General features: G+C 36.8%; 3 protein-coding genes and 1 long non-coding RNA gene across 4 annotated transcripts; 3 read left to right on the plus strand and 1 right to left on the minus strand.

Annotated features, from left to right (window-relative positions):
• Nucleotides 1–18616: 18616 nt before the first annotated feature.
• On the plus strand, nucleotides 18617–23560 carry LOC140140431 (uncharacterized). The gene is given in 5 exon segments (XM_072162192.1): nucleotides 18617–18943; nucleotides 20705–21039; nucleotides 21510–22898; nucleotides 23003–23169; nucleotides 23172–23560. Coding segments are annotated over 5 exon segments (2607 nt in total).
• Nucleotides 23561–27546: 3986 nt separating this feature from the next.
• Nucleotides 27547–66840, plus strand: LOC140140432 (scavenger receptor cysteine-rich domain-containing protein DMBT1-like). Its single transcript, XM_072162193.1, has 9 exons — nucleotides 27547–27637; nucleotides 42497–42811; nucleotides 55123–55245; nucleotides 56214–56543; nucleotides 59149–59271; nucleotides 59812–60129; nucleotides 63189–63314; nucleotides 66321–66434; nucleotides 66806–66840. Exons 1-9 carry the CDS (start codon nucleotides 27547–27549, stop codon nucleotides 66838–66840), a joined length of 1575 nt encoding a protein of 524 aa, XP_072018294.1.
• Nucleotides 66841–79866: 13026 nt separating this feature from the next.
• On the minus strand, nucleotides 79867–80445 carry LOC140140433 (uncharacterized). Its single transcript, XM_072162194.1, has one exon. It carries the CDS (start codon nucleotides 80443–80445, stop codon nucleotides 79867–79869), a length of 579 nt encoding a protein of 192 aa, XP_072018295.1.
• A 10675-nt stretch (nucleotides 80446–91120) lies between these two features.
• Nucleotides 91121–93035, plus strand: LOC140141162 (uncharacterized). The gene is made up of 3 exons (XR_011857366.1): nucleotides 91121–91277; nucleotides 92213–92265; nucleotides 92938–93035. It is a non-coding gene; the product is annotated as an uncharacterized lncRNA (long non-coding RNA).
• The last annotated feature ends 51144 nt before the right edge of the window (nucleotides 93036–144179 follow it).

Below are 144179 nucleotides of genomic sequence, written 5' to 3' on the forward strand. Positions count from 1 at the left end.
AATCCTAGTTAGTATAAACATTTATTAATAGAGGTTATCCACTTTACTCATGTGTGACTGATAACAAAAGGCGCTGGTTCCCGTAGTATACCTCATTCAAACCAATTCAATGCACAACCTCGGAGTTACCTGCATGAATTTGGCGGGCTATTTTGTAACAGTCATGGTTGCAAATGCAGGGACTTCTTTTGAAAGTCCTAAACAAGGTATAGCAGTCGCTGATAGGATATGCAGCTTATAGAACATGGATAACCTCTATTGCTGGTATTTAGATACTGCACAAACCTGGCCAGCCAACAATGTTAGACCTTTAAATTTTTTCACAAATACAGTGCTTGAAGGCATTGCTTTTTGCAGGGTGTGTTGGTTCATTCAAGTTAGGGTGCATACGTAGCCCCCTAATTTTCAAAAATGTAAGCATTGAACTTCTACCTACCCCTATAGTGTTCCACTTCCTAAAAGAACCCCTCATGTGAAATTTGGTTGAAATCGATCATTGTCTAGGGGTCCCACGGGCCGTTCAAAAGTATTTTGCTACTGTAGCACTAAATGCAAAAGGCAGCTATTTGGAATGCAATATATTTATGTAGAAAATGATAGCTGCTTTATGATTCATTCTGCATAACTGCCCTGTCCATAGTTTCTGAGGGTTTTTCAGCGTCCTAATTCACAAAATTTAATGCCGGGCAGCTTTGGGCAGTGTAAACTACATAGTTACCAATAGCTGCCTTATGCTATATTTCACTGGAACTTCATGTACACAGTAATATATAGCAAAACAGCTACATGAATTTACGCTGAAGTCAGAACTTTACATGTACCAAAGGCAGAACAATGTCATGGTACTAACTATGCTGCTGAGCACTAACTTAAAAAGGAAGCTTTAAATACCTGGTTGACTGCTTGCATGTTTTATATTTTATTGTCATTTTTCTCTTCAGATTTTTGCCTCTGAAGGTTTGGCATAGGTCTTGTTTATCACATTCAAAGTATCAACATTATGAGCAGATGCTTGGTATGCAGCAAAGTTAGGCTAGCTTTTAAAATTCTCTGTGAGAAACTCATGCACGGTTGTTTGATGTATATAGAATTGGCTTCATTATTAACTAAATGCAAACTATAGATGGCGCTATTTATCCTAAATCATATTTCTTTATTTGCAAGGGGTGGGTGATTAATACTGTCATTAAAACAGCTGGAATAGGTGAAACAAGCAACACGGACATTTTATAAACATTTATCAAACAATAAAAGGAATTATTTGCATTAAAAGCTTGAAAGAGTAATTTCCAGTAACTAAATAGCGCCACCAATTTTGTCATTAAAAGATACATTTTATATCCGAAAAAGCTTTAAAACATGCTATAAAGGTGAATAATTTTGTAAAAGAGGGAGCATTAAAGTTGAAAATGACTCAAAAGCATCTGTATACATTAGCATGATATCACTTTCAGCTGTTTAAGCCTAAAATTTGGTTGTACATGATGTTTTGTTTGAAAAATTAATAAATGATCCCATCAAACAACCGTGCATGGTCTATTTGTAAAACTTGTAACCTTTGTGAACCATGAAAGCTCATGAACCGGGACCATGAATCTTGGTTGACTAGATCAGCAAGGGTAGTACACTGGTCTATACAAATTTGAGAAATTTGGGCTTCCCAAGCTAGCAGTAGTGAATGTATTACTTCCTGAGGCCTAACAGCCAAGAGTCTGTCAGCTAGTGCTTGTTTCTCCTCTTTCGGTACAACACTACTGAAAAGTGTACATGGTACCATCTCTGCATTGAGGTGCAGACTGCAGAGATGCCTTTGGAAAGCTCTGATTTCACTTCTTGAAACCACAGGATCTACGGCCTCCTGAGCTTCCTGTCATTTGGTCAGTATATTAAATAGCAAGCTGTCAATTAACAAGGCCCATAGCACCAAATGACATAATTAATTAGTAATTATCAATTTGGTGCAAAATCCCAAAATTTGCTTTTACATAGTGTTGTATTCACTATCCATCTGTATGTGATATCCATTGAAGGGGTTTTCAGTGATTCTGCAAGAACATCTACAAGTGCAAAAATATAAAGTCTGCACAAAAAGTAACTCAGCTGTTATAAAAATGCCTATAGCTTCAGAACTAATAATTGTTTTCACAATATTTCAACATAGAAAGAAGGGTAATTTATTTACGCGTACCTCATTCGTCAAATGTTGTTCAATATTAACAACACAGTAGTGCTTTTAAAGAAAAATGCCTCAATTTAAAAGTTGCGGTTTACACCGATCAGTGAATATTACGCAGCATTGTGGCACGTAAAACCCACCATTATCTTAGCGCTGACTTCAAATCAATACAAATAGCTGCAACTTTTAGATTCGGGCATTTTATTTTCAAAACACTGCTGTGTTGTTAATATTGAACAAAATCGGACGAATGGGTTATCAAAATCTGTGTAAATAAATTATCCTTCATTCTATGTTGCAATATTGTGGAAACAATTATTAGTTCTGAAGCTATAAGCGTATTTATAACAGCTGAGTTACCTTTTGTGCAGACTTTAGATTTGTATGAATAAGATGGATTTAATTACTGAGAAGGTTGGATGTGTGAGACTCGTCAAGTAGATTCATGTCTTCGTCAATGCCCATGGTGAACTGCGCAATAACGGTTTGCACATCAATGAATTGATGACATATTCTTGGTTTAATCATGGAAGAAAGAGATAAGAAGGAACCACAACGAACGCATTCACTTTGTCCACTCCCTTTACCGACATTTAATTGACATTGTTATTCATGAGGATTTACTTTGATCAATACCCGCGTTAAATAGGTGATTGGTATTGTACTCCATGTATTTGCATGTCTTCTGGAGCGTGTCTGAAGGATGATTTGAACTAATGACCTTCCGTGCAAGCACTCTATAGGATTTTTTCTGGTGACGTGATCATCGGTCATTGATGGCCTACATCTTTTTCTTCCATTTCGCCCAATTTTCCCGAACTTTGATGACTTTTTTCTCAGAGTTTGCAGTCTTTGGCCCTGAAACGAGTTCGCTAGTTACGATTATACACATATAAACTACTAAATTAAACAGGTTTCATGTACCGGACTCAACCGGAACATTGTACATTATTTAAGAACATTTTGCATCTATTTTTCATCGAAAAAGTCACCAAAATCTTACCTTATTTGCTAAAGATGAAACTCGGTAAAAAAACGGCCGATTTTGATGACCTTTTCGATTTTTTTAAAGGACATTTTCTACACAACACGATCAAGAAAACAGTTTGACTGTAGATCCCAAAACAAAGCTACTATACATGTTCAGAGCATCAGTGAAATTCCATAATCTTACTTCTGGGTAGCGTTTGTTTGTTCTTGGATGGGTTTGTTATAGTTTTTTTCCAGTAATGATTTCGCCAAGCATCGATCGCGGTAAATGGATCATACATGAAAGTAAGTACCATTGATAGCTTTTCTTTTCATGCGTCAATAGATAAGCGGATTAAAACTTGGCCGATCGAAGTCGTTGTGGTTCCTTCTCATCTCTTTCTTCCATGGTTTAATACAACCGTAGAGTTTACAGGAATGACCCAAATGATCTATATTACCTACGTCAGTTTGGGGGTGCTGTGAATTCACAAGACTCCTTTGAATTCACAGACCTGGGCGGTGAAATAACATCTCCGGATCTGTGATTTCACATACTTTTCACTTGTTTCAATTTTGGCAGCAAATGAAACACTTTGGCAGTCTGTTTGGTACATTAGATAGTTAATAAACTTTTTTACTTCAAATTGATCTGTGCAAATTAAACTCTATTTGTGCATTTCTTTAAGCAGAGCAAAATGATGGAATGAAGCAAAATATCAGAAAAACTTGTAGCATGACTTTGTGCACTGTTTTTGTTGTTGAAGCACAGGAAATGTTTACACCACAACAATATAAACAATTGCATATAAGCACCTTGAAAAAAAACTAGCTAAAATGCAGTGAAGAAGTTAGAGTATTTGAATTCACAGACAGTCTGTGAATTCAGAGGAGTCTGTGAATTCACAGCGCCACCGAACTGAAGTATCTATCAGAAGCAAAGAGATTATTCTGTTGACATACAGTAAGCCAAAAAATTAAGGTACCAGTTATGTTCACCCCCTGTATATCGAAAACAAAGGCAAATATGTCATAATTAGAACCATCAGCCAATGGCTGCGTCTTTTAGCTCGTATTTAAGACCTCATTTGTTGAAATTGTTCAAGAAATAAAATCATGACAATCCAAAAACCCAAGGAAGATGCCAAGTTAAAAGTTGCAGTTTACTCCGTTGCATGCACCATTGATTTTTACACAAAGCTTTCGTCGCGAACAGAGAACTAGCACCGTGCTTCCATTGATTATCACGTTATAACTAGCATCATGCTTTCACTGATAAGAACACAAAAGTGCAACTTTTTATTTCGTTCCTTCCTTAGGTTTTAGATCCCCGTTTCTTTAATTCCCAACCAATTTCAACAAATAAGGTCTTAAATCAGAGCTAAAGAGTACAGGTATTGGCTGCTTGTTTTCATTTTGACATACCTAGAATATACAGGAGTGAACACAGCTGGTACCTTAATTCTTTGGCTTACTGTATTTCTTTTTGTACAAATCCAATAAAAATGAAGATGTTAAACTCACATTTTAGTGACGTTTCACCACTACACTAGTGGTTTCCTCAGACTGGCAACTCATCACATCTGACTGCTTCCTTTTATAGGCAACAGGAACCGCTATAGAGGGCGTGATGAGTTGGTCAAAGATGTTGTTGAGTGAGTTGGCCCCCTCGTCCTTGTTTAGAGTGTCTTAGGAAGCAGTCAGATGTGATGAGTTGCCAGTCTGAGGAAACCACTAGTGTAGTGGTGAAACGTCACTAAATGTGAGTTTAACATCTTCATTTTTATTGGATTTGTACAAAAAGAAATATGTCAACAGTGAAATCTAACAATCCAAATGAACTTGTTCAAAAAAACAAAAAAAAGCAAAGAGATTATATTCAAAGAGTACCAACTCAAAACTGCATTGTGGGTAAAGCTATGGTAAATCCACCATATTGGTTTGTTACTCAAGTCATTTTGCTCTGCTTAAGAAAAAAATTAACAGGGCAAATTATGTTGGGCAAATTATGTATACTTTTTGGGCACAACGAATGTAGCATACATTTTTGGCACGACGGATGTAGAACGCAGACAACCATGCACTTGGAATCTGTTTGCTGGGGGTATAACAAAATAATACGGAGGTACCTTATTTAGCCACCATGAGTGACAATTAAATATGTCAGACCCTGTACTCTTTTATTATAATCTCTGATCACAGGTTAAAGGAGTATTTCGTGATCCTAGCATCCTCTTTTTATGACATTTTTCAGTACATATCCACGAAAAAAGCATATTCCCAAAATTTCAGTTGATTTCGATATTGCGTTTGCGAGTTATGCATGATTATGTGTATTACACTGCTCCATAGACAATACGTTGTAATTTCATTCTGGTGCACCAGAACGAAATTCAAATTTCATGATATCTTTGCCAAAGGAATTAATCTGCAAGAAATATTTTGTACATAAACATTATGTAACCAGAGGTTTCCAGTGATATAAAAATCTCAAATTTTTTTGAGAAAAGTGGGGGGATGAGGCTGTGGATCACGAAATGCCCATGGTACTAATGGAGCTTTTTCCAAGAGTTGTTTGTATTTCTACCTCAAAGGTTTATTTTTATTACTAGTATACCAAAAGTGCCAAAATAAAATAAGGACAATTTGTTCTATATGTCAAATGTGTTTCCATGTTGCCATCTCTTCATGTTAGCTTTTGTTAATTGGTCTGTAGCCATATTTCCAGGGTGGAGGGGGAGAACAAAACTATCTACCATGTCTACTGAAGATAGCATTTTGCTCTTAGGAAACAATACTATATACTGAAGAAAGCATATTGCCCTCTAAGGCTGCGATCACATAGAAGTATACGGTATTCGCTATACGCTATTCGATCAGGCGAGTATAGGTCAGTTTGCCAATTTTAAAACTGAACCTTCGTCTAACGAAATGCTTGTAAGTTTACTTCTTGAGGTCACATTGCATTCAATGAGGTGTCATAATATGCAGAATTAGATAATGCATCTATTAAAAAAATAAATTTACCCACATATGGTTTAGTTTTAAAAGTACGACGGTATACGCTGCACTAAAATCGAACGCGTACGATTCCCACTATACCATACCAGGTATACGCCCTTTTGAATAGTGCCTCTTATGTGACCCGGTACTATGAAATTACCTTGCTCGATTTAAGCTATACGCGTGCACCGGCAAAAGAAACGTGCACCGTATACCCGAATAGTATACTTGTGATCGCAGCCTAAAAGCCTTTAATGAAACAATGCTATCTATTGAAGATTGAATAGTGCCCTCTTATGAAACAATGCTATCTACTGAAGATAGCATATTGCCCTCTAATGAAACAATGCTGTCTACTGAAGATAGCATATTGCCCTCTATTGAAACAATTCTGTCTACTGAAGATATTATATTGCCCTCTAATGAAACAATTCTGTCTACTGAAGATAGCATATTGCCCTCTAATGAAACAGTGCTGTCTACTGAAGATAGCATATTGCCCTCTAATGAAACAAGGCTATCTACTGAAGATGGCATACTGCCCTCTATTGAATCAATACTGTCTACTGAAGATAGCATATTGCCCTCCAATGAAACAATGCTGTCTACTGACGATAGCATATTGGCCTAGCCTCTAATGAAACAATGCTGTCTACTGAAGATAGCATATTGCACTCTAATGAAACCATGCTGTCTACTGAAGATGGCATATTACCCTCTAATGAAACAATGCTGTCTACTGAAGATAGCATATTGCCCTCTTATGAAACAATGCTATCTACTGAAGATGGCATATTGCCCTCTTATGAAACAATGCTGTCTACTGAATATAGCATATTGCCCTCCAATGAAACAATACTATCTACTGAAGACAGCATATTGCCCTCTAATGAAACAATGCTGTCTACTGAAGATGGCATATTGCCCTCTAATGAAACAATGCTGTCTACTGAAGATAGCATATTGCCCTCTAATGAAACAATGCTGTCTACTGAAGATAGCATATTGCTCTCTAATGAAACAATGCTGTCTACTGAAGATGGCATATTGCCCTCCAATGAAACAATACTATCTAGTGAAGATAGCATATTGCCCTCTAATGAAACAATACTATCTACTGAAGATGGCATATTGCCCTCTAATGAAACAATGATGTCTACTGAAGATAACATATTGCCCTCGAATGAAACAATGCTATCTACTGAAGATAGCATATTGCCCTCTAATGAAACAGTGCTATCTACTGAAGATAGCATATTGCCCTCTAATGAAACAATACTATCTACTGAAGATGTCATATTGCCTTCTAATGAAACAATGCTGTCTACTGACGATAGCATATATATTGCCCTCTAATGAAACAATTCTGTCTACTGAAGATAGCATATTGCACTCCAATGCTACAATGCTTTCTACTGAAGATGGCATATTGCCCTCTAATTAAACAGTGCTGTCTACTGAAGATACCATATTGGCCTAGCCTCTAATGAAACAATGCTATATACTGAAGATAGCATATTGCCCTCTTATTAAACAATGCTGTCTACTGAAGATAGCATATTACCCTCTTATGAACAATGTCATGTCTGCTGAAGATATCACATTACTCTTGTGAAACAATGCATTGCCCCCGAAAGAAACAATGCTGTCTACTTTAGATAGCATATTACCCTCTAATGAAACAATACTATCTACTGAAGATAGCGCATTGCCGTCTAATGAAACAATGCTGTCTACTGAAGATAACATATTGCCCTCGAATGAAATAATGCTGTCTACTGAAGATAACATATTGCCCTCGAATGAAATAATGTTGTCTACTGAAGATAGCATATTGCCCTCTACTGAAGATAGCATATTGCCCTCTAATGAATCAATGCATCTACTGAAAATCGCATATTGCCCTCTAATGAAACAATGCTGTCTACTGAAGATAATATATTGCCCTCTGAAGATAGCATATTGCCCTCTAATGAAACAATACTATCTACTGAAGATGGCATATTGCCTTCTAATGAAACAATGACGATAGCATATATATTGCCCTCTAATGAAACAATTCTGTCTACTGAAGATAGCATATTGCACTCCAATGCTACAATGCTTTCTACTGAAGATGGCATATTGCCCTCTAATTAAACAGTGCTGTCTACTGAAGATAGCATATTGGCCTAGCATCTAATGAAACAATGCTATATACTGAACATAGCATATTGCCCTCTTACAAAACAATGCTGTCTACTGAAGATAGCATATTACCCTCTTATGAACAATGTCATGTCTGCTGAAGATATCACATTACTCTTGTGAAACAATGCATTGCCCCCGAATGAAACAATGCTGTCTACTGACGATAGCATATTGGCCTAGCCTCTAATGAAACAATGCTGTCCACTGAAGATAGCATATTGCACTCTAATGAAACCATGCTGTCTACTGAAGATGGCATATTACCCTCTAATGAAACAATGCTGTCTACTGAAGATAGCATATTGGCCTCTTATGAAACAATGCTGTCTACTGAAGATAGCATATTGCACTCTAATGAAACCATGCTGTCTACTGAAGATGGCATATTACCCTCTAATGAAACAATGCTGTCTACTGAAGATAGCATATTGCCCTCTTATGAAACAATACTGTCTACTGAAGATAGCATATTACCCTCTAATGAAACAATGCTATCTACTGAAGATAGCGCATTGCCGTCTAATGAAACAATGCTGTCTACTGAAGATAGCATATTCCCAGCAAACACAAAAATGTTTTAAAAACGTTTTAAATAAGTTATATTTTGGCTTTTGGTTTAGGTAAAAACGTTTTAATAACATTAAAATGTCGGGTTATACAAAGGTCATGATAACGTTTTAAAACGTTTTTTATGAAAACACACTACAACAATATTTTGAAATGTTTTCAAAAAATGTTATTGTAAACTATTTTGCAAACATTGTTGCCAAATATTGTGTCAATACTTAAATAACATTATGTTAAAATATTGGAAACCAGCAAACACAGAAATGTTCTTAAAATGTTTTTTCCAAAACCTTTTAATAACATTTAAATGTCGGGTTATATAAAGGTCATGAAAACGTTTTAAAACGTTATTGAAAATATTTTGGGCAAACATTTTTCGCAAAATATTTTTAAACTAAAATAACATTCTGTTTAGAATGTTTTGTATCAAGTTTTCAAGAATGTTTTTGGAATGTTATTAAAACGTTTTTATACCCTTTATATAACCCGACATTTAAACGTTTTCTGTAAAACATTTTGTTTGCTGAGCAGTAGATTATCAAAAATGTTTTTAAGGTTATGCAAACGTTTTATACTCTTAATTTACCCTTTATATAACCCGACATTTAAACGTTTTCTGACAACCTTTTATAACCTTTTGCGAATGATGTCGAAAACGTTTTGTGTTTGCTGGGATTGGCCTCTAATGAAACAGTGTTGTCTACTGAAGATAGCATATTGCCCTCGAATGAAACAATGCCGTCTACTGAAGATAACATATTGCCCTCTAATGAAACAATGCCGTCTACTGAATATAGCATATTGCCCTCTAATGAAACAATGCTGCCTACTGTAGATAGCATATTGCCCGCTAATGAAACAATATTATATACTTCATTAATATATTCTTGTTCATTGATTGGTTAAAAGTGGATCACATGACCAAAATAGTTCTACCATCAGTACTCCTATCCGTAAATAGTACCTCTAAGCCGTAAATAGTATTTTCAATGTCCCGGATGAGCCGTAAATAGTACCTCCAAGCCGTAAATAGTACTTTTGACCATGCCTTCCGCGTGCGCGCATTCGATGCGACGGAACAGTTCACGCACGCGAAACTGCCATAGCGTGATTTCCCGCTGCTGTAATTGGTTAACCCTGATTTTAGCCTATTCGATTTTTTTGAAGGGCAAAATATAGGTTTTGCTTAAATTGGTCGTGCTGTTCACTCAGGATAGAAGCTGGAGAGTCAAAACGTCAAATAAAATTCTTTTAACCAATCAATGAACAAAGAATATATTAATGAAGTATATAAAACAAATATATACTGCCTTTATTCGAAGTTCTGGTTAAAACTATGGTCCCTCGTTGAGATCAATTAAGAAATACTACTAATTGATCTCACCTCGGGCCCATAGTTTTAACCAGAGCCTCTCATGGCAGTATATATTTGTATACTATCTACTGAAGATAGCATATTGCACTCTAATGAAACAGTGCTGTCTACTGAAGATGGCATATTGCCCTCGAATGAAACAATGCTATCTACTGAAGATAGCATATTGCCCTCTAATGAAACAGTGCTATCTACTGAAGATAACATATTGCCCTCTAATGAAACAATGCTATCTACTGAAGATAGCATATTACCCTCTAATGAAACCGTGCTGTGTACTGAAGATAGCATATTGCCCTCGAATTAAACAATGCTATCTACTGAAGAGCGTATATTGCCTTCTAATGAAAAAATGCTGTCTACTGACGATAGCATATTGCCCTCTAATGAAACAATTCTGTCTACTGAAGATAGCATATTGCACTCTAATGATACAATGCTTTCAACTGAAGATGGCATATTGCCCTCGAATGAAACAATGCTGTCTACTGAAGATAGCATATTGCCCTCTACTGAAGATAGCATATTGCCCTCTAATGAATCAATGCATCTACTGAAAATTGCATATTGCCCTCTAATGAAACAATGCTGTCTACTGAAGATAATATATTGCCCTCTGAAGATAGCATATTGCCCTCTAATGAAACAATACTATCTACTGAAGATAGCATATTGCCCTCTAATTAAACAATGCCATCTACTGAAGATAGCATATTGCCCTCTAATGAAACAGTGCTATCTACTGAAGATAACATATTGCCCTCTAATGAAACAATGGCGTCTACTGAATATAGCATATGGCCCTCGAATGAAACAATGGTGCCTACTGTAGATAGCATATTGCCCTCTAATGAAACAATACTATCTACTGAAGATAGCATATTGCACTCTAATGAAACAGTGCTGTCTACTGAAGATGGCATATTGCCCTGGAATGAAATAATGCTATCTACTGAAGATAGCATATTGCCCTGTAATGAAACAGTGCTATCTACTGAAGATAGCATATTGCCCTCTAATGAAACAATGCTGTCTACTGAAGATAGCATATTGCCCTCTAATGAAACCGTGCTGTGTACTGAAGATAGCATATTGCCCTCGAATGAAACAATGCTATCTACTAAAGATAGCATATTGCCCTCTAACGAAACAATGATATCTACTGAAGATAGCATATTGCCCTCTAATGAAACAATGCTGTCTACTGAAGATAGCATATTGCCCTCTAATGAAACAATGCTATCTACTGAAGATAGCATATTGCCCTCTTATAAAACAATGCTATCTACTGAAGATAGCATATTGCCCTCTTATAAAACAATGCTATCTACTGAAGATAGCATATTGCCCTCTTATAAAACAATGCTATCTACTGAAGATAGCATATTGCCCTCTCATAAAACAATGATGTGTACTGAAGATAGCATATTGCCCTCTTATAAAACAATGCTATCTGCTGAAGATAGCATATTGCCCTCTTATAAAACAATGCTGTCTACTGAAGATAGCATATTGCCCTCTTATAAAACAATGCTGTCTACTGAAGATAGCATATTGCCCTCTTATAAAACAATGCTATCTACTGAAGATAGCATATTGGACTCTTATAAAACAACGCTGTCTACTGAAGATACCATATTGCCCTCTTATAAAACAATGCCATCTACTGAAGATAGCATATTGCCCTCTAATGAAACAGTGCTATCTACTGAAGATACCATATTGCCCTCGAATGAAACAATGCTGCCTACTGTAGATAGCATATTGCCCTCTAATGAAACAGTGCTATCTACTGAAGATAACATATTGCACTCTAATGAAACAGTGCTGTCTACTGAAGATGGCATATTGCCCTCGAATAAAACAATGCTATCTACTGAAGATAACATATTGTCCTCTAATGAAACAATGCTATGTACTGAGGATAGTATATTGCCCTCTAATGAAACAATGCTCTATACTGAAGATAGCATATTGCCCTCTAATTAAACAATGCCATCTACTGACGATAGCATATTGCCCTCTAATGAAACAGTGCTATCTACTGAAGATAACATATTGCCCTCTAATGAAACAATGCCGTCTACTGAATATAGCATATGGCCCTCGAATGAAACAATGGTGCCTACTGTACATAGCATATTGCCCTCTAATGAAACAATACTATCTACTGAAGATAGCATATTGCACTCTAATGAAACAGTGCTGTCTACTGAAGATGGCATATTGCCCTCGAATGAAATAATGCTACCTACTGAAGATAGCATATTGCCCTGTAATGAAACAGTGCTATGTAGGCCTACTGAAGATAGCATATTGCCCTCTAATGAAACAATGCTGTCTACTGAAGATAGCATATTGCCCTCTAATGAAACCGTGCTGTGTACTGAAGATAGCATATTGCCCTGTAATGAAACAGTGCTATGTAGGCCTACTGAAGATAGCATATTGCCCTCGAATGAAACAATGCTGTCTACTGAAGATAGCATATTGCCCTCTAATGAAACAATGCTATCTACTGAAGATAGCATATTGCCCTCTTATAAAACAATGCTATCTACTGAATATAGCATATTGCCCTCTTATAAAACAATGTTATCTACTGAAGATAGCATATTGCCCTCTTATAAAACAATGCTGTCTACTGAAGATAGCATATTGCCCTCTAATGAAACAATGCTATCTACTGAAGATAGCATATTGCGCTCTTATAAAACAATGCTGTCTACTGAAGATAGCATATTGCCCTCTTATAAAACAATGCTATCTACTGAAGATAGCATATTGCACTCTTATAAAACAATACTGTCTACTGAAGATAGCATATTGCCCTGCCATCTACTGAAGATAGCATATTGCCCTCTAATGAAACAGTGCTATCTACTGAAGATAGCATATTGCCCTCAAATGAAACAATGCTGTCTTCTGAAGATAGCATATTGGCCTCTAATGAAACAGTGTTGTCTACTGAAGATAGCATATTGCCCTCGAATGAAACAATGCTGCCTACTGTAGATAGCATATTGCCCTCTAATGAAACAATACTATCTACTGCAGATAGCATATTGCCCTCTAATGAAACAGTGCTGTCTACTGAAGATGGCATATTGCCCTCGAATGAAACAATGCTTTCTACTGAAGATAGCATATATCGTCCTCTAATGAAACAATGCTATGTACTGAGGATAGCATATTGCCCTCTAATGAAACAATGCTGTCTACTGAAGATAGCATATTGCCCTCTAATGAAACAATGCTGTCTACTGAAGATAGCATATTGCCCTCTAATGAAACCGTGCTGTGTACTGAAGATAGCATATTGCCCTCTTATAAAACAATGCTATCTACTGAAGATAGCATATTGCCCTCTTATAAAACAATGCTATCTACTGAAGATAGCATATTGCCCTCTTATAAAACAATGCTATCTATATACTGAAGATAGCATATTGCCCTCTAATGAAACAGTGCTGTGTACTGAAGATAGCATATTGCCCTCTTATAAAACAATGCTATCTACTGAAGATAGCATATTGCCCTCTTATAAAACAATGCTATCTACTGAATATAGCATATTGCCCTCTTATAAAACAATGCTATCTACTGAAGATAGCATATTGCCCTCTTATAAAACAATGCTATCTACTGAAGATAGCATATTGCCCTCTCATAAAACAATGCTATCTACTGAAGATAGCATATTGCCCACTTATGAAACAATGCTATCTACTGAAAATAGCATTATGCGATCTACTGAAGATAGGGGCCAAATGTTATAAACTTACTGTTCAGCGTGAGTTCATTGGACAGCCAAGAATCCGCGCAGTTGTTTTACGTTTGACCTCAGGGGACCATTCAAACTTTCTGAGTATACGTACCACTTTAAAGAGCCATATTTTAAGCTCCTCCCATGTTCAAAAATGTTGGTACATTGCAAGTGTATTTCAGCTGTGGTGAATGCCAACTGCTGACTAAGTTTAGGAAATATCACTTCAAAACCCTATAAATTTGATAATAACAGAAAGTGTGTCCCTCAGCCACCCTAAATCCGTCATTTTAGGCAAAGTCGCTACATTATGAGCACCATAATGCAAACTCATGGAAAGCACGTTTTCTATCAAACAATATTATTTTATACCATCTCCCATGTCTCCCGTCACACCCCAATTAATATTTAGCCCGTGCGGTTTATGCAGACCGCTTCCAGACCAGTCTTGGAATTTTGAGAAAAATATTCCATACTAATCTACATATTGCTCTAATGAAATAATGCTATCTACTGCAGATAGCAAATAGCTTTTCTATCCACCAAAGATGGCATATTTGATTTCATTTGAAACACAAATTTCCACTGAAAATTGTATTTTGCTCTCATGAAACAACCCAACAAACATAAAAATGTTTTTAAAACGTTATAAATTAGGGGTTCATTAATACGAGGGCTGGTCAATAAGTTCCCGCAACTAAGGTGTATCTCCGCTCATGCATGACTTGGATGACTGTTACTTACGCTAAATTCAAGTTTGCACTTTTGTCTTTCAAAACGAATATGTATTAGCGATGCTGAATGCTTGATTACGTAATGACATTAGCATAAACACAATAGCGTATGGGCACTGCCTGATTTATGGTGAAAAGTAGTCAAGAAAATCTCGCGCCAAATTGAAGTATTGTTACATAATTCCAAATATCTCGAGAATAAAAGTATGGAATATGTCCCGGTTTTTGCAGCTTTATAGACCGATAACATAGGCATGATGGTGGACTCTTTTTAGACATATACCATTTTTATTAAAGAAAAGAAATCGTGTTGAATATCTCCAATTTTGAGTAGGTTTTATCACCCATTGTTCTTTACATAATAAGAGATAGAAAGATTAATCGATGACAAAATTTAACCAATGGTACCTGGTTTGATTGGGGATCTACTGATTATTAAAAAGGGAGGTCCCAGTGGTGAAATCATGAACATTTCTTTCTTAATGAACCCTTGTTTTCAAAAGGTCTTGTTTTTGTAATGAAAGTAGCACACCATAGAGAGGCTCTGGATTGAATAAGAAATTTGAATTTCGAAAGGTGTGTCTAATTTTAGCATAAGACTTGGTATAGCGATTCACTCACACAGCTACTGTTCCGCAAACCTTGTATTAGTCATATTTTAGCGCTTTTTTGATGAAATTTTACGTTTTTCATACATTTTTGGTACATTCAATCATGCATACCATCAACGCATGCGCATATTTCCATTTTTGTTGCAACAAGTTCTATTGTCTTGACTCTGATCTCTAATACCATACCAATAACCATATTTGGTTTTGTTTTATTTTGGAGATAATTTTGATTCTTTCTTCTGCCGTGTGGGCTCTTTTTCGCGATTTTCACACCATTTTTGCTTGTTGTTATAGGCCTATTTTTGGTAAAGTTCAAAGACGGTCCCTTTCCTCATCTGCTGACGGATACATTTCTTCTTTCACAGTTATCAATTGAATATACTCAGATTACCTCATACCAAAAATAAGGCTTGTAAAATGCTTTGGTCCTTACTTCTGCTTCTTTGTATTACACGTTCCTCAACGTCAATTCAAATTTCCCGCCAATGTTGACAATTGTCAGTGTACATATAGCAATGCCTTTATGCAAATGAGATTACGTAATTAAAGGTACTCTGATACTAATTGTTGTGCGTTTTGAAAGACAAAGGTACAAACTTTATTGATCGTAAGAAACAGTCATCTAAGTCATGCATGAGCGGAGATAAATAATGGTTGCGGGATATTATTGACCAACCCTCGTAGAATTGAAGGCATGATCGGTTGCTTATAATGCTCACGGCAGAGCCGAGTGCAGACCTTGGCCGAGCTTCATAAACAACGATAAAAAAACCGTTTTATATGAAAACAATATATTTTTGAAAATGTCAAAATCATATTTTAAAATATTATTTGGCAACATTCTGTCAGCTTTTAAATGACATTATGTTTTTGCACCAACTTGTCAAAAATGTTTTATTTGAATGTTATTAAAATGTTTTACCTTATACCCCGACATTGGACGTTTTCTGGAACGTCTTGTGTGTGCTGGGAATGCTATTATCTATTCAAATAGCACATTGCTCTCATGGGATATATGGTCATGTTTTTTGAGGTGGGACCCAATGTGTCACATCTTGCAATTTGTCAAAAATCAACTCCTATTTTGTATTTCTGATTATATTTCTAAAAGTTTTCACCCAAACTAGTAAAGGTATACATTTTTAGAAAGCATATATTGTCATGATTGCAAATCTGTAAAGTTTGAGTGGATATACAGGGTGTACCAAAAAATATACAGGGTGATTCCATTGAAAAATACCGAAAAAATTTACTTTCTTTACCACTCCAATATTTCTACATAGTATATTAAATTGGAAAATGAACTTGATATTTGGAATGTACACTGTTATTCCTTTCATTAAATATATAGTTTGCACTATATTTGTTAAACCCATTGTGTTATACAGGGTGTGAAAAAAGTTGTAAATTAAATTTTTTAATTGATGTAAAATTTCCCTAAGTGCCATTAAATTTGGAAAATATATTCAAAATAGTTTACAGAATTGCTATAATATCAAATATAAATATCCAATTCCTATATAGGGTGTTCCAAAAATCAATATACAGTGAATAATTAGTAACAAAGGTACATGTACATGTAGGCATATACATGCACAATTAGCATATCAATAAACTATTTAACAATAAACCAGAGATCAATATATCATCAGATTAAATCCTTTGACTGTAATAATCTCCTGTGAGAAGATTTATTTTATATTTCAAACATAAAACAATATTGAAATTTATTTCATATGCATGCATGCAAAATTAAAGCCCATTGTATTGTATGACCCACATTCCACTGCATTAATTAAAAGCTTGTTAAATCCTTAATTACTAAGTTTATTAAGATTAACTAGGCAATTATTGTTATAGAAAGTTAAAAAATAAGATTAACATTATGCAAATGCATTTTTACTTCTACTAGGCAACAAAGTGCATAAATTTTATTAATGAACATCAACTTCCCATTGGAATTACACAGAGCTCCTCCGCTTCCGGCTCCTCCACTTCCGGCACCACCCCTGACTAATTAACCTAATTAAGCTGTTGTAATTAATTAATACATTTGTTTAATTGTATTTGTTATTAATTCATTAGATTAATAATTTATCTTCAAAATAAGACCAAAACCATTTGTTCATGATGAATTTTGGCAAAAATATAGGAATAAGTAGACAAAATGATTTAGCAAAATGTGACAGCACCACCTTTTTTAGGGTCCCAGTATAAAAAACATGACCATATGTTATCTACTGATGATAGCATTTTGTTCTCTCATAAAACAATTCCATATCTACATTACTGAAGATACCATTTTGCTCTTGTAAAACAAAACTGAAAACATGTTCCTTTCTCATGAAACAATGGCAATCTTGACTTTTAGACCACCCGAGCTGTATGAGGACTAAATCTTTACTTTTGCATCAAGGTTTAGTGTTGCAGTCAGGGTTAAACAATTGCCAAACACTTTGGAGTCAAGATTTAGTGTATTGAAAGGAGAAAATATTGGGTAAAAAACAAGGTCGAAACAACTTTTTACACATCAAGTAAAAACGGCCATTTTTCTAGAGCTTTTTTTCTCGAAAAATGATTTTAAAATAATCAAAAAAGCAAGAAACATGTCTTTATAACACCAGCATCACTTCCGTCACATGTAAAGATGACCGGATTAATGAAAAGCGGCAGAGAATTTAAGAAATGAAGGGAATTTTCTCAGAATGTGAATTCATCACATCTTGAACGTCAAAAATAGGTATGCATAAGTAAGAATTGGGAAAACTGATGAGCAGTCTTTTCATTGCAAGGATAAATATTATTGCTACCGGAAAACTTTTACCCTGAGTTCGGAGTTTCTTAGGAAATTCCTAACACTATACTATTTAAACGTAGCCTATATAAATTATGTACACACAAAACGTGTACAAAAATATCATGTTTCATGAGTCTGACTGAGAAAAATGAATATTGCAGTAACAAAGTAATCCTCAAACGCGTTGAAGCCATCACGAACGCGCGTCTTTAGTAAAACGCACCAGTGTGTACGCACAACGAACGCTAAGCGTAAACGCATATCCCGCGTACCACTCTTGAAAGCGCAGCTAGAAAAAAGAAGATTCTAATTATCAAGATCTGTTTGATTTACCCAATCTGTGGATTTACCACTTCGATAGGGAGGTAGATTTTTTGTGTAAATTTTGATCAAAAATCTCGTACAAAATTGGAAATCTATTCTCAATAATGCCTTTGAAGGCTTCATCCACTCCACCGGGAAAGAAAATCCAACATCAACACACGTCGAAGGGACAACAACGCAAGCTGAAGTTTAAAAGCTCACAGTCATCTCCGGTTCGCAATTATGATGAAGAGTTGCGCCAATATCTCGCTGCAACATCGCAAGAAGTGCCAGGCGTCAGGAGCGCTTCTGCCGATCTGTTGACTTCATCTCTGAAGATGCCATTTAGCAAGGATTTTGGCACTTTTGATTTGACAATTTGTGAAACGGATGACAAGAAATTTGTGGTTCTTGTGAAGTACGAGCGACGGGTTTTCATCAATGGTACACAGGTAGGCCCAATGTTAAAAACAACTTTTTGAAAAAAATAAAAGATATTATATAGGCCTATAATAATAATCAATAAATAGGGTAAATTGGGGTAAATGGAACGCTTAACTTGCAGTAAGTAAATCACTTTCTGTGGTCGGGAGGGTATCCATATGAATTGTTTTTGTTTCAATAAGTGGATAAATATGTTTTTACAACTTGGTATAACAGATTCGATTAACTCCCGTTTTATAATTATCAGTCCAAATACATACATGGTCATGGTGTTCCAGTTACCCCAACAAATAGGGGTAAATGGAACAGTGGGTGGGTAATTGGAACAAGAGGCATTCATTACTTGCAAGGATCCTACATTCATAGCTTTTTACATTGAAAAGACATCAGAATATTTTATTTAACATCTTTTTGTGACTAAACAAAAGAATAACAACAATAATTTAGTTTTCATGTTTTTTTATGAACATGGTAAAATACCACGTAAAAATACATAACTGAAAGAAAAAAAAAAGGTTTTCAGATTTGAAAACCAATAGGGGCCTAATTTACCATGAATTAGTTATTTGTAGTATATAATTTCATAACATTTAAACCAATTGGCAAAAAATATCCACATGTTATAAATATTTAAAGTCAGTGAACCGTGTTCCATTTACCTCAAGTGCATCTATTGTGGGGTAAATGGAACACCGAACTAATTAATTAGCTAATTAGCATATTAATTTGCATAATTTCATCATTAAAATCTGCTATTTTTTGTTTAAAACATTTATGTTTAATGTTGTTGATAAAAAACAAATTGCCAATATTGTATTACAATTCTCAGCACCATATTCAAATATTTAGCTTTAAATTAGTATTGTTCACTGAACCGTAGTACCATTTCATGCAGTGACAACCTTTGAGATTTTCTTCCACTCCAATACCGAGTAAACCCAAGTTTGGGGGTATGAAACAAAAGCGGAACGTATGGCGTTGGGGTAAATGAAACACTCGGTGTGGTTCCTCTTGATTGAGGAAATTATATTCTCAGCGTTCCATTTACCCCACCGTTCCATTTACCCCAATTTACCCTAAAATCCGCACACGTCCCACAGGGGAGCGCTCTTGACACAAATTACCATAGGCATACACTAGGCATATAAACATGATAAAACAGGTATGTTCCTTCGGAAAGAGCACTGTTTTTACCGCGCAGCTCGCAACTCCGAAAAGACCCCTTACTTTTATACGGCGAGAAAAGACCCTTGATTTTGATAATTTCAGCTCCAAAAAGACCCCTTAATTGCTCATTCCTCACATTATTGTTTGTTTGTTTTTTCCAAGGAAACTTGGGAAAAAAAACCCCGCACCAGATCTTGATAATTAGACAATGTTTATAATATATGCCTATGGTCATTCATGCATTTGTGTTGAGTGTCAAAATGCCAAGAAAGATCCTTGAATAAGGCTTGATTTTGACCATTCGCAGTTCCGAATTCGGGGAGAAATTATAGGCCTACCCCATTTTACCGGTATACCATGCATCAGCTTCCGAAAAGACCCACCATCTCCAAATTCCGGCGGGAACATGCCCACCAAAATATTGATGATGTGTCTCCACGCTGGACACGCCCTTCCTTGCATCAACATGTTGTTCTTATTCATTTTATTCGATTTCATTTTTGGCGGCAATAATTGATAAGATGATCATATCAGTGGATAGTTTTCTCCATTCATCATGTTCATGTCTTGAATTTTTACCTACAATTTCCTCATTCTTACAGGTTTACATCCGTCAAGATGGGCGCATATGCGACAGTCACGGCACCTACGATCCCATCTTACAGAAATACTACGACCAAGCTTCGAAGATCAGACGCAAATTACGGAAAACATCTTCAACTTCTCTGACATCTGATGATAGTGATGCTGCTGACGAAAGAAAGCGATCGTTGCCGTCGAGGAATGGGATAAGTGAGACCCGAACACGATACAGCCACGGGGATTCTGTTGATAGTGACCAACCAAGTGGCGATGATGGTGATGCACAGTCTGACGTCACTGCAAGTGAGGGTCTGGATTGTCAATGGGCTTTGCCTCTGCCTGTTAGCAAGAAAAGGTGATTGGCTAAAATAAGTGTGCCAAATTGTTAATTGTATAAAATTAGTGATCAAATTGAACATGTGCAGGGTCTGGAACACAGGTCGGACGCTCTAAACACTCTAGAAAGCTGATCATGATAAACAATGCGCATGATTATCTCGCTACAGGCATTTGTTCTAAATGGGTTCTCGGACGCATCATTACGTGTCGCCGTGTTCTGCAGTTTTTGCAGTGTACGATAAATCTTTAATGTTAGTGAAATTCGCAGTAGAATTCACTTTCATTAAAATAAATCACGAATGATACAAATGAATCAATAACTTTGATCTGTGACACATTCCAAATGGTCGAACTTAGCAACTCAAGAATTTTATTTTTACATGTTATTATCCGTTTTCCACTTAATTTGATGATTTCAAACACGTTTCACAATAAATTGCAAGAGAAAACGTTGTAATGTTTCATTTCTTATTTTCAATCTTACAGCAGAGTTTCAGTGGAAGCAGAGATTCATGACTTGGAAAAGGAATTCAACAAGCTCATCCATGCCCTGTGTACCTTGATCCTCGACGTCGCTGACCATGAAACAACCGACACAGAAAGCGCTCATTCCGAAGGAGATTCGCAGTACTCCGATCAGCGTCAGTTAGTCCAAGAAGCCATTCGACGATTTTCCTACCAGTTTCAATCCGTTTTGGAGCTAAGCAACAATCTGCGCGATGTGATCACGGCGCTGGATGACGACGGTGAAGGAGACGACGAAAGCTCTACCGTTGCATCGGAAACAGGCAGCGCTTCATCAGTAGTAGGGAACTATCGCGAAAAAATTGACGCGCAAGAAATCTACAGAACCTCAGGTGGCACCCCTGCATGGATACACGACGGCAAGTCTTGGAGGAATGAGAAGGCAAGGCTTCACGCTGAATTGGCGGCCGCCAGGAGCGAACAGCGACGTATACAGCGACGGCACGAGGAGTTGCGTGTTCAATGTGAAAAAATGGAAGTAGACAGGGAGGAACTTCATGAATTACTAATCGAGTATGAAGAAGAAAATAGCGCATTGAAACAGAGGTGCGCGCAGGTGGAATTGCTGGGATTAAAATCAGTTGATGAGGAAATCGTGGAAGAGCAACAGACGAAACTGAATAGCCATACAACGACGACAGAGGTTAAGCTTAATTCAGCCTGTCGTGGAAAGGAAGCGAAGACACAAGCCAAAAGTAAAAACGGTGAACGATCGGGTTCTCCGCCAAACACGCATCGGCCACGCCACCAGAGCGGAAAGCTCCTGAAAACGGAAATGAAACGTCTGCGTCACGTCGCCGACGACATGGAAGAAGACATGGAGAGAATCGTGCAGGAAAACGTCTCGTTACGCGTGCGGGCTAATCAACTAGAACGGGATCGCAAGGATTTGAAAGAGAAGGTACGCATCGCGGAAGCTTTGTGTGCTGAAACCAAATCCGATCTAGCGTGTCTGGATAAGAAGAATGCCGAACTTGAGACCCGATGTCAAAATCTGGAACGTGAGAAGGTCAACAGTGAGATGGAGATTGCCCGGACGAGTAACATGTTGGTGGACTTGCGAAGTCGGTACAGGGCTCTGGAGAGAAGCTCTGGAGAGCTTGATAAGACTGTGAAAATGTTGAAGACGGAGAAACAACAACAGAGGGAAGAGTTGGGTAAATTGGAGCGAGCTCAGATTGAATACAACAATAAATCGGTCAAGTTGGTGAAGGACAACGCGGAGCTACAGTCGACTCTATCGCAGTTGAAACGGGATAAGGCCAATCTGGAAGCAGAGATTCACATGGTACGCGAGGAACATGAAGCGAATTGTGCCGTCCGGAAACAGGCGGAGGAGGCCCGTAAATGGCCCTAAGAGAGCTCAGTGAATTACGGCGAGCACATGCCGAAATGTCTGAGCAGGTCAGTCGCTTGCAAGAAACCGCTGCCAGTGCCGAAATTTGTTGCAATAGTTTGAAGGAACAGAACGAGGAACTGGTGAGCAGAACACATGAATTAGAGGATCAGAACGAGACTTTGGAGACTCGAACCCGCGGTCTGTCCAACACCGGTCGTCTACTGGAAGTTGAGAATTCCGAGTTGAAGCATATGATGCGGAGATTACGGTCGGATAACGTGGACATCAAAGCCGCATGGCGACGTTGTCGAAATCCAACGCTGATTTCCGCACCAAGGTGGAGCAGTGGAATCGCGAGAATGCGAGCGCTGAAGGCAAGATGCGGAGTTTGGTGCGAGTGAAAGGCGATCTAGAGGGCATCATCCGTCAGATGGCATCGCTGGGCTCAGATGCGAAGAGTCAATTTGAGAGGATGGACTCCGAATGCGCGGGTTTGCAAGAGCAACAGCAGCGCAGTAAGACGCAACTTGTTGACGGTGGTGATGTGGGTGGGCTTTCATATGATGTGGATGGGCTTTCTTCATTGACGCTAGACCTCCAGGATTTGGTTGATGTAGAAGACAATGTACACAGAGGAAAAGGAGTTATGATCTCACCACCAATTCCACATTAACAGTACACGTACATGTGAGCTCACTGTTGTGATGTAAGAAGAGAAACGCGGTGTTATTTACAAGGGCTCAGGACTTATTCTTTGCGAGGGAGAAAGGGTCACAGGGAAGGGGGTGGTTGGAAAGTGAGAGGCAGACAGAGAGAGCTAATACAGAAATTATCATAAACCTTATACTACCAATATATCAATCTTACTTGAATATACATACCAATAAAATCTTCAAAATGTTAGAAAATGTGTTCCTGTGCATTGGTTTTAATGACTTGATTGATGCTGCATTATTTTGCCTTTACACTGGCAATCTTCCTATTAAAGCCATATTATAACATTTGCTGAGGAGAACGCCCTCAAAAAAATTTTAAATTCTAGTTTTTACACGATTGTAAAATACTTGGTCTGTTTAGTCAATAAAGATACTCTGCAAAAATCAAGACTTTAGGTGCTGTAGTTTGGTCAAAATCCGTGATTTTGAATAAAACGCTGGAACCGGCGTTTTATTATTACGATGGAAATATTAGTCGAACACGTATGCACAGTACGTACACGGCGTGCGGGATACACATACACACACACCCAGAGGATCGTACCGTATTACAACCGCGGGAGTAACATGCATGTCCGCTAGTATATAGTAAATTCCAATTTTCTATGCTTTAGGCTTTACCTCACTTGTTCGGCTCAAAATTAAAAGGCGACATATCTGACAGTAAAAGCTAACATCCCAGCAAACACAAAACGTTTTCGACATCATTCGCAAAAGGTAATAAAAGGTTGTCAGAAAACGTTAAAATGTCGGGTTATATAAAGGGTAGGCCCTATATTAAGAGTATAAAACGTTTTCATGACCTTAAAAAACATTTTTGATAATCTACTGCTCAGCAAACAAAAATGTTTTACAGAAAACGTTTAAATGTCGGGTTATATAAAGGGTATAAAAACGTTTTAATAACATTCCAAAAACATTCTTGAAAACTTGATACAAAACATTCTAAACAGAATGTTATTTTGGGGTTGAAAAATATTTTGCGAAAAATGTTTGCCCAAAATATTTTCAATAACGTTTTAAAAACGTTTTCATGACCTTTATATAACCCGACATTTAAATGTTATTAAAATGTTTTGAAAAAAATATTTTAAAAACATTTCTGTGTTTGCTGGGTTCAAACATTTTAACATAATGTTATTTAAGTATTGACACAATATTTGGCAAAAATGTTTGCAAAAATAGTTTACAATAACATTTTTTGAAAACATTTAAAAATATTGTTGTAGTGTGTTTTCATACAAAACGTTTTAAAACGTTTCCATGACCTTTATATAACCCGACATTTTAATGTTATTAAAACGTTTTTACCTAAACCAAAACCCAAAATATAACTTATTTAAAACGTTTTTAAAATGTTTTTGTGTTTGCTGGGATGTTATGGAAAATAAATAGGCCTACTAATCTATTTTTACAGAACGTTATAATATGGCTTTAATGGAGAACTATGATTCGACGGGGTATGATGAACCAACCAACAAGTAATTCCGAACACTTACTTTATAATGGATGTGACCTGGATTGCATATTTATTTTTAAGGATTTATGCAAATTCCTCTTCATTTAAAATCGAGCTCGAGCCTATTGTTGGCCGAAAGTCATCATCAGACGACACGATAGACGACACAGGTGCAATCATTACAGTTGCAATGGAAGCAGAAAAACATTCTATGAAAAATGTTGGCCAAATTAATTGACTTAGATTCCGAGAAGAGATGCATCCCCCAATATTTTTATAAGGGGGGTCATACAATCACCTCCCCATCCCCATGTGGACGCCGCGGCCCGCGTGTGTGTTTTTGGACCACATGAGCAAATATATTTCCATATTTAAAGTGACAATTTTTTTTAAAGGAGTATTTCGTGATCCTAGCATCCTCTTTTTATGACATTTGTCAGTACATATCCACGAAAAAAGCATATTCCCAAAATTTCAGTTGATTCCGATATTGTGTTTGCGAGTTATGCATGATTATGTGTATTACACTGCTCCATAGACAATACGTTGTAATTTCGTTCTGGTGCACCAGAACGAAATTCAAATTTCACGATATCTTTGCTAAACGAATTAATCTGCAAGAAATATTTTGTACATAAACATTATGTAGCCAGAGGTTTCCAGTGATATAAAAATCTCAACTTTTTTGGAGAAAAGTGGGGGATGAGGCTGTGGATCACGAAATGCCCTTTTAAATGGCAACATTTTTCGGTTGCATCGCGCGCATTTGCACCAAAGGACTAGATTTATCTCTACATGCATGTAGCTACTTAAGAATATTTTGAAAGCACGCATAACCTGTACTCCCACCTTCCATGATTTTACTCGCCTTTGGTTCTATAATACTATACACAGTAGGCCTACACATTATAATACGTAATTAATATATTGCGCATTTTTGCCAAAACGATCCGGACAATTTTGTGTCCAAATTATTGTGTTTGGTAAAATGAACTTAGAAGTGAGGTATTTAATCCATGCGAAGTTGCAAGGCCTATGGCAAAAAGACACACCCTTTGATGCTATTTGATTTTGTATAGGGGTTACTCCTATCCACATTAAGTTGTTTGTTCACAAAATGATAGGTACATGAATATCAAACTGTCAAAATGATTTAAGCTAAACTACAAATAATAATAATAATAATAATAATAATAATAATAATAATAACACTAATAATAATAATAATAATAATAATAATAATAATAATAATATTAATAATAAAAATGATAATGATGATAATATTGATAAAAGTATTGATAATAACAATAATGATAATAATAAAAACATTGTTTGGTAAATAAGTATAAATACATTTCTAAACATTGTTATGCTTTGTAAATAAAAATGAAACTGTTGAGCTTTTTTTTTTTAAATTTGAAATAAAAGCAGATGGATAGACCGTATTTACAATTTAAATAAATGCTTAGAGCCTATTGGAAGTTGGCACATTACCTTCCACTCGTGTTTACAAAAGCATCAGCATGGTGTTGTAAAAGTTTTATATTATTTTGCTATTTTTTATTAAATGTATAACTACACAATTTGTTACCATTTTAACAAATATTTACAGATAAGATCGATCTTGAAAAAAATATATTAATAGTATTCTCGATATAAGGCGTTGCTTCCGGCGTTTGCAATTAAATAATTGATAAGATACTACAAATTATTAGATATCAGCAGCACGTTTCCATGGTGTTCAGGTATTGACGAACAGGCTCATTAAGTAATTGGTATAATTCTAAAGAGTTTTGCGCTACATTAATCTCCCGTGTCGCATGTGCTTATTATATCTCATATATTTTATCAACCAAGCGAGACAGACAGACTTTATCAATTGTCATTATTTTCGCGATTAATAATATTAAGCTTCGACTCTATTTTGCTCAAAACATGCTAGAACAAGCCTAATTGTTGCAATGTGCTATTCCAGTTGAAATCCATACTACCCCTGTCGAAGATTTTGGAAATATGTTCCATAGGGGGAGTATGTTTTTCAAATGTAATTTGTCAGGGTTAATCATTTTGAAACTCATACTCCCCCTGTGTTATGACTTTACTTTTATTTTCCACAACTGGAGTGAGTATTTCAAATGGAAGCTACCTAATTGGCTATTCTATTCGAAATTCATGCGCCATCAGTGGAAAACATTAGCTAAATCTTCCAAAGGGGTAGTGTGGATTTTAAATGGAATAACTTAATATCGTAGTTAAAAGTGTATCATGATTATCATTTCCAATACTGGGCATGTGCAAAACAACAATTTTCAGTGTTTCCTTGACGACTCCCAAATAGGCCTAACAGAATAAACCAGTGGTTCCATGATGATATGACAAACACAAAAATTGTGTTTTATACTGTCTTATATGTAGGAGGGATTAATTATGTCTCACCACCGGATCATTCAAAAGAATTTACGACGACCACCATATTAGATCAAAATGGAATTTGATACTGTATTAGTATGTGTAACAACGTGTTTGCTTATCTCGTGGTTTGAGGCAGTTGCTTCTATAGGAAACGTTAATGGAGGTTAGTTTGATCGAGGGGGAAAGTTACCTGAAGGTGGTACTACACCCCTGGCCAATTTTTTGATATTTTTGCATTTTTCTCAATTACAGCGCGTTGGTGATAAGTAAGATATGTATATTATAGGGGCAAGGACTAAAACTACTGCACTGGAAATTCAGCAACTCAAGGCAAATAGTTATTGATTTATTGATCAAATATTTAATAGTTTTCCCTCATTTTTGACCGTAACCCCACAACTGTTGTCTGTGCTGAAATAAAATTTCCAGTGCAGTAGTTGTAGTCCTTGCCCCTCTATAATATACATATCTTACTTGTCACCATGCAATACGCTATAACTTTTGAGAAAAATGCAAAAATAGGCACAACATTTGCCAAGGGTGTAGTAGGCCTACCACCTTAAAGGTGGGTCAGTGAAAAGGGTGGCTAAATATTATTGGTCTGTGAAAAGGTAGCTTTTTACAAGAAGGTCAGTGATCAGGATTGGTATTTTCACATGCTCCAGATCAGTGTTTTCGGTGTGAAATTTGAGGGCCTGATGCTTGAGGATGACAACACACGAAAGTATTATGTGTGGCTCTCGCGGGATTCCATGTTTATTCCTTCATGGACACACAGTAAAACATGTTATTGTCCAACGGAATAAAATATTTCAATGTTTGTTTCGCTTACAGATATCATAAGTTGATATCCCGGGTTGATATTAGGTTGCAAAATTGGCTATGATGAACAACAAGGTGTATTAATATGACAGTAGCCGGCTAAAAGTTAGACGCTAGAGACGCGTCAGCTACAAATTAACACGTAAACGTTTAGCGCGAATTTTGCAATAAAACGTTTCACTACGAAAACTGAAAGAATTCTTAAAATAATTCCCCAAAGTGTATTTGAGAGGATATTCGATATGTTATAATTCGAAATTTTCTGCATCTTTTGATCTAAAAATTGGTCGGGATTATTTGTCCAAGGCCCTACCCTCTCACGACCGGACTAAAAAGCCTCATCCACCACTTTACCCCGTCAAAATGCACTATTTTGTAATCAAATGAAAGCTCCTGTTTTTCTCAGTACCATAATTGAAATTAAGTCTTATAAATCGTTATATTTCCGAAGATACCTCAAAAACCTGTCGAATTTTAGTTTCGACTGCATGTGCATGGTATACCACCACGTTCGAGACTAAAGGCATATGTAATGCGACCATTTTTGATGACATATTTGGTAATACACTAATTTCAACGAGAAAATCTAGGATCTTAAGGGATGGGGTATGAACGTTTGGACAGTATTTATTGTGGGACATTAGAGCACATCAGACATATCGAATTGCATTCTGAATACGAAGAATGTCCTGATGATATCAAATAATTTTGATTTTTTGAAATTCGCAATGTAATACACATTTGATATTTTTGATATTTAACAGTACTCGAAGTAAACTTTATAAATCCGATGATTTATACTTAAAGTGTATACGTAGGTGGGATGAAAAGCCAACGATCAATTGAAAATTTTGACCTTTCGTATTGAAGATATGGATTTTTTTCCCAAAACACCCCAAAAAAAAGGGTCTTTTTTGGAAAAAATCCATATCATATTTTAATAATTTGTCATAAAATTTGTATTATATCGTGAATTTCAAAAATGAAAATTATTTGATATTAGAAAGACATTCTTCGTATTCAGAATGCAATTCGATATGTCTGACGTGCTCTCATGTCCCACAAAAATACTGTCGAAACGCTCAAAACGCTCATTCCAGATCCCTTAATTTATATTCTTAATGAAATGTAGACCCCCAGTAGCACGCTGTATTAATGTCAGTTATCCCAAAAGGAATTTAATAGTTGCATGTACAAGGAACATTAACGTGCTATTTTTGCATGAATGCTTGATAGGGACCTAAACTAAGTTAGGGAAGAAATCAATATTCAACCGGCGGTCGACCGTGGGTCCGGGCGGTTTTTTTGTTTTCTAAATATATCGAGTTATATATAATAATAATATAAAAATTTAAAGTAGAACTCCAATTGTTACTAACTTGAAGAGCTGAGATATTTCCACCTACTATGACAGCACTGCTTGTGTGGTGGCAGTGGCGCGAAAAATTTGACTTTCATCGCTTGGAGGGGCGCAGAATCGATGCTGAAATGGTAAATTTGGCGCCAGGGGCACGTTGCCCCCCTAGTTACGACATGGTTGTACTCGACCGTTTTTGCTAACGGTTGTGATCAGTAAATGTTTGTCAAACGTTCGGCGAAATTGGCTATGCAGGTCTATAATAGGCCTACAGAGCGCTTGGGGGCTTAGGGATACCATATTGTTCAAATACAGAAAACATAACTTTAGCCCTAATGTTTGGAAATTTTTAACTTAATCACTCTAGCAATAAAAAACAACTCACAATTTTCGTGACTCATCCGAGTTTACTTCTTGACTTTGGCGGTACTGGATCATGTTTTCGATCATGTAATATCGAAGCACGTGAATCCAGAAGTTTTTCGTAGGTCTTTAGAAAGGTAGTGGCGGCCTCTGTCTCGGTTGAGATCTGTCCAAATCCCAAACTATTGATGCACAGTGTCGACGTCCTATACGATAAATATAAATTTAATACTCCGTTGGTGAGCGACGGGCGAGTGGTAGTGAGCGACAAGCGAGTGGTATTTCACTGAACGCAAGAAAAGGAGTTCTATCTGATTGGCTAGCAATCGATCGCTTAGGTCGCTCAGTAGTCAACTACAAACTCAAAATGGAGCAACGTATTCAATTCGATTGAAATCGATTATTCTAATATTGACGTAGATAAAGAGAGTGATAGTGTGTCAATAATGTACATTGTATTGCACCTGGTTTTACATGCATTCCTTTATATAATTATTTCTCAAAGAGTTGAATATTATCACAATTTTTACAGCGGATTTCAAATGTTTTACATCAAAATTGCAGTTAAACATATCCACAGCAAAATACCGGTCCTCACTAATTAGTTAATTTAATTTCCAGGTAGTTAATTTAAACGAAACCTGTGATTTACGTGACAACAAATAAAATTTTCTTACAATATAGAAATATCATATGGGATACTGATATGGTAGGCCGCAACCGCCACAACGTGGAGCTGCTACGCGTAGCTGACTTGTTGCTCCGTGGAGCCAAATTGACCAATCATGTTAGAGTTTTTCATTACTCGGAGGTAAAACTGACCAATCAAGTACGACTTAACTCATTACGTGAAGCGAATTTATTCATTAAGAATTTGCCAGACGAGCTTCACGTAGTTGCAAGATATCCTCGGTCACGAAAGTTATGATTCAAAAAGTAGTTTATGAAAAGTACGAACCGACTTATTTAAGATGGACATGCACTCACAAGAAACCATGCACACAATTCTGCGATCTGCAGTGTATCGCCGGGAGCTGATTTGTACATCTTGCGCGGCGTGGCCTGCGGAATTCGACCTTCAGATCTCACACCACCAAATCAGAGTCCCATAGAGATATGTGCTAAATTTGTCTTTAGAAAACGTCATTTTTTCTTCACAGGAGCGACTCAGTTTTAAGCGACAGCTATGATGGTTGAAATCAGCCCTTGCCTGATCCCTCTGGCTGGGAAAAAATATAGGTTGACCGTCATTATTTTTTACGACTGGCCCTCAAAGTCTACGATGTCTGGGAATTTCCTATTTTTCAGGCAAAACCATGCCGGTGTTTCTGTAAAGAAAAGGCTGCTTAAAATCATTAAAAGTTATTCGATCTCTCCCATCTGTGGTACACTTGCAGGAATTAATATTACTAATCATGACCAATCCAAATTTGGCTAAAATTATGCAAATTTCTGCTCATTTTAATGCTTAAATTCAGAATCAATGGGTTTTTCTGAGAAGTGAAATTCAAGGGCGCACAACCATATATACTATTTGGTGGTGTGAAATCTTCAGCAAACCAGTTCGGATTTACTTTAGTAGTAGGCCATACATACTGTAGTTACGGCACTGCCCGTTTTCCTATACACAATACTCAGTGCGCTCACCATTGACGCGTGACCTAGTGTATGTTAGAAGTATTATGCCATTGCCTAGTAGACGTCACTGTGTAAAAAATAACCAGCCAATATTTAAAGTATTCTCTGAAATTCTAGAAAATATAGTTTTGTAACATTTCCTAAATTTTTAGCTAATTTAGGTGTTTGGAAATATTGGTAATTTTGTGTTTAATAGCTTTTAATGGGGTTTAAGTCCTTCAAAGGTCGTGGTGAATTCTACTGTAGACATGACTGCATCATGATTATGTTAAAGTCAACAACATTCAACAATATGATCACCGTGATAGTATGCCAGTATCAGTACCGTGGGTGTCAGTGATCCTGGCCTGACACAGTAGACAAACAAACAAACACGCCACACACATGACACATGCATGCAAGGTAACATTGACTATACACTAATCAAACAATGGTATTGATCCTGTACAACTGTTTGTGGTTTATTTACATTCGATTCATTTAAAATCCACATAGTAAACATTAATTTTGGCAAGAGTTTTCTCTCTGGAACGAGGATGCATCAACTGGCTCCGCGTAATGAAAAGATCTAACATGATTGGTCAATTTAGCTCCGCGAAGCGAAAAGTAAGCTACGCGTAGCAGCTCCACGTTGTGGCGGTTACGGCCAGCCATATCTGATCATGCGAAAATCGTAAAAACATAGAATAGAAATAGTGTGGCAGACTCTCAAAATCTCACACAGGCGGTGATGGAAGCGATATCGCCAATTTTGAGGTCGCCATTGGATTAACACATAATCATGAAATCTTCACAAACAATTCTAAATTTGTTATGTGGTGTCAAAGCAAAATTATCTTACTCTAAAACCGTCGGGGTTCTACAAAGTACCCCACTGCAAGTATGTTAATTTTCCATTTATAATTGCTAACCGTGTATTTTGAATGGGGTTGTCAGCCCTGTATCTTCGCCAGCCTCGTACGTCACGTGTTGCGCTTCCTATGCCGCCTGATCTCACATTGTATGCTTAGCCTGAGTCGCTCGAATAAAATCACCATGCGTAGCTGTTGAAAAACGTGAGGATTCATCGTACTATCACGGCAATTCTTGACACGAAGATATAGGGACGATGATGGTGTGTGATGGAATCAGAAGCTTTCTCAAAGTCGAGAAATATGAATGCCAAAGCAAAGGGAGTTGATAAGATATTCATTGAAGCCTACACGATCCTCCTCTGAGCCAGGTTGCTTCTCAGGACACGATGAACAATATCAGGGCGAATTATTCTAATGACACTGAGGCCTTCCTTTCGTACGGTGTCTGATCTCCGCCAAACTCCCCCTTTTATAATTCATCTCCCCAAATTTTCAGTTTTCCCCTTTTGCGAAATGCTTTCCCCTTTTTCAAATATTTCCCCTTTTAACTTTCCCCTTTTCAAATAGTTCCCCCTTTTCGACTTTCCCCTTTTCAAATAGTTCCCCTTTTCGACTTTCCCCTTTTCAAATAGTTCCCCTTTTCGAATTTCCCCTTTTCATATAGTTTCCCCATTTTCGAATTTCCCCTTTTCATATAGTTTCCCCTTTTCGAATTTCCCCTTTTCATATAGTTCCCTTTTCATATAGTTTCCCCTTTTCGAATTTCCCCTTTTCATATAGTTTCCCCCTTTTCGAATTTCCCCTTTTCATATAGTATCCTCTTTTCGAATTTCCCCCTTTTCATATAGTTTCCCCTTTTCATATAGTTTCCCCTTTTCGAATTTTCTTTTCACCTTTTACATAATACCATTTTACAGATTTTCCCCCATTAAAATAGTTTCTCCTTTTTTTTTTTGTTCCCTTTTTTTTACTCCCTTTTTTTTTTTATTCCCCTTTTCACGATGCGTAGGCTTTACCAGTAGGCACGGACCATCTATAGTACCGTGCATTCACGTCCCATGTACTTCGATATTGAAATAGGTCCGGCCTACACGTTGAAAGCACGTGATTGTCTGATACAAATTCTTGAGCTAAATAAAATGAATAAAATGATACTTATTATGTAATTTATGAATTCTATAGGATATAGATCTACATTTAAGAAAAATCATAATCTGAATTATATCATGCAACTAAATAAAGACCCAGGAAAAGGCCAGGAGATTGGAATTCGAATCAATTAGATTGGCTTATTAATCGTTATTATTTTGGACTTGTCTCGACTTTAAAAAAAGACTAGGCTTAATTGCTACTTAATTCTTCATCTAACATATAGGGCCTACTAATTCTTTTTGGATTTTTGAGGCGTACACCACTGACCGAAGTCCCTGGTTCATTTGTCTGGTCAATTGAATATACGCCATAGAGCCTTTGATTAGAAAGCACATTTTTATTGTTATAGGTCTGTCACACTACGACGGCCTGGATCAACGTACATCACCGAATACAAAAATATTTTATTCGGTGGAAAAATCACCAGTCCAGTCCGGCAGAAGATTCGGTGGGATTTTGGGTCCGATTCCCGTTCGTCTCTCTATGCGTTGTGGCCGCTAATAATCCTGCAGGCGTCTTATATTCGATCGTTCAATGTCCGACAAATGACCGGATTTGGGGGTCCGATTCCCGTTCGTTTCGCTATGCGTTGTGGCCGCTAATAATCCTGCAGGCGTCTTATATTCGATCGTTCAACGTCCGACAAATGACCGGATTTGGGGGTCAACGTCCGACAAATGACCGGATTTGGGGGTCCGATTCCCGATCGTCTCTCTATGCGTTGTGGCCGCTAATAATCCTGCAGGCGTTTTATATTCAATCGTTCAACGTCCGACAAATGACCGGCGAATCCGTCGCATGTGGCACCAACAGGGACGTCCACCCTATCAGAAAAGTGGGGGAGGAGAGGGTGTTTGAGAGGGTTTTTGACCCCTTAGAGGCAGTGACGTAGCAAGTACTTTTTCAGAGGGTGAACAAAGTGGGGAAAGACAACTTTTAAGGGGGAAACTTTGACGAAAATGGTCAAATATTGGCTAATAAGTACAAAAGGGCTACAAATCTGATATATCAGGGCAACCAGCGTCCGGGGGCAATAGAGGTGAGAAACCTTTGGACAATGAAGGCCCAATTAAAGCCATTTGTCATTTTTTGGATAAATTTTAGCACTATTATTGGGTACTATTTTAGTTTGAAACAGCCGCAAATTGGTGAAACGAAAGCCTAATTGAAGCCATTGAAAAGTTTTCACCATTATTGTATAATATAAACAATTGTTTTAAAAATAACACGTGGATGTCCATAGCAGAAGCAAAAAGGAAGACTTGTCCATTTTTCAAAATGAAGGTCCAATTGAAGCCATTTGCATGGGGACTGTAGGGCCTATTTACATTATTAGGCCTAGGCCTATTGTGTAAAAATTTAGTTTTAAAAATGGAAAATTTGGAAAATTGTTTTTGGTGCATCATTTTTACACTATTATTGCCTTAAACAAAAAAACAAAGAAGGCCCGAACTGAATTTGCAAAATTTAAAATGTTACACTGATCTACTAAAGACTTCAGACTCGTAATTTCAAGTAAAGCATGCATGGATTGATATGTTAAAGTCAGCAATAGACCTAAGTCCGTCTTAAATACTGACGTTGGTGACAAAATGTCACGAGCCCTACATATCGACGGGCCGGCAGTAATTTTCACAGGCTTTTGGGCCAAGGAACCACATTAATTTTAAGCACTGCCTGTAATAATCACAGGCCTATACTTAGGCTTACTACTATCCTGGGCCTACTCAATAACGTAGCCTACAATTTAACCTTTTCCATGTTTTTTCTTCTTTTTCTTTCAGAAAGTGCCCCTCTCTCAATACTACTTACATGCACAGGCCTACTAAATTACGTGCAATTTAACTTTTTCTCTTCTCTTCTCTCTTCAATTTTTCTCACTTTCTTTTCTTTTTTTCTCTCCTTTCCCCATTTTTCTACTTGTCAGTCACTAAAGTACTGGGGGAAATATGATATTGCGTCACACACCCTTCAGAAGCCCCCCCCACTCCGGCAATATGCAGCACCATACGAACACACATCGGATAAATACCGAACATGTGTATTCGGTACACTCCGTTTCAAGTTTTGTGCATGCACAAAACTTGCCGACGGACTTAACGAACATCACCTATAACACGAAACGCATTTGGCGGATGATAGCAGGACATAAAAAGAACATAAAACGATCATTGACGAACAACAACGGATTAACTAAAATACCATCCGTTTCTTGTACGGAAGACCTATTCGGTGTAGTGTGACAGGCGCTTTAACGGGATTGTTGACAAACAAAGAATAGAGAAAATTACTCGGAACTGGCTTAAAAATAAAGTTGCATAAAATCACACAGCCACACTTGTCATAAATATGCAATGCCCATTTTGTCCAGGCCCGTTTTATAAATGTATGCTTTATTGTCATTTCACTGTTAAGACCGCTTGTTTTAAACTTTGGTGCTAACTTTAAAAAAAAAACCTTTTGAATAATTATATAGCACAAACAATTCTTATTATCTAGGCTTCTGTAACAATGGCAGCCAGTTGTTTGTTGTCTCTGACATATCCCTGTTTATAGACAAGTTCTTCACAGACTTTCAAACATCATTGCTATGAATTTGACCAGCATAAATATTTATGCATGCCATTTCACCCGTTTAACATTCTGAACATCATTTGGTTTATCAATCATATCGGATTTGCTCTTTGTACAGCCCCTCTATAAACGTGCATAAAAGTTGACGGATCCCTAACCCATTGAATTTAGCGGCGCTTGCACAACAGGCTATAAATCTACCTACGTTGGTATCCAAATTCATGTAGAACGCCTTTCCAATAATGGATGTAGCGGAATGAGCTCTAGTGAGTGCACGGTACTCTCCAGGGTCCAGGCTTACTGGTAAAGCCTACGCACGGAAAACAGGGAGTACCCAAACAAAAAGGGAGTATTAAAAACAAAAAGGGAGTATTATTTAAAAAGGGAGAAACTATTTAAAATGGGAACCTATTTGTGAAAAGCGGGAGGAAAGTTAAAAGGGGTAAAAAAAGGGGGAACTATTAATTTTACAAAATGGGTGAAAATAAAAAGGGGTAGGCCTGTTATTTGTAAAGGGGGGAATTCGAAAACGCGGAAACTATTGGAAAAGGAAAATTAAAAAGGGGGGAAACTATTTGAAAAGGGGGGATTCGAAAAGGGGGAAACTATATGAAAAGGGGAAAGTCGAAAAGGGGGAAACTATTTGAAAAGGGGAAAGTCGAAAAGGAGAAACTATTTGAAAAGGGGCAAGTCGAAAAGGGGGAAACTATTTGAAAAGGGGAAAGTCGAAAAGGGGAAACTATTTGAAAAGGGGTAAGTCGAAAAGGGGGTAAGTCGAAAAGGGGGAAAGTCGAAAAGGGGGAAACTATTTGAAAACGGGGAAAGTTAAAAAGGGGGAAATATTTGAAAAAGGGGGAAAGCATTTCGCAAAAAAGGGGAAGGGATATGAATTATAAAAGGGGGAGTTTGGCGGAGATCAGACACCGTACTTTCGCATAGGAAATATGACATTTGCAACCCGTTGACGTGTTGGCGAACAGGGTCGGATCCAGAATTTTGAAGGGGTTCTCTCAAAATATTTCTGCTCCCAATTTGCTCACCAAGTTCAAGTTCAAGTTTTATTTGTTTTCATCTCAATTCACAAAAAGTTATACAATTGGAAATGCAAGATAAGAAATACTTAATGATAATTACTTATAGAAATACAATTATAAGAACATGAGAAGTGAAGAGATGTGGATGCCGCAAAGACGCAGAGCGTGAAGCTTGTGGCACCCAATCTGAACCAGATGGAAATTTAACTTACGCTACAATATTAATATGTACTATAATGATGAAATCATGTGGCCGAAATAAGTATAAATGAAATTTAATTGAACGGAATCATTAAATCAGATAATCAAAAATACAATAATAAAAAAATATATAATAAATCACATATTTTGACACAAAGCTGAATGAAAAGAGAAGCGTATGATTCCTTCACATAAGGATAATTTGGACAAGATCGGAATCAAATATATTGTGCCCAATAAATTAATGGAGTATGGACAGACTGAACAATACAAGACAGGACAGGACGGGACAGACCCAAGAGAGATGGAAAGTTTGAAAATACCCTTAATCAGTTGTGGTATAAGATTCGATTAAATAATCTTTAAGTCTATGTTTGAAAATAGCCAATGTTGGAGACTGTTTCAATGATTGGTCGAGGGAGTTCCAGAGCAGGGCACCCTGAATCCGAAGGATATTTTCAGCCAGCCTGGTATTGGTAAGGCTTACATGAAGGTCATTCGAAAAACGGGTGTCATGGGTGTGGATGTCTTTGTTGGTTATAAAATAGTCTGGGTCAGTAGTATGAGATGGTAGTTGGTCATGAAGGTAATTGAACATAAATTGGGCAGTTTGGAAAATGTAGAGGTCTTGGATTTTAAGCGTCCTGAGAGACTTGAATAAGGGGTCGGTGTGGGCGAGCCAAACTGAATAGGTACATGTTCTGATAATTTTCTTCTGCATCAAAAAAAGTGTATGGAGATGGGAATTGTTTTTGTCGGGGTGCACCGCTCAGTCCGACACGCCGCTAGTCCGACACGCCGCTAGTCCGACACGCCGCTAGTCCGAATCTGAAAAACACTTTTTAGTCCGACACTCCGCTAGTCCGAATTTAAAATACACTCTGCCAGTCCGACACGCCGCTAGTCCGAATGTGAAATGCAATGCGCTAGTCCGACACACCGCTAGTCCGAATCTGAAAAACACTTTTTCAGTCCGACACTCCGCTAGTCCGAATATGAAAAGCACTGCGCTAGTCCGAAACTGAAAAACACGGCGCTAGTCCGACACTGCGCTAGTCCGAATTTAAAAAGCATACCGCTAGTCCGAAACTGAAAACCATTGCGCTAGTCCGAATCTGAAAAGCACTGCGCTAGTCCGAATCTGAAAAGCACTGCGCTAGTCCGAATATGAAAAACACTGCGCTAGTCCGAATTTCGGACTAGCGCAGTGTTTCTCAGATTCGGACTAGCGCAGTGTTTTTAAATTCGGACTAGCGAAGTGCTTTTCAGATTCGGACTAGCGAAGTGCTTTCAAATTCGGACTAAGATTTTTTTTACTAGTCTCAAAACATATACAAATCACTGGCGTACAGTACATTTTACTTGGAGAAAAATCAACAAACACATGGTATTCGTTTCAAACCAGATTTAAAGCAATACTATTAATAAGCATAAAGAATAGATTCCTATTTAAATTTTTGTTTTCACTGATCACATTATCCCTTTTAATTTCAAGCCAAACAAATGAGGTATACGAAGAAAATTGAGATTTCGTTCCAGCGCCTACATAATTTGCGTGTACTACATGTAATACTGCACGGAGCATCGCGCTCGACGTGTGTACATATAAGCTGACGTGACACCCACGGGACATGTTAGCAAGCACTCGATCGGTGAACTCTGAATAAAACCGGATCTCCCCGGTTTTAATCTAAAAAGTTAAATTTTATTGTTATTAAAGCACTTCAGGCTATTATAGTCTTTTACGTGGTATTTTAGTACACCACTGGGCATTATAACTATGCAAAGAGTGGAAATCCGAGTAAAATTGAGGGCGTCGCTGTGAAGCAAATCATACATTATGGCTTTAACAACAGACAAGATATATGAAACCAGGCCAGTACGCATGATTTTTTTTTGGGGGGCACAGCATCATCATGAGGTCAATAATTACATTTGTACAGACGAAATCACATGGAAATGTAAACGCACCATCAGCATGATCAGGCGCTGGATCCAAAAATAAACTGAATTAATAAAATTCACCTCTAGAGATATCTTCCATTCCATTTAATCCAGGATAATTGAAGATTGCACTCTCTCATTGTATCTATAGAATTGATTGACACACACCACACAGAGTTAAATTCATACAATACATACAAGAGCAGATTTCTGATTTTTTGAGCTAATAGGCCCTACATGTAAAAGTTCCTATTTTGATACAAGTTTGAAACCTTTTGATATGAATAAAGAAGAGTTTCAAAATATTGAAAACATTGTTTATCGGTGTTTAAATTACAAAGGGGTTTTTCAATTTCATTGTTCTTTTTTAACTAATTTTTTTTGTCATTTAAACTCAAGTTTGGACCTTCAATTTTAATAAAATTGCATAAAAATAATTAGATTTAAGTTATTTAAGTTTCTATTTTGCTTTATTTATTTATACCACTGTTCAGTATTGTAAATTGTTATAACATTCAAAGTTTAATTTATATTAATATTTAATTGCAAATAACCATTCGTTACATTTGCTTTTTGGACAAAACGGCATTGAACATAACTGAACGGTAATTGACATTTCTCGTATTTTTTTAAAATTTTCTGCACGTACTGCGAATGTTTGAATTTTGCAGTTATGCACTTGTAAAAGATGTTCAAAAAACGTTTACTCTTAAGGGCTGGGGTATGAACGTTTGGACAGTATTTATTTTGGGACATTAGAGCACATCAGACATATCGAATTGCATTCTGAATACGAAGAATGTCATTTTGATATCAAATAATTTTGATTTTTTGAAATTCGCAATTTAATACACATTTTATGGCAAATCATTAAAATTGATATTTTTGATATTTAACAGTACTTGAAGTAAACTTTATAAATCTGATGATTTATACTTAAAGTGTATGTAGGTGGGATAAAAAGCCGACGATCAATTGAAAATTTTGACCTTTCGTATTGAAGATATGGATTTTTTTTCCCAAAACACAAAACAAAAATAAGGTCTTTTTGGGAAAAAATCCATATCTTCAATATGAAAGGTCAAAATTTTCAATTGACCGTCGGCTTTTCCTCCCTGCTACATACACTTTAAGAATATATCATTAGATTTATATAATTTACTTCGAGGACTGTTATATATCAAAAATGTGAAAAATATCAAATTTTTATAATTTGTCATAAAATTTGTATTATATTGTGATTTTCAAAAATGAAAATTATTTGATATCAGAAAGACATGCTTCGTATTCAGAATGCAATTCGATAGGTCTGAGGTGCTCTCATGTCCCACAAAAAATACTGTCGAAACGCAATAAACGCTCATTTTAAATCCCTTAACATCAATTAATATCTTCATGAAAATGGCAAATCAGCAACCATTATGCGTTCATGTGCATCAAAATGACGAATGACAAATGTCGGCTATCATCATGCTTGTGTTTGAAATCGACATCCTGTCTAAAGTATCATAATTCAGGGACATCCACTAGTCTCAACACCCAGTCGCAAACGATGTTAGTAATGTTAGTGACGTGCCGGCGCAGCGGACATAATTTTGCGAGAAGGCTTAAAAATTGTTATGTCTCAAAGCCGCCGCTCGCGTTCGTTTTTCTTAGCGCGTCCATGTCAGCTGAAACGGCAAAATATGTTTTTATTTCCTTTTTTTATATAGTTTTTTGACGTAAAATCATAAAATTCTGAGACAAATTTGGAAAAAAATTGCTTGGCTCGATACTCGCACGGTTAAAGGCCCATTCAGTGATTTGCTCATCATTAAAATTCAGATTTTGGTATCTTTGTCATTGTCATAGATGTGCTAACATAGCTGGCGAGTGATTTAGCCGAAAGCTGTGTATTTAACGAATCTGTATTAATCGGCAAGAATTATTGTATACAGAAACAGTTCTGCCAGAGTTTTCCAGTGGTATAAAAATTATAAAAATCTGAATATTTCTGTACAAAGTGTGGATCACGGAATGCCCCTTTCAAATTGTGTTGAATTGATGTCCAAATTAGTGCACATCATTGAAATTACATACATGTTTGTAAATTACTTTAGTATATGACTTTGGGTTTACTTTTCATTACCATTTGTATATTACATGTACATGTTGAAGTGTTTAAAAAAATCCAATATGGGGTGGGGCCTACATATACACAAAATAGACCTACGTACACCATCGAAACCTGTTTCTTACTTCATGTATGTTGTGTTATACTCTGATCAGCTCATAATAGGCGGGACTCATAACATTGTGGATTGATATACATGTAGTATGGCATACACACACAGCTGGGCGCAGCACCTACGCGGACTGCGCTTTGCATATTGCGTGAATGACATGCTTTTGTGAATTTACGCGCGGCGTAATTTGGAACTTTATTGACTTGCGCAGTAATTATCACAGAGGAGTAAGATAAGACAGAGCGCGTACCACCAGTCAAAGTCTCCGCCTCATCCGATAATGAGGGCCGATTGTTCCATGAAATGCGACAGGCGAGACTGCTACGCAATTACCGCGTATTTTCATGGTCTTTCGCGTAATCGCGAAAGCACGCAACGCTCTATCGCGTATACGCGAAGGCAAGCAGCGCTGGCGTGATTGTTTGACACAGCACGATCGAACAATCGGCCCTCATGAATATGCGAGAACTGGTACCATACAATACACGGGGACTTTGACTAGTGGTACGCGCTCTGTCTTATCTTACTCCTCTGTGGTAATTATACTTGCGAATAATTCCCGCCTATTAAGAGCTGATCATAGTATAAATATATAGAATAACATTAAAGCTATGGTACACTTTTTATAACAAGAAGTTTATTAGTAGGCCTACATGAATTACCACCGACCTACATTGCACAACCATGTTTTCCAATCATGCCTGAGCACTCCCTTTTAAAGGTTTTTTTTTTTATTCTTAATGGGGTTTTAGGTATTTAGATATGCCCAGAAAAACAAGTATGTTTTTGAAATGACCTTAATATTTTTCCAATACTCCTAGTTTGACAAATATAATAAGTCATTGTTTTATTTCACAGATGTAGCACTCGTTGGTGGGAATAACGCATGGGAAGGACGGGTCGAGGTCTATTATAGCTCCGAATGGAGAACGGTTTGTGATTATGCCTGGGATGTCAATGATGCCGAGGTTGTGTGTCGGCAGCTGGGATATCCAACTACTGCCTCAGCTATAGCTTATCAGGGTTCAGTACATGTATATGGACAGGGAAGCGGTGTTAAAGTAATATATGATGTTGATTGTAATGGGTTAGGACTTACTTTTATGTCATGTAGTTTCAGCTGGTATGAGGATACTTACAATATTTGTCAGGACGCCGGTGTTAAGTGTGATGGTAAGTTGAGCTATTATTACTATTATTAGCTATTATTGATATAAATATGAGTGAAAAAAAGTATAATATAAAATAACATAAAATGGCAGACACAAGTAAATACGCTAAATTCACACTATTATTGCACAATACATATATATAAAAAGCTGAAGTGTGCGTGCATACAGGAAAACCGGAATAAACTGCGCGCTACTTGTTTAAGGGTTCATACTACACCACATTTCGCCATACTGCATTTTAGAAACGCTTGCTGTTAGAATAAGAACATTTTTAATGCTAATTTATTGCACATTCTAGGGAGGCGTGGTTACCGTTTTGAAATAACCGAGTGAGAGGGTTTTCAAGAAAATATTTTTCCTGTCAAAACTGAAGCATGCTCTGTATAAAAGAAAATATGAATATTAACTGCACATTATATATAACGATTCGTGATACCCAATTGTGGCACATTTGATGTTGTTTATGAGGCAGAGAATTTTATTTCAATTTTATATACGCCAAAATATTTTTTTAATTGAGCGAGAATGGCGATAGAAAAAACTTGAAAATTCCATGTAAAAATGACATTAGACCCTACCAATGATTACTGTTTCTTTTTTATGGTAATCTAATCTTTTATTTCCTGAAATAAAATTAGGGGTCTAATGTGGATTTATTGTATAAATTATGAAAACATCGACGTGTATACAAGAAGCTACAAGAAAAATGGTAGGCCACGCCACACCGACATACTTTTGGTATACGGTGAGCACGTGCGAGTCAAAATCAATATAACGTATGAAAAAACTATTGTGCGTAGGCTCATTAATTGTATATAGAACACGCAGTTATCAACAATTGAGCGCTATTCTATTACCTCCACGACCCATTATTCAAAATCGCGCACTGTGATTTGTTGAAACGCGTCACGTGAGAGCCCATTATTCTGCAATAATGGGTCAAGCGCCGTAACACATTCTACGCACAGCATTACGCTTGGTTACGCGTGCAATATTTCCGCGATACGCGCTGTCACATACGCGTACGCGCTCCACCTTGAAGTAAACAACTTAAAAAATATTTGTGCCAAAAAATGATATTTTCTCTTTAAATCGCACTATTTTCTGGTAATAGAATAGAAATAAAGGGTGCAGCATTATCCTTTACACGCAAATAATGTGTCCTCGGCAGTAAAACGTTTAAATAATGGGTTCGGCTACGCAAAACCCATTATTTACGTTTTTACTGCCTCGGACACATTATTTGGGTGTAAAGGATAAAGCATTACCCTTTATTTCTTAATTAATGTTTTTAAACAAAGAAAATTCCAAAATATGGTACGTTTTCTGTCTTTGATTGTCACGTGGTATGTTGAAGTAATGAAGTTGCGATTATATGTTTAAATTTTCATCATGATGCAATCAAGCCCTTACGGCCGAGCGGTCTAAGGCGCTGGTATTATGTCAATTCTTTATAGTAGGCCTACTGCTCAGTGCAGCGTGTGTTCGAACCCCGCCGGCGCCTCTGCCAAAATAAATTTAATTTTAAATTTTTTTTATATTTCATATTATGTTAGAGAAATGTGGCTGGGAGAATGTATGTATGGCGAAGAGTGGTGTAGGTTCATACCACTAAATCCGCCTGTGAAGCGGTTTCCGGCAAAAGTTTATCACGCCTATAGTCCCAACTTTGCACACAAATTGTGCAAAATCTGTGCAATATTAACACTTTTAGTGTTGAAAATCGTGTTTTTCTAGAACTTGTGAATGTGATCTCTACTAATTTGAAAAGAAAACGCAAAAATTTGAGTGATGTTTACGATGATGAGCGCATGATCACACGAGATCAAAACGCGGTTAGCGATAATTTTGTCAAAAAGTAGTAGTTAAGTCAAAAACCTCAATTCCGTGACCATTCACTGGCTAGTAAGGTTTGACGATTGATTCGACTTCTATGGACCATTTAGAAAAAATATAGCCCCCATGTCCCTCGCGAAAATCCCGGTATTTTTCGCTAGATGCCAAAATCCAAAATGGCCGCCGCCACCATTTTGAAAAATTAAGTTTGGAACCAGAGCACCTATAAACCATGTACAAAGACACCTTTTCAGGTATATCGAGCGCAAGGATTCCGATGTTGACATTAGTTTGACATTACGGAATCATTTTCACCCAGAAATCCAAGATGGTGGCCGGCACCATCTTGAAAAATTTAGTTTTGAACCAGAGGACCTAAAATTGTGTACAAAGACACTTTATATATTTGGATAAGTCGACCACAAGGATTTCAAATCTGACATTACTTTGACATTACGACCTCAGTTTTACCCAGAAATCCAAGAAGGCGGCCGCCGGCGCCATCTTGAAAAAACAAGTTTTGAACCAGAGTAACTTAAATCGTGTACAAAGACATTTTTTCGGGTAAGTCGACCCCAAGAAATCCGAATCTGACATTAATTTGACGTTATAACATAATTTTTGCCCAGAAATCCAAGATTTGGTAGAGCGTAAATATAATTTGTGAATGGGAGCACCTAGGATCATGAATTAGCTCCCTTTTTTGGCTAATTATAAAATAGTAATGGATATTGAAGCATAGGTATGTCATTTCAGCTTTATATGTTTATCTGGGGTTTAGATTGCTCTATCCGCGGTTTACGTCCCTTATCTATGGATAAGGCACCTTATCTGGGGTTTAGATGCCTCATCTGGGGTTACGCTCCTTATCTGATTATCTGATGGAAGGCGCCTTATCTGGGGGTTAGGTTGCCTTATTTGGGCTTACGTCCCTTAGCTGGGGTTAAGGCGCATATGGGCTTAGATACCTTATCTGGGGTTTAGACTGCCTTATCTCGGGTTTACTTCTCTTTATATCTTAGGTTTATGTTCCTTATTTAGGGTTAAGGCGCCTTATTTGGGGTTGGGGCTGCTTTATCTGGGGTCTATGTCCTTTATCTGGTGTTACGGCGCCTTATCTGGGGTTTGGACTGCTTTATCTGGGGTCTACGTCCCTTATCTGGGATTACGGTGCATTATCTGGGGTTTAAATGCCTTATCTGGGGTTTAGACTGCGATATGTTAAGGTTAAGGCATCTTAGCCACAGGTAAGGAAAGTAAACCCCGGATAAGCCCGTCTAAACCACAGATAAGGCGCCTTATCCCTAGATAAGGGATGCAAACCCAAGATAAGGCAGTTTAAACCCCAGGTAAGGGACATAAACCCCAGATAAGGCGGAAATGACACACTTATGCTTCTGTTCAAAACTAAATTTGTCAAGATGTCGCCGGCATCCATCTTGGATTTCTGGGTAAAAATGATGCCGTAATGTCAAACTAATGTCAAAGTCGGAATCCTTATAGGTGCTCTGGTTCAAAACTTAATTTTTCAAACTGGCGGCGGTTGCCATTTTGGATTTTGGCCTCTAGCAAAAAAAGCCGGGATTTTTGCGAGGGACTAATGGGGGCTAATTTTTTTCTAAATAGTTCATAGAAGTCGAATCAATCGTCAAACCTTACTAGCCAGAGAATGGTCACGGAATTGAGGTTTTTGACTTAACTATAGACCTAAAATGTTGTGTCATTTTCAGATAATATGTTGTGCAGAATTTTGTTCTGATTAAGTTGATATCAAATATATCTTTCAAAATTAGAGGTAACTCGACTTATGGCCTAAAACGTGACCCCTATTTTGTCTCTGGAAAGCTATTTTGCGTTATGTACCCTTAATACATCAACAAAACAGGGGATGGGGCTGTTTTTGAAGCGGGATGTTCTGAAACGCAGCTGGGAGTAGTGATGCGCATTGCGGAAATTGCGAGCATGACTCGCCTGTATGGTAGAGGGGAGAAGATCATTGGTACGCGATGAGTTGGCAAGCCCTTCGGCAAACCTGCGACAATGGTTCTTTCTCCTATCAAACAGGGACTCAAGCTCGCAAGTCCGCAAGGCGTCAGCATTGGCCCAGCGTAATCCTGCATGCACGACGTTGTAGCCTTACTCTGACCAGCAGAGAGTGAGGAGTGCCAGGCTACATCAACATATTCTAAAAGAAATTGAAACATTTTGTAAAATAAATTGAAACATATTGTTCCAAATCATATTTTATATACTCTTTATTGTACGTTAATATTGCCTTATCTGATTATGGAGTACTTTTATGGGGAAATACGTGTAAAACTTACTTAAATAAAATGGTAAAAATTCAAAAACGGGCTATAAGAACGGTGGCAAACGGTCACTATAGAGACCACACAGCGCCATTGTTTGGTAATTATAACGTATTAAAAGTTGAAGATATGTACACACTGGAATTATAGGTAGCCCTACATTCATGTACAGGCACTCTATACATGAGCTGCCCTGTTCATTTGATAATTATTTTACCAAACGTTCTGACATACGGTACATAACTACAAGACACGATATGTAAATGACATAAATCTAACCAAAAATAAGAAAGTCTTTTTTGATCATGCCATACAAACAACAGGTCCCATTCTTTGGAATTCTTTAAATAAAATCTGAAAGCTTCAAAATCTGTTAAACATTTCCGCAATCAATTCAAAACAAAACTTATCTCTAAATATAATTTCCGCGAGCACTCCCCCCCCCTTCCCTTTTCTTGTCTTTTAGTTATGTTATAAATGTAAAGTTGATTTGTTTTCTTAATATTATTTGATTTTTGGGAAAGGCTATTGTTCAGACCTTTTTGGCATTCCAGCCTTTTCCTCCATATGTACCGTGTTTGTATATTATTTTTTATGTAATGTCGTTGATTTTTATGGAAATAAATATGAATGAATGAATTAAGGGGGTACTACACCCATCACATTTTTTTGCGGTTTTTTGCATTTTGTGAAGAAATGAGAAAAAAAATTGGACAAAGTGGTATGCAAAATGAAGGGCAAATCTTCTCGTTATATTGGTGGCATCGGTATGAATGTAGCTTACATGCTTTTGAAGATAGAAGCCAAAAGGAGGTACATCACTCATGCTTTAAATTCACTTCATTTTGGAAAGCTTGCTATCAACGGATTTCGTTAAAATTTTGGATACGTGTTGCCAACGCATTAGAGAAATAATGTTGATATGTAAAATGGGAATAAGTGGTTCCTGATGGCTTCATGAACTTGGTGATTTTCAGTGCTCCACGTCTATCAAAAACGAACTGGTTAAAATGCTTCTATTTTCAATGTTGAGCTATATTTTGTATTTGTAACTAGCGACATTATTTCACTGAAACTTAATTAAGCCATAGGTAACAGGTCACCACAACCATACTACAGCAATGTTGAAAAAAATTGCATTTCTCGTCACCTATACCCACCATATTCAATAAGACTCGTAAGCTTAAGATTTGCCGATTTTGGTAACTATTTTGTCGTTATTTTCTAATCCATTTCAACTAGGAACTCCAAAATTGATACAGTGATATAATATTTTAAGTGGATTAATATTTTTGAGTCTTACCTATCATTGTCGCTATCCAAGGCAAAAAAAGCAAATATATTCCATAGAATTCTGCACTCGCCACGGTATCCGAATTTTGACACGCGAATTTTGACTACAATCTATTGCGTCATAACCAGTTGCCGTGTTTTATGCATGTATATATTTAGGTATTTTTAAGCTCAAATTCTGGCGTATGGGGCAATCCCAATACGGAGCCATGGAGTAAAAAAAAAATTGGACAAGCCAAGACGGGCCGGGGGAAAGGAATTTGGGAAAATTGAGCAGATCGACGGGGAAAGCGATATTTGGTGCACATATATTAAATGGGACACGACTGATTTTTTAATAACACGCACTTTTGGAAGTCACGTAAGGCTACAGTATTACGCAGTCAAAATCATAAAAATTTTCCTGCACGTTATCCGGCACGCTACGTAGGCCCTACGCTCGCATTTAGACATTCCCATCTATACAATTTTAAAGGCCTTTCCAGTAATCCCAGCAAAGTGTGAAAAATTAAAATTGTTTATAATGTCTAAAAGTGAAGGATACCCCGGTAAGTCATTTAAATTGTCATTTGGTATTTTTGAAATGTATAAATTTGGCATAGGATCCTATCAGCAGTAGGCCAATTGATGTATGTGGCCTATCATAGGCTTAGCTAGTAATCAGATTCGTGTAAAATGTCTGATGATTTTTTTCTCGGGATGAGATTTTGTCTTTAGTACTCGGCGTTTGGCTAAACCACTAATACTATAACAACAAACAGGGACAACAAAGGCGATTATGGCCGGGGAAGGGAAGGGGAATGCAAGAGGTAAGAAATTTCAGTTGGTAGGCCTACACCATTTGGAAATCCTCCAGTGAGCCCCTTATCATGCTTATTGAATATTTTAGTAGTGTTATGACCCCGGGCTACTTTTATTTTTCCGTGTTACCTTTAAAATGTACGCCTATCATTAAATTGCGGAATTGTAGGCCTATACTCGTGCTTTACACCGCTGATTCAGTTTATATTATCGCAACTCGCCATCTGGGGCGGTGAATTGCTTTCCCTATGCCAACAAATCTTTGCCTTCCCCACTTTAACATGCCAACCCCTCTATCGACATACCAAAACATTATCCCCCTACACCTAGGCCTACATGGCAGCCGGTACCGGTATTCAGTTTTAGGCAGGCCGAGAAGGGGCAAGCCGCAAGTTTTGGCACGTAGGCCTATATTATTGCAAAAGCCAAGTATTAATATACCCCGGGGTATAGGCCCTAATAGGTCTACTATTATTTAATACTAGATTTCGCGGTTCTCGGATTGGGTGGTTCTCGGGTTGGGTGGTTCTCGTGATAGGACTTTCTCTAATTACGCAACACCCGTTACCCATAGGCCTACCTGCGTTTTAAACTAACTATGATATACGTCTCTCAAAGATGAAGACTCAATTTGACACAATAGTAATAGTTTTGTAGCTGTGACGTTTACTTGGCCGTAATCTGGAAACCCATCGTTCGCCTCTTCCAAGCCCTGTCCTGCTACCACATATGAGCCCCCCAAAAGAATACCCTGGAAATAGCCATGTTCTGAGTAATAGGCCTCTGCACGTGTGTGTTGAAAATAGGCCTATTGATCCGATCAGATGCACCTGCACGATTAGCCACACTGTAATGCTTTCTGATGCTCGCACTGCGCCCGTTGGTACTCTGCGAACTACGTGATAGCGCACCGCGCGGACGCTCGCGATGCCGCGCGGACGCTCGCGATGCGCACCGCGAGCACGCGTTAGTGAGCCGCGCGCACGCGATAGCGCGCGGACAGAGGACGGACGGACGGACACGCCATTATTAGTATTAAGATGTTCACTTTTTCTACTCACTTTATTAGGGCCTACCATTTAAAATGTCTAAAATTGCGGAATTGTTAAAATGTCTTAAATTGCGGAATTGAGCAAATTTCTCATAGGCCTACGTCCAGTGCCGTAGGCCCCTACTGTGGGAAGTCCGCCCCTAGACTAAATCCCCGGTCTCGAATATACGCACGGCCGTTGCACTGTGCTGTATACGAGCCGCCGCCATGTTTGTCCGCCATTTTGCGAGTGAGAGGCCAGGGACTCAGGCTAAGTCCGCCCCCCTTGGATGCGGTCGCCCTGAAGAATTTTACTAGGGTCTTTTTGTACTTTTGAGCCTATTTTGTTTCGTCACAAATTCCCCCTTGAATGAGGGTTTCCCCTTTCACTCCTTTGCCCCCCCCTTAAACATTCCTAGCTACGCCCATGATCCCCATGACGCCACTTCACGTGGAGGGAAGAGGCACAACATATATTTCTTGATTTTATCAGGGATTTTACCCAGAGAAGGTGCTAGGCATACATGCTCATGTTTGAAACTGGCAACACGAGAACTTTGAACTTCTGCGGTAGTCTTGTAGCCGTCCGGCCCTGTTCAGTTTTATACACGCATTTGAATATGAATTGTTTTGCGCACTTACTTAATGCTTATGGAGCACATTTTCTTCATTAGTTTGTCAAGTTGATGTCAAATGTTCTATTCTATATTATTTGGCAATAGTGTTTTTTTTGCCTATAGTATGTCCAAACATGGTCCAATGTTGTAATTTGTTGTTTTTGATCGCAAAGGTCGGATATTTTTATTCCCGATTTAACTGTGCACCCGCCTGAGGGCTTCGCAAGGGTGCAGAATTCAACGAAAGTTTGACGGTAATTTTGCCTTTTTGACACTAAAACGCATTCGATCCTTAATTTTATTTCAACAACATTTTTGATTAGGTAGCATAATGAGGCGGCTACCAACTTTTTTCCCAAATCTTAAAGAATTATTCTCAAATGTCTGACCTGTGTATTTCCTATTGGTAATACAAATTGACGTGTCAGCCCTAAATATACATAGGCAGGTCGTATTTTGGACCGGTAGCGAGTCTAATACGTACTGTATATGTGAATATCGATGAATGTTAGAAACGGCAGAAACCGGTTGTGAAGAAGACTACGTGGATCGTATAAGCGTCCTTACCAACCAGTCAACTTTAAGACAAATAGGTGAAAAATGACACTTTAACGACGTTCTTTCATATTTTTTTTTATTTCACATGATCAGTGCATATATCGCCTAGTTATAAATGAAAAAATATTTTTTAGACCAATCAAACCAATATATGGGTGTAGTACGCCCTTAAAGCAACATTTTTCCAGCATGCGCAGCATGTATAATTTTTGGTTTGCTTTAGTTGTGATTTGAGGGATGTTCTTATTCCAACGGAGACCATTTTGACTAATATTTTTGCTTCATTGACGAAGTTCAGGGGGATGCCAGAAATATTTAAATCAGAATGAGCAGGAGGGTCTGTTTTGAAGCAGATCTGGATGGCTTGACACTTGGAGGGATTTAAGCTAAGCTTGTTGGTGTTAGTCCAGTCATTGAAATTAGTCAGTTCTTTTCCTGAAGCTTGCTTGGTTGTGGATGTGAGCGATTCTCTGCAAGTGTCAAGTCATCCACGTACTTCCAACATTTGATATCAGAATCCATGTTTTCATGGTTTTGGGCTGCATCATTGATCACCACTTGAAACCCAATGGGACCAAGTTTAGTTCCCTGGGGAAGAGCTCCATTGAGGACCCTATACTCAGAGAGAGTTTGGTAAGTCACTTAACCATGAAACGATGGATGCGGACTCCAAGGCGGATAAACTTACTAATAAGGATAGTGTGGTCGATGATATCGAACGCCTTTGAAAAGTCCGTCAGAACCACCGTCCCAATGTTGTTGACTTTGTCAGCACCTTGGTGAATTGAGTGAAGAAGGCTGACCAAATAGTGCGATGTGGATATGCCCTTAATATTACCATACTGTTGGGGGTCAATCTTGTCCTGGATATCCTCCAGCACCCAGTCAGTGATGACCCCTTCACTGATTTTGGAAAAAACAGTCTGTTAAAGAGATGGGCCTGAGTTTATCAGCCCTAGGAGGGTTTGATTTGGGGATTGGAACCACTATGGCTCTCTTTTATTGAGTGGGCACAACACCTTCAGCGTATGAGCTGTTCAGAATATTGGTCAAGGGAACACTCAATTCATATGCAAATTCCTTAATTAATTTGGGAGAGATACCGCCTGGGCCACTAGCTTCGGTAGACTTGACCTTTTTGAGCTCAGCATACACATCCTAAGGGTAGAGTGATGGTGATTGATCCGGGGCCGGTAGGTAGGCCTCAAGATCCAGCGGAGGTATGTTAGACGAGATGCTGACAAATTGGTCGTTAATTGTGTTGGGAATTGTACCATGATCATCATCACTTACACCTGAAATAGGAATACTGAGCTCAGATTTGGTGTTCCTGGTCATTGATCTTATTTGTTGGTGCCACTTTCGTAGCTCGTAGCTTAACGATTTCTTACTCTATTTGCATAATAGTCAACCTTAGATGTCTTAATTGCACGCTGGACCTTATTGCGTATCATTTTATAACGCTCTACATCATGGGCTGCAAATGCTTTCTGACGATCCTTTACAAGGGATTTGATTTTCTGAGTCATCCATGGTTTATTATTGCTATGGACTTTGAGTGTGGCAAGAGGAAGGTGTGAATCAATAGCATCATGAAGGGACCGGTAGAGTGCATCTGCTTTCAGCTGTGTGGTACTAGCAGTGAGAACATTGGACCAGTCATGATCTTGGATCCATAATCCAAATTCTCTGATCTGGGAGTCTTTGCGATGTTTGTCAATATGAAGCACTGTTGGTCTCCAAACAATACAAATATGATCACTCTTTCCTAATGCCAAAACTGGTATGGGATCTTTGAAATGTGAGCTAATATTGCATGGTCATGATAAGATCTAGTGTGGCTTCACCACGAGTTGGAAATGTAACTAGTTGCTTGAGATAACAGTTCTTAAGAACATTGTTCACATTCATTTTATTAAAGTCCCCCATTATTGTGAATCCTATTTCGGGATATTTGGTATGAAGAATATCCATGGATTCCAGCTGATGTTGATCGAGAAGATCCCGATGTGGCGAGTCGCGTGGAATTTAGACGCCGCACACAGCGATGACCGAGACATCTCTGGGGAGTCGTTTGGGTTGGGGCTTTACCCATAAGCACTCCAGTTCATCTGGGACAGCGATTTCCTGGATCTCATTAGCAACAATATTGGATTTGACGTAAATTGCCACACCGCAACCCCTTTTTTGATTTTGTAAAAGGTTCGTAGCCGTCAATTGATAGCATGTTGTCAAGAAGGTCTTTGTGAAACCATGATTCGGTGACAACGCCAACATCTATGTGCTCCTGATTATTAAGAGTTCAAATTCGTTTATGACTGAGCGTTCGTTAGCGTAAATGTGGGAAAGTCACTTCTTGGGCGTTCATGTGGGGTTCCACGAGTTGGGGTTTGAGGTAATTGCCTCAGATTGGAAAAATTAGCACCTTTCTGAGGGGCCGCAGGAATTTGATGATGGGCATTATGATTATGGTTTACAATGACATGAATCAGTCTTACTACAGGCACTGTATTAAGGATACAATACATGATTTACCCACAGGTGACTCATTTCGGAATGCGATCATGAATTTTTAAGAAAACAAAGTTTCCACAGGCTTCGTTGGGATTCGAACCAGCGATTCGAAACTTCCTTCGATTACGCGTCTAGCGCTTTACCGCTCGGCCACGATGGCAGTTGGGTGGAGGAGTATAATGATAAATGATAAATCTCATAATGCCATCTTTAGCCTTTTGTTTACGAAAAAAGACGCGTTTTGTAAAGATAGATTAGCCGTTTTATGCATAAAGAGCACGAACGTTTGGGAAAGGTTTCAAACAAATAATAAAGACACTGATGTGATGATGAAATTGCGTATGTCGGGAATATCTGCGTCGCAATGTTTTGTTTTGGTTCTAGGATCAAGGAATTTGACCTTAAAATTGATAGACTTCATGACATTATCATTCGAAATCAACTAAAGATATTTCAACAGTATATGGCATCATTCTTTTTCTAGAATGTTTTATACATGTACGTGAAATAGCTTCAACAATGGTTCGCTGCATAATGGTAAAAACAGCCTTGACCTAAAAAAGGGCGAGAGGTACCATATTTACGGATTCAGGCTAAATTTAAAATTGATATAAAACGTTTGTTTTTTGATCGATTACAAAAATTAATTTTTGTCTTATAAAGAAATTGTGTCTGGCGTGAATTACACTAGAGTTTTTATTCTTAGGGCTCTTTGGCTTCTTCAAAATATGATTTTGTTAATGATAGAGTGAATCCCCTGGCCCTCTATAATTACGCACAAAAGATCGAGTCCCCTTAATATCGATTTCACTGAAAAAGGCCGTAACATATTATTCGTTAGGAAACTTGGAACTTATGCATATTGGGGACTTTGCAAAACGCCATTTCTAAACTTACTTCAACGCGACTTTTGCATCACCTTCGTTCATTGATTATATAAAATTCTTGCTCAAAAGTTGTCAAGAAGAATTGTTTGAAATGTATAGAGAACTGTAGTATCATGCTTTTGTAAACACATGTAAGCTCATTTCTGATGTTAACATACACTTTACTTTCAGTGGGTGGGTTTATCTTGATGCAAACTGATTGTCTTATAATCAGGGACAGGCGATTTGCGCGGAACTTTTTTTCCGCGCAATTCCGCGCAATTGGCTATTTTTTTTCCTATGGGCAGGGATACATGATTTGCACTGAAAAAAAGAGTTCCGCGCAATTCCGCGCAATTTGCTATTTTTTGCCGCGCAAATCGCCTGTCCCTGCTTATAATATATGGTAGAACAAATCTGTTGCTAATTTATTATGCTAATTATTCTATTTCGACATGTCTCACATTCGTATTGTTTTGTGTGTGAAGATGCTGATGAATGCGCAACAGGTACAAACAACTGTACTGCAGGAGCTACATGCATTAATACCGATGGATCTTTCATATGTGCTTGCCAGGCTGGTGATGCTGAATATGGGATAACATGCACAGGTAAATCTACTTTATCACCCATCTACGAGCTTATTTTTTTAAATTTTGAAACACATTTTTGAACACATTAAATCGAATTCAAAACTGCTATGGGTGGGATTGTACAACTGGTAAAAGAAACTGAACAAAAAAGTGTTGTTCAACAATATTAAAACATCGTTGTACAACACTTTTTTGTTCAGTTTCTTTTAACTTTTACCATGCGATGTAACGTGTGACTCTTAACGTTTTTCTGGTAAAAACTGTGATGTTTCAATCAAGTTGAGAGAGAGATTATTCCATAATTTAGTGTTTTTTGCCATTCCTGACGGTGGTCCAGAAAATTGACTAAAACATATAAAAACTATATTTTTATCATTCATTTTCAGCATAATAAGTAAAAGTAATAATTTCTGTAACTTATACTCAAAGGATTAAGGAATTTTATGCTGGATAAACAATTTCTGTGTATTTAAAGCTTGTGTCAATTTTCAATATTTTGGGAAAAAGTGTAGGTGAATTCCAAAATACTCATCACGCATCTTTCTTTGGATTTTGCATTTGTCAAAGTGGTGCTATGCTAAAACAATCATTTTAGATATTGGAGAAAATGAAATTCTCCATGTTTGGAATAATTTAAACTTCTAAATGTTGTTTTTTTAAAGAAATATTAGGTACCGAACACTATGCCCATTACGTGCTCCTATATAGGTGGTATAACTGTGTTGACTGTTGACACAGTAATTCCCAAATACCGCTCACGCTCCAAAGATCAGAAATGGGGCTTAAGCACAGTAATGACATGGTATGGTGGAAGAAGCATATATGGGGGGGTGAGTGACGTAGGTCAAATAGAAATAGGGGCGTTCTATCGACTAGTGGCATCAAAATAGTTTGCTAGGACGTATGGTTAGCGCATTCTGAGGACCCGATTTAGTTGCCATATCATTACGGTTTGGTGTTATTATCATTATTTCATGATTTTGCAGATGTAGCACTCATTGGAGGACATAACGCATGGGAAGGCCGCGTCGGAGTCTATTACAACTCCGAGTGGGCAACAGTTTGTGATGATGACTGGGATGTCAATGATGCCGTAGTTGTGTGTCGGCAGCTGGGATATCCAACTACTGCCTCAGCTATAGCTTATCTGGGTTCAGATCATGTATATGGACAGGGAAAAGGCGCGATATTAGTGGATGATGTTGCTTGTGACGGGTCAGAAAGTACTTTGATATCATGTATTTATGGTAGTTACGAATGGGATGCTCGTTATATTACTGGTGGATACTATGAGGACGCTGGTGTTAAGTGTGATGGTAAGTTGATCTATTGTTACGTTACCACTGCCTTCAACGTTTTCCTTTTTACCTCATTTGTGGTTCCCTGAGGTTTTCTATTTGTTATTGAGTTTACCACATAGACATATTGTCATATAACATAAAATAGCGTGGACAACCATCCTGGCTCAATTATGTGTCAATGGACTGGAGGAAAACCTCAAATAGGTGACGTAGCTGGGATTTTTGTCAGGGGAAGCCTGTATGGGGTTGGTATGTGGCCCAAATCCACCAAACAAAAATGGGGGTTGGTGCGACGCACCCCCATCGAAAAATGTGCACTTTTCAGAGTAAAATATCAAAGAAGGTCCAAAAATGCAAAACTGTTCAAAATAGCCCACAAAAGTCCATTTTTGCTGGATGTAGGCGCTTTCTTAAACCAAATTTTTTAAAAAAATGGCAATTTTAATAATTTGCCATAAAATTTGTATTATATCGCGAATTTCAAAAAATCTAAATTTTTCAGAGTAAAATATCAAAGAAGGTCCAAAAATGCAAAACTGTTCAAAATAGCCCACAAAAGTCCATTTTTGCTGGATGTAGGCGCTTTCTTAAACCAAATTTTTAAAAAAAATGGCAATTTTAATAATTTGCCATAAAATTTGTATTATATCGCGAATTTCAAAAATCTAAATTATTTTATATCAGAAGGATATTCCTCGTATTCAGCTGCAATTCGATATGTCTGATGTGCTCAAATTAAATCCTACATTTTACAAGGAATTACCTAGTGCTTAGAATCGATAAGTCCCGTTGTTGCTATGCACCTCCGATTTGTTCAAATAGCGTGTGATATCGTGTCATATCACACGGCTAAGAACCAATAAGACTGCCGGAACTTTCTCAAGTGTTCAAGAATATTAATGTATACATATGTAGTCATGAATAGGATGTGATCTTATTCTGCAGCATGATTTGGTTGTCAAACATTGGTATTCCCAGTTGCACTACAGGTAGGCCTACTGTATTAACATCGATTTGGCTGAAAAAGGCCGTAAAATATTACATATTCATTAGGGAACTTGCAACTTACTATATTGTTAGACCTATCTGTTCCAGCTCTCTCGTGCATATTGGCGAGTTTGCGAAATGTATTATCCAAATTTACTGCGACATGTTCGACGCGACTTTCCGTCAACTTCGTTGATTAATTATACAGAATTCATACTCGAAAGCTGTCAAGAAGAGAATTGTTTGAGACTTTATTTAATACAGGGAATTGTAGCACAATTGTAAAATTGTAAACAAAGTTAAGCTGATTTCTGATGTTAACGTACACTTTACTTGCAGTGGGTTTAGTGATCTTGATGTAAACTGATTGTCTAATAATATCTTGTGGAACGAAACTGTTGCTGCTAACCTTTTTATACTAATGAATTATTTTATTACCTAGCTGGGGGGTTTACACCCCCAGCTAGGTACTGTAATGCTCTCCGATTCTTCTTTCTTTCTTCTTCTTCTTCTTCTTCTGGCAACAAACTTCAAAATGCTTCTCCTCCTACATGTTACACCCTACAATTACGTAACTTGCACATATGTATCGCCTATATCCAGTGCCCATATGGTGCAAACAGAATTGGGATCAAAGGTCATTAAAGGGGCATTTTCGGTATATAACCAAATATCTTCAAAATGCTTCTTCTGCCACATATTACATAGCACAATGACGTCACTTACACATGTGCATCGGCTTTACCCAGTGCCCATACCTTGCACACAGAATTGGGGTCAAAGGTCATTAAGGGGTAAAATCTTACAATTGCATTATCTGGACATCTGTAAGGAGTATGGGGCTCAAACTCGATACAATAAATCTCATGACCAGGGGAACATTTTGCGGGGGTCAGGTCAAAGGTCATGCAGAGGTCAAATTTTAGAAACGCATTTCCTGGACATCTGTAAGGGGTACGGGGCTCAAACTTGGTGACAACAAACTTAATGATCAGGGGAACATGTTGGAACACTTTGCAGGGGTCAGGTCAAAGGTTATCTGGGGTCAAATCTTTATAACTTCATTTTCTGGATATCTGCAAGGGGAATGGGGCTCAAACTCAGTGACAACAAATCTCATGACCAGGGGAACATTTTGCAGGGGTCAGGTCAAAGGTCATGTAGAGGTCAAATTTTCTAAATGCATTTTCTGGACATCTGTTAGGGGTACGGGGCTCAAACTCCACAACAACAAACTTACTGACCTGGGGAACATTTTGGAACACTGTGCAAGGGTCATGTCAAAGGTCATCTGGGGTCAAATCGTAGAATTTCATTTTCTGGATATCTGTAAGAGGTACAGGGCTCAAACATGGTGACAACAAACCTCAAGACCAGGGGAACATTATGGAACATCATGCATAGGTCAGGTCAAAGGTCATCTGGGGTCAAATCTTAGAATTGAATTTTTTGGACATCTGTTAGGAGTACGGGACTGAAACTCGGTGAAAACAAACCCCATGACCAGGGGAGCATTTTTGGAACATTTTGTAGGGGTCAGATACCTCCACAACACCAACATGCCCCAGCTAGGTTTGTGGTCTATGACCACCATTTGCCACTAGTTTAAATTGTTATTGTTTTGTGTGAGAAGATGCTGATGAATGCGCAGTAGGTGAACACAACTGTCCTGCAACAGCTACATGCATTAATACCGTTGGATCTTTCGTATGTGCTTGCCAGGCTGGTGATGATGGATATGAGATAACATGCACAGGTAAATCTACTTTATCACCGATCTATTTTTTTTTTAAATTTTAATTTCAAACTTATTTTTGAACATATTAATTCAAAACTCCAGGTTTTGACTGCTACAATGGTGATGGGTAGGATTGTACAGCTGTTAAAAGCTGTGATGTTTCAATCAAGTTGTCGATATGTACTTAAAAGACTCCCGTGAGTCCGTTAGGCATCAAGGTCAGCTTACACTCAGGCGCACACGTCCTCTCTATTACTATGAGAGAGAAGGGGAGAGACAAGAGAGAAGGGAAGGGAGGGGCGAGGATGATGGAACGTGAATGCGATGGCGAGAGAGAGAGAGAGAGAGAGAGAGAGAGGGAGAGAGAGAGAGAGTTAGAGAGAGATCGCTGGCAGAAATTTTGAATTGGGAATCTTTAATTCTAATCCTCCGAATTCATTTCTATGTATTTGGATTGGTCAAGCATGTTCTTGAAACGGCCTGAATATTTTTTGCATGTAAATGATATACTCCTCCTTTGAGGAATAAAAGTCATCGTTTTATTTCATGAATTTACAGATGTAGCACTCATTGGCGGGAATAACGCATGGGAAGGCCGCGTCGAAGTCTATTATAACTCCCAATGGGGAACAGTCTGTGATCATGGATGGGATACCAATGATGCTGTAGTTGTGTGTCGGCAGCTAGGATATCCAACTACTGCCTCAGCTATAGCTTATGAGGGTTCAGAACATGCATATGGTCATGGAAACGGTGCAATATTGATGCATGATGTTGGTTGCTATGGGTTAGAAAATAATTTAAGATCATGTTATCCCTTATGGAATACTGGTATTCATTGTCAACACTATGAGGACGCGGGTGTTAAGTGTGATGGTAAGTCGATCTATTATTTCGTTACCTCCGTCTTATACGAAATGTACATGAGATTCCCCTGGGGTTTTCTATATGTTACTGAGTTTACCACATAGGCATGTTGTCATCAGGATGCTGGTGTTACAATAGGTGTGATGGTAAGTCGATCTATAATATAACGTTACCTCCGTCTTTTACGAAGTGTACAGTTTCACTTCATTTGAGATTCCCCTGAGGTTTTCTATATTTTACTGAGTTTACCACATAGACATGTTGTCATATAACATGTAGGGCCTAGAACCCGAGGTACAATACATGACTCAGGCGGGTCAGTGAGTAAAATAAGCAGAACCGGATTTACCATTTGGCCATGCAGATGGTCCCCACATTTTTTGGGGCCCCCAAAATTGCCCTGTGCAAGTTCCTTTTTAGCCCGAAACTCATGTTTTGGACCAAAATATGGTAAAATTACAAACAATTTGCGCACTTTACGTAGCAAAAATCACATGAAAAATTGTCTGAAATATAACAATTTTCGCGCACTTTGCGCGAAAATGTCTTAGTAAAATCGGAACAAATACGCTCATCTTTACCACTGGCGATCTTATAGTAGGTCCCCAGGGTAGGTCCCTTATTTGTAAATCAAAACTTGGCTATTTGAGTGCTCATACCTTCCTCACGGTGAGGTTGGGCCTCCCAATTTTGGCCTGGTCCATGGCCCCAAACTAGTAAGGGCTCTGAAAATAACTTATATGCAGTCATGTAGTACGGCTTAGGCAAAACATCTTTTTTGATCCTATAGCGCTATCTGTGCCCAAAGAGGTACCGATGGCACTTCAAGTTATCAACGTACCCTGAATATTTCTATAGTGCGTTCGGTTTTCTTGTTATTTAAATGAAAACCAATAACACTATGCAACAGGTGATTATTATGCTAGATGCAATTTATTACATCTCCAGGGAGTGATGTTAAGAGTCATCGGTACATAACCGGGCACCGGTAGGTCCAAATTCGATGTGGTACCTTCCCAGCAAACACAAAACGTTTTCGACATCATTCGCAAAAGGTTACAAAAGGTTGTCAGAAAACGTTTAAATGTCGGGTTATATGGGTATATTAAGAGTATAAAACGTTTTCATAACCTTAAAAAACTTTTTTGATAATCTACTGCTCAGCAAACAAAAATGTTTTACAGAAAACGTTTAAATGTCGGGTTATATAAAGGGTATAAAAACGTTTTAATAACATTCAAAAACATTCTTGAAAACTTGATACAAAACATTCTAAACAGAATGCTATTTTGGGGTTGAAAAAATATTTTGCGAAAAATGTTTGCCCAAAATATTTTTAAAACGTTTTCATGACTTTTAATTAAATAACCCGACATTTAAATGTTATTAAAAGGTTTTGAAAAAACATTTTAAGAACATTTATGTGTTTGCTGGGTTCAAATATTTTCACATAATGTTATTTATTTGGGAAAAATGTTTGCAAAAATAGTTAACAATAACATTTTTTGAAAACATTTAAAAATATTGTTGTAGTGTGTTTTCATACAAAACGTTTTAAAACGTTATCATGACCTTTATATAACCCGACATTTTAATGTTATTAAAACGTTTTTACCTAAACCAAAATCCAAAATATAACTTATTTAAAACGTTTTTGTGTTTGCTGGGTTAGTACTAAGAAGTGACCTTTGTCTTAAGCATTTGGTTGTCAAGTATTGATAGTCTAAATACAGGTACTGATGACTTAATGAGTTTTGCCGTCGTTCTGTCTAAAAGTTCTGATGAATTTATACACATTCTTTAAGAGACCTGTAATCTAATGGGTTTCTTAATGACTCAATCACCAGACTAAATCATTAGTTAATTGATCTCTTTTTATGTCTCACTCTTTTAGTCATTGATGAGGTCTTTAATTTCGAGTTTGCTTGATATATAATACAGCCTGTCTCAAAAAAAGTTGTGCAAGTGAAAAGCGCCCTCTTTGGCAATTGGAAAATACAGTTGTGACATTATGCTTACATCAACGTCAAGGGCGCAGTCTTAGCTCTCAAATACCGTTTGTTCTGTTCGATTTGCTTGTTGCAATCTCGAGATATGTTTATTTAACAACGAAAGGGTAAAATCACAATTGTGCCACTTTTACTAGGGAAGAGAGCTGTACATGTAAAATCAATGATATAGCTGATGTTGATGCGTCTAATGCACTCTCCTTCGGGGCTCGACGCATTATTCGCATCAACATCAGCGCGCGTGCATTATTTTGTCTAATTTCTCTCCCAACAAGTAATATAAACTTATAAGGTCCGTATGCACAAAAGAGTTAGACCGGGTAAAAAGTTAGACCTGATCTAAGTGGAATTTAATACCATGAGAAAGGACATTTTCCTTTGCATTTGCTTAACTTATTTTGTATTATTTTTGAACGTTGCATTAAAATCTTTAGAATTTGCTAGCTACTCTAGGAAGGAAATAAGAGTAAAGGACCATTCCTAGTGGAACTTAATTCCAGTTAGACCAGGTCTAACTTTAGACCCTCTTTAACTCTTTTGTGCATACGGACCTTAGTGTGCAATATTTGTTTGTCTTTTAACATGTCTTGAGTGACTAAGATAAGAGAACAACATCATTGATGTGCACATATATTTAATTTTACAGCAGAATGTGAAATATTTATTTATCTTTTTCGTGGAAAAAGAGAATCATTATTCCTGCATCATGATAAAATAGTAAAAACAGTTGTGTAATTGATGCATTCTTTTGATTACACGAAGGAACTCTTGATAAACTTGATGCTATCGCTTATTTACATGCAAAGCTCTCTTCCCTAGTAAAAGTGGCACAATTGTGATTTTACCCTTTCGTCGTTAATAAAGTATATCTCGAGATTAAAACAAGCAAATTGAACAGAACAAACGATATTTGAGAACTAAGACTATGCCCGTGACGGTGATGTAAGCATCATGGCACAACGGTATTTTCTAATTGCCAAAGAGGGCGCTTTCACTTGCACAACTTTTTTTGAGACAGGCTGTACAATGCATAACAATTTACTACTCATCTCCTTATAGATGTAGATGAATGTGCTTCTGATCTAGACATCTGTCATACTATGGCAACATGTACCAATCAGATTGGTAGCTTTACTTGTGCCTGTGAAACTGGATATAAAGGTGATGGGGTCACGTGTATTATAGGTGAGAGTCAAGTGCGGAAATTTAAATTATTTACATATCTACCTAAATCTCAATCTTTTAACCATTGATGAGGTCTTCAATTTCGAACGATTTATATGAATATGTTAATGTATCCAGTAACTTTTTGCTTCAAATGATATCACATCAAGTGGTATCACTTGAAGTGGTTGCATCAATACACTTATATAAGGCAATAGGTAATGTAACTGTGTTACATTATGAATAGGCGATTATTACTAAGAGACTCCTAAAATTATAAATGTTCCCCCATTTGTCCACCTGTCTAGAGATATGGTCGATCACGTTTCATTGATTTATTTTACCTGTAAATTAAAACTAACATTATGGTTCAATAATTTTATTATAATAAAAGTGCATTTCTATAAAATTGCTGATGATCATAATATATAATATTCATACACTCCTAGATAATGAGAACCAATCAGAGCAAGCGTTAGTAAATTACTAGCCGTGCATTAATATTGTATAATTGCACGGGCGCGCACTCAGCTTGTACGCGGGATAGAGTTGGATTTCTCTCAGTGAGCGGGATAGAGTTGGATTTCTCGCACTGAAAGATAGGGTGATTCAAATGAAAATAGATAATGTTTTAAAAAATTTTCAGGGCACCGCTCCAGATTATCTTAATTCTAATTTTACCTGTATTTCGTCCATTCAGTCCATTTCATTGTCCCCAAAGTCAAAGGCCAAGCTTTTTAACCAACTTGCCTAATGCCCCGATAAGGCGCCGTAACCCCAGATAAGGGACGTACACCTCAGATAAACCAGTCCCAACCCCAAAGGCGCCTTAACCCTAAATAAGGAACATAAACCTAAGATAAGAGAAGTAAACCCCAGACGGCGGCGCCTTATCTGGGGTTTAGACTGCCATATCTGAGTTTACGTCTCTTATCTGGGGTTAAGGCGCCTTATCTTGGGTTTAGATGCCTTATCTGAGGTTTACGACCCTTATCTGGGGTTAACAACCCTTATCTAGAGTTAAGGCACCTTATGTGGGGTTTAGATGCCTTTTCTGGGGTTTATGTTCCTTATTTAGGGTTAAGGCGCCTTATTTGGGGTTTAGACTGCTTTATCTGGGGTCTATGTCGCTTATCTGGGGTTACGACGCATTATCTGGGTTTCGACTGCAATATGCTAAGGTTAAGGCATCTTAGCCACAGGTAAGGAACGTAAACCCAGGATAAGGCCGTCTAAACCACAGATAAGGCGCCTTATCCCTAGATAAGGGATGTAAACCCAAGATAAGGCAGTTTAAACCCCATATAAGAGACATGAACCCCAGATAAGGCGGAAATGACACACTTATGCTTCTGCTCTCATTCAAAAATCACATTTACGCTCTACCAAATGGGGCCAACTTGGATTTCTGGGCAAAAATTATTTTGTAACGTCAAATTAATGTCAGATTCGAATTTCTTGAGGTCGACTTACCGGAAAAAGTGTCTTTGTACACGATTTTAGGTAATCTGGTTAAAAACTTATTTTTTTTCAAGATGGCGCCGGCAGCCACCATCTTGGATTTCTGGGTAAATATGAGTTCGTAATGTCAAAGTAATGTCAAATTTGAAATCTTTTTGGTCGACTTATCCCAAAAAGTGTCTTTGTACACGATTTTAGGACCTCTCCTTTTAATAATCAGTAGTTAACCAATCGAACCAGGTACCGTTGTTAAATTTTGACGTCTTATTATGTAAAGAACAATGGGTGATAAAGACTACTCAAAATTCGAGAAATTCAACATGATTCCTTATCTTTAATAAAATGGTATAGGTCTAAAAAAACATAAAATTGCATCAATCCTATGTTATCGATCTACAAAGTTGCAAAACCGCGCCAGAATCCATACTTTTGTTCTCGAGATATTTGGAATTATGTAGCAATATCTCGATATCTCAACTTTTAACCATAAATAAGGTATTTTTTTATGCTAATGTCATCACATAATCAAGTATTCCACATCGCTAATGCATATTTGCTTTGAAAGACAAAAGTACAAACTTGTATTTATCGTATGTAACATTCATCAAAGTCATGCATGAGCGGAGACATACCACAGCTGTTGTGGGAACCTATTGACCGTCCCTCGTATATAAAGTCATTTCAACAGTGGCGTAGCTGCCGGGGGTGGGGGGGGGGGGGGGTGGGCAGAAAAATTGCCTATTTGGGCCCCGCCCCCTAGTGCAAGGAAAAAAGAGGAAAAAGGAGGGAGAGAGAGAGAGAGAGAGGAAAAAGAGAGGAGTGAGAGGGGGGAGAGTGGGAGAGGAGGGGAATAGAGATGGGGAATCCATACAATATGCAATACCATACGATTATTATCAAAAAGCCTGGCAAAAATTGTCTATTTGGGCCCCCCTAGTGCTTTCTTTTCTTTCGGGTCGAACCACCCGCACCTACTCCCATTTTTGTTTGGTGGATTTGGGCCCCGCCCCATACAGGTTTGCCCCCACCCCCTGGAAAAAATCAAGTTGCTGAATTTAGATAGAGAGCTATAGAGACGGTTTATATTATTTGACACTTATAAGGGGCTGTGCAATAATTATGAGCCCTGGGGAGGGTAAAATAGGGGGGGCAAGACATTTTTGGCAGGCCGAGGGGGGGGGGAGCAAGCGATTTTTGGCACGCATTCATGGGGCGCCTTTTTAATAAAATGCTCTAAAAATGCTTAGGAAATCACTACGGAAACGCTTAAATATGCAAATTTTCCTCCTCGCTGCGCTCGCAACATAGACCAAGACCATTTAAATTTTGCAATTTGGGATCCAAAAATTTGGCATGTTCAAGGGGGGGGGGGCAAAGAATTTTTGGCGGGCCGAGAGGGGGGGAAGAATTTTTGGCGGGCCGAGTGGGGGGGGTACGCGATTTTTGGCGAGCCGTTTGGAAATTTTACCCCCCCCCCGGGCTCATAATTATTGCACAGCCCCTAACATGTCGTGTTCATAACGATAATATACATTGTATAACATTTTATTCCTCACCATCTTTTAGATACAGAAGTATGTACTGATGCGGATTGCGGTGCTACTTGTACCAGTCAGGTTAATGGTATTACATGTGTCTGTATAAATGCGGGAAGGCCAACTGATGGAGTCACGTGTAGAGGTAAGTGTCAAACTGAAACAAGGCACTTGCCGTTGAAAATTCAGTGTTTAACAAGTTTCTTTAAACGGTCACTCCATGCGGAAACACGCTTTTGTCTTGATGGAACAAGGCTCAAACAAAATGCTCAAGCCAGCCTAAAAAGCCTATGTGAATATGCTGGCCAATATCGAAATTCGAAAGAAAATAAAGAAACATAATTGAAGATAAAGATCAAGGACATGAACAGATCAAGTGAACAATTTTACTTTTATTATTAGCCTTTAGGTCAATTTGTTACTTGCAGTTACTTGTCAGTTACTTGCTCAGTGAATAGTTGTGAAAATCGTGCTCAATAACATTGATTTAACTAAATTTTAATCAATTCTGTACAGTTAATAACAAATATCTACAGAAACTGTGGCATTAGGCAAGTTGGTTAAAAAGCTTAGTGTAAGTCATTGTATGGATCAGGAGAAAATGAGAAGATGAGCTAAAAATACTCACAATTGTGGACACCATGAAAGCATTTTGCGACATAGTCCGTATATCTTCCTCGAGTCAGTAAAGTAAAATCTAATTTTATGATTCTCTCAAGTGTACATTTTTTAAGAAATCTGTTAGTCTAGTTGGATTCCTTGCATAATTTCCTTTCTGAAAATGTATACCGGTACCTTTATATATACTTCTCATCATTACATTTAAAGTTACAATAAAAAACAATACGTTAAATGTTAAATGTTTTCTATTACTGATTTAACCACATAGACATGTTGTCATAATAACCAGAGGCAGTATGACTCAGACTGGTCATAAGTTAAAATTGAATCCCCCCATTGTTTAGAATATTATGAAGGGATATTTGAGTAATTCATGTAATTAATGGTCCAATAGTGTGACACATGACAAAAAGATGTTGAATGTTGACATTAAAACTATTTATGGAGAGAGTAATATTGTTAAGGTCATTTTTGGTCATCTAAGTATACTATTGTTGGATTGTCAGAATGTTCAAAGTTGTGTCAAGCGCATGTGATGTCAACTGAGTATTGATAGTCGGATTGTCATAAAACGTGGTACGTATAATCACAATTAAGCGTCAAAACCATCAAGGTTATATCAAGGTTAACGGTTACCATAGTCAGAGCCCCAACCTTAAAAAAGGGCTCCAACATTTGAATTAGGTTACCTTGAAAGAACTTGTTTTAAAACCACTTGATATTGATAGTATGGAACCTCAGGATTATGAATTCAGAGGTCGTCTTTTTCTCCGGGATTGCAAAAAAATAGATATTGCGCAATAATGATGACGTCATCAAATTTTGGTGAAAAAGCTGCAAAATTTATTAAATTTTATTTTGCTTGTATGGATACATTAAATACACTTCCTTTCATTTCTGTTAAGTTAGAAGCAGTATTATATTTAGATATTGTGTTAGGGAGGTTTTAATTTTATTTTTCCCATTGACATGTGTACTTAATATAATGTTTGATTGCGATTTTCTCAATATGCCGTTTTTTCACTTTTTCGTGGCTATAAATATTGGCCATTTCCTCTGATAAACATATATTTTTACCAATTTTTAAATCTTTTAAACTATTTTCATATACACTTGGAACTTCTTAGTAAGAAACAATATGTTTGATTCCAAAATATATATTTGTATAACGTCTATCGGTCAAAATATGATGACGTCATCAAATTTGACTCCACATATGAAAAATATCAAAATCATTTTAATTACTGAAAACGATAGCTGACATCAATATATTTAATTTAAACTCAAGTAGGAACCTCAACCGGACTTTATTTACTATTTCTGAGCAAAACAAAATATAAACATGCATTGCTATCTGCATAAAATTGAAACTTCAAACGCATTTTTCTGGCTTTATGACGTTTAACAGCTTAATGTTGAACACGATTGAGCTTGGTGATATTTTGTACTTTATATTAATGAATCCCCAGCGTTAGCACAAATACCCATATCCCTGCTCCCATCCATAGTGACAAAGACGCCACTCCTGAACCTCAGAATGGTGGAAGAGTGCATATTCCAGCAAAGCAAAATGAACAGGTCCTTAACATTGCGCAAGATATAACCGCAGCTGTGAATGGACTTCCTACCCCAAGCTGTGATTGGACTTCCTACCCCCAAGCAAGTGGGAACAGGACTCCATCAACTCAGCGTCAACAAAAGTAGAGAAACCATTATAGTGTTGAACAGATTGGGCAACAGCATCGGCTACAACGATGCACAGCGTTATGTAGCAAGTATGGCAACTGAAGCTCAGGATCAGATCGATACTAATGGTTTCTTCACACCAAGTAATGTTAAATCTGGTCGTTTTACACACTTCCACGCATGCAACTACGCACAATATATACCAATACAAAGAGGCTGCAGAGCAAACGTTGAAACCAACGAGGAGCGTACCTCTTGTAAAACCCGGGAAAACATCTATACCACTCCCTGAATACACGCCTACAGTGGACAGCAATCTCTCTCTCTCTCTCTCACAGATAGACAGAAAGCACGGTCCTTAGCAGACGACGGTGGACTACATTATTCACTGTGGCAACAGTCAATATCGTAAACAAAACAGACAATATGACGGCAACACTGCCTTGACATTGGACGCCCCGTGCCGAGTTGTGTTTTTAGCTCTATTGGCCCCGTTACAGAAAAAAAATGCACAAAATATATTTCTCAGTGAATGTATAAATTTTCACATAAAAATAAATATTTTTGGATTCAAAATGAATGTGAAGAAAAAAAAATTCTAACCGGGAGTGAGCGGGGCTCGATCTCGGAACCCTCTGCATCGCAGACGACAGCTTTACCATTACACCACGCTAGCCGTGATACACAATGGGGGGAAATTTTAGGTATATATCATAAACATACCGTGCGTTATTCATACAAAACATTCAAAAAACAGTACTTACAATGAGGTTCACTGTCGAACCTCAACGGATTTAGACTGATAAAATAGTGCTTAATAACATACGTACAGTTTTGGAATAATTTGAGACATTTTTGTGTTTACGTGTAAAACCAATGACGACGTCAAAATTCAGCCAATCTTGGCCGGCCCCCCCCCCTGGTCCTTAGAAGGGTATCTCTCTTACAAGAAGACGATAATTCCAAAAATCAAACGAGTCATCGTGACTTACTTCGGCACTTGACCCGGATGTGTCCAACTTCTCTCATTGCAATTGATGACATCAACGTTGATTTCATCTGCCCTACGTGGAGGGTATTTAAAGAACGCATCATGCAGTTATTGTTAACTACATGTATGCACACAACACAGGGGCACTCACAATAGGCAATTGAACCCTACTGGTAGCGCTGTATCGTGGCTATTGGGGATGAACTAGTTAGTATCATATATCAAAACGTATAAAAGCTATGATTTTAGTACTTTCTCTCTGTTTCAATTACTTATTCTTTTCCAAATATCTGAATCTTCAACCCGGTACAAGCTTTAATAACGGGGGAACATACATTTTTATTAAAATCATCTATCCAAACTCGCCGTGTTATTCCAATGCACATTTTACTTCACCGGGCAGCCATTTTTTGATTGTGTTTTGAAGATTGGCGTCATAAAACCGTCATAGGTACAAATTTAGTACTTTCTGTCAATCAATTATGGCTTATTCTCTACATGTCAATCTTTAAATAATGATGAGTAAATGACAGCAAACGGCTGCAAACCAGTGAAAAATATCCCAAAACTCGTTCAGTGGGGCTCCGTTCGTGCATGTCAATAGAGTCATTATCGATTGGATTAGTCGTCCGTAGCGGACAATTCGGTCGCTCATTGGATCAATATTATCAGGTGGTAATAAATTTGCATTGGACAATAGATTACTATATAATGGTTTAGTACTGCATATATCGGTTTAATCTTCAATAAGCGGGTTTATGGCTGGAAAGGTCACGGTGAATTCGCCGTGGACGTAAGTGCACTATGGAATGATCTAAATGAAGTAAATCTTGACACAGTCATTGGATATGGTTCCATCTATCCACGGTTACCAACAAGCCCTGACGTTGTTAAAAGTTCAATAGACTACTGTTTCAACATGGCTGCCAAATTAGGTCAGGAATTCAAAATAGTAACTTGTGATCAAGCAATCTATGACACAGAAGAAGAAGCCGGAGAAATACAAAAAAATGATTCTTCGAATGGGAGGTCTCCATATTGCATGGGAGCTATTGGTTACCTAATGAAGTCAACAGGAATTGAAGACATTGGTAGAATCGAAAACATGTTTAATGGCACGGAAAGACTACTACTTGCTACGGGCACATCGTTATAGTGACAGATACTATGTTTGAATTATACTGGGAATCATTTGAGCAGTGGCTTCAGGATGAAGGAAAAGATGAGTGCGTTTCTGGCATATCCCTATACAAGAACTTATGCAGTGGCGTACCGTGGCCGCCCCTTCCCCGGGGGGCTGAAGAAAATCCAATTTTGCCGCTCCTTCCTCAACAGCCCGAAAAGGTTGCCCCAATTTTTTTTACGGTCTTTGAAAAAGTGAAGAGCAAAAAAAAAAAAAAAAAAAAAAAAGGTTTTATAGACGCTACCGCTTCAAAAGCAGCACATTTTGATGTATAGTACAATTTTTTCACATTTTCCTCCCTTTTTCTTTACTAATTCTTTTTGCCGCCCCTTCTTCTTCCGCTGCCCCTTCTTCTTCCGCTGCCCCTTTGATTTGGCCACCCCCTGCTTTGACTCCGGGGGGCTGGCGCCCCTAAAGCCCCCCCAAATGTGACCCGGCAGCACAAACGAGCCGTAAATTCCCTAAATTGTATTCTGAGTTATGGTGTAAAATGTGTACGAAGGTCGTATTCATCGGTCACTTAAGCTGGCGCGACATATGTCTTATTTGGATAGTCACAACACCAATCAATAATCCTATTATTGAAGTGGATAATAAGCTTCTACGCTTCTACCTTAGATGGCTATAGAACCTTTAATAGCTCTGGTCTTTGTTTGCTTTTGCTAAATCCTTTTCAAGTGGTGGGTTATTTGTATAGGTATGCATAACCAACGCTCTGCAGGGTCTATTGTTCTATTGTTTCCGATTAGAGCGCTGACATATTGGAAAATGTTGCCAATCAATATTCATGAGAGTGTACATTCAACGTCCAGTTTGCGAAATTGGGTGAGTTGTGTTTGGTAGGTGTGAAATACATCTGACTGGGCGTTTTAATTACGTAACGAATAAAGGCATTGACATCATCGAATGGCTGCCCAGTGCTATTATGTGTTTAGTTATTATATAAGGCCTAATAATTATTATTAAATGTATTCATCATTCCTTTCTTTTCCCTTCTCTGTACTTATTCTTTCCTAGGCCTACACTTTATCACTCCCTCGCTCTCATTGTCCCCTCTCACCCTCCCTCTCTCATTCCCATCATTTTCCTTATATTTTTATTTATCTACTTGTCTTTATTATATCTTTTTTTCTCCCTTCCTCCAGCCCTCTCTCATTCTCCATATCCCTCCTCCCCTCTTCCCCTCCCAAGACTTCTCACAGAGGTGAATCTGCCCCTCCCCAACCCCTCCCCTCTTTGGGTACACCACAATTTCTATACCAATCTCCTTCTTAAAATAAAATTAAATGGAAATTTCTTAAAAACAACCTTTATAGGCCTATACTTATACTTACATGTATACGTATAGCGATTACCATTAGAGTGTAATATAGATATATGGACTGGACATGGCAGCCTTCATACATTCTAATGTGTAATCGATCAGCAAGAGCATTCAATTTATTTAAATGAAACGCCTAACGTCAGGTGGGTGGTAAAGATGATTGCATCGACAGCTTAAGCCTCCTTATAGACTTCAGACCCACACAAGCACACATTTTGGGATACGTGAGTACAATGGTACCACTTTACACATGACTGCCCTTACACATGACTGTAGTGTGGTCACTTATTGATACTCGCCTGTTGTGTAGAGCGTTAATATGATGCCGGATCAGTGACCAATTTAATGGCGGAACCCCTTTATTCGAAACAATGGTACCACTTTTATGAATAGCCTGTCGCAACTTCTAATCGGCATCAAACGAACAAAAGATTATATAATCTATTGCGACTCTATTTCTATTTAAAAGCTCTTTGTGCATAACCAACAATTAACAATGAGAGAACCTTCTTAAACCTCGTTGACTTGGGGATGATTTGAAATGACCGCCAATTATGACTGTTTGATATTTATTGCCAGCAATGTGGAAAAAGAGACACACATAGAAACGAAAAAAAGCTATAATTTTCTTGAAGGAGCAAACAAACCATAACCCCGCTTCTGGATATCGTTTGAAGTCAAATGATATACCATTTTAAGTTTATGATGTTTATTTTTAAACACGAAATAAAACAAAATTGACCGGGGAGGAATTTACGGCTCATTCGCCGTGGACGGTCACAAATACGCGCATGTTATGGCACCATTGAAAGCAGAGGACGCACACAGTGCCAGTGAGGTATTCATGTAGGCAGATGAATCACTGAAGGCTGTAACTGCTTTAATGCAAGAATTCCAGAAATCCCAGTGCACTTCGCCTACGTGTCTTCTCTGGCTGATGTTCATAGATATGGTATGGATCCTCAACCGGTACATATATGCTGAGCGGTCAGGATGTTGGGAAGCCCATCTGCAAGAAGCTAGGAATATGCCTGGTAGCTGCAGGACATTACAAATATGTGACATGCCTTCCACACTATTTCGAAGCCATGGAGCCGCTGTCAGTTATAGCTCCAGAAGTTGATAATGCCTTCAACAGTGGTAAATTCACAGTACATCAGACCAGCAAAACATTCAATGGGGTATGGAGTGACATTGCATTAGAATAGACATACAATTGTGATGCAAAGACTCGCCTATTCCGTGACATAAGCCAGCAGCAAGCTGCGATGGATGGTAAAATACCTTACAGTAGCTAATAGACTAACCGCGATATGTGGAGACGTCAAAGGGATGGTACACTTGGACAAGGGAAACAACAAACACCACGAAGATACTCCAAAGGTGGCTATAGAACACATCAATGCAAAAACTGAAATGACAAATGTCATAATAACCAAGATGGTAAACCCATTCGTTTACACTGGTCAAGATCTGATTAACATATGTACTGGGCACAAGGCAGCATCTTTAGACCTTATAAATGACAGAGAAATTGGTATTAGTGCACTTATGAAGGCACAGGAGACTTCTAGTATGAAAGTCGACAATGTGAAAGTCATTACATTTGAGGCTAAAAAAAGAGAGGAAGAAAACTGCTGCTGAACAAGCCAAGACTGTTTTAGCAGTAGAGAGCACCATTAGTAGAAATTTGTATTTTGTTGAGGGATTGGACGAGAAGGACAAGACGGCGGTGTTCCAGCATGAATGGATAACCTATCCAGGTTCTCTTTTTTCAGCCGAATGCTGCATTTGAGCAAGGATTTGTCATGAGAAAGGGAAATAAACCAGACTTCATAAATGGCATGAAGACATACCTAGGTGATGATTGGCCAGCTCATGAGTCGCCTCCAAGCATGAGCACTGATGGTGGTTGTAGCGTGGTAGTTGACGCGATGGCATTTATCAAACCCTTTCAGCAATTCAGAAGCAAAACTTTCTTTGATTTGCAAGCTAATTATCTGAAGAAATTGCTGAATCTAAGACTTGCGGGTTGTGATATCATTCACTTTGTCGGGGATCGATATGATGTTGGATATCTGGTATCATTGAAGGGTGAAGAACGGGAAAAGCGAACACAGGGGAAAACGTCAAAGGAGTATGAACCACAGAATACCCTGCTAATAGTCCCGACTGGGGTTTATTCATGATGAATCCAAAGAATGAATCTAACCTTCTTCACTATCTTGCAAAAGTATGGAAACGTCAACATGGTAATCTACCACAAGGTGTGCATCTCATAGTTGAAGGTTGTTTACGTGTCCCTGGCTGTACATTAGACTTTACATCGGCGGGAATTGCGATCATTCCTGAATTGTCATCTGCTCTCAATGAAGAAGCTGATACCAGGATGTTTGCAAATATCAGCTATTCAGCAAATGTACATCACCAGTTGTAATATATGCAACTGACACAGATGTAATCATCAAGGGAATGTATTACGCTGTACGCATTCCTTGACTGGAGGAATTATGGCTTCAAAGGCTAAACATTGTGTCACCGTTGCATATTATTGCAGAAACAATGAGCAAAAACATTTTCGAACTGGAATTAACAGCAGTGATTCTTGGAATATACGTACTCAGCGGCTGTGACAGTCAGCTATCCTTATCATAAAGGCAAAAGAATGGCTCTGACAACAGTACTAGATAGTAATAGATACAATGCCTTCACAACATTGGGAAACTATGGGGAAGCTGGTGATATTTAAAAGAGCTGATAGAAGAAGTGATAAGCGCAGCACGACCATTCTTCTTCGCTCTCTACGGAACGTATGGCTTCTCCGGTAGTTCGGATGATTTACGAGCCCATCTGTTTGCAACGAAAAGAGTGGACTTGAGACATTTGCCCCTACAGAAGATGCATTTGGCCAACACATCTTGCGTAGCGCCAACCAAATTGTCATCAATAAGCAAGCTCATCTGTCTGAAACAGATTATCCAGATCCAACGCTGTATGGACGGAAGATTGCAAATGGCAAAATTGTCTCCATAATGATGCTGAAAGACCCCAAACCTCACATCGCAATAAAACATAAGCCGTGCGGATGCCGAGAATTGTCTAAATGCATGAGAAATTGTAAATGTGCAAAGAGCGGTGTAAAGTGTACTATCGGATGCATGTGAACAGGTAACTCTGATAAATGCGGACGATTGCATGCTGCAGGATGAAGATGATGAGTAGTGTCAGATTGACTACTCAAAAGCCTTTGACAAGGTGAGACATGATCAGCTTTTTGAAGATCTTGGTAAGCTAGACCTGCATGGAAAGGATCTACGACTGTTGCAGAACCTTTATTGGAACCAAACAGCGTGCATAAGGGTGGATGGAGATTGTAGTGAATATACAAGCATTAAGAGAGGAGTCAGACAGGGATGTGTGATGTCACCGGATCTCTTTAATTATTACAGTGAGCTGATTCTAAGGGAGCTAGAAAAGGAAAATGGTCTCAGTATAGGTGGACATAACATCACGAACATAAGATATGCAGATGACACTGTCCTATTAGCCGAGTCTGAGGAGGATCTGCAAAGGCTTCTTGATGTGGTGGTTCAGGAAAGTGAGAGGAAAGGTTTATCGTTAAATTGCAAGAAGACAGAATGTATGGTGGTATCAAAGACTGAAAGCCCAACATGCATATTGAAGGTGAAAGATCAAAGAATTAAGCAAGTTTCCTCCTTCAACTACCTTGGCAGTCTAATCACAGAAGATGCCAGATGTATTAAGGAGGTCAAAAGAAGGATTGCACTGGCCAAGTCTGCGTTCTCAAAATTAGACAAGATCCTAAAAAACAGTGCCCTCAGTATAGAGACCAGAATTCGGGTACTCAACTGCTATGTCGTCCCTGTATTAATGTATGGAAGTGAAGCGTGGTCAATAACAACAGACATTAAAAGAAGATTAGAGAGCTGCGAGATGTGGTTCCTTAGAAGAATGATGAAGATCCCGTGGACTGATAAAGTGTCTAATGACGATGTCCTAAGTAGAGCAAATGTGAACAGGAAGCTGTTACGTGAAATCAGAGTTAAGCAGCTCAAATTCCTTGGTCATATCCTCAGAAAGGATGGTTTCGAGAACCTAGTATTGACAGGAAGAATAGAAGGAACAAGGAGCAGAGGCAGGAAGAGAGTGATGTGGTTATCAAATCTGAAAGACTGGCTAAAAGAAAGGGGAGCTGAATATAAAGCGACAGAGCTTCTGGAGATGGCTTATAACAGAGAATTGTGGCATGACATGGTCGCCAACGTCTTAGGATATGGCACCTAGAGAGAGAGAGAGTGTCAGATATGAAAGTACAGACAGAAAAAGTGATGAAACAACTGCAACAGACACCGCAGTTGAGAAATATAGGTTACAGAAGTAAGCCCAACAAAGCCTTTCTTATCACGCATGAAATTAAACCTATTTATATGATATAAACAGTGCCTCAAAGTATGCATCAAAGTTTCAAATTTATGTAGATAAACATTTTAATTATGCGTACAAGAAAAACAAAGTAAGTACACAAGTCTTGTGAAACTCAAAAGTCATAATGCAAGAAAATTGCACTTGAAGTTGAATTTTTATACAGACTTCAATGCATATCAATAGTTACTGTCGTTCATAAATCGTAAACAAATTGAGTGTGCGGTTCTGATATGCGTTGAAATTAAAGGTAACGATGATTGTCATCATATAAAGCAATAAAAACTATTTCGAAATTTTTTAGATGTGAAGTCAGATTTGATGACGTCATCATATTTTGTCCGATAGACGTTATACAAATATATATTTTGGAATCAAACATACTTTTTTTCTTACTAAGAACATCCAAATGCATATGAAAATAGTTCAAAATGTTTAAAAGTTGGTTAAAATATATGTTTATCAGAGAAAATAGCCAATATCAATTTCACGTAAAAGTGAAAAAACATGTCTGTCGGCTTTATGTTGTCAATTTCTGTGAATATTCTGTACGTTTGGATCAATTCTGCCCTCCTCCTTCTATCTCCCAGCGTCATGAGATTCAGTTCCTTTAGCCTCTCATGGTATGGCTTGGATTTCAGTTCTGGTATTATCTTTGTCGCTCGCCTCTGTACTCCTTCAAACAGCTTGATATCTTTCTGTTGGTATGGTCGCCAGGCTTGGATACTGTAATCTAGGTGTGGTCTGATGAGGGACTTGTATATATAAATAATCCTCTTGCTCCTGTACTTGAACGTTCTTTTCATCATCCCTAGTGTTCTGTTAGCCTTCTTGGTTGCTTCCGCTACCTGTTTCCCTACTTTGAGTCTATTTTCTGTCCAGACTCCCAAGTTTTTTTCTTCGGTTGTACTTGCCAGTGCTTTATTCTTCATTTGGGTGTCCAATGTGCATGACTGAGCATTTATCTACGTTAAAACTAATTTTCTACTTGTCAGACCAGTCCATGAGCTTGTTTAAGTCTTCTTGCATCTTCTGGATTTCTTCATCTGAGCCAACTTGCTTGTCATCTTGGTGTCATCTGCAAATTTACTTATCTCTGAGATGATGTTTATCTCCAAGTCATTCATGAATATGAGGAAGCACAGTGGGTCCAGGACAGACCCCTGTACAACTGAACTTGATACATCGCTTGTCTCGGACTTTGGTCCGCGCACAACTACCCTCTGATTTCTGTCAGCTAGCCACGCCTGTATCCATCCCAGTACTTGGCCTTCTATGCCATGAGCTTTCAGTTTTTGCAACAGTCTTTTGTGCGGAACTTTGTCGAAGGCTTTTTGTAGGTCTAAGTAGATGACATCAACAGGGTGCTCTTCAGCAATATGCTTCATAATTCATTGCGTTCGGGTAGACCCGAGATTTGACGTCAAATAACGACATCTCAGGTCTAATCGCAATTAATTATGGGATTGAGCGAAAGATCAATTGCGGACACCGTGAAAGCACTTTGCAATAGCAGGTTGCTCTATTACGTTACCTCTGTGTTAAATACACGTTGCAAATTTGATTGGTTCCATTTTTCCTATGCCCCTTGTGGTTCCCACGAGGGGTCGAAAGTTACAGTGGGGACAAAACTAGTCCCATCATGTTGTAATATTTCTCAAATTGTTCCTCTTATCACAGGGAATAAAAAAGTCAACTGTCATATTTTTCTACGGTGTTTATAAGGTCGGAAAGGTAAAATGTCAAAAATTTCATACACAGAGGTCAAAATTTTAAAATGGTCCAATTTTATTGAAACTGGTCTCAAATTACTCCCCTTAATATTGGAAATCTTGAACATGTTCTTAATATGTCCCCCTTTAGAGTTAATGCACTTGATTACGTAATGACAGTAGCATAAACACAATAGCGTATGGACACTGCATGATTTATGGTGAAAAGTAGTCAAAAAAAAATCTCGCGCCAAATTGAGGTATTGTTACATAATTCCATATATCTTGAGAATAAATGTATGGAACCTGGCGCGGTTTTTGCAACTTTGTAGGCTTTATCACCCATTGTTCTTTACATAATAAGAGATAGAAAGATTAATCGATGACAAAATTTAACAAATGGTACCTGGTTCGACTGGGTATCTACTGATTATTAAAAAGGGAGGTCCCAGTGGTGAAATCACAAACATTTCTTTCTTAATGAACCCTTTGTTTTCAATAAGTCATGTCTTTGTAATCAAAGTAGCACACCATAGAGAGGCTCTGGATTGAATAAGAAATTTGAATTTCGAAAGGCATGTCTAATTTTAGCATAAGACTTTAATATAGCAATTCACTCACACAGCTACTGTTCCGCAAACCTTGCATTAGTCATGTTTTTAGCGCTTTTTTGATGGAATTTTCTTTTTTTCATACATTTTTGGTACTTTGAATTATGCATACCATCACCGCATGCGCATATGCCTATTTTTATTGCAACAATTTCTGTTGTCCTGACTATGATCTCTCATACCATATCAAAATTCATATTTGTTTTTGTTTCATTTTGGAGATAATTTGGATTCTCGCTTCTACCTTGTGGGCTCACGATTTTCACACCATTTTTGTTTGTTGTTAAAGCCTATTTTTGGTGACGTTCAAAGACGGTCCCTTTCTTCATCTGTTGACGGATACATTTCTTCTTTCACAATTATCAATTGAAAATACATAGATTACCTCATACCAAAATAAGGCTTGTAAACTGCTTTGGTTCTTACTTCCGCTTCTTTTTATTACACGTTCCTCAATGTTGACAATTTTCAGTGTACATATAGCAATGACTTTATGCAAATGAGATTATGTAATTAAAGGTACTCTTATACTAATTGTTATATGTTTTGAAAGACAAGGGTACAAACTTTATTGATCGTAAGTAACAGTCATCTAAGTCATGCATGAGCGGATATAAATAATAGTTGCGGGATATTATTGACCAACCCTCGTATGTGCTTGAATTAATGGTTGAAGTATTTTGAGTAAAAGTTGGTGATCTAGGTATCTTTACTCCTTTGGACCTGCTGAATCTAGAAAAGGGGTTACCACTTGTTATTGTGAAGCTATGACCCTAAGTTGATTCTCAAAATGACCACATGGGATTGTATAAGGGCCAACAATTAAACATGCGCCGATTTTGCTCAAATTATATCCGTGTCTAGTCATACAAATCATAGAAATACAAATTTTGTGCGTGTCCTTCCCGTGGTTGCAGAGTTATGTGCCATAAAGGGTCGAAGGTCAATTTTATATTTGTACAAGGGTCAAAAATTAAGCTTTGATTTACAAAAATGTTGGACCAAATTATTTGCCTAGCTTCAGGCAGTGAGAAAAGGATAAATTTCCACTATATTTGATGTATAGACTTAGGATTGTCTTTGCTAACCCAGAGGAGCGAGAGATATGGCCGTACCAACATAGTTTACGTAGCCTGACTGTTGTTAGTAGGTCATCGTAGGGACCAATAGCTTGCTTCACCCTGGTCCGCACCTCCTTGTTGGTCACATGGTCTTTATATGAGATGTTAACGATCTTACCGAAACACCTCAACTCCAGAGCTTGTATTCTCCTTTCCAAGTCAGCTGTCAGTGTCCACGTTTCGCAGGCATACAGGAAGATGGATATGGCGAGGGTGCACATTAGTTTGATTTTTGATCCCAGTGAGATGTTCTTGGCATTCCATAATGGCTTTAATTTTGCCATGGCACTGGTTGTTTGTGCAATCTTGGAAATCACTTCAGGTTTTGACCCTTTATCTAATATAATTACATCAAGATATTTGAAGCTGGTTACTTTGCCTAACCTTTGATCACTTATTTCCACTGTTTCACTGATTCCTGTTGGATTTTTCGTCATCAGCTTGGTATTTTCTGCACATTCCATACCTCTGTGATGTTTGATGGAGGTTAATCAGGGACTTGAGTTCTTTCTCACTACCAGCTAAGCCATCTATATCATCAGCGAAGCAAAGATTGGATACTGCTCAGCCTCCTCGTGGTTCTCTAGAGCATCAGCCATAATTGTTTCCAGGAATAAGTTGAAAAGCGTTGGTGATAGCAGCCAACCTTTTCTCACCCCAACTGATGTTTGAAACCAATCGCCTATGTTTCCATTTTCCAGCACTGCTCTCATAGCATTACACTGTACAGCTGTTCAATAGTACGCACTAGTGTTGGGTTGATGTCATGTTTCACATGGTGATTACCGTCTGGACCCTACCTTTTTGTTAGTTTCACTGGTTGTGTCCGACAATATTACGAGGTGTTTTACGCCAGTTGGGAATTTACGATCAAAATCATCAAATCATTCGACCAGACTCTTTTATCACCTTTTTGTTCTAGTTTTTTTTGTCTTATTGCTATTGTTGTTGGTCAACGCGATTTGTGTAATGTGTAATCTACCCTCCCATCAATGACAAAACCATCTAGACACTTCTGCATTCATTCTTCACAATGTGGCACAGTGTCATCGCCCCGGTATCTTCATGGTAGAAATCGCCATGGTAGGTTGAATCCACAGCCCCCCAAGGCCATTTTATTCCGAGATGCATATTTAGCCAAGTGACCTGACTAAGGCTACTGACAATAGCCGGGGTAATTGATTTCTCGCTGTGTGAGTAAGCTTGTATACGACATTGCGGTCAATGGTCATACTGCCTCCACTTGAGTACGTAGTGAGTGCAGCGCTGTAGTCCATACAGGACCAACGCAATATAAAATTAGAGTTTTGGTCAGATTTTGAGTTCAAAGCGCACGGCCAATTTTCAAAGCGCACGCCGACGACTATCATATCTGTTCAACACGTATTTTCAAGTGTATGAGACCACATCTGGTTTCTTGAGACGAAATCATTTACGGGAGATATTCATCATTATTTTTCTAACCCGGTATCCGAAGATTTTCGTCTGATATCAAAATCGTGCATAGCAATTCACGTGTATCGATCCCGTGTATTCATTTTAGTGTCTCTGGCTCTCTGCTGCACCAAATAATTATTAGCCAGACGATGTCGGTGTGTGTGGTGCTCTGACTGCTTCAGTTATTTTCACAAAAATCAGTTGTTTGGAAAGTAACAAAATTAGCTGCGTGTTGCTATTAATTTTTTTCCGTGCATGTTGCGAAATACCTTCTGAGGACAAGGTCAATTAAAGCCAAATTTTTAATACAATACGGCATTTCACATGTAAATAAATGAAAAATCCCATAGAATGAATATTCAATTAATTTCTTAATTTTAAGTTTAATGATTTTTTGTACTTTCCTTGGAGGTATAAAGTTATTGTTATAAACTTATCTGATTGCTTGTTTTTATGCACCAGATATTAATGAATGTACTGCATACACACACAACTGTCACCATCGTGCCGCATGCACCAATACCGTTGGTTCTTTCACATGTAAATGTTATCCTGGCTATAATGGAGATGGGATAACATGCACAGGTAAAACTACTTTATCATCTCTTGAAACTTAATCTTTGAAGTGACTATAAAATTAAACATTTAAGTTAAAATTAAACATTTCAGTTAAAACGTTGAACAATAAATGATATCCATCTTTACGCATCTGAATAAACCAATTTGAAATGTCTACGCATATTTTGTAGATGCCTGACTTTACGTGAAGAAAGTTTCGGTTTGAATAAAATATAGTTCAATCAGTTATTTTCACAAAAATAAGTTGTTTGGAAAGTAACAAAATTAGCCGCGTGTTATTATTAATGTTTTTATTAATATAATACGGCATTTCACATGTAAATAAATGAAAAATCCATAGAAAGAATATATGAAACTAAAAAAGTTAAATGATTTTTTGTACTTTCGTTGGAGGTATAAAGTTAATGTTATATTGAAAGAAACATATCCGACTGCTTGTTTTTTATGTACTAGATATTAATGAATGTACTGCAAACACAGACAACTGCCATGATGGTGGTGCCACATGCACCAATACCGTTGGTTCCTTCACATGTGCATGTAATGCTGGCTATAGTGGAGATGGAATAACATGCACAGGTAAGTCTGCTGTATCATCTGTTGAAATTTAATCTTTGAAATGACTATAAAATTAAACATTTCAGTTAAAACGTTGAAAAATAAACGATGTCCATCTTTACGTATCTGAATAATCCGATTCGAATTGTTTACGCATAGTTTGTAGATGCCTGACTTTACTTGAGACAGTTTCGCTCAGAATAAAATATAGTTCACAAGATTTACGCCAAGTAATTAATCGGATAAATTTGGCGATACTTTTGACCATTATTTCGTCTTCATAGGGTGTTAATTTAAAGCACAGTCTGTGTTTAAAGCCAGCATTATAGGGCACATGTTGGTTTATCAAAGGTTATAAAATGGCGTTAAATCGCATTTTGTATCTGAACGCTTCGTATATTTCTATACAGATTTGAATGAATGTACTTTGGGAACTGATAGTTGCGATATTACAAATGCTGCTTGTGTTAATACCGTCGGGTCATATACGTGTAGGTGTAATACCGGCTATACACATTATACAGAAGGTGGAAAATTCTATTTGTACGTGTTTACTTTGTCAAGACCAGCAAAGTTTATTTTTTACATACATCAAACGATGTTGTTATAGTTGCCGCATCATGATGCCACTGATTATGATGATAAAAAGTGCACTATAAAGTACTGTGCATAGGAACTATTATGCTAGTATTAAGCAGTTTAGTGCAATATTGCTAGGGAGACATGCTGAACTCGATCAAGGCATATAGTAATATCGTCATATGTTTTTTTAGTATATTTAAGGCTTAAAAACCTTTAAGGCCGCTAGCCCGATAGGGTTGAGGCTGCCGACTTCCATAGTAATGATTTGCAAGTAACGGGAGTTTCAATATAGATGAGACCCGCAAGGCATGAAATCAAGGTGATTGACATGGATGATGTGCTGTCTGTAAGTATGAAATGGGTGACGAGATGTCTGTAACGAAATTGTGATTCCTTTACAGACAGCCCATCACATCTTTTCTTTATACTTAGAGATAGTCCGTCATATTTTACCCTTTTTGTTTTAAAAGTACCCTTCACTCTCCGTCATTCTTAAGGCCCAGCCCTATACCGTGGGTTAATTTATAGTTTAAGCTTGATGGCTATTGTTACTTTTTAGCCCTGCTGGGCAACCTTCTGGTATTGCGTGCCCCAACCAAAAGGTGCCAGTATCGCCACCAAATTTGCCGGTTTGGTCATTTAAAAAGTAGATTTAAAAATGACACAATATAGGTCCTACTTCAAAAATGGGCAATTTTGACACTCTTTTCCAAAATTGTCTGATTGCATCACACGGTGTATCTACACAAAGAGTCCCGTATAGGCAGAAGTTTTTGCAAGCGAGTGCGTGAGGAATTTCCCAAAGGTGGACATTTTCCAAGAGTAATTTCCAGTATCTAAATAGCGCCACCAATCATAAATAGATACATTTTATATCCGAAAAAGCTTTAAAGAATGCTGTGAAAGTGAATAATGTTGTAAATAAGCGGAAATTAAAGTTGAAAATGACTCAAAAGCATCCGTATACATTAGCATGATACAGCTTTAAGCTGTTAAAGCCTAAAATTGGATTATACATAATGTTTTGTTTGAAAAACTAATAAATGGTCACATCAAACAACCGTGCATACTTGTTTGCCCCCTCTGGCGAAAATCCCAGGTACGCCACTGCCTAATTGCCAAGTAAAAAGTAGGAATAATTGTAAAAACACACTAGAGGAAAACCTCAAATAAGGTGCTTGAATTAATGGTTGAAGTATTTTTGAGTAAATGTTAGTGATTTAGGTATCTGTACTCTTTTGGACCTGCTGAATCCAGAAAAGGGCTACCACTTGTTATTTTGAATCTATGACCTTAAAGTGACCCTCAAAATGACCCCATGGGATTGTACAAAGGCCAAAAATTAAACATGCGCCGATTTTGCTCAAATTACAAACCAGAGAAATATAAATTGTGTGCGTGTCCTTCCCGTGGTTGCAGAGTTATGTGCCAAAAAAGGGTCGAAGGTCAATTTTAAATTTGTACAAATGTCACCAATTAAGCACTGATTTACAAAAAATGTTGGACAAAATTATTTGTCTAGCTTCAGGCAGTGAGAATAGGATATATTTCCACTATCTGTGATGTATACACGCAAATAAATTCATTAGGATTGTCAATAAAATAGATCATTCAGAGATTCTTTTGTACAAATCCAAAATTTCATGTTAAGTACCTCAATAGCTCTCAATGACAGTTTCGTGCTAAGACTTTCTCAAATTGACTGTCCTTCGACGACTGCCTCCTGTTGGAGCTGACGTAAGTAGGCTGACTGTTAAGAGTTGGTCGTAAATATGCTGAAGAAAGTAGTTCCCTTCGTCTCTATTAAGTGTTCTTATCCTTTATGGCTTTCTTTATATGTCTTCTCTTTCTGTTCTATAATACTCCTCCCATCTAATATCACGTTTATCCTCTGCGAAGAGATCTGTTATCGCGGATTTATTAACTTCCCCTGACATTTTATGTTCGTTGAGTCTAGTTTCAAATAGTCTAGCTGTTTCTCCAATGTATGTTTTATCCCAACGGAGGCATAGCATCTCATATACACAGTCAGAGGTTTATTTGACGTCTCGCTTAATGTCTTTAGGGTGTACTTAGATGTTAAAAGGTAGTATTACCGTGCATCTTGAAGACCAGCCTCACGCTTGTGATTGAGTAACCGTGGCCGGATATTTTCCCTTAGCTTTTTCGATTGACTGCCTTAGCATGCTTAGAGCTCCTTAGGGTTTTCAGACTAATCGGACCAATCAGATTTCTTGTTACGAGTGCCTGAATTTTCGTGGTATTTTGTTTTCTGCCCGTTTTTGATTGAAGCAGTCTAGTTCGTTCCGTAACTAGTCGTTGTCTGGACAGCTGCATCTGATCAGGCCTTTGCTCTGCAAGGGTCCAACATGTTTCACATGGTGATTACCGTCTGGACCCTACCTTTTTGTTAGTTTCACTGGTTGTGTCGGACAATATTAGAAGTGTTTTACCCCAGTTGGGAATTTACGATCAAAATCATCAAATCATTTGACCAGACTCTTTTACCACCTTTTTGTTCTAGTTTTTTTGTCCTGCCTTGCCACGGGGGCGTAGCTTTGCCAGCCAAGCTTTTTTTCCCGTGGCCATATAACCCAGCCATACATGTATAACTGTTCGCATGATGACGCAATCGCATCACGTGGGATACCTACCCGTGCCTATATTTTGTGACACTTCTCCCTTCGCCATACATAAATTCTCCCAGTCACATTTCCCAAATATGAATTTCCCCCTAATATGAAATTTTAAAAAGGAAGTACATTAAGTTGGGCAGAGGTGGGGTTCGAACCCACGCTGCGCCGCTATTATGTATACAGCATTAGTGCGCTTAGGAGTGAGTGAGGGGGTAGCGGTGTGTGGGGTGAGTGTGGAGATAAGATTAGTTAAGGGGTTTGCTTTTATAATTATGTGCAATATAATATATTATGTTTTTCTTATGCTTATTTGATGCTTATTTGGGATTTAACAGGGGGTTATCTTTCATAATTATGTGCAATATAATATTTTATGTTTTTCTTATGCTTATTTCTTGTTATAATGTATATATTTTAATAACTTTTATGTGTAATAATAGTAAATAATTTTGATGTTTAAAGATTGTAAAAAGTAACGCCTGTTGGCTATTTGCCACGAAGTTATTTTGAATAAATATGAAATGAAATGAAATGAAATGAAATGAAATGAAATGAAATGAAATGAAATGAAATAAAATTTCAAAAAGGAACCAGGCTTCCCTAGAATGTGTAATAAATTAGCATTAAAATTTTTATAATTTTAACAGCATTCTTGAACCTCTTGCAGTTTGGTTAGGGTTATTACAATACGGCATTTTACATGTAGATAAATTAAAAATCCCATTAAAAGAATATGAAATTAATTTCTTAAATTAAAAGTTAAATGACTTTTTGTACTTTCGTTGGAGGAATAAAGTTAATGTTATATTCAAAGAAACGTATCCGTTTGCTTGTTTTTATGCACCAGATATTAATGAATGTACTGCAAACACAGACAACTGTCACGGTGATGCCACATGCATCAATGAAATTGGTTCTTTCACATGTGAATGTTATCCTGGCTATAATGGAGATGGAATAACATGCACAGGTAAGTCTACTTTATCATCTGTTGAAGCTGAATCTATGAAATGACTATAAAATTCAACATTTCACATTAAACGTTGAACAATAAATGATGTCCATCTTTACGTATCTGAATAATCCGATTCGAAATGTTTACGCATATTTTGTTGATGCCTGACTTTACTTGAAGAAAGTTTCGGTCAGAATAAAATATAGTTCACAAGATTTACGTCAAATAATTAATCGGATAAATTTGGCGATACTTTTGATCATTATTTCGTCTTCATAAGGTGTTAATTTAACGCACAGTCTGTATTTAAACCCAACATTATATGTTGGTGGTCCAATCTCAAAATGTTATAGAATGGCATTAATCGCGTCATATATTTCAATACAAATTTGAATGAATATACTTTGAGTACTGTGATATTACAAAAGCTACTTGTAGCAATACTAATACCGTGGTATCCTCAAATCCGCCAAATCGCACACAAATCCCCAAAATATCGTTTAAATCATCCATATTTTACCCAAGTTACCAAAATCCACTCAAAAACGTTTTTAAAAAGTCAATGTGTAAATCAGCCCTCCCAAAATGTTATTTACACTTGAAAAAGATCACATAAATTTAGTGGAATTAAATTTATTAAAACACCTTACTTTGTGCATTTATTCTTTAAAGAAGTCACTTCGGCAACTACTACTGCCTTTCAAACCACTGAATCTGATGACGTGTCATCGGTATCTCTGACAGCTACCATCAAGCAGACTACCAGTTCCCCCTCGACGTCGGCAACTACTACTACTACTACTTTTCACTCCACTCAATCTGATTACACATCGTATGGCTTATCATCGACATATCCGACAGCTACCGACCCTATGCCAAGCACTATCTCAAATGTACCTGATTCTTCGAAAGCTACTCAATCCTTTGAGAGCCCCATATCGTCGGAATCACATTTATCATCATTAACTTCAACTGGATCATCTACAAAGACCGACGTTACTACGGAGTTCGCATCAAATGAGCCTGTAGATTCTACCACAGAAATTCCGGACACGTCTGTGTATTCGTCAACAGTGAAACATGACAGCAGTGGACCAAGTTCAACGGAGCACGAAACTGACCACATTCAAGATACTTCATCACTGATAACGTCACAATTTATAACCGGAAGCAGTTCAGCTTTGCGTACAGGTACCTCTAAAATCGAAAGTACGTCTGCTAGCACCGCTGACCGAGAGTATGCATATACAGGTTCAGAAACCCAGACATATTCTGATATGAATACAGCAACGGATACCGTATCAGATGATGGAATGACTCAACACGATTTCACCTCAGATGACCCTAATACCAATTATGGTGATACAGCTCCAACAGAATCCGATCATATCACTGAAAAAGGGCAAACAAATGAACTTAACCCAATTGAAATGGTTCTTGGATCATGCGAGAATAATCAAGTATGTATTGCAATAATATTTCTTTGACATTTTCAGAGTCAAATGTTTCACTTTATAGACCCCTAAGGGACTTTTACGCCACCTTTGGTCTAATGCAGAAAGAACCACGGCTCAGATAAACAAGCTAGCCAGTACTATGATCTCTCCAGTAAGTGGAACACGATCTACACTTAAAAGCATGGTTCCTATGATAGAACATACTAGAAGACTTTGGATAGGTTTGTATGAGATAACCAAGACCATTGGATGGGGTCATGTTCCATGTTTCATGAAAATAAATGCTTTGGAATGTTTTGTAACGTGGCATAGGTCTGTAAAAATGTTTCTTTCACAATAAATTTGTACTTGTTTTTCTAGCTCTGCAATTCAAAAATAGAAGAACTTGTGCAATCAAGGGACGAATATGTTTTGGATTATTTCGACATAAACAACATATCTGACACCATAATTGAAGACATGTATTTTGGTAAGTAACATGGAATATCAAAAGCTGAGCGCATTTTGAACCAATTAAGTCTCATTTCCAATGGTAAAGTTCAATAGCCTCATTCAATTATCATACCTCTTTAGTTGACCTCAACCTGTCGGTATGATATTGTACACTTAAGGTCAGTTTGTTAGTGCGCTAATATATTGAGGTTAAATAACTTTGTCTTTGGCGATAGGCATAGGTGACATACTACCACGAAATGAGCATAAGTCGTAAGCTGGTAGTTTCGAGACGCCCTGCCCTGGCTATTGCGTTGGTGTTCTTTGTTCCTTACGCATTTGTTCAAGCCAGTAGTGTATGTCTGTATGTCCTTTGTGAATGTGGGCACATTGGGCCATTATTGCAGGACGTACTACTGACAGGTGGCCGGCAAACAAAGAACATAAACAAGATGTCTCGAAACTACCAAGTTGCGACTTTACGCTCAATTCGTGGTAGCAGGTCACATTGTTATATTCGAGGTTTAACTTAGATCGATCAATAAATACATACATGGTGGACACATTTTGATTGAGAGATGGATTGGCGCAACTCACTTGTTCTAGATGTGCCCGTAGCCTAATTTATTACAAATATATTTACTCTGTATTACATTCAATATTCTTTACTTGTACCAATATGTGTTGTGATGAAATAAAAATTTTAACTGAACTGAGCCATATGACATGTTCACTGGCAGTGGCGTAGTTTCCTTTTTGACATGGGGGATGGAGTTGGAAACAAATTCTTGAAGTATAGTCAATCCAGTACCTTTTTTAAGTTTATGGAAAAATTTTGCTATTTGGAAGCTCAACGGATGAAATATGTTGTAAAAGTAGAATGAATGCGCGCGAAGCGTGTGAAAATTTGCACTTTTGGGGGCTAAAATGGGCAAATATGACTATGAGGTTAATTCCGTCAGAAACCCATTATCAGGCGTCAACATTGGAGGGATGATTGTATGGACCATCCCTCTGGCAAAATATTGGGGGGATTTATCCCCCACCCCCCGGATCTACGCCTATGGGCACAGTTATATAATTAGCCCCTGGATCTTCTGGAATCGAACCGAACCGAATCGAACCGAATCGAACCGAACTTGCTCGCAATTTTTTGATGGAGGAGGAAAATGTTCTAGTTTGATTAAAATATCAAAATAACGTTATGAAACAACAACTGTATATTATATGTATTTCCTATTTTTGAATGTCAGATTCCTACATATTCAGAGTCCGCATGGAAGATGCAAGTGATACGTACGAAATTGGGAATGACATTGACAACGTCCGATTCGAAGTTTCGATTCCAACGAAGGACTTTAAATCAGGTAACTTGGAAAAAGTTTTGAAGTTAAAAATGCAAGTTTCTTACCTTGCATTTTCCTCTTTCTGAATGCCAAAAGTAATTTCGACCCATGTTTATTTTAAGGGCTGGGGTATGAACGTTTGGGCAGTATTTATTTTGGGACATCAGAGCACATAATACGATACTGAATACGAAGAATGTCATTCTGATATCAAATAATTTTGATTTTTGAAATTCGCAATTTAATACACATTTTATGGCAAATCATTAAAAATTGATATTTTTGATATTTAACAGTACTTGAATTAAACTTTATAAATCTGATGATTTACACTTAAAGTGTATGTAGGTGGGATGAAAAGCCGACGATCAATTGAAAATTTTGACCTTTCGTATTGAAGATATGGATTTGTTTTCCCAAAACACCAAAAAAAAATTAGGTCTTTTTGGGAAAAAAATCCATATCTTCAATATGAAAGGTCAAAATGTTCAATTGACCGTCGGCTTTTCCTCCCTGCTACATACACTTTAAGAATATATCATTAGATTTATATAATTTACTTCGAGGACTGTTATATATAAAAAATTTGAAAAATATCAAACTTTTTATAATTTGTCATAGGTCCGAGGTGCTCTCATGTCCCACAAAAAATACTGTCGAAACGCAATAAACGCTCATTTTAGATCCCTTAAAGCCATATTGTATATTTTTCAAAATTCTGTTTTGTGCAAAAATCAAGACCTTAGGTGCAGCTGCACTTTTGTCAAAATTCGAGATTTTAAATAAAAAGCAGGAACCGTCGTTTTATTATGGAAATATTAGTTCAACGCGCACATGATGTTCAGACACATCAAAGGTCCGTGCCGTAGTACAACCGACGGGGTGACACGTATTGGCGACATCTGCACTGACTGGTAGTAAATTCCAGTTTTCTTTGCTTTACCTTAGTTGTCCGGCTCAAAATTAAATGGGGTCATAAGAGAAATACTAGTCTATTTCTTATGGCAATGTTACAACATGGCTTCAAACTTCCAAAAGGTTGTTCTGCGTTACGCGCTATATTAAGTCTCTCTTTATGATGCACATCGTTATGGGCATTTTGGTACGGTTTGGTAATCTATTTTAACAGGTCACGTCATAGTTGCTTCTGTTCTCAAGTTTGATCGTCCATTGAAGAACTTCTCTGATACAACTCGTCAGATTGCTAGATTTGGCAGTAAAGTGATATCGATAAACGTTTATGACATCATTACCAAGCTTACTGTTCCATACGAGAGTGACGAACTCTTTAATATTACCTACAAATTGTTATCGGTAAGTTGGAGAATACAGTAAAAGTAATGACATAGCCGAGCGAGGGTTAACCTCTGTCAGTCGGGATTCGAATTCTGGAGGCTTACATGAGCTGGCAATTTACACAGTTGTAAATGGGAGAGGTCTCGGGTCAATGCGTCTAGCTCGACCAACCAGCTGCTCGCATAAGTTGCACCACTGATCGGAAGAAATATTCCAATATCGTGGTTTCCATGTCATTCGTGAATGCGGTATTTTGTGCTCATTGGTTTGGTTCGAGTCTGGTAATTTGCCTCATAGTCCAGTATATTCCGGGGTTTAATGTGCATCCCCCAGGATGTTTTAGGGCCATAAAAGGAAGCTAAAAAATTTGGTTTAGTAGAGTCCTGGGGGATGCATATTAAACCCCGGTATATATACTGGACTATGAGGGAAATGGGAGCTGGAGCGGTATACACATTAAACCCCGGTATATACTGGACTATGAGGGAAATGGGAGCGGTCAAGAGTCTAGCCCGACCACTCTGTCGTTCATAAAAGTTACACCACTGATTGGAGGAAATATTCCAATTCCATGGTTTTCATGTCATTTTGATTCAAAATGCGGTATTTTGTTCTCATTGATCTGGTTCGAGTTTGGTAATTTGCCTCATAGTCCAGTATATACCGGGTTTTAATGCGCATTCCCAAGGATGTTATAGAACCATAAAAGGAAAATAAAAAGTTGATTTGGTAGAATTCTGGGGTGCACATTAAACCCCCAGTATACTGGACTATATATTAGGAGATGTAAAAGCTTTTCTAAGGACTATTGAGCAAATCCGAATATGCCCCAATGGTTTGTTTTCGACAAATTATCCTAAAGCGTTGTAAGGAGCAACAGTGTAATCTACTGGAATAAAATTACACATGCAGTATAATACGGTATAAGTGTAGAAGTACTTTATATTTTTCAGGATGCCATTGAAGGTACTGCTGGACCGTCATGTCAATATGTCACATCAACTGGGTAATCGACCGTTCCTTTTATTAACTTCTTAATAAAATTGTTTTCGGGTAAAATATCAATAACTCAATAACATTTTTTTTACTTATGTAAGACTTATTAACCTACGTTGAACTCGTCGTGATTGTTATCTACAGCCTAAAGCGGAAAGTGAAAAGCGCCCTCTTTGGCAATTAAAAAATACCGTTGTGACATGATACTTACATCAACGTCAAGGGCACAGTCTTAGCTCTCAAATACCGTTTGTTCTGTTCAATTTGCTCTTTCGAGATATGTTTTAGTTAACAACGAAAGGGTAACATCACAATTGTGCCACTTTTACTAGGGAATAGGGCTGTACATGTAAATCAATGATAGATGATGCTGATGCCTCTAATGCACTCCTCCCTTCGGGGCTCGTGCATTTACGCATCAACACCAGTGCGCGTGCATTATTTTGTTTGTTGTTAAGTAGGCATATCTCGAGATTAAAACAAGCAAATTGAACAAACTAAACGGCATTCGAGAGCTAAGACTATGCCCTTGACGTTGATATAAGCATTATGTCACAACGGTATTTTCTAATTGCCAAAGAGGGCGCTTTTTACTTGCAACATTTTTTTGAGACAGGCTGTATATCGCTTTGATCTGAATATTTTTCTTTTGCCGTTTGTCTGTTTTAATTAACATTTGTAGGACTTGGTCTGATGATGGTTGTTGGATCACCGACTCGAATAAGACTCACGTGACTTGTGGTTGCAATCACATGACTAGCTTTGCAGTTCTGATGCAACTGGTTGATGTAATGTGTTTGAATGTAACATAATAAATGATAAATTATAGAAACATCAAATGATAAAAATTGTTTTAAAATTTCGCGCAAGACGTTCTGGTACTGGTTGGAAAATTAAAAATGTATTAAGAATTCAATTATTGTAATAGACCTCAAAATAGCAAATATAATTTTGGTCAGTTCTAATTACATTCGTACAGTCTGTGTTAAAATGATCGGTACCCATCAATTTTGATATTTATTGAAAAATCTGCCTCTTCCAAATGCAAGATTAGAAGTTCTGGAAATGGCCAGTAAGTATGACTTGTTATGGCAAATAATCTACAAATTACTGGATCTCATGTTGAATTTTGATGTGTCAGACTCATCCATGAACTGATGGGTACCTATCCCGGGGTACCAATCATTTCATTACAGCTTGTAGTATTAATTATATTTCCCAATGACTCTTTGTTTTCATTCGTCAGGTTGGTGAAATACCGAGTGTTCATGTCAAGTTGCTGTCGTATATAGGCTACATAACTCTATCCATATCAATACTATGCCTGCTGGCAACCATCATACTTTATGTAGTATCCAAGTAAGTACTACATTTGATTGTTATAAATAATGACAGTTTGATTCATTATGTTAGAAAATTAATAATACATTTAAGGGGGTACTACACCCATTGATTTTTTTTTTGCATTTTGTTGCATTTTGTGAAGAAATTACAAAACAAAATTGGACAAAGTGGTATGCAAAATGAAGGGGCAAATCTTCTCGTTTTATTGGTGGCATCGGTATCAATGTAGCTTACATGCTTTTAAAGATAGAAGCCAAAAGGAGTTACATCACTGATAATTTAAATTCACTTCATTTTGGAAAGCTTACTATCAACGGATTTCGTTAAAATTTTGGATATATGTTGCTAACACATTAGGGAAATGTGGATATGTAAAATGGGAATAAGTGGTTCCTGATTTCTTTTATGACTTCATGAACTTGGTGCTCCACAACTATCAAAAAAGGAACTGGTTAAAATGCTTCTATTTTCAATGTTTAGCTATATTTTGTATTTTTAACTTGAGACATTATTTCATCGAAACTTAATTAAGCCATAGGTAACAGGTTACCACAACCATACTACAGCAATGTTGAAAAAATTGTATTTCTTGTCACCTACACCACCATATTGGGTAGTTTTCCGTAAGCTTAACTTTTGTGATTTTGGTAACTATTTTATATTTATTTGTGAAATCCATCTCAACTAGGCATTCTAAATTGTACTCACCATTTACATCCCAAGGTATATTAGTATATCCACCTTGCACTTCTCGATATACACCAGGCACAAAAAGAAACTCGTCAGTTATATTCATCCTTGCTGTTCAATAACTTGATAATTTTGGATTATTTTGAAATATATATTTTGTTAATTGGACTTTTCTTTCTCATTTGACACCCTGTTCGTGATCATTGAGCAAGAATTGATCAAGATATACGCCTCCAAACTCTCAAACCCCAAAATGAAAAGTTGCAATTTTAACGATTCAATTGTGCCTGTTACACTGTGTGCTTTATTGATTGGCCCGTGGTGCTTGTGTGCAATACAACGATGCGTTCCCATTGAAAATCGTTGAAAATGCGACTTTTGATTTTGGGGTTTGAGGCTTTGGAGGCGCATATCTTGGTCAATTCTTGTTCGTTTTTCACGAACAGGATATCAAATGAGAAAGCAAAGTCCAATTAAGAAAATGTACATTTCAGAATAATCCAAAAATTATCAAGTTATAGAACAGCAAGGATGAATATAACTGACGAGTTTCTTTTTGTGCCTGGTGTATATCCAGTTAAAGACAGAATCAGTGATGTATCGTTCGAGTCCGGACTCGGACTCGAGTCCACTTTTAGTTGGACTACACTCGGACTTGGTTCGGACTCGGACACAAAAAGACTCGGCTCGGCTCGGACTCGGACACAAAAGGACTCGGACTCGAAACCGAGTCCGGTCCGAGTCCAGTCCAATTAAATCCATGTAAAGTGAAATGAAATGATTATTTAAAAATGTCAAAATAGATCTCAAATTTGTTGACTTTACTTATTTGACCACTTTCCAAATTAATTGTGGGGCTGTCAATCTGTGATCTGTCATATTATTGTTATCATTATTGAAATAATTGATAATCAATTAAATGCATAATTTCATTAAACATTTGGACTATATAAAAATATCTAAGAGTTCTTTCATGGAACTTTCCAATCCATAAATTTTAACTCCTGAAAGAGAGAAAAATACACAATGGAGACATGCATCCATGTACATCTCAGCTCCCACTCTGTAAATTGGTACTCATCCACACAGGGCTATAGAACAGGGTGTCTGTCAATGCACATTTTGTGTGGGACAAAAGATGTTTAGAATTAAAGGTGAATTTATGTTAGCATTAATTATTATTATTATGACAATGATGATAACGATGATAATGATGATGATGATGATGATGATGATGATGATGATGGTAATGAAGTTATTTTTCTAATGTATTTGAATACTTGCAATTCATTTACATGTATGCTGCATGCAGCCTAGTGACACTTCTCTCAGTATGCCACCCCCCCTACCCCACATGACTGCTGTCTGATACAGGTGGTCTGATCCGGGGGGCTGATACATGTAGTTTTTAGTTTCAGGAGTTGGTTGGGTGGGGTTTTGTTGGGTTGATGTATAGGAGAGTGGTGTGGTGTAGTTAGTGACCTTTGACTGACCTTTGTCTATAATTTTATCATCAAAATGCCATAAAATTATGCGGAAACTTTGAAATTTTCTTTGCTTTCAGCAAATTTTTATTGTAAATTTTCAAATTAGAAACAAAATGTAAAATTTTGCTCCATTTTTTGGAAATAATGACCCAGTTTTTCAAAATATTATACCAAATGACCCCCTTCTTTCAAAATGTTATTCCCAATTACCCCATTTTTATTTTGTTATTCCAAATGACCCATTTTTATACTAATAGGCTCCTACTAAGCAATATGGGCAGATACCCGTCACATAAAATGACATGTTTAATAACATGAATGACCCCCACCCCACCTCCGGGGATGGACTCGATCGAGTCCGGACTCGAGCCGGACTCGAGTCCGGACTCGGGTCTTATTTTTGTTGGACTCGGACTTGGCTCGGACTCGGCACCCCCGGACTTGGACTCGAGTCCGGACTCGGACACAAAAGGACTCGGACTTGGCTCGGACTCGGATGCAAATGGACTCGGCTCGGCTCGGACTCGGACAAACTGGACTCGGGTACAAGTCTGGACAGAATATCAAAATTATGCCTCATTATGATATCACAGACTCTGACATGTGTATTCAAAATTGATGCTTAAATTTGACCTGAACCAATTGACCTATAACCTGACATACGGTGACCTAATAGCCTTTTCTTCTCCTAACTACACATTATAGTATTAAATTGACTAATGACTATTCATCCATTGTATAAGTGTTTATTTAATTTATTCAGTGTTATATTTATCATGCACTACTAGATTTTCTATAGAGAGTATAACAAAGGATTTAATGTATTCTATTCATGTAATCTACCTGAACATGTTGAATAGAATAAATTATGGTTTGTTATGAAACACAGATCTGAGTTACTAGGATACAGTAAACAAACAAATATATAGGGCTAAAACGACTTACTAAAATGGTTTAAAAGCACTTTGTATGTAGATATATTTTATAAGTTCAGGACATGAGGTGATGAACATATTTATGTACTTCATAAATTTGCAAGAAAAAAAAAGAAGAGGGGTACTGATGAAAATCAGGGTAGTATTCCCCCTTAAGAGTACATAATGATACATCTGAAAGGATAAATAATATGTATCCATTGATTGTCTTTAGTGGTTAAAAACAAAAAAGTATCAGGTCATCATATGTTGAAAATTTTTGGTCATTTGGAGATTGAACCTTCTACTCTTTATGATAATAATGTCTATTTACAGTGAGAGTTCCATGTATGTGAAAATCGTGCTTGAAATTGGCCACTTAGTACTTTACCATGTGTTATAAAGAATTAGTGGTATTGTACCACAAAGTACCGTTGGTTAAGCAGGGCAAATCACATCGTCGAACTTCTATTTACAAAACTTTTACAGATTGTACAAGAACATTCGAATAGCTATTCATATCAACTTGGCCATGTCGCTGCTGTTAGCACAGCTTGTGTTTGTCACGGGAATAAATGCGAAATTGAAGGTATGTCCTGACCGCATGGGATGCAATCTATCAAAAAAAAATTTATATTAAATTATCGCAAAAGCATAATAGGCCTACTATGCATCAGGTATGGGTATATTATAAGTTGGTTTTTGGTAATTATGCATGTCTTTTGAAACGTCTCTTGCTCTGAACAAACAACACTTGTACATAAAACTTGTAATGTATATTACAGCCTACAAATCAAACAATTGCTGGGACTGGATTCATAAAGTACTCCGAGAGCTTCCGAGTGTTAGTTTTTGTGATTATACTTATGTCAGTATATTTCTCGGATGTGTAGGTGTGTGCTTGGAGGCGAAGCACGTAGAAAAAGCGGAGATAAATAATTGCAACATCACGCCCTTGAAAGTAATAGCCCGAGTCCAAAAAATTAATCTTAACATCCTCTCTCAAATACGATTAATGTCATACATATAGAATGCCTGCATTGCTGTGACTGTAATTCTGCATTACCTATGGTTGGTGGTGTTCATGTGGATGCTCATGGAAGGAATAAACCTGTTTCTGAAAATAAACCCTAACATCAATTTGAAGATGAAGTTGCTGATATGCATGCCTATCGCGTGGGGTAAGAATCGTTTGTAAAGAAAACAGATTATTCCGAATCAAATATTTTCTCAAACGGTTAGCCGTCATAGGTTTTGAAAACTTCATCTTGTGGTACAACTTTTGACAGACTTTTGAATCATTAACTGCACACAATAGATAAATGTATCGTAACATCGCTGAAGAATTCGGCAAACTGTAAGTTGATCATTCTTCTATTATCATTCTATTATACATTACTTACTGGGATGGCAATTATCATATGAATGCAAGAAAGTCGTATGAGTAATAGCTGCCTCATGTTAGATTTTGAAATTGCACTTGAAGAGTAATCCAAAAACTTGTCAAAATGTTTATCTCATTAGCATGGTTGTTTGATAGCATGTAAAACTGTGGTCATCTTTAAGTAAATGTGAATAATGATGTCGCTACTTATCTTAAATCTTGTTTGCATCGTTACAAGGGGTAGACACTTCTAGAATGCTACTATATACATAAAAAAATGGCAAGGGAATTAAAAAACAACTTATCATCAAATGTAAGTTAATTTTTGGCTAATTTACATTTAAGATATAAGTAAATAGCGCCCTCAATTTACACACAAATGTACAGTTTATATAATAAAAATTACCACCGAAAAGCAGAAAAAGATGAATATTTTTATATAGAAAGAAAATCAATATTAAAAATAGTTTTAAAAAATATATGTGTATATTAGTGTGATAGCTGTTGGTATTGTTCATTATTGAACTTTATATCACGTTTTGTGAGAAAAATCAAACAACCGTGTTAGGGCAGTAGATTTGAGATTGCTCATCGGATGAATAAATTTCTCCTGGAAGCATTTCAAGTCCCACCACTCGCAGACTTGATTCATAACCGTGCATTTAATTTTAAATGACGAAATGCACGAAATATGTCAAATAGGTTAATCGATCACGGTTGTTTGATGTGATCATTTATTAATTATTCCAACAACACATTATTATAATGTTCAATTTTAGACCTGAATAATACTAACAGCCATCACACTAATAATGTGTATATACACATATATTTTGTTTCTATATCAAATGATTCATCTTTTTTGCTTTTTTGTGGTAATTTTAATTCTATAAACTTTACATTTGTGTGCTAATTGAGGGCGCTATTTGCATATATTTTAATATAAATTAGCCATGATAATGATAAATTTTATTGAAAATTCCCTTGTCATTTGTTAGTCTCTTTGGTGATTTTAGAAGTGCCTACCACTAGTAAAGATGCAAAAAAGATTTTTGATAAATAGCGCCATCATTCTTCAATTTTTCTTTAAAAATTTTATATGCCATCGAACAACCGTGCAATGCGATGGAATATATCCGCTGTGTTGTCATCATGCGCGTATTTCAATGCTGGACATCTTGCGGACTAAAGTGTCTTCATCTGTGCGTTCAAAAGAGATTTCACTATTCCACCATTGTAAACACATAGTTAACACCTTCCCTCCAATTGATTAGCCTGAGCTTCTTATTTCAGGACATTGATGAATGTTCAGTTTGCCGAATTCTTCTTTTTTTACAACGATGTTGCTAGTGTGTGTAGTTCAAGTCTTCCTCGGGTCCATAAATGGACACCTTCCATTCCATTGATTAGCCTGATCTCCTTTCATGCAAAGAATATTGCCACCTAGTACGTAGTGTGAAAACACAGCGATGTGTGTAATTCATGTCTTCCTCGGGTCCATAATTAATGCACATTGAAACGTGAATTTACATTTTCTCTTCCTTTCAGGGCTACCGGCGGTCGTTGCTGTCTTGACAGTAGCCATGGGGATCACGGAATATGCCGAGACCGGAGCAAAGTATGTATTATAATGTACAAGACAGAACGAAACAAAAATAGTTTTACAAATGACAATATTGAAAGACTAGTAGTCTTCCTTCAAAGATGTACATTGGCATATATGGCAGCATGTACTTGGTAGAAATGAAATCAAATAAAGTAAACACATGATGTCAATTGCGAAGATTAATTCCGTCCGGATTTGTGACAGGCCATTAATATATGCACCGATGTTTTTCCTTCTTGATCAGCTCAAGAAATTTGGTCAACAATTTTTCACTGTTGTTTCCTTCTTTGAAAAGGCGATATATTCGTCCCCAAATCGTTAGTTGCAGCCATATACTCAGCCAATACAAAACATTTTATAGAAAAATTTAAAATGCAGTGTTATATAAAAGGTATATAAAGGGAACAAATATTTATGTAAACTTGCTGCAAAACATTCTAACATACTGTTATTTGACAATTTTTTTCGCAAACATATTTGCCACAAAATGTTTGACAATAACATGTTGCCAACATTTTCACAATCTTGTTGTCGTGTTTTTTCCATATAAAATCGTTTTCATGGCCTTTATATAACCCAACCTGAGCAAAAGCAAAATACGTTTATAACACGTTTATATCGTTTTGTGTTTGCTGGATATATAGGTCGTACATATATAAATCATCAGCCTTTAAGGGATTTTAATCTCTTAAAAATTCGGCTTATATGTTACGAGTCATGTCAATTAATTAATTTGACATATGCTCTTTCATGTGACTAGATGTCTTAATGATTTCATAGATAAGAGTAAGGCGTCTTAGTAAATCATACACGCTAAATACCCTGGGCAAATATTTTTAGACAAATTAATGGTTACAATCTTGAATTTCAAACACAGACATTTACCAATGTTTGTCACTTTATGAATAGGTGCTGGTTACCGATTAAAGGTGGAATCATTTATGCATTCGTCGTACCTGCGTTAGCAATTACACTTGTAAGTGGTAAAAACTTGATCATATTCAAGAACAGGAAATATAAATTATGCACAAAAAGTACCATTGCTCTAACATAAGGCGCACATTCTTAAAGATTTTAGCACTCAATAAGAAAAGTGAAACTTTCTATTGATGGATAAATTTTCTGCGCATTTGATACTAAACTTGTCACCATTACTCCTTCATGCATAATTATATTATCCATTTAGTAGTCCAACAATAGAATTCCAAATTAACAAAGTTTCTATTGAATGATCTGTCTAACATACCTAAAAAAAGTCTCTTAAAAGGTCCGTCTTACCTTGGTATGTTTAGCCTATTTATGTCAGTTGTAGTGCGGTATAATGCACAGAACATTTGAAGACCCCATTGACAGTTTGAATGGTTATTAATTGGATCAAGAGAGTGCCTCATTTAAATGTAACGATACTTTTTGTGCACAGTTTCTATATCAATGTCTCGGGCAAACTGAAATTTATGCACATTTCCAGAGATACCAGTCTTTTGTAAATTACCGTAATTCTGGAAATTGACCATGAAAAAAAAAGTTTCGGAAATGTAATTTTTAGTTTTTTTTGTTCGGGATTTGGTTGTTGAAATTTCTAAGAAAGCAAGGTATTTCAGGTTAAGAGGAAAACGAAAAAATAAGGAGGGGAGGGGGCAGTAATCTTGTCAGAAGTTTTTACGATATATTTCCAGGAAGTATGATGCCGTAATTTGTGCACTGCATTTATCCTAAGGTTAAGGTACAGATTTCTACCATTAAAGTACACAGGTTCCTATTGGGTACTCCCCTGGTACTGCACAGTAACAGCCAAGTACCTTGGCGACAGTGTACATGTGCAGGCGGCCCCAATAGGAATCTGGCAATCTAAGTTAATCAATGTAGTCAATATCCCTATACCCACTACGCTTTTCCAGACATTATTTGCTTAATATTTCATTGTGAAAATGAATTTATTTTAGGTCAATTTCATCGGTTTGTGTTTTGTTTGTCATTTTGCTTCTCTTTATTATATAATTTCGTTGTATCGGGAAGTCGAGATCAACTAGCCTTGTTAGAAAGCGGTTTAATAGTACCGGTGAGGATTGCATAACGCGCGATGCTTATATATATATGTCATGTTAGTTGCGGCTACGGTTGTTCATCAATGTTTGCATTAATATCGAATAGCAGTCAATTCAAACCCTTCTTTGAGCCTTCATCGTACAATTAAATTTACTGTCAAAGTGGTAAAAAAAGTTTACGTTTCCTTTACATAGATTAATATGGTGTTCCTGGTGATTACCATCCACAAGTTTTTGGCTCTTAAGACCAATAGAGATAAATCAGAGGCCGCAAGATTGAAGTAAGTATGAAAAAAGTTTTACTATGAACATTTTTCAACATATCACGGATTTATAATGAGTATGTCTTGTCTAAAGTTGAGAGTTAACGCCATGTTGGATTTCATAATGGTAGATTCGCGGTAACCTTATCACTCGGGGCATATACACACACGTAGGAGGGCGATTTGTCCGTATGGTGGTGACGCAACCACGTAAATGCACTAATTTGAAGCAGTGTCTGCAAAATCTACTCTCAAGTTGAGACAGACTATAGTAGACCAATTTAAAACTATGTAACCCATGTTACAGGCGCTAGGCATCGAGTACTTTGCTGTTTTTTACTGGTATTACAAATGTTACTTTGCAGACGATTGTTAGCATCGAGACATGTAGATCTAGAGTCATTATTAACTAAATGGCACTATTTATCTTAAATCTTATTTGCATATCTACAAAGGGTATATACTTGTATAATTACCATGAAAACGTGAGAAAGATTAATAACAAAAGGCAATGACATTTTCTAAAAGCTTTTTCTCATAAAAGAAAAGAATAACTCATATTATTTATTAATTTAGAATATACATAAATAGCGCCCTCAATTTTCACACAAATAACTACAGTCTATATAATAAACCCAGCAAACACAAAACGTTTTCGACATAATTCGCAAAAGGTTATGAAAGGTTGTCAGAAAACGTTTAAATGTCGGGTTATATAAAGGGTATATTAAGAGTATAAAACGTTTTCATAACCTTAAAAAACATTTTTGATAATCTACTGCTCAGCAAACAAAAATGTTTTACAGAAAACGTTTAAATGTCGGGTTATATAAAGGGTATAAAAACGTTTTAATAACATTCCAATGACATTCTTGAAAACTTGATACAAAACATTCTAAACAGAATGTTATTTTGGGGTTGAAAAAATATTTTGCGAAAAATGTTTGCCCAAAATATTTTCAATAACGTTTTAAAAACGTTTTCATAACCTTTATATAACCCGACATTTAAATGTTATTAAAAGGTTTGAAAAAAACATTTTAAGAACATTTCTGTGTTTGCTGAGTTCAAATATTTTAACATAATGTTATTTAAGTATTGACACAATATTTGGCAAAAATGTTTGCAAAAATAGTTTACAATAACATTTTTTGAAAACATTTAAAAATATTGTTGTAGTGAGTTTTCATGCAAAACGTTTTAAAACGTTATCATGACCTTTATATAACCCGACATGGTAATGTTATTAAAACGTTTTTACCTAAACCAAAAGCCAAAATATAACTTATTTAAAACGTTTTTAAAACGTTTTTGTGTTTGCTGGGAAGATACCATAGAAGAGCAGAAAAAGATAAATTAATTTGACAAAGAAAATCAATGTTGAAAATTGCTAGCTAAAATATTGCGCATATTAGTGTGAAAGCTGGTGTTTAGTGTAGAATTGATTTTAAGTACAGAATGATTGTAGTAGATCCATAAAACATGAATCACTGGTAAATCATAACATCATATCACAAGGTTATAACAATATATATATTTATAGTGGATACAAAAAGTATTGTCAATGTTCATATTGCTGATTAGTTTAATTCATTAAGTTGCAGTCGACTCTCGGTAGTATAATTTGGTTCACCTCAAGTTCGTTAGTGACGTCAATGTTTTTTCGCGGTTGCGCCGCAAGTGTGCCGACAACCCGCCCATGTACACGTGTACTCATCGCATTTAACTTTACGCACGCGATTCGATACAACGGTGAGCGAAATACGCACGTACGTCACTACCTAACTTGAGATGAACCAAATTATTTTTGTAACTAACTGGCGATGTCTGGCCTACACGTGTCGTTTGAAAAATCAGATTTGGGAAAGATACGCACTTTTGGCGTTAGACAAAATCTCTTTTTTTACCGTGACCGAAATATGTGGACAGGTTACTCCCATGCAGGACAGGTTACTTTTAGGAGCAACTTGTCCTACAGACTATAGTTTGATCAGCTCGTAATAGGCGGGAAATGTTAGTGGCTTTTACCACTACGCCGAAAAGTTGACCCACTTCAAGAATCCTATCAGTTGACCTGTCTGGTCTATATTTTTTGTGCTAAAGAAAGTAGACGAAGTATAGGACTTGAATTAATAATTCGTGATGCTTCTGGCAAGCTGTGACAAGGCAATTCTCAAAATAAAATATTTTGATATTAATCCACGATGTTATAAGTCCCGCCGATTACGAGCTGATCAAAATATATATATATATTTTTTTTTGCTAAATTTTACACACTTAAGCGCAGTGCATTGCTATATTGATATAATTTGTCTAATATAGAGCCAGTATTCGAGCAATTGCCATACTAAACCCACTTCTTGGCGGTACATGGATTTTTGGTGTGCTCCAATTTGACCAAACCTCAAGTATTGTGTTTTCGTATTTGTTTACGATCTGCAATGGATTACAGGTAACGCTCGTAACCATGGTATCATATTAAATAAAGTATATAAGCTTAACGTTATTCGGTCCCTCTCTTTTCTCTTTTGTGTAATTTTCTAGGTATAATTTTCTCAAATATCAATCTGTTTGACCAAGCCTAGAATTACTTCAACAGAATTAAGTATTTTACCCCGGTAAACAGAACAATAAGTGGAACATGCAGCAAAACTAGCTTCATATATTTTTGTGCTAAATAAATTTCCAATGGTATGTAATTATGTTGCACAATCTTTAGTAAATTTACTTCGCGGTGGAAAATCCCAATTTTCCTTCAAAACATCCAGACGAGAAATAGGCACTAGAATATAATTTTTCTATTGCGTACATAAAATATCGCTACCTTTGTCTCAATTCCAGGGAGGCAAATGGAGGAAGGGGCCTCCCTATGGGACATTTTACTGCACCAGGATGCTGACCGCCATGATATTCCTGAGGATATTCCAGTAATTCCACAATTAACCTAATAATAAATTAATGCTTATACATGAAGTCATATCATTTTCTTTAAATGTATTATCAAGTAATATATTTTACGATTTTATTTTCTTCAGGGAGTGTTCGTTTTCTTTGCACAATGCTTACTTGACGAAGACGTAAGTAATATTAAAGACCAAATAAAAATTACATGATACACCCAGCTTCGCAAAAATACCAGCCCCAGTGATATTGTTGCTGTTAAGCCCTCCTTCGCGAAGTTGTTGTTTGTGTGCATGTTTAATTGGAACAACTTGTATGTATCAGGTATGTGCAGGTTTGCTATGCTCAAAGAACTAGCTAGTCTACTGTAGCAGACCAGTTTAATTTATCATTCCCTAATCTCTCTGACCTGACCATGGAAAACTCATCATTCCTGTTCTGATTCAACAGCTCAGCTATCCATGAGAAAACTTTTTTTCTGGGCAGGGCAGTCACTGGAGATGTGCATCATAGATTTTAAATGGTTTCATGCATGGAAACGTATGAATTGTTTATCAAAAAAAGGAATGCAGAGCAGTCTAAGAACTAGCTAAAGATTGCTCTGTATACGTACACCGTTATTTTTCATACTATGATACTTATCGAGAGGGCTCTCTTCATGTTACTGTAAGATTTCGCTCCCGTTTGTAAAGTGAAAAATAAATAATAAAAAAATAATAAAAAAAAAGGACCAAATATCGACTATGGCATAATCTACTATTCAGGGTTACATGTTATGGAAACGTCAGTCATCAACAGTTCTTGTATAATTCACCTTTTCGGTAAATCCTTTAAGCATTAATTAGTATATTTACCCCTTGTTGACGTATTAGATGCGCAAATCGTTACTGCGCACATCGATCATCAATGACTTGCGCAGTAAAGATGTCAGCATCGCTGAAACGTCACCAGAGGTAACTAAGCGCAGTGTTTTATAGTGCGCTACGCACAGGCACAATGCCTAGACATTGATCCACAAGCCTCATCACACTTTACTACGCAAAGGCTTATGGGATTTACCAAGACAGTTAATTATATCGCTCCCCTAACTAAATACTTTGTATATCTAATAAAAATTCCTTTAAAAGGAATAGGGTGGGCAAATGAAAAATTGTCAAGAGAAATGAAAGAATGAGCAAGTCAAGTTCACAATTAAAAACAGGGAAAATATGACACAACATCGATTTCCAATAGGGGAATAACACAAAACGTATAAACAAAGTTAAAAGAGTTTTTAACTTTATACGTTTATACGTTTGTTATTCCCCCATTGGAGGTTGTGTCATATTTTCCCTGATTTTAATTGTGAACTTGATCTATTGCTTATCCTTTGTTCTCTGTTGGTCAGTTGGAACAGATTTTCCCTGTTTTCATATTAACCCTTCACATCATAACACAAGACGTTTTATGTTAACATTTTATATAAAACATGGTTATAAAACTTTTGTAGATAATAGTTATTTAAAACATTTTCGTAATCATACCTAGATTTTTTTTTATTTTCAGATAGAATTACTTCTTTTTATCTTCTCTTTTTATACAACATATCTGTGTTATCTTTTCATATCAAAGTTTAAAAATCTGTCATATCAATTTCCTCAATATGTTGTTTTGATACAACTTATGAGGTGAAAAATTTGATTTTACAATATTTCAATATTATTTTTTAACTTTGTAACTTTATTATGATTAACATAACTGTATTTCAAAGCGTCAAACTATATCATTATTTTGTCCCAACAAAAATAATCCAGGGAATAAAACATTCATTCATATGTTTATTTATTTTATTCTACCTGGGCCATTTTTCATTTCTACTGGTGCACATACATTCTAATAATTTGTCTATAATACCTTAAACAAGCATCACCAAGCACTATTTGTCACAAGATTTGAAAAGTAAATAGCCTATGTACACACTGAACACAATGCAAGCTGTCAGTATAAAATGATATACTGGTATATGACCTTCACGATGCTATTAATTTAGCCCAAAGATTAGGAAAACTAGCAAAACTGGTGAACTGGTACTGTTCAAATAAAAACATCTGCAAATCTTGCTGCAATTTCCAAATAGTATTTCTATTACTTAAATAATTATTTTTGTTATTTCTTTTATTTCAAACACATTACTGCCTATGACGACTTTATCGTATTACTTACATATCAAAATCAAGTAATAATTACAAAACTCGCCGTAAACTATCACCTCTGTGGGTGTTTGGGATATAAACGGCACGAATATTTTCTCAACACTGCGGCATGTGAAAAAGTAGGTCAATAGTCAGAGAATACAGGGTGGGTGCGGCACGCCGCACCCACCCAAAAACCCAGCAAACAACAAATGTTTTTAAAACGTTATAATATATGTGGTATAAACGTGTTTTTGTATTGTTTATGTATGGTTTAATAAAAGTCATGAAAACCTTTTGATAACGTTTGATATGAAAAAAAAAGGTATTTTGTAAACACTTGAATAACATTATGTTAGGATATTTTGCAGCAAGTTTTCCAATTTTGAATGTAATTAAAACGATTCATACCTTTTATATAATCCGACATTTTATGTTTAAAAAAAAAATGTTTTCTGTATTTACTGGGAAATTGACTCGAGTATTATGTGAACTTGTTCTTATGCAGGTACGGTCGTTTTTACGGCTGAAATTAAACCGTGGGAAAGTGGACCATTCATCCGCCACACTACCCACTCAAGATACCAGTAATGGAAGTCAAGGAAGAGTCAGAGATAATTAAAGTTAATTAAGCTAAGTAGGTGTACTAGAAGATTTTGTCTTAAACAAAAAAATGCCGATAGGCTCACATTTGGGAATAGAATAATGCTGTGTTTGTCAAGTAATGCTTTTTTTATATCATGGGCGTACCGGGGCCACCAACCCAGAGGAGGCAACATTTTCCCGATGATCCGAGACTAAAATGACTTTACCAGGACAAATGCGCACGAAGCGCGAGAAAAGTTAAAATTAAACAATTTTAACTCTAGATTTTGATCGTTTCCATAAAAGGAAACATTCAAATGTGATGAGTTGCCAAGTATGATGAAACCACTAGCATAGTGGTGAAACGTCACTGAAAAGTGAGTACAACAATAGGCATTGTTAGAAACGAACAAAATCCACAGTTGAAATCAACATTCCTAATGACCTTGTTCAAATATTAGGCAATTTTGTTCTAAGACCGGACCAAAGGAAGATGCATATTGCAACTTTTGTCAATTTTTCCTGGTAATTACAGGTGTCACCTTGCAACTTTTAAAAATGTGTCGTTATGAAATGTGTCTATAGTTTTGCACTGCAATTTGTTGTAATCTAACGCTCACAATGTCTGTCAGCATCAATAAAAAAAGGGTGCAAAATAGTTAGGCCCCGTTAGTGGGTCATTCCTTTACGTTCCAGTTTGAGAACGTTTTGGCATTCATGTGTTTTCTTGTTCATTGCACACTTTGTGTCATGTCGGGAAATTGTTTTCATTGTTTGTATAAAATTATAAAATATAGCGTTCTTCTTGTCTGCTTCTCTGGTAATTGCAGTATTCTAGAAAATAGACGTACACCCCTATAAAAGAGGTCGGATAAGTGTCCACACACAAAAAAAAAATATCTTGCTTTAAATGGTTCACAATCGAACATCCTATTAAAACTTGATTCAAACGTGTTTTGGGTTTTTTTGATTCCATGCATTTTTATTGCGTTGCAAAGTAGCAAAACTTTCTATATGGCCCAATTCGTGCCTGGAAAAGTCTACCCCCTCTTACAACCTATCAACAGGTCTGATTTCTATAATGAGGTGTCACCGGGTTTGCAAGAGATAATAATACCAAATCTAAACACCATGAAACTTACCACATCACGACCAAGCTCACATTGGGCGCCCATTCCTTTTTTAAAGGAATTTTTATTAAGTCACCTACAGGAAACAAATTTGGCTATAACTACGAAGAAAATATATGCAAGATGCCTTATCACTAAAGTAAATAAATTACACAGCCATTTGCTCTTGCTAGCTTTTGTCAGGGTCAGGGATATTTGTCTCATAGTCCTGCTTTTATGAACATGGGTTATGGGTTATTACAAGAGTCAATAAACATTCAATTAACTATAGATAATGGACTTAGTTTTGTGCAATGTAGTTATATTGAACTTTTTCTGAAGCAAATCGCCTGCTGCATAGTTTTCTATACAGATGATATGTTTACTTTGTGATTAGGCCTGACCATGACCTGCTAGTTTTGATTAACCAATCAGTTATGTGTATTGTCAGCATGCGATGGCTATATTTATTAACATTCAGTTGTTGACATGTATGCCGATGATACATTGATTTATGTTTGTAGTAAAGATGTTAAGGAAATAGAGAATAACATAAATGAAGATCTTAATACACTCTGTAAATGGTTTGATAATATTCTTATGAAAGCAAATGTGAAGAAAACAAAAGTTATGTTAGTTGGTACACCTGTTAAAACTAGTAAAATTTATCATGTTAAAGTGTATATGAATAATGTTCAGATTGAAAATGTCACATGTTTTAAATATCTTGGTGTTCAAATTGATGTTAACTTGAAATGGAAAGAGCAGATCAACAATATTTGTCGTAAAGTGTGTACAAGTCTTGCAGTCATGAGAAGAGTTAAGCCGTTTGTCCCAAGAAGTTCACTGATTACTATATACAACACTATGGTTAAATAAGCTTCAAAAACTCCAAAACACGGCAATGCGAATTATACTAAGTGTACCATACAGAACTCATATAAACGACATGTTACGTACTTTACGCTTCATGAATATAAGAGACCGTATTTTCTTAACTGGATGTATGATGTTTAAAGTTAAAAATGAAATTGCACCCTCCTACCTCAATGATCTGTTTCGTCCAGTTAATATCATTCATTCTGTTAACACTAGAGGTAGTGTAAATGGCGATCTATATGTTCCAAAGTGCAATACAAATTATGGTAAAAGCTCTTTCCAATACAAAGGTAGCGTATTATGGAATGTTATTTCGAAAGATATTCGTCAAGTCAACTCACTAATGCAATTCAAAAAAAAATTCAAAGAAGACCTGAAATTGTAGCACAACTAATTCTGCAGCTCATACATGTCAAATGTTTTTAAATACTTCGTGTAGCTCTTTCAATTATTTTTAATTACAAAAACTTGGTTTTCATGCTGTATAGTATTTATATAAGGTATTTTAATGCTGTGTAATATTTATGTAAGCTCAATTCTTTATGTTTTTAATAATGTATGATCTACGTGTATTTAATACTTTTATATGTTTGTCTCAGGGCCCTACTGAAAATCAACATTGTAATATTTGTTGAGTAGGTTACCCTGATTAAATATGGTTAATAAATAAATAATAAATAAATTGCAAACATGTTTATAAAAAAGGCTAAAAAATTCCTACACTGAAGAAACTCTTTGCCGGGTTTAAAGCCATATTGTGTGATTTGCTTCACAGCGACGCCCTCAATTTTACTTGGATTTCTACTTTTTGCATAATTATAAAAATACCACGTAAAAGACTAAGCCTGAAGTGCTTTAATAACAGTAAAATTTAACTTTTTATATTAAAACCGGGTCGACCAGGTTTTATTCAGAGTTCATCGATCGACTGCTTGCTAACATCTCCCTTGGATGTCAGCTTATGTGTGCACACATCGAGCGCGATGCTTCGTGCAGTTACATGTAATACGATCGGCGAGCGTAGTACACGCATTGTAGGCACTTCGTTTCTTCGTTATACCTCATTTGTTTGGCTCGGAATTAAAAGGGGATAATGTGATCAGTGGAAACAAACATTTAAATAAGAATCTATTCTTTATGCAAATCACACATTATTGCTTTAAGTAGAGAAACTAGCTACATGTAGCGCTATAGAAAAGGAGAACCTCGAACTGGCAATAGACATGAAAGGAAGAATTACGTAACTTTACACAGTTCCATATCGCATATGGCGGAACCTCGCATATCATAGGCGGAACCGTGCAATGGGCGAATAGCATGACAACTTGTTTTACTATTTCATACTATACAGATAGGTCCTATGGGCTATAAGGAAAGTGCCATCAAATAATATATGATAGTAATATCCAGGAGCGGCAGCAGTCGAAAATGCCGGCTACTCTGTTCACAATACTACCGGCTACTTTGTCACAGATATAATACAAATATAGCTGTGCTATTTACAGATTGAAATTAAAATAAAACATTCCAGATAGAAATAGTTATAGAAAAACATGCAAAACAAATCACTACTAAATTGTATAAAACCACGCATTTTGTTGTTGTTCTCATAGCTATTTGTGTGTTTTTGCTTGCACAAAACTAGAAAATATACCACGTTTGGTGCTAAGAAATTTGTTGAAACGTTTGTTGAATCTACCATTTTAAAGGCATATTCAGCAATTTACTCACACATTATTGCTTTAAGTAGAGAAACTAGCTACATGTATTAGCATGGGGCTTCAGCACATGACATCGAAGCTCCCATTGGGCACCCATTCCTTTTTTAAAGGAATTCTTATTCTAGATCAATTTTGGTACATTGATGGGTTATTTTTTCTAAATTTCTAAATTGTGTCTAAATTAATTAGACTTTTGGTGGTTCTTGAAAAAATTGGTAACTATAGTAATGAGTAAATTTTCAGATTCACAGCAGTTACACCCCTACCCCTTAATACTGCTGTTTTCCTAGTTTTTAGCCAATTTTTTCATTTTAATGACTTATCCTTCACCTTAAGGGAACTGGAATGAGCGTTTTGAGCGTTTCGACAGCATTTATTGTGGGACATGAGAGCACATCAGACCTATCGAATTGCATTTTGAATACGAAGAATGTCTTTCTGATATCAAATAATGTTCATTTTATGAAATTCACGATATAATACAAATTTTATGACAAATTATTAAAATTTGATATTTTTCTCATTTTGGAGATATAACAGTCCTCGAAGTAAATTTTATAAATTTAATGATATAGTCTTAAAGGCATATATTGGAATGTCATCTTTCCCTGGGTAAGATCTGACACCGGGCCAGCCCATGGCCAGAGGGTAACATGAGTAAGTTTGTTTTACCTTGAAGGCAAGGATAGTCTTGCTAATATGGGCTAACTTTCCCCTAGGCCATCCAATATGCCATGAATTAATAGGACTACAACTGGTATCTACTGGTCACATTATACTCATATTTCCACATCTGTTAATTTTATATGGGCCTTTAAAGTGTATGTAGCTGGGAGGAAAAGCCGACGATCAATTGAAATTTTGACCTTTCATATTGAAGATATGGTTTTTTTCCCCAAAAGACCTAATTTTTTTGGTGTTTTGGGAAGAAAATCCATATCTTCAATACGAAAGGTCAAAATTTTCAATTGATCGTCGGCTTTTCATCCCACCTACATACACTTTAGGTAGAAATCATCAGATTTATAAAGTTTACTTCGAGTACTGTTATAATCAAAAATATCAATTTTTAATGATTTGCCATAAAATGTGTATTACATTGCGAATTTCAAAAAATAAAAATTTCGACATTCGATATGTCTGATGTGCTCTAATATCCCACAATAAATACTGTCCAAACGTTCATACCCCTTCCCTTAAGCCAATTTATACACAATTTACACCTTTAACTTACATGCTTATAATATAAGGTGTTCAAACCTAGAATGACTGATAACCAGCTTTTGAGGTTCCAAGCAAAAAATAAATAAATAAATAAATAAATAAATAAATAAATAAATAAATAAATAAATAAATAAAAAGGAAATTGTTGAACATGGATTTGTTAGAAAGAGAAAAATGTGCTAAATAAAATTGCTGTTTGTTGTACTATTTATTTCATTCTGAACTGTCAGTTCTTTCTGAGATATCATGTATGTTTATACGCCCGTTTATACGCACGTTTATACGTGTACTGGCTGTATATAGTCCACCAACGATTTTGGATACAGTATTCGGCCCTCTTATGGTCAAATGTTTCTGACTAAAATCTGGTAAATAAATAATAATTCTGGAAGGCCTACACATGTTTTTAACGTCGATCTATATAATAATGTTAATTCGACCTCATTTGATTTTAGAACAAGCCTAAAATGCCCCTCAAAATTAATTATTACAAGAAACCAAATTGTTTCTGTAGATTACTGACCACTACATACTCGTACATATATCATGACCTTATTTTCAAAAAAACTTGGCGAAAATTAGTCGCGTTTATGAACCGTCGTAATGCCGTAAAAATGTCAATTTCGACGTGGAGCGTTCGTATGCAAGGTACGTTTGTCTGAGAAAGGCACATCGCAATGTCGTTTTTGGCCCACACACATGTGTGGGGCTTTGGTTATCATCCAAATGATTTTTTTTGTTTGGTTGTTTCTTTCTTTCTTTCTTTGGCTGTCCGGGCGGAAGCAAATTCTTTAATCCACTGTGCAGCTCCAACGCAATAACTGATCAACTTTAAACTTACTATGTCGATGTATAAAAACAAAACACTGATAACTATCCCCTACTGTGCTGGTGTCTCTGAAAGAGTAAAGAACATCTATAAACTCTTCGGCATCACAACCGCGTTTAAACCGGTAAACAAATTGCGCGGAAAGCTAGTCCATGTTAAAGATAAGCCCCCCAGAGACAAACAGTCCAACCTTGTCTACGGTTATAAGTGTGGGAGTCCGGACTGCACAGGAGCGTATGTAGGAGAAAAAAAAGCAATCCCTCAAAGCTCGTCTTGGACAACATAGACGTCCTAGTTCTACTGACTGGCTGACCGGATTCTGCTATATACGCTCATGCCAAAACTTCCGGACACCAAATTGATACGGAGGATGTTATCATTCTAGATCGTGAGGAGAGGTGGTTTGAGCGGGGAGTTCGAGAAGCGATTTGGGAACGAATGGAGAAGCCATACCTCAACAAACGAGGGGGCCTGAGATTCCAACTGTCACACGCATGAGATTCATCGATTGTCAATATTCCTTGCCGATTGACACGTTACCATTCTCCGATTACGATCAATACCGGAGCATCTTTGCAGTTGCCAGATGAAGCCCAATGAGATTGGATGAAAATTCGCAAAATTCGTAAGTTATTCCAGTATTTTATTCATAATTCACCCCTCTCTCTCAAACTTGGTATGGTAATAGGATATTGTGGCTTAACGTGCTGTATAGTTTTGTGTGATTGCTATTTGCGTATTTATTAATATTAATGAGCTTATTTGCATATTTTACCTACATTTGCATTAATACATTAACCCAAATAACCGATCAACTGTATAGTTTTGTGTCATGTTATTTGCATATTTACGAATACCAATGAGCTGATTTGCATATTTTGCGTACAATTTCATTAATCCACTTTGCAGTTTAATTGCAAAGGCCGATCAACTTCAAACTTGGTATGTGGATTGGGTATGGTGACCTGATGTGCTGTATAGTTTTGTGTTATGTTATTTGCATATTTATGAATATTAATGAGCTTATTTGCATTTTTGCCTACATTTTCATTAATCCACATATGTTAAGAAATGAGGTACATTCTAGCGGTACCTTTTTCTTATCATAAATAACGTACCGCTTGTCTTGAGTCACTGAAATTCCAGTGTAGTAACTGGATTCCTAACTGGATACTTTGGTTACCAGTGTATTATTATTTTTTGAGAAAAATGCAAAAATATTCACAAATTTATCAAGTGGTGTAGTACCACCTTAATACCACAAGTACGATGAAATGGACGATGAAAGATGTTCAGGCTCAATACTCAATACTTAAATAAATCCGTGCATCGGAATATTGTCGCCCAAAAATATGTGTATATAGCGAGCCTTGTGAAATTCATCTAAGCTAAGGATAGGCAATAAGGCCTATACCAAGGAGGTTAGAGATAGAAAGGAGCGGCAATAGATTACGTAATGCTTTGTTCCCTTGATACCGATTTGATTTTCCGACAGGCTATTCATACAAGTGGTACCATTGTTTCGAATAAAGGGGTTCCGCCATTAAATTGGTCACTGATCCGGCATCCTACTAGTATTAACGCTTTACACAACAGGCGAGTATCAATAAGTGACCACAATAAAGTCACGTGTAAGGGCAGTCATGTGTAAAGTGGTACCATTGTTCTCATGTATCCCAAATGTGTGCTTATGCGGGTCTGATGTATATAAAGGAGGCTTTAGCTGTCGATGTAATCTTCTTTATCACCCACCAGACTTTAGGCGCTTCATTTAAATAAATTGAATGCTCTTGCTAATCGATTACACACCACAAAATATTAAGGTGGCCAGGTCCACATTGTATATAGTACTCTATAATTGTGTTTGCTACGTATACATGTAAGTATAACTATAGGCCTATAAAGATTTTTTTTCACAAATTTCCATTTATTTTTATTTTTAGAAGGAGATTGGTATAGAAATAGAGGCTTACCCAAAGGGAGAGGGGGTTGGGGAGGGCAGTCTGTGGAAGTCTTGGGTGATGGAGTATGAGGGAGGAGGGGATATGGAGAATGTTAGGGGCCTACAGGAAGGGAGAAAGAGGAAAAATTAAGAGAAAGAAATAATGAGAAGTAATTAAAATAATAGAAAGATAAGGACATATTATTGGAATGAGAAGGAGAGTGAGAGAGGACAAAAAGAATGAAAGAGTGGGAATGAAGGGAAGAGAGAGAAGGAGATCGAGGGAGTGATAAAGTTAGTGTAAGCCTAGCTAGGAAAGAATAATTTAAGAGAAAGAAAAGAAAGGAATGATAAATAAATGTAATAATAGATATTATAGGTACTAACACATAACAGCACTAAGCAGCCATTCTATGACATCAATGCCGGTATTACTGGTTATGCGTTACGTAATTAAATCGCCCATTCAGTCAGATGTATTTCGCACCTGCCAAACACCCAATTTCGAAAAATGGACGTTAAATGTACACTCTTATGAATATTGATTTGCAACATTTTCCAATATGTCAGCGCTCAAATCGGACACAGTAGAACAATAAACCCTACAGTGCGTTGGCCTATACATAATAATGTGAGTATAATAGTCTTGCATTAAGTCCAGTCGTTTACAAAGTAGGTAATGGTGCCTCCAACGGACGAGGTACAAAACACACCAAGGATCAAAGGATGATACAAGAGGATACCTAAAATAATATAAAAATAGAAAGAGCCAGGTATACCAACTTGGTGTCGGGAACGAGACAAAGACAAGATAAAAACTAATGCAGTATGTAAACACGATGGTGTACACTGATGTTACTGCACCAGCAAAAATCCAAAACCATAGAGATAGTAGACAAACTTAAACAAAAATACAACCGACGTTTCGAGCAGATAAACTGCCCTTCCTCAGGGACAAATAAAAAATATACACAGCAAATATAGTTACAAGTGGATAGTAATTTGTGTTCTCTGGGGAATTAGCAGTCACTAACCAGGTTTTATGATATAGCATGGTTTTGGATCACCGCAGTCAAAAGGCCCTATACTAGTAGGGCTAGACTCGGGTATGAACGAGCCAAAAATACTCGGGTTTTATTTCATACACAAAAATATATAAAAGTGCAATAATTGAAATAGATATTTCTTGAATATATTCATAATATTTACAAAGACCTATCGCCTCGTTATACAGGTAAAAAAGCATGTCACAAAAGTATGTCAGAAATAAGGGGGTCACCTTATGGAAACACCCCGTTTCCATGGTGTTCAGGTATTGACGAACAATCCTCATTGCTAATTCTAAAGAGTTTTGCGCTGCATTAATCTCTTTGTCATATGTGGTTTATTATATCTCATATATTTTATCAACCAAGCGAGACGATAAGACAGAATTTTATTAATTACCATTATTTTCGCGATTAATAATATTAAGCTTCAACTCTATTTTGCTCAAAACATGCAAGAACAAGCCTATTGATGTAATGGGCTATTCCAATTAAAATTCACACTACCCCTGTGGAAGATTTTGGAAATATGTTCCATATGTAGGAGTAAGTTTTTCAAATGTAATTGGTCAGGGTTAATCATTTTGAAACTCATACTCCCCCTGCATTATGACTTTACCTTTATCTTCCACAACTGGTGTGAGTATTTCAAATGGAAGCTACCTATAATTGTCTATCCTATTCGAAACTCATACGCCCTCCGTGGAAGACATTAGCTAAATCATCCACAGGGGTAGTGTGGATTTTAAATAGAATAGTCCAATAGAGTAGTTTAAAAAGCATCGTGATTATCATTTTCAATACTGGACATGTGCAAAACAACCCTTGTTAGTGTTTCCTTGACGACTCCCAAATAACGGAATAAACCAGTAGTTCCATGATGATATGACAAACACAAAAAATGTGTTTTACATTGTCTTATAAATTATGTAGGAAGGATTAATTATGTCTCAGCACCCGATCATTCAAAATATTTCAACGACCATCCGACGATCAAAGAAAAATGGATACTGTACTAGTTTGTGTTACAATGTGTTTGTTTATCTGGTGTTCTGAGACGTCGAAGTTTGCAGAGGCTTACAGTGATGGAGGTTAGTTTGACTAAAACAGTAAAGGTATAAAGGATTCGGACCGTGGGAAAGAAGTTAGTCAGTAGAGCTCCAGTTTTTTACTTCACAAATGATGTTACTTACGATTATTAAGTCCTCCTCGAATAATGTGATATTTTCCGTGGAAGTTGTGTTCAAACGTGTATTCATTTCCAGCGCCACGTAAAAACAAACTAGAAGCCAACAGTCATGACAGAAATATACTATTTTAGCAACTAAACCTCAATGTACCACCCAATTCGATTTCATTATTAGCGTGATTACTTTTGCCATGATATTAGTAGGGATGACCATCAAAATTTCATGTTGCCCCTATTGCTACAAAAGATTGTTTTCTGGAAAGAACACATCAGCAGAAGTATTTTGGTGGTTAAATGGTCAAAATCGGTCAAAAACTTTTCGAATTATGAATTTTCAAAGTTTCCCATTCTGACCGGTCATTGGAACGAAATAAGTCCAAAAATAGCAATGGGAGCAAAATTTGTATAAGCATATAAAGGGTTCAAAAGAAATAACTCCCCCTCTAAAATTACAAAACATTTCTTTGCATAACTTGACATACATTTGGTTGATTTGAAAAATTTAAAAACATGTGAATAAAGGAATCTTTTTGCTACCCTCCCAATTTTTCTTCTTTTTTGAAAATCATTTTTGTTGGTCAATAATTATCACATTTTCCAAAAATTATGCTTTCAGAAAAAGTTGCACTTTTCAACAACCTATACACGTAATGTACAAAAGCGTTCTAGATATCAACGTGATCAATGTTTTGAATGATTTAATTGTTAGTTTATTTTCTTAAATTTTATGTATCCAATTACTCGGTCACCCATGCAATCATCTTTCAGTATAAAACAATGATTCGTTGACATGAATTTTGACATGAATGGGATTTTCAGTCGGTGTTTCAAAATTGGTAAAATCACTATAGGAGTAGAAATAAGGTTTGTAGTGTGATGCTTATTTCTTTCGTTGGCTAGAACAGATGAAAAATTTATTTGCAAAGTAGACTGAAACAGTTGCAAAGATCTATAGCAACGGCTCTCTTGAATAAAGGCGTAGTACATGAAAAGGAGAAATAGCCAACAGAGATTGGAGGTTGTAAGTCAGCATCCAGCCAATTAACTGCATGCAGCCAATCTCTTGTGGCCACATCATGAGTGTTACACATTTATCCAAGAAAGTCATAATTTTAAATCAAAATGCAAGATGCTTCAACCGACCCAATACAGGTAAATGTTCACCCTTTTGGTCAAATGTATGCGTGGAGAGCTCATTTCTCTTTCCTAGTGATTTTACCATTTTTGAAACAACTGCTGTTTAAAAACTTCAAAGAAAATCTCATTTTACGTCAAAATTAAGTTCAACAAATCTTTGTTTTGCAATGAATTATGGTTGCATGGGTGCCTGAAGGATCAGAGACAGAAAGGTGAAGGAAAAAACCAAGAATTAAATCAACCTTAACATTAATATCGAGAACGTTTTGCACATAATGTCGTAAAGTGCAACTTTTTCTGAAAGCATCATTTTTGGAAAATGTGATTATTTTTGGCCAAAAATATTGTTTTTGCAAATGAAACAACTTTGGGAGGGTTGCAAAACGATTCCTCTATTCACAGCTTTTTGAATTTTTCAAATCAACAAAATGTATATCTAGTTATGCAAAGAAATGTTTTGTAATTTAAGGGGGGGGGGGTTATTTCTTTTGAACCCTGTATTTATCTTTTTATATTTCTTTATTTTAATATATATGCAAACATGAAACAAGCATATTGTGAAAGTATCAAAGGCTTTTTTTTATGAAATGGCAATTTACTAGTCAATAGTCAAAAATCATCCAAAATGGCCGAAATGGCACAAAATCAAAAGTCCAGGTGAACTTTTTTTTCCACAACAATATACACTACACATAACAAAAATACTACTTCAAGGGATTTTCAACATAGGAATCCAAACAATCAAGTACCAACATGCACAGCTTTGTCCTGATATCACTTTTGGGGTTTTAACAAAATGTTTAACCTCTACTGTGATTGGCAGCTGCATAAGGTATCTCTTTGATAGCTGATAATGCCCAGCCATTCAGCAAGTGGCTAATAACTGACCTTGATAGGCTTTAATGAACACTGTCATCTGCTACAAAACCATCACACTCTAGGACCTGGTCACTCCATAATGCTACAGGGAGCACAGTACTTTAACAATGGAGTGAAAGACTCATTATTGATTAGGCGCGTATTTTAAAAGTACAGCTCTTGTGCGTGTATAACATCCCCAATTTTTACAGAAAAAATATGAAAAATAAAATAATGAGCTCAATTTAGAAATGTCTGTGCAAGCAGTACACAGTTGAGCTCCCTGTATGTCTATGGGAGTGTTCTAATTAATTTGATGGTTCATTGGTCATCCCTAATATTAGACTTGTTAGAAGTGATACGAGTTAACAGGCGAACTACAAGTCAAAATTCACTTGTGCGTTCTAAATAATGTGTTTTCTATAAACGTAATAAACTGCTTTGATTGAGGCACGGTGATAAATTCCGCCCAAAAGTACGCAATCGGAACGTACCAGTGCACTAAATACTAAGCAATGAAGCATATCTGCATGCTGGTCTCCGAACAAAGGAATCAAACTAGTGTATCAGTCTATTATAGCCTGTTCAATAGAATCTTGTGATCAATCCGTATAGACATTACTGTCCAATATATCAAAGTGATGTGTATTTGGAAGATATTAATAGCAAGTTCTGTTGAACGAACAAAATAAGCATTTAACCATAGCGGGCAAATTACGTCATACACAGATCTCTTTGCGCTGGCGAAGTTACGTAATAATCGGATTAACTACCATAGCAATATAGGTGAAAACAATTTTTGAATATACCGTGCTGCACTGGTACGTTCACGCGGTACCTCTGCATTGTATATACCATATATACCAGAGGTGCAATACAGCTGCATGACTCAGGTGGGTCAGCGAGGAAAATATTAAAAGCAGATGGCCCTGTGCATTATCATTTTAGACCCAAATATGGTAAAATTACAAAATTTTGCGCACTTTACATAGCAAAATTCACATTCAATTTGGACTAAAATTGTCTGAAATATAAAAGTTTTCGCGCACTTCGCGCGTATATGTCGCGTATAGTAAAATCGGAACAAAATACGTTCATCTTCACCACTGGCGATCTTATAGTAGGTCCCCTATTTGTAAACCAAAACTTGACTACTTGAGTGCACATGCCTTTCTCACGGCGAGGTAATCCCGGCTCTGAAAATAAAATAACTTATATGCAGTCATGTAGTACAGCTTAGGGTCCTTTCATCTTTTCTGTTTCGGTTTCGGTTTCCGGTTTCGGTTTCGGATCTCATTGTTATTTTGAAGTGTTAGCATGGTACGTGTGAACAATCCTTTTATTCTAGTCTTTTGTTGACTACAGAAAAGTTGAACGAAGATAACTTCTGTTTCGGTTTCGGGAGTTATGTTAATTTCTGACATGAAAACGTGAGATGAGAGGGTTGATGCTAATCTAGACAAAAGAAGTGTCTAAATTTTACGGTGGTAAATTCGCGATAAAGTGTACGGCTTCAATTGACTTGCGTTGGGTGTATAGGTACTCCAGCCTAAGCGGGAGTATCTCCTGAAAATAACCCAGCGTCGAAATATACATTAACATGATTAATATAAATTAATCAATAGTAATCAGTGTTGCCAAGAATTACGTATACTTGTTCGACGTGCAATCGCGCAAAAATCGGTCATATTATGCTTATAGCGATTAAATGGGGAATTATTTTCGTCCCAAATACACCTTAAAACTTGGTAATATGCAACACCAGAGAAGTGCGTTGAAGTGAAACTAATAGGATTTCTTTCATTTGAATTGGTAATCTGATAATTGCTTCAGGCAAAATTGCCAGACTCAAATCTATTTTAAATGTATATTATTTGAGAGAGTGGGGATGATGAGACGCGGAGATGATCTGGTAGAGGAGAGGAGAGGAGAGAGAGAGAGGAGAGAGGAGAGAGAGAGAGGAGAGAGAGAGAGGAGAGAGAGAGAGAGAGAGAGAGAGGAGAGAGAGAGAGAGGAGAGAGAGAGAGAGAGAGAGAGAGGAGAGAGAGAGAGAGAGGAGAGGAGATGAGAGGAGATGAGATGAGATGAGATGAGATGAGATGATGATGATGATGATGATGATGATGATGAGAGTGATGGTGCTGATGTTGATGACAATGACGATGATGATGATGATGATGTTGAATAAATATGACATGGTATGACAATCAATTGTTAATCTGACAATTCGTCGTCCGTATTCCATAGTGGCGTATAGTGGGGCGCCGCGAATAAACAACTTTTCGAGAAAATCGGGTTTGAAGAAATGCCAATTTAAAATCGAGTTGTGTAAATCAGACATTCATTATATTTTGTAAATGATGTGAAATTTCTGTAGTAAACTAAATAGATTTTATGGTTATATATTTTCAAAAGAAATAAATACATACTATTGCTGGCAAACTGAAAATAAAACTATACGTCACTATGGAAAACGAACAAAACGCAATACCCTAACCTAACGTTAACCGTACGCCACCTCGGTCGCCGTGTAATCCCTATGACGTTACATTTCGTCGTTCGTATTCCATAGTGGCGTATAGGTCCGATACGCGTACGCCACTATGACATACGATGTTTTTCATTTTTGCCGATATTTCATAATTATAAAATGTGTATAAAAAGTGGCGTATGGTCGATACGCCACTATGGAATACGAAAAATGTCACTTTGTAACTATACGCCACATTTAATTAATTAATTACTAATTAATTAGCTAATTATGACTGATGAGACTTAGAAAAAATGAAAGAGAACATAATTAAAAACATATGTGCCAATTTTCAAAAAAATGACCAAAAATCACTATACGCCACTATGGAATACAGCCGACGAATTGGGCCTATATTTCAACGTTTTTACAGAAAATTCGACCTTTTCATTTGGATTGGCATTTTGTCACATTACATGTGAATCAGTTTACCAACATAAAGGCCTATCGGTATTAGAGGACATTAAAGCGAGCGAAAGGGGCGCTAGACCACTAAAAACACCGGTCATCCACACACTGTGGGTGTTCCATTCTTTATTAACAACAGGCATGCAGGTATCTACCTATTGAAATCAGCTGATTGGTACTTCAGTGAATTCAAGGAGCAGATCAATTCACATAAATCCCTTGCGTTTTCGTTTCCGAACAATAGAGCTCCCGAAACAGAAAAGATGAAACGAGGGTTAGTACTAAGAAGTGACCTTTGTCCAAAGCATTTGGTTGTCAAGTGTTGATAGTCTAAATACAGGTACTGATGACTTAATGAGTTTTGCCATCGTTTAGGCTAAAATTCTGATGAATTTTTAGATACTCTCATAGGCGTAGATCCGGGGGATGGGGGGGGGGGAGGATAAATCCCCCCAATATTTTGCCAGGGGATGGTCCATTACCAAATTAACCTCGTATTTGGCCATTTTAGCCCTCAAAATGCGAATTTATTCTACTTTTGCACCATATTTGATCAGTTTAGCTTCAATATGACAACACTTTTCGCCCGCTTCGCGCGCATGTGTACCATAAACTTATTCTTTCGCAAAAAGGTGCTGGATTCACTATACTTCAAGAATTTTTTTCCAACCCCATCCCCCCATACAGCATCATCATCCCAATATCTTCGTGTAAAAATTGCCGTGATAGTACGGCGAATCCTCTCGGTTTTCAACAGCTACGCATGGCGATTTTGTTCGAGATAGGCCGAGCGACTCAGGCTAAGCATAACATTTACACGATATGAGATACCACAGAGCCTGCCACAGAGTTTCTATTCTACACGTTTTTACGATTTGCGCATGATCAGTACCCCATATGATATTGCCATTACAAGAAAATTCGATTTGTTGTCAGGTAAAACCCAGGTTTTGTTTTCAATACACTAACTGGAAATGCAATACACTAATTAGCGGGGATTGCTGTTTGCTGCGGATATATTTTACTGCATTTTATCCATAACGATTTTTAAATCGTTCATCAAAATTGTGATATATTCAACTGTTTGAGAATTACAATTATATAAAGGAACACGTGCAGAATATTAAATCACAAGTCTATAATACAATTACATATCGACACACTATGCCACTTTCATTATCTGCGTCAATAATAGAATATTGATTTCAATCGAATTGAATATATCTCTCCATTTTGAGTTTGTACTTTTCCACTGAGCGAGCTAGCGATTGATTTCTAGCCAATCAAATAGGACTCCTTTTCTTGCGTTCGGTGAAATACCAATCGCCCGTCGCTAACCAACGGAGTATTAAGTTCATATTTATAATACAGGGTGTTGACACTGTGCCCCGTGTCAAAAAGAAATCTACGCCACTGGTAGCTATAACTATTTGTATTACTAGCAGTCACCCTTCTGTCACGGTCACCGTCTTTCGCGGTACTAATTTTTTAATGTGATTAGTGATGTAAGAGGATATTGTCGTTTAGAAAAATACAATCCTTTTTTTTCTTAACAATCCTCTTCTTCTTCTTTTTGTATACTGTCCAATGAGTTTACTTGTTACTTTCTTGCTGTTGTTTCTATGGGACATGAACACGGTTGTTTGATGTGATCATTTATTAATTTTTCTAACAAAACATTATAATGTTCAATTCTAACAGCTATCACCCTAATAAATTGTATAAACACATATATTTTGTAGCAATGTTTAACATAGATTTTCGTTTCTATATTAAATTATTTATCTTTTTCTGTTTTTTTCTGTTACTTTTTATTCTATTAACTGTACATATGTGTGAAAATTGAGGGCGCTATTTACATATATTTTAAATTTAAATTTGCCAAATAATATGAGATATACTGTACATTTCAAGTTTAAATGTTTTTAGAAAATTCCCTTGTCATTTGTTAGTCTTTTTGCTGATGTTCTAATACCATTATACAAGTGTCTACCCCTTGTAAAGATGCAAACACGCTTTTAGATAAACAGCGCCATCATTGATCAACTTTTCTTAAAAATGACTCCGTTCATGATGCAGTCATGTCTACAGTAGAATTCATCTCGACCTTTGCAGGACTTAAACCCCATTAAAAGCTATTAAACCAAGATAACACTCATTGAAGCAGCTCAACTGAATAAATCAGATCTTCTCTGGTTGTGCACAAGTGTCTGTTTTCAATGTGCGACATCGCAATAAAGCTGGTATTATAGCTTCAGTTGGTTAACCGATTATAAAGGAAACGAAAGGAAACAATGGTATGTGTAGCTTTGTTTACGAAATGAGACAAAGACCTGCTTTTTGTTAACCAGCATTCTTCAAAATGAGCAACATAATGATTGTTGACTTAACACGGTTTGGAAATAATTTCTTCATATTTTTGGTGTTATCTGTCGTTTACATATCCTTCCTAAAACACAAAAGTGCGACCCTCTCCAAACATCTAAATTAGCTAAAATTTAGGACATGTTACAAAACTATATTTTCTAGAACCTATTTAGAATAGTTAAGATGTAGCTTGTACCGTTTTTTTGTGGCATCCTTCAGAAGTGAGCGGTCCGATACCAATATTTTCGGTCAAATCTCCATTCAATTAACACGGGGAGTTGGCTAGCTATGCCTTGCCCTCACTCATATTTTACAAAAGTGCGACTATTTCTGAACATCTAACCTAGCTGTAATTTTAGGTCATGTTAGAGAAATATATTTGCTAGAAGTTTGGAGAATAGCTAAAATATTGGCTGGTTATTTTTTACACAGTGATGTTAACTAGGCAAGTGCCCATTCTGCCATTTTTAGGGGTCACGCGTCAATGGTGAGAGCACTGTGTATTGTGTATAGGAAAACGGACAGTAACTGCAGTATGTTTACTTGCCATCAAACAAACGTGTGAAATTGTCGAATGTCGCGGGTTTAAGGGATCCAAAATGAGCGTTTATTGCGTTTCGACAGTATTTTTTGTGGGACATGAGAGCACCTCAGACCTATCGAATTGCATTCTGAATACGAAGCATGTCTTTCTGATATCAAATAATTTTCATTTACAATATAATACAAATTTTATGACAAATTATAAAAATTTGATATTTTTCACATTTTTGATATATAACAGTCCTCGAAGTAAATTATATAAATCTAACGATATATTCTTAAATTGTATGTAGCAGGGAGGAAAAGCCGACGGTCAATTGAAAATTTTGACCTTTCATATTGAAGATATGGATTTTTTCCCCAAAAGACCTAATTTTTTTTTGGTGTTTTGGGAAAAAATCCATATCTTCTTTACGAAAGGTCAAAATTTTCAATTGATCGTCGGCTTTTCATCCCACCTACATACACTTTAAGTATAAATCATCAGATTTATAAAGTTTACTTCAAGTACTGTTAAATATCAAAAATATCAATTTTAATGATTTGCCATAAAATGTGTATCAAATTGCGAATTTCAAAAAAACAAAATTATTTGATATCATAATGACATTCTTCGTATTCAGAATGCAATTCGATATGTCTGATGTGCTCTAATGTCCCAAAATAAATACTGTCCAAACGTTCATACCCCAGCCCATTTGCCTTATTCCATTAACAAACACTCGACTCTTGACAATAGGTTCTCCATAAAACAGTGACCCTTTGAACACTGAATACATGCAAATGTTGACAACTTAAGTGAATAAACAATACATGTTAATTGTTTGTGAGCTTATATTGTGCAATGCTATGAGTGACCTTTCTTTTGTATTGCATATCAATATAACGTAATTACTAAATCGCCACCTGCACACTCATTGTGCGATATTTGGCCATTCCAGTGTCTCGTTTAATCGCCAATCGGGCCAACTTTTGCTTACTACTTGGCAACATGGTTAGTATTATTTCGATGCTAGACTATTTTACGAGTCATTCACGCATAGGTGTAAGTGCCTATACACCAAACGCAAGTCAATTGAAGCCGTACAACGTATCGTGAATTTAAGACCGTAAAAATTAGACACATCTTTTGTCTCGATTAGCACAAACTTTCTCATCTTAAGTCAGAAATTAACATAACTTACCAAAACGAAAACAAAAATTCACTTGCTTCAACTTATTAGTAAGTGACAAAAGGCTAGAATAAAAATATTGGTCACAACTAGGAGGCTAACACGTCAAAAACCTGAGCTGCATGCATACATTATCTGATCGATTGGCTACCACCAACTCTTCATGGAAACACAAGATAGTGATCAAGATATGACAAACATCTCATGGCACAATGATGGCTCTGTCATATCTATTATTATTAATATTTTATTATTCTATACATGATTTTGTATTAAAACTTGTGAAGCAGACCAGTTAACTTAATTAAAGCCCCATTTGATGATGTAATTAACCCCAAAATAAGTGTAACTAATGTTTATTATTTGAGATATTAACTGCAGTGTACTATGTTTCCTGAAATGGCAGTACATGGAATGAAATGCATTTTTAGACTTTAATTAATTGACTTGTCATGGTTGATATTTGTGTGCAGAAATGTCTTGCTTGTAGCATATCCCAGCAAACTCAACACCTTTTTAAAATGTTTCACCACAGGTTATAGTTTGGGGTTTGGTTTACGTAGAAACGTTTTAATAACATTAATGTCGGATTAATTATTTTATTTTTGATAGACAAATCCAGATAATAAAACTCACGTTTCTTAGCTTTCGATAGCAGGGTATGCCATCTTGATCACAGGTGCTTTCCAGGCTCACTGCATCTCCCGCGGGAACTGGTAGTCTCGTTCCTACGATGTGATGTATGCTTAATCAGTGAGTCATATACGTGGTCAAGAGAATACATTCCAATGTTTCTGTTCATGGTTTTGTCGCCCCTCTGTGAATCCATATTGCTTCGCGGATCTTTCTGGTGTGTTGATTTGAGTCCTTGTCTATGATTTTCGCCCCCTCCCAGTTGATAACATGGTTTTCTTGAGAAATGTGGTCAGTAATGGCGGACTTGTTTTGTTCTGTCAATGATTCTTTTCTTTTTGCTCTGGTGTAATTTCTGTTGCTTGTTATCTTTTCGGCGTCCTTTTGATGTTCTTTAAGTCTTGTTGCAAACGCTCTACCTGTTTCGCCCACATACATTTTGTCACATCCTTTGCAATCCACTCTGTATACTACTTCACAAGTCTCGTTGGGATCCCGCTTATCTTTTGGATGCACTAGTAGGCTCTTTAACGTGTTGTGGGGTTTCATGGCAGTAGCGATCCGGTTAATGCGATTAATGTCGGGTTATAAAAAGGTCATGAAAATGCTTTAAAACGTTTGTATGAAATATTTACTTAAATTTTTTCAAAATGTTATTGTAAAATATATTTTGCAAACAATTTTTGCCAATTTTTGTCAACACTTAAATAGCATTGTGTTATAATATTTGCAAGAAATAATGAAGTAATCAAGAAATGTTTTTGAATGTTATGAAAGCGTTTTATACCCTTTACATACCCTTTATATCACCCGACATTTAAACGTATTCTGGTATCCTTTTCTATAACCTTTTCCGAATGATGTCGAATACGTTTTGTGTGTGCTGGGATGCACACCACCATATTCCAGAAATTCAAAATAGACCAATGTATGACACTTGTGAACACACCCGGTACTCAAAAAGTATGCACACCAAATACTGTTCTATATGCTAGTAATACAGTTGATTTTGTTCGTGTGTTCAAAAAGTGTTACCGTTTTCCTATACACAATACACAGTGCTCTCACCATTGACGCGTGACCCCTACAAATGATGTACGTTGCAAGAATGGGCACTTGCCTAGTTAACATCACTGTGTGAAAATAACCAGCCAATATGTTAGCTATTCTCCAAACTTCTAGCAAATATATTTCTCTAACATGACCTAAAATTACAGCTAGGTTAGATGTTCAGAAATAGTCGCACTTTTGTAAAATATGAGTGAGGGCAAGGCATAGCTAGCCAACTCCCGTGTTAATTGAATGGAGATTTGACCGAAAATATTGGTATCGGACCGCTCACTTCTGAAGGATGCCACAAAAAAACGGTACAAGCTACATCTTAACTATTCTCTGGCAATCATTATGATGAGTTTTTATATAGTATGCCGAAATTGGGTACTGTAGGTGATTGACAAAGGGTCGCACTTTTCTGATAAATAAGTGACAGTGAACATGAAATATCAGCGCCCATAAACCCAAGTTAGTAGCTAGTTAGTGGAGGCCGTCACGGGACTGATTATTGATTATTGAAGTGCGTTATTAATTGATACGCAGGATTTAGGGCAAGCAAAACAAACCGGGACACTTTTGGAGACATCATCATCATCATCATCATCATCATCATCATCATCATCATCATCATTATCATCATCATCGACATCATCATCATCATCACTTTCTACATTTTGTCTAAACAACATAGGGCCTACCGTTTTAATAAGATTTTTTTCTTGAAATGCATGTAACTATAATTATTGTTTAGAGCGTGATGAAATAAAACATCACGATTTTCATCACAAAACAAATATAATGCATAAGAAATCGTTTGTTTTAGAGCGTGATGATGAAATAAAACATCACGATTTTCATCCCGAAACAAAGTAATACATAAGAAATAAATTTTTCGTGAGTGATGAAATAAAACATCAAAATTGTCATCACGAAACAAAGTAATACATGAGAAATCGTTTGTTTTAAAGCGTGATGAAATAAAACATCATGATTTTCATCACAAAACAAAGTAATAGGCCTACAAAAGAAATACATTTTTCGAGAGTGATTAAATAAAACATCACGATTTTCATCACGGAACAAAGTAATACATAAAACATCGTTTGTTTGATTGCAATCAACCGCGACAGTTCGTCTCACACACATAACAATGCACTGCGATCAAATAGGTTGATGACAACATTTGATTGAATGGACTGCACTGCGCCATGATTACGTGCACCGGTTCAAATCCTTTGTTTGGAGCCAATCAATAATTTCACGTACAGCCTCTATGCAAATTAGAGTTTACACACGCTGCAGCTGGGGTAATCGACCGAAGCTGGTTGCCGTTAGTGATAGAATGCATGAGCTTATTTGCTTTACTGAATCGATTTACTGGATTAATTTCCTGTTAACTGGGTTTAATGCCACAAAGGTCGAATCGCCTTTGCCATGGACCATGACTGCATCATGCATGGCTTTGAACGTGTCCATGTGTTACCATTTTGAACACCAAAGGGTTTTAAGTTTTAGCTTTCAGCGTTTCAACATGCAACAAATGTTTTTAGAGACATCAAGTGTTTGAAAGGTGAACACGCCATGGTTATAAATGATACTGTAGTGTTAAAGACTGGAAAACTTGGTGCATGCATTCAGAACACGTATACATGTTCAATAAGTGTTACGATTTTTATTGTTCATAGTTCATTCATCATTTATCATTTCATTTATTTCCATATCAAATAAATACATAATTACATACATCAAAATCAGACATTATTAGATTATCAAAATACATCAAAATCAGAAATATAACTTAATTACAACAATTAACAAGACATGTTATGGAGGAGAAGGCTGGAAGGCCAAATAGGCCTGTTAAATGCCTTCCCCTATAATAGGGGTAGAAACAAAAACAAACAAAAAAATATTTAAAAAACAAAGCCAAATAGTACAGCTACGGAACAAGACAAGGACGGGGCTCAAAGAAATTTATAAACCATAGGTTAAATTGGTTTAAAGTGCTCAAAAGAGAAAAATATCAAACGTAAGTTGAAATTAGCTTATTCAGAACATTAGCATATTCAGAACACTTTTTACAGTGCAAATACAGGACTGGTTATAGCATTTTAGAAAACAAGATTTGAAGTCCAATCAAAGTGTATAAATGACAATGATGATGATGATGATGATGATAATAATGATAATGATGATAATGATGATGATGATGACGATGATAATGATGATGATGATGATGATGATGATGATGATAATGATAATGATAATGATAATGATAATGATAATGATGATGATGATGATGATGATGATGATGATGATGATGATGATAATGATAATGATAATGATAATGATAATGATAATGATGATGATGATGATGACGATGATAATGATGATGATGATGATGATGATGATAATGATAATGATAATGATGATGATGATGACGATGATAATGATGATGATGATGATGATGATGATAATGATAATGATGATGATGATGATGACGATGATAATGATGATGATGATGATGATGATGATGATGATGATGATGATGATGATGATAATGATGATGGTGATAATTATGATAATGACGATGATGATGACAACGACGGCGACGATGGTGATGTTGGTGCTGTTGATGGTGATGATGAAGCATCACAATTATAGACACTCGTCAAAAAACATTAGCTCTTGCATTGGTAGCATTCATTATCTTGCAAATACTGACTCTGTTTTAATGTTTTATGCAGAATGTGAAGTCCCAATGGCGCTGGGGATGGAGGATTACACTATTATGGACAGTAAAATTACAGCATCTGAGTTTTATAAACTTGGAGCTCTTGGAATTGTATTTAGCGAATACCGTCCTGAAGAGGGTAGACTAAACAATAGTGGTGGCTATTGGGCCACCGCAACTGACACGCCAACCGATCCGTGGATTCAAGTTGATCTTTCTACAACGTTTATTATTACGGGGATAGAGGCACAGGGCAGCGTGCCTTCCATAACATTCAAAGGTGATGAAGAGTACGTCACAGAGTTGGACGTCCAATATGGCAATTCAACTGGAGCGTTGGAGTACGTAAAGAAAAATGGAGTTAAAAAGGTTGGTCGTATTGCCTCTAACTAATTTAAAATACATTTAAGTTCTCTGATTAGCTAAATGATATGATATCGAATAGATGAAGTCCGACAACACCAAACTACCTACACTTAGATGCATCATTCCCAAAATAATTCTATGTGAGCTAGTCTGAGCTGAAAATGCACTAGAACGAATGGACTAGTCTGAAAACATTGCTGTTTGTGAGTGAAGTACAGTGAATTTTCGCAGGCTCCCGGTGTGTCATATCGACGGGTATACCCCAAAATTAACCCTATCAGAACCAAACATCAGAAAACCTCAATTCACAAAGCATATGCACTCGCGGTATCCCACGTGATGCGATTACACGAGTCTGGCTTAGCAGACCCCTTTCTCTGACAAACGTGTTTTTTCTATTATGACTGGCGGTCCTTTTGTTATATTATGACTAGCGGCCGTGATTTTTTTCATTATGACTAGCGGTCCTTTTTTTTAATATGACTAGCAAACCTCTTTTTGCATTATGACCGGCGGTCCTCTTTTTCTGTTATGAATAGCGAGCCTTTTTTCTATTGTGACTAGCGGTCCCTTGTTTCTATTATGACTAGCGAACCTTTTTTTCTATTATGACTAGCGGGCCTTATGACTAATGAACCCTTTTTATTATGACTAGCGAACCCTTTATTTTATTTATGACTAGCGAACTCATGGTATAGGAAACTACACGTTATGATCATGACTAGCGACCCTTATGACTTATGAACCTTATGACTAGCAACCCTTATGACTAGCGACGTCTAAGCAGGCACCCTATGACTAGGGTTCAAAACCGCACCGAAAAAAAATTCTCTTATTCTTCGTTCTTTCTTCCTTTCTTCTTTCCTTCCCCTTCGAAAAAAGCAACTGAGGCGCTAGGGCTAATAACAGGGCTTAATTTCCCTTCTATGGTATATTAACCAATGGGTAGTTGTAAATCTGGTAACGTATCGAAACGTATGGAAACGGGTGGAAATGGATGAAAAAGGATGGAAATGGGTAAGAACGGATGGAAATGGGTAAGAATGGATGGAAACGGGTCAAAATATTCCAACATGGATCGAAATTGATGCAAAGGTATTCGCAAAAACGTACAAAATATTAAAACGAAGAAATGTTAAAATCACCGGCGCGGCGCATAGGGAGAGCACGTCACCCAAGTTTATGCATCCAGTATTAAATTGTAGCTAATTGCATGGAGGAGAGTGTGTGGATTGTGACCGGAGGATTTTCATTATATTATGCAAAAGTTTGTTTTGGTTAGTGGGTTAAGGTCACTGAGGTCATCATTTTATGATTTTAGACTTGGGCGGTAAAAGAATGCGCGGGGTCTATTAAGTAATGTCATTGAGAAAAATGAAGAAGAACTGTTTATTTAATTAATTGATATCTTTTAATATTAATCTAAACATCAATACAAATCAATTTATTTATTCTTAATTAAAGAAGAATTGCTCTTTCTTTCTTTCCTTCTTGCGTTAATTGATTAATTAAAAGAAAATTGATTCTTTCTTTCTTTCTATTTTAATAACATAAAAGTTTCTTATTGTTCTTTTTTCCTTCCATTATTTGAATTTTATTTGCATGAAAAGAAAAAGCAAGAAAGAAAGAAATTCAAAAATAGGGAAGACAAGAAAACAAATGAAGACACAGGATAAGAAAAGAAAACACGAAAAATGAAAGACAAAATACCAAATATAAGAAAAAAGACACGAAAAGAAAGAGAAAGAAAGAAAAAGGAAAGGCAAAAAAAAAAAAAAGCAATAAGAATAAGAGAGAGAGAGAGAGAGAGAATGAGAAAGAAATTAACGTAGGTATTACCCCACCCCCATGAAAGAAAGAAAGAGAAAAAGAAAGAAAGAAAGAAAGAATGAAATAAAAAATAAAAATAAAGTAATAAATAAAGAAAGAAAGAAAGAAAACAAAAGAAAGCAAAAAGAAATAAATAAAGAAATAAATAAATAGAGAAATAAGACATAAAGAAATCAAGAAATAAAGAAAGAAATAAAGAAAGAAATAAAGAAAGAAATAAAGAAAGAAATAAAGAAAGAAATAAAGAAATAAAAATTAAAGAAAGAAAGAAAGAAAGAAAAGAAAAGAAAAGAAAAGAAAGAAAAAAGAAAGAAAGAAGAGAAAGAAAGAAAGAAAAAAAAGAAGGAAAGAAAGGAAAGGAAAGAAAGAAAGAATGAAATAAAGAAAGAAAGAAAGAAAGAAAAAATAAAGAAACAAAGAAAGAAGAAACAAAGAAAGAAAAATAGAGAAAGAAAGAAAGTTTATTGAATTAAATAATTAAATGAAGTTCAAGAAACTTGGTAGTGTTTCCATGCCGCTGAAAGCATGCGAGAAGCTAAATTGGTATCACGAATCACGTATCGCCTAGCACTAGTGGTGAAGTCTTCGGAGACGAGCTCTGTATTTTGACCGATGGGTGAAACACATTTTGACGAATTTTAGCTCTTATTGTACTCATTTTGAGATGTTCGAGTCATATTTTGTTTTATTCCGACCCATTTTCATCCTTTTCGATCCATTCCTGTCCTATTTCCATCCATTTCCATCCATTTCCATCCATTTCCATACGTTTCCATACGTTTCGATACGTTACCAGATTTACAACTACCCATTAACCAATAACCCTTACCGAACCAAACATCAAAAGACCTCAATTCACAAAGCATATGCACGCGAGGGTATCCTATGTGATACGATTGCGTCATCATGTGAACAGTCATATGGTCACAGAAAGTTTGGTCAGCCAAATTAAACCCCCGTGGCAAAGTAAGCTCGTGCACGGGTTTGGCACCTGAGGGATCGGTGGTTCAAAACCGCACCCGTAAACAAAACGTTTTCTCTTTTTCTTCTTTCTTTCTTCCTTCCTTCCTTCTTTCATTCCCCCTCGAAAAAAACCCAGCTGGGGCGTTAGGGCTAATATTGCGGTACAAAAGCATGCTCATCAAGTTTATGGGTGGAAATATTTATTATATATATATAAATATAACAACATTTTACTCAAGTTAGACTATCTTTTGAATAAAGTGCTCAATATATAATTATAAATATAATTATTTTAATGGCTTCTATCATTTCCTCAAAGGCAGGCAAGACACTCCGCCCCATCACCTGTTTTATTGACCGGTGATTTATTTATTTATTTAATATCTCTTTTATAGGTTTCAGCCTTGATTTTTTATACGTTTCCTAGCATAGTAAATGTCTGAACAATATTTAACAAACACAACACAAAAAGAAAGTCCTCACTTATGTAACCCGTCATAAATTTAAGCCTACGTATGTTATGATAATTTGATTTGGTCGTAACTGTTTGGCAGAAACTTGTTAGCTCCAATTAGATACCACATTTGCTCAGGCTAAATTGACAAAGATTAATACCTGTAATTCAGTGCATTTTTAAAAGTTGCAAATTAAAAGGAGCACTCGTAGCTGCAGAGGTAAACGACCATGAGCTATCCCAATATCAATCGTACCGTGCCCGCGTGTACAGTATTATTAATCATTGAAATAATGCATGCGTTTCAAATTAATAATTGAATAAATAGCGCTTTGTACGGGCTCTTTGGATAAAAGAGCATGACCATACCATCGATTCCGACTACGTGATCATTTTGATTTGCAACTTTTTAAAAAAGGGCCTACACCAAATTTCTAATATCAATCTTTGACAATTTAGAGCTTTTGGTAGCAAATGCTGTGTCAAATTAAGGCTCACATTAGGGTACACCATCGTGTCAGTCAAACTGTCATGTCATGAGCAGGTTTTGATTGATGACGGGTAACATAAGTGAGGACTCGCTTTTTGTGGTGTGTTTAAATATGGTTGTATGCCTACGCCGAAAGGACGTGTAAAAGAACTATTCATGAAATATTAACTTTTTGAAGCTCGTAATAGAGTGCATAACATTCAAGTTCGTTAATAGACTTAGCCGGGACACTTCGCCAGTGCATTGATACATACATCAGTCCGGGACAGCAGTCTGGGACATGAGCTGCATTTAAATGTTTGGTTCATCAAGCCTCTATTGTTTCTTTGTAAAAGAATGATCATAATTATGTAGACAAAGCATTACTCCTTTATTTATATACTTTACTAATCATTTTACTCGGTTTTATTTCAGACATTCAATGCAAGTAGTGATGCCTTAAGTGTAGTAGCCATTACGTTTCCAACACCGATCACTGCACGTTACATTCGAGTTCTGCCTATAACATGGCAAACATGGTGCTCAATGCGACTAGAAATCATCGGTTGCCCAATACCAGAAAGTAAGTATAAATGACTAACTGTCCTGTATATCTGCGAAATGTACTACATATTCCTTCCTTGTTGTTTAATACAGATAAATCAAACTTTGAAAAATTGTCATAACAACAAGCCTCTTCTACGGGTATAATAAGGACTTAGTGTTAAATCACAACTTTGGTTACATACAGGGTGTCCCATAAAAATTACCAAGATAAGCAATGGTTTTGGGGGTTGTGGTGAGCAGCGGTGGTTTCGGATTAGGATGTATATGTGCGCCATGGCTACAGAGCTATGCGCTCTGTAGTCATGGCGCCTATGTTCAAGGGTATTAGGTTTGGCAGACAACGGTGGCCGATCATTTAAAGCTGGTGACCCTATATTGGTTTATGATATGGATTGTCTTCAAACTTACATACAATATCAAATATCGTCCCCTTTATGCATCTATGTGAGAAAACGAGAATATTTCAGCGTAAATGTGAATAATTAGCACAATCAGCAAGCCAATCATTGCGTGAATTGCATTATGGTCCGGCATCCAGAAACATGCAGCACCGTTGCCGTATCGTATTCCCGTCGCCATACCACTACGCCCATCATTCTTGATAATATATCTCATTCTTTTTGTTTTAATTCGACCCTAAAATATTTTTATTTTGTTTTGTATATCATCATGTTTATTAATTTTATATACCATACTACTACCATCATTCTTGACAATAAATCTCAATATTTTTGTTTTTAATTCGACCCTGAAATATATTTTTTAATTTTGTATATCATCATGTACATTAAACATTTTTCATTTATTTTATGATTTTTGTAAGTTAAAAAAACTGAGTTTTCATTTTTGTAGTTTTAATTAATTAATTAATTAATTAATTAATTAATTAAGTAATTAAGTAATTAATTAAGTAATTAATTTTGTAGAGGGGACATTTTTCTTATATTTTTTTCACGTTCCTCGTATCATGCTTGAGAAGATAAGGTCTTGTTTTGTATTTATTTCGCCCCTTATGTTCTTTATTTTTGTTTTCAGTCTTTCATTATTACAGCGCCCTCTATAATATGTTGGACGTAATTTATTTCCCGAGCCGGGTCGAGGTGTGTTTTAGCTGTTCTTGGCCCGTTACAGAAAAAAATTGCACAAAATATATTTCCCAATGTAATATATACATTTTCACATAAAAACAAATAATGTAGGAGTTAAAATGGATGTGAAAAAAAATTACCGAAATAACCACACCTTGCTATTTGATGACAAAATCAGCGGGCCAAAAATACGTGCCGAGGAAAAAATATGACAGGGCTCACCGATTTGGAGATTTGCTGGCTAGCGCCTATTGGCCGTTGCAGGCGGGGTGGAATAGCGTCGAGTGAATAAATTTGAACGTAAGTCGAGATATAGACATCATATTTAAAAAATCTAAAATGTAGCGCATAGCTATTTTATTGTGCATCACATACTTTTATTTGATTCAGTTGACTTGTTGAATTTTACGATTACATAATGGGCGCATCAATACAGTTCATTCCAAGTTTGATCAACAGGCGTTTTTTATACTCGCTCACCGTTTGCGTATCTCATGCAATTGAGTCCACATTATTTATTTCATAATTCGACGATGTTATGTCATTCATACTTTCACTGAAGATGAATAACAGTTTGTCCGAGAAAATATTTCTGCAATTGGAAGCTTTCCAACTTTGGTTCTTTAGATTGTGCAAATATGTTATATTTTAACTTTCCAAAGAACATTTCAGCCAAGAATGACAATGATCAAATGCTTACGGCTTTACGTATGATTTTTGATACCATGCAACATTAATGTTGATTTAAACTTTGCAATGCAATTTCTTAAAAATATTCCAAAAACTTAATGGGTAGTGAGACATTTTTTAAGCCAACTGGCATTCTTTATGCAATAATTCTTTATGCAACATTTATATCAACATTAACGAAAAAAGCATCATTTAAGCTTTCATTTTCGATATCGCGCAGGTTTTCAAATTTGAACAAAACCTAATCAAATATTTTGCAAGAAACAGATTGTTTAAAACGAAAGGATTTTACAGATCAAAATTATAAAGCCCATTTACAGTTAACCATTAGCGCGCATTGTGTTAAATGATCTTTCTTTCAAACTTGGAATGAAGTGAATTGACCCATGCGTTATGTAATAGCTCATTTCTCCGGTATCAGTCAACCGATTCAAGTAAAATGGCATATATGATGCAGAATAAGATAGGTTACACGCTGATTTTTAGATTTTTGGATTCAAATGTCTAATTTGTGACTTACGTTCAAATACATTCGCCCGGTAATTGTTTCTGGGACACCCTGTATGGCCAAAATAAGATAAGAATAACACATTTTAAACAAAAAACACTTGATTTTACAAGCTTCCTTTTCTATCATCTATTGTTGATCACCTATTGTTGTAGGTATCAAAATGTTTGGAAAATCAATTTATGATATGATGTTTCTTGTATAATAAAAATATGTCAAATACTAGAGCATTTATAAAATTGATCGATTTGCCATAATCATCAGATTTAGAAAAACGTTAATACTGTATTATTATACTGCCTCCCCAAGAAAAAATGAAATGTATGTTTATCAGTATGCTTCGACTATGTTTATCAGTATGCTTTGATTATATTTATAAATAAACTGTTCCAAAAAAGTTAGTCCCCAAGACATTTTGGTATAATCCAAAAACGGCTTGATCAAATCTCTTGTTTTTAAGTTTGGAACATAGACTGATTAGTTATGCATCAAGTGAACGGAGTTTTGTTGTTATCTTTTATCATCTTCACTGTGAAAAATTTCGCCATTTATGAAATTTTTATTTTTGGCCAAAAAAAATTGCACTTTTCTACATAGGCATTTTATGCATCACTTTTGGTTTTAGACCTCTTTCACTTAAAGCAAATTAATCAAAAAGGAATGTTTCTATATTTTTTTTGTTTTTTTTTAATCGAAATAACTTAAGTTAAGATGTTGATGAGTTAATTTTTACACATTTCAAACATGTTTTATGGTTTTAGTGAGAAATCATAGAACCATTTATGAAATTTTATACATAAAAAAGTTGCACTTTTCTAAATTGACTCTTTGTATGCATCAACATGTGTAAATAAGTTTTTCATTCTAATTAAATTTATTAGGAAGGAACAACTATAACTTCTTGTGTTCATTGATTAATTTAACCAATGGACCAACAGATTTTAGGTTAAATCTTTTATGCTGGATCCCAGTATACTTAATTCATTGGTCATTCCTTGAATGGTTCAAAAATCATTTATATGGGCGGCCGTTATCAAGACTCACACAGTCTTAGTTACTTCGAACACAAATTCCTGGTCTTCAAATGTGCAAAGTGAGTTACTCGTTCGCTTCATCTTCTTGTTCTTATCCTTGCACTGTTCGTCTTATTCTAACATTTTCTCCTTGTACCTACTGTTGTTGTCCTTCTTATCCTTAATTATGTTCTTCTCCTTCATCGTTTACTTCTTTTATTGCTTCTTGTCCAGTTTACTGCTCCATTTCTCAGTCATTGGCGTAGATCCGGGGGGGTGAGATAAATCCCCAGATATTTTGCCAGGTACAACTCCTGATACATCTCTGTATTCGTCAACAGTTGAAACAATGAAACCCGTCAGTAGTGGATCTAGTTCAACGGAACACAAAACTGACCACATTCAAGATACTTCATCACAATTTATAAACGAAAGCAGTTCAGCATCGCGTACAGATACCTCTAAAATCGAAAGTACGTCTACTAGCACCACTGACAGAGAGTATGCATATACAGGTTCAGAAACCCAGATATATTCTAATATGAATACAGCAACGAATACCGTACCAGATACGGGAATTACTCAACACGATTTCACCTCAGATGAACCTTATACTAATTATGGTGCAACAGCTTCAACAGAATCCAATCATATCACTGAAAAAGGGCAAACAAATGAACTACACTCAATTATTGAGATGGTTCTTGGAATATGCGAGAATACCAGTAATCAGGTATGTATTGCAATGATATTTCTTCGATATTTTCAGAGTCAAATGTTTCATATTATAGGCCCCTATTCGCTGTCGAAGTGATGATGTAAAATGATTAATTACCATAGCAATAAATGAATATAAATGTTGAATACATCGCCCTGCACTACAACATTCACGCGGTACCTATGCATTGAACTATAGATGTCAAAGAAATGCTAATCACTCGCACCTGTAAGATTAATATCATTGAAAAGACCGGTATTCAATCTATGATTGCAGACATACACCGGTGATGAGTGTGTCCTGCTTGCAGTACAGGGTGATCTATTCAACAATTGTATTCATCTATGATAGTTAATCCGATTATTATATAACTTCTTCCACAGCGACCCTGGGTCAAATGCAGAAAGAACCACGGCGCAGGTTTAGACAAACAAACTAGCTAGTAGTATAAGTAGAACACGATCTACACTAAAAGCATGGTCCTTATACAAATTAGGCAAAGCTTGGTTGCCAACTTATGATAGAACATACCTGAGAAAGATGGAAGAAGACTTTGGACAGGGTGTATATGAGAACAACGCTCATTGGATGGGGTCATGTTCCATGATAATAGACGCTTACCACCATCTTTTGAGTCGTCGGGAATCTTTCGTCACGTGGCATAGGTCTGCAAAAATGTTTCTTTCACATTAAATGTGTGCTTGTGTTTCTAGGTCTGCAATTTACAAATCGAAGAACATGTGAAAGCAAGGGAAAAGTATGTTTTGGATTATTTCGACATAAATAACATATCTAACACCAGATATGAAGACAAATATTTTGGTGAGTAACATATTTTACCCAAGAATATCAAAAGCTTAGCGCACTATGAACCATGTACCACAAAAGCCGCTTTTCCAACGGAATAGTTCAATAGCTTCATTCAATTATCATAGCTCTTAAGTTGACCTCAACCTGTCGGGTATGATATTGTTAAATAACTTTGCTTTGGGAGATAGGCATTATGTGACATGCTACCACGAAATGAGTATAAAGTCGTAAGTTGGTAGTTTTGAGACGCCCTGGCTACTGCGTTGATGTTTTTTGTTACTTACGCATCTGTTCAAGCCAGTAGTATTATCTGTATTATCCTTTGTGAATGTGGGCACAATGAGCCATTCTCGAAGGACATATTAATGGGTTGTGCGCGGCAAACAAAGAACATCAACTCAGTCAGCCGGGATGTCTTGTAACTACCAAATTGCAAAATTGCGACTTTGCGCTCATTTCGTGGTAGAAGGTCACATTGTGATCTTCGAGATTAATTTAGATCGATCATACATGGTGGTTACATTTTGACTGAGAGATGGGTTGGCGCAACTTTCTTGTTCCAGGTGTGCCCGTAGCCTAAAATTTATCACAAAATGTTTACTCTGTATTACATTCAATGTTATTTACTTGTACCAATGCGTGTTGTGATGAAATAAAACTGAACTGAAATGAACTGAACTGGAATCGAGCTCCGAACTAGCTCGCAATTTCTTGATGGAAGAGGAAAATGGTTCTAGTTTGATTAAAATATCAAAACAATGTGATGAAACAACTGTATATTAATGTATTTCCTATTTTTAAATGTCAGATTCCTACATATTCAGAGTCAGCATGGAAGATGCAAGTGATACGTACGAAATTGGGAATGACCTTAATAACGTTCGATTCGTTGTTTCGATTCCAACGAAGGACTTTGAATCAGGTAATTTGGCAGAAGTTTTGAAGTTAAAAATGCAAGTTTCTAACCTTGCATTTTCCTCTTTCTGAATGCCAAAAGTAATTTCGACTCATGTTTATTTTAAAACCATGTTGTAACATTTGGTATATTTGTCAAAATTCTTGTGTTTTTTGCAAAAATCAAGACTTTAGGTGCTGTAATTTTGTCAATATTCGAGATTTTAAATAAAATGCAGGAACCGTCGTTTTATTATTACGATGTAAATATTAGTCTAACGCGTACACGATGTTGTTCACACACATCAAAGGCCCGTGCCGTAGTACAACTGACCGCGTGACACGCATTGGCGACATATAGCTGCGCTGGTAGTAAATTCCAGTTTTCTTTGCTTTACCTCAGTTGTCGGGCTCAAAATTGAAAGGGGTCATATCTATGAATGGTCAAGTGGACCAAAAAACGTGTAAGATTATACGTGTAACCTTACACGTGTAAGATGGTATCTTACACGTGTAAGATTGCATCTTATGCGTGTAAGATCGCATCTTATACGTCTTAGAATCTAGCCGATGCTTAAATTGCGAATCATATATAAATAACCCATATGTAAATCCCAAACAACCTATCATCTTACCCGTATTCATCTTCGACCAATGAAATCTCACCATAGCATTTCTTATACGCGTAAGAATTGCCTATTATTAGGGATGGATGGTATTCCGATTTGTCTGGTACGACGAGTGTCGAATAATCTCAGCCTGGATATCGATCTGAACCGCGGTAGTTTTCGCAAACGTGATTATTTTACCATCACATCTTGAAATTAAATTGATATGAGTATTAATTGACTCAAGATAACTAAAGAAAGTACCCAAAAAGTGCGCTAAATCGGTGTGTGACCATTACAGACCAACAGTCGGAACAGTTCCTGACAGAGATTCGTCATAAAATACAGGACATTGTAGCACTCATAAAAGAAAATGCCTCGTTAACGATTTTGGTGACAAGCTCTCCTTATCCTCATTACGCCGCCAATAATATCACGTATCGTCCATCACTAAAATCCAAATCTTACACGTATAAGAAATCGTGGGTGTTACAAATCACAAAACGTCTTTACATATTATTGGTTGAAGTTTGTTACGCATGAGATGATTGGTTGTTTGTAATTTCTTACTCTGTGATTCGTCAATTTAAAAATCCCGCTTCATTCTTACACGTATAAGATGCAATCTTACGCGTATAAGATGCAACCTTACCCGTGTAAGATGCAATCTTACACGTGTAACCTTACACGTTTATCTTACGCGTTTTTTGGACCACTTGGCCATTCATACATATCTGACTGTAAACCTCACATTTTATGGAAAAGAAATACTAGTCTATTTCTTATAGCAATGTTACAACATGGCTTTAACGCCATAATGTGTGATTTGCTTCACGGCGACGCCCTCAATTTTACTCGGATTTATACTTTTTGCATAATTATAATGCCCAGTGGTATACTAAAATACCACGTAAAAGACTAAGCCTGAAGTGCTTTAATAACAGTAAAATTTAACTTTTTGTATTAAAACCGGGTCGACCCGGTTTTATTCAAAGTTCAAAGATCGAGTACTTGCTAACATGTACCGTGGATGTCAGCTTGTATGTACACACATCGAGCGCGATGCTCAGTGCAGTTACATGTAATACGATCGGCGAGCGTAGTACACGCATTGTAGGCGTTGGGATGAATCGCAATATTCTTCGTTATACCTCGAAATTAAAAGGGGATAATGTGATCAGTGAAAACAAACATTTAGAATCTATTCTTTATGCAAATCACACATTATTGCTTTAAACCTCGAAGAAGTTGTTCTGCGTAACGCGCTATATTAAATATCTCTTTATGATGTTTATCGTTATGTGGATTTTGGTACAGTTTGGCAATCTATTTTAACAGGCCACGTCGTAGTTGCTTCTGTTCTCAAATTCGATCGTCCATTGAGGAACTTCTCTGATACAACTCGTCAGATTGATGGAATCGGCAGTAAAGTGATATCGATAAACGTTTATGACATCATTACCAAGCTTACTGTTCCATACGAGAATGACGAACTCTTTAATGTTACCTACAAATTGCTACCGGTAAAAAGTTGACGAATACAGTTTAAGTCGGGATCCGATACCCTGGAGACCTACATGAACTGACAATTGACACAGTTGTAAATGGGAGAGGTCTCGGGTCCATGCGTCTAGCCCGACCACTCTGCTGTGCATATAAACATAAGTTGCACCACTGATTGGAGGAAATAATTCCAATTCCATGGTTTTCATGTCATTTTGATTCAAAATGCGGTATTTTATTCTCATTGGTCTGGTTTGAGTCTGGTAATTTGCCTTATAGTCCAGTATATACCGGGGCTTAATGTGCATCCCAGGATGGTGTTATAGGACCATAAAAGGAAGCTAAAATGTTGGTTTGGTAGAGTCCTGGGGGTACCCATTAAACCACGTAGATGTAAAAAGGACTATTGAGCAAATCCGAATCCATGTATGGCCCAATTGTGAGTTTTCGGCCGAATTTCAAATTATCCAAAAGCGTTGTAAGGAGCAAAAATAAGTCGATCAACTGGCACAGTGTAATCTACTGGAATAGAATTACACATGCAATATACGGTATAAGTGTAGAAGTACTTTGATTTTTTTTCAGGATGCCATTGAAGGTACTGCTGGACCGTCATGTCAATATGTCACATCAACTGGGTAATCGACTTTTCCTTTTATTAACTTCTTGTTAAAGGGCT

Source organism: Amphiura filiformis, chromosome 19 (genome assembly GCF_039555335.1).
Source record: "Amphiura filiformis chromosome 19, Afil_fr2py, whole genome shotgun sequence".
Lineage (NCBI taxonomy): Eukaryota > Metazoa > Echinodermata > Ophiuroidea > Amphilepidida > Amphiuridae > Amphiura > Amphiura filiformis.

Coding starts and splice junctions, on each gene's coding strand:
- LOC140140432 (XM_072162193.1), top strand. CDS start 27,547: ATGGAATTTGATACTGTATTAGTATGTGTAACAACGTGTTTGCTTATC. Junction 27,638..42,496: donor TATAGGAAACGTTAATGGAG/GTTAGTTTGATC, acceptor TTTATTTCACAG/ATGTAGCACTCGTTGGTGGG. Junction 55,246..56,213: donor ATATGGGATAACATGCACAG/GTAAATCTACTT, acceptor ATGATTTTGCAG/ATGTAGCACTCATTGGAGGA.
- LOC140140433 (XM_072162194.1), bottom strand. CDS start 80,445: ATGGAATGTGCAGAAAATACCAAGCTGATGACGAAAAATCCAACAGGA.